This window comes from Chroicocephalus ridibundus, chromosome 4, assembly GCF_963924245.1.
Source record: "Chroicocephalus ridibundus chromosome 4, bChrRid1.1, whole genome shotgun sequence".
Classification (NCBI taxonomy): Eukaryota; Metazoa; Chordata; class Aves; order Charadriiformes; family Laridae; genus Chroicocephalus; species Chroicocephalus ridibundus.
The window spans coordinates 48,863,788-49,007,966 of NC_086287.1; the positions used below are offsets into that span (position 1 = coordinate 48,863,788).

Consider the following 144,179-nt stretch of genomic DNA (forward strand, 5'->3'; position numbering starts at 1 on the left):
GATGCTGGACCATTTCAGGGGTGTGGTGACAGGTCTAGGACACTGTAGAGATAAACCTGCCTTGGATTTTCACTGCAACGCACGCCACCAAAACCCCCATTTCGGCTTCCCAGCGAGGTGTGTGAGAAGAGTGCTGCTGCCGTACCTTGGCCAAGAGCAGCCAGGTCAGGCTTGGGCTGCTTTAAAATGCAGACCGTAAAGATCAAAGTCAGGTTTGGTAGGAAGGATGAGTTGAAATGAGGAACCCCCAGAGGCAGAGGAGACAGCCGAAGGCAGGAGCAGGGTGAAGGTCAAGACAGCAGGGAGCAGGAGGAACAGCAAGGCCACGTGGGACGGTCAATAGCAGAACCAAGGCTGGAGAAAAAAGAGCAAGGGACAGAGTGGGGGGCAGGGGGATGACTAGGATGGAAGACCCATCACAGGGCTGCACAGCACGTTGCCTACGGGGTACACAGCATTAACCCTCTGCAAACCTCACTTCTGCCTGACAGCCTGCGACGGGAGCTGGGAGCAGGACCATCGCCTTCAAGCACAGCAGCTGGCACTGCGAGGCGAGGATGTACCCGCAGCGTGACTGTAGGTCGTGACAAACACTCGTTAATACTTGTGAGGGGAGCATGATACAACACGGTTAACACAAGGTATGGGGGGTATTCAAAGCTCCTTCCCCCTCAAATATCTCACTCTCAATCTTGTCTGACTTTTTATGAGCTGCAATAAATCCCATAAAGCTTCTGCCCGCTGCCCTTAGGACAAAGTACTGACTGAAATGTTTGAATGTATCGATGCTCCTCACAGAAATCTATTGTTTTATTCTCTATATTGAATTGTTTTAATTGTAAAGTGATAACTGAAGTGAGAAGTCAGGGTTTCGCTAGCAGGTCACAGGATAACAGCATTTGGCTGTCCTCGCACCACTAACAATAAATGTAGTAATAAAACTCTTTGTTTTCAAAGAGAGCTGCAAATTGTTCCCTGACGAAAATTGCTACATTAGATTTCCCTTGTTTGGCCTGACGGGCGTCAGAAGGGATGGCAGCTTTTCCCAGCGCTGTTACTGACGTATTAGAACACAGTGCGACGAGGATACAAGATAAAAGTGTGGTTTAGACAACTGGAGACCAGTGATTCCAGAAAACTCAGCTGTTTAAATAATGAAACTGTATTAACAAATAAAGACACCGACTGCTTTGAATATTCCTGCTGGTACAAGTTGCTGCCACTTGGAGTAAAATTAACCGCTAACCTTCCATGGCTGTAACTGCGAAGGTATTACTATGTCTAATTGTTACTGTGATCCTATCAATTAAGCAGCACAGAAATTAGGATTGCTAGTTCAATAATGCTCTTTGAAGTTAATAAAACACATCCTGCCTCGGGTTCAAAATCTTGATAAAGTGTTTTGCCCCACAAAATAAATTAAAAAAAAAAGAGTTTGGGGATAAAAAAACCCCCACTTTTGCATGTGCAAAGGAGAACTTGGCTGATGAATCCCAGGAGTTTCTATCCCTCTAAGTGGTCCACGGCGAGCTGGTGGCCACGCGTGCTGTGCTGCCTCCCAGGCAAGGTGTCAGCAGAATCGCTGTGGCAAGGGAGCGAGGAGAGGAGGATTCACCCCTCCTCCTGGGGGAGGCCCAGCGTAACCCATCGCTCTCTGAGCACAGGACGCTCGTCCTGGTTTCTCTTCTGTACCCAACTGCTGGTTTTTGCAAGAGCTGAAGAAATGGAATTATTTCGGAGACTTTTCCTGTCCTCTCTCAGATGTGGGCAAAACTGACCACAAACCTTAAAACTGGTGAGGGAGGGCTGACCAGCAGACAGCGCGGCCACAACAGCTCCGTCCGGCTGCTTTGGAGGTCGCTCAAAAGGGAAACTTTTCCTATGTGAATCCAGAGTAAAAATCTGAAGTCGATGCCTCAAATTGTATCTTAGCACTTCTGAAAGATTTTATCTTCCACTTTCTTTTGCAGCTAAAAACACTGCAGAGCATCCAAGTATTTCAGCAGAACAAATTTCCTTTTCCCCCCTCTCTTTTTAAGCCTTTTTGCAAGTAATCAAGAAATAAATCAACTATAGTCTAGAGAATAAAAAAGAAGTTTCTTAACAATGAACTACTAGACGTCAAGTAACCAAATCCTTTGGTTTTGGTTTCGTTTGTTTTGGCAGACTGTTTTTCACTCAGTATCTAAACCTTTTGGGGGACTTTAGGCACTTCAGCCACCCACCGCTTCCCAACAGAAGAAAACACCACCAGGCAATTTTAAATCTCTCTTCTATCACTCCCACTTGCTTCTCCCAAAGAATTGAGAAGCCTCCATCTTGTGGCCCCCCTCCTTTCCAAGTGCCTCCAGCTATTTCAAGCTAAAGGCATGCCATGCTGGTCGGCCGGGCTGCCTCCTCCTCGGCACAGTGCAGAAACCCAGCATGGATCTGCCTCCTGAAAGTGGGACACGGAGCGGGGCGGATAATGACAACCATGCACATTCTGCAGGCTAACGAATCGGGCACCAAGCTGGGACTGCGGGTTGTATGTCCAGGCCAGTACACCCTCTGGCAAGTCCCGTCTCTGGTCACTCCTGCTTCATCTTTTGCTCTCCGCATCAGATGGTCTTCAGGGCAAGAAGTCTTCCCGCAGCCCTCCCTAATGATGATGAGGACCCGATGGCCAGTGACAAGTCACAGCCACAAGTCCCCTGTCCCACCCAACACTGGGGATCTTTCTAGCCTCTGGGTTCTCCCAAGTGGACTGCTTTCTGCTCTTCTGTGCTGTAAGGAATCATGCTCAGCCAGCTCACCTCCCACTGGCTCCAGCACAAGGGCATCGCTGGAAACATGCCTGGGGCAGAGGACTGGCACTGGCAAGTCAGAGGTCAGCTGTAATGTCAGCCCACTCTTCAGCGTGGATCTATGTGATGTCTCCACCATGGGACTAGAGAGACAGACTAAATAACACCCTCCTGGGAATAGCAAGGCAGCTGCACACACAGCTACAGGCAGAAACAACTTTCGGTTGGGCATCATTCTGGACCCAGTGAGCACTGTCTGTCTGGATGATCTCCCGTGATGTGAAGACTCTGCTCTAAGTCTTGCTCCGCCAGCAAAACCTCCTGAGTCAACAGAACGAAGTTTTTGTTCCTGTTGGGAAACCTAAATCAAATGATGGGGGCCATGCAACAGACCTCCTTGCTCCTTATTCTGATTAGAATTCTTCAATACAATCCCCACTTTACTTAAAACAAGGCCTTCTACCTCTACCAAGACATGCCTTCCCAGCGTGAGCCGCCAAAGAGCTGCCAGCTAACCCGCTCTTCAAGAGAGCTTGTAATAACTCCACAAAGTCGTACTGAACGTTACACAGAAGAAGAATGAGGTAAATCGAACAGGGCAACGGGAGAAAGCACACATCTGTCGTCTTGCTGAGTGAATGGCCCTCTGCAAAGGGCCAGCGCTCTTATAGCCAACTGCTGCTGAGCCCCTCTATAACCGTTACACGTCACTCTCTGGCATGGCAAGAAGAGGAGGCGATACCTGCAAGATCTCAGCAGAAGTTAGGTGCAGGGAGGACAGGCCAGTGAGCTCCAATTTAAACAAATGGCCCGGGTTGCTATGGAAACCTCAAGGATGGAAAAGAAGCGCTTTGAAAACAAAACATCGTGAGGCAGATTTCATATCCACTCTGAAAAGGTTTATGACCAGAAAAGGCAAAGTGGGTGTTAAAATCTTTTTTGCGAAGTCAATAGTAGCAGCACTTGAGGAGGAGGCATTATGGATTCACAGCACCCATCATACGTCTCCCACCCCAAACCCCAGAAGAACAGTGTTCTGTACCTTGCCAACACTATGGTATGAAAATTCTGGTTTATTAACCCCTTGCTGGCACCCCGTCTCCTTTTACATTACTATTGTAGCTATAAATTACTATATGTAGCTATAAGCAGCCCATCAGTCATAAAATTATCTATGGCTTAAAAGCTAATCAAGACTGAAAATCCTAAAGAGTTGGGTTTTTTCAGAAAAAAAAAATACAGCAGAGAAATGATGGAACTTTGCTATTGATTTTAAATAGCATGTGCTCAGATCAACCTGGTGTGGCCCAACAGCGTAGTATTCAATCAGATATATTCTAACCCCATCGAGAGTTCGTGCTTGAATATTCAAGTATTCTGTGATTAAATGATTATTGCAAATAGCATGGAGACAGAGCGATTCCTGACACCAGTATGATTAATTAATAACGTTATTGTTTATCTAGGTGTTAAATAAATTAATGGTTACATATTGTTGATGGAACCACTTGTCCTTTTGTCAGAACAGCTCCATCCCGCACATTCCCTCGGGCTGGCAGGCCACCATCCATCCTTACCAAAGACAGCTTCCATTCATCTGCTCCTTATCAAGCCGGAGGAGCACTGTATTTTGGAAAAGGTGATGGCTGTTTTGGAAAAGGGAATCTTAACTGGGGTAACTAGTAGACTCAATCTGTTTGAAAGCCACAGACAACAAAGAGTTTTGAGGAATGCAATTTTTCAGCTTTTCTTGGAAGAGATACACATACTCTGCTGAAAAATAACATTTCCGAATAAAGAAATAGGAAAAAAGTAAACACACAGTTCATATCTTCTACATAAAAAAAACATCGTCACACCTGCAGCAGGGAGCACACGAGAGGTGACAGCGGCAATGAGAGGGGAAAGCAAAAGGCTACAAGAGGCAGTTTGGGACACACAGGAAGCACACAGAGAATATGGAAAACAAAATTCAGAGGTTCTCTGTTGGCAAAGCAGCTCTTAGCACCTGCTCCACTACCTCATATGGACAGACTACTCCATGCTTAGATTAGTGAGTCTGGCGATAACAGCAAAAACAAAAACTCTGGGCAACCCCCACCCCCGGGCCCAAATCCTCTTTGTATGTAGAACCCTTTGTTTTCAGATAAACAATATATTTTACTTTGAATTACTGTAATATATTCTGATTTTAAACCTTTTTTTCAAAAACCTTTTGGCTGGAAATACTATACTGTCAAAACAGTCCTGTGAAGGAAGACAGCCTAATAACTGGGAAGTAAATCTTTCGGGTAGCATTTTTAGAAATACTGTTTTCAAATCCATGTAACCAGGGCAAAGGTTCCTGCAGCAATCTTTAAGCTGAAGAACAGAACCTAATTATGTTATTACTGTTATCAATATATTACCCTCTGCACTTGACTCCAACAGCAGAAACAGCTGAACAGTAGCACCAGAAATTTTCAAGTTGCCCCAGTCTCAAGTGAAAAATCTTTAGGTGCCATGAGAACAGCACTGGGCTCAATACTTCTCAAATCTCACTTTTGCGCACATTCATCTTGAGAACTTAAGAGTGCTTGCAGCATTCTGGAAAAAATTTCTACCTACAGGAAAAATGTTCCTGCAGAAAGCTCTCCTGAGGAGATGTGGGCTGGAATCTCCTCTGCTCTAAGCCATTTCCTGCTGTCCCGGCAGGCAGGAGGTTGCAATCCGCTGCCACCTGGCTAGGTGACTTTTTTGGGAGGAGGTGGGGGGAGGAAGGAAGGACCCATAAGTTCCCAGCTGACCAAGAAACTTGAGCTCTATGCCAACTGTTCCCCTTGCAGCCAGGGCACTCAGGATAGGGGGAGGAACAATGCCACGAGCCTTCTCCCCACTGTCAACCAGATTTGGATATAAGCAGCAGCACAGCCGACACAGAAGAGAGAACAGAACATAGCAGACACCAGCAACAAAAGGGTATCACCCCAAGAGAGCTCCATGCGATACAGCACTTCTCTTATAAATCTTTTTATTGTTGGGGAGGAAACCTTCTCTCAAACCGACAGAAATAAAGAAACTAAAACACAATTTCCTATTGTAAATTGAAACCGAGAAAGTAAGTGAAAAACTGTTCTTCCGCAACAGTATCAGCCTCCAGGGCCCTACCATCAGTTATGTGCCACAGCTTCATTGAATTCAAATGAGTTGCCATTTCCATAGGGTGAAGAGTTTGGGGATTTAAAAGTTTCCATCTAGTCCCCATCTCCTACTCTCTCTTGCAGCATGACTCTCTTAACACAGTGTAAATAAACGTAGCTCATATGAACTGACAAAGGCTAAAGTGTTGCCTTGTCAGAATACCTGGAGAAATTAGCACTGCCCCTCGGTTAAGGAAAACCACTCTCTGTCAGGACTGCCAAACCTGGGCACACATACAGGGATGTAGACAAAACTCCGGTTACTCAAAGAAAGTAAACATGAAAGTAAACGTGCCTCCTTCAACGCTAATTCTCAGGACATACGTCACAGAGCCCAGATCTTACATTCAAATGCGAGGAATTAACATTAAATATACTCAAAAAATGTATTTCTATACAAACTGGGATGAAACTGAAGACATTATTAGATAACAAAGTAAGTTTTCTAAATAATATTCATTCATTTTAGAATAATAAGCTATTTCAAAAGCTGTATAGTGCTTTAGGTAGAGAAGCTACTTCTAGAGTTGTCTGATACACAAAGAAAATTATTCTGCCTAATTTCAGAGCACAGGGTTTGAAATGGCTCAACAGTCTGTTCTTTAGGTGGTGAATAACATTAAACTACAGGCATAATTGAGGATTGATAACTTGATTGCTCTCATCAAATAACAATTTTAAACTACAGCAAATGTTGGCTAAGAGAAGTATTTTCTAAACACCAACTTACTCTTGCACTGAAGAGGGACGCTAACTTGCTTAACAATATCAATGTGTTACAAGGCATAGAGTATTTACCCGTTCTTAAGTCCTACTTCAGGCAGAAAGTAAAGACCTACCAAACCTATGTTTTGATCCAGTACAGTGGATGCCATTTAGCTGCAGGGAGAACTTAACCACGTAGGTAGCATACCTGACTTTGCATCCAGACAGCAGCCATTAGCTCACCAGTTCCTACCAACAGGTGAGATGTACCTGGGGCGGGCAAACTTGAGGAATTCCAGCAAGTCAACCCAGAATCAGGTCTGCGCTGCTGACTGCTTCTCTGTAACAGCAGAGGTTTGAGAGGTAGCCCTCCAAGTAATATTGTTTAATGCACTACGCATTGACCTAGGAGCAGCAGCACCAGAGTGAGTGCTGCACGTGGTGCTACTACACTCTACTTAGTGTAGCTTTGCAACTCACTTACATTGTGATTACAACAATTTGGGTCCAAATCTTTGGACCAGTTCTTCTGGGTATCAAATCTGGCAGTACAGGCCTAATTTTTAAAGATCCTGACATTTCCTGTCCCACCTGAAATCACTGGAAGCCATAACTTAGTGTGCTAAAAAGAAAAAAGAAACTAAGAATTCATTAGCAAATTCTGAAAGTAATGTTTTTTGTCTCTTTGTGTCTTTTTTCCTGCCTATGACACAGGTAACAGTTTTAAGCCAGCAGGGATGGAGGACTGTTAATATTCAAGTAATGGGCAAGCTTCGACCTGGCTGGTAAGCCTCATGGCTAAGATGTCTCTGTTGCTTGCCTTTGTCTGTCTTGTCTACATGGATAAAGAGTTAGGATAAAGTCTGACCACAGAGTGCATAGCAGAAGGGAGCCTTGGCCCTCTGTTCTACTGGACACTAGTATAATTCAAGTAGTTATATAAATAATGAAACTGATTGCTTCATTGGAAAAGACTTTGCAACCTACGAATAAAAAGCAATGCACTACCCCTTGGTGAAATGAGTACTACTCGGAGATCATCATGAAGTGCAGCTTTCTCATTTGTGTACACACAGCACACACACAGTTGCCTTTCCATTAAAGAATCCTGTTATGTTGTTACTTAGAACATTGACCACTACTTGGGCGGGAAAGGGGAGACAAGAGAAAGTGCAAAAATACCTGCTCACTGAATCTCTCTGCTCCAGTTGGAACCTCTCAGATCTTTCATGTGCTTGGTGTTCTTTTAAGAAAGATTATTGTTTTTTCACAAACTTAAAGCCAGTGATTTAGTATCATCTAATAGCATACCATTTCTGAAAACAAACCAGCACTGTCCACATAACACAGGCAGCTTCTGATTGTCAAAGATCTTTATAATACCAGTTCTTTTCCCCCATCAGATGTTTCACAGAACTCTGTTCCCGCAAGGCTTCCTTTAAATCTGTAGCAATCTGAGGCTCTGGATCTGCTGTGTGCCTATGCCCAACAATGCCCAAGGCGCCTCTTCACTTCCAAACTCCATCGGGTTCTGGATAAATGATCCTAAACGTCAAGTTTATCCGTGCATCTCTAGAATGATATTCCTTAGGCACTCGATGCTGTAAGCAGCATTAGGAAAAAAAAAAAAAAAAAGAAAAAGAACAAAAGCATAAGCTTCTGTATTTAAAATACCGGTGATCAAACAATGTAAAAAGCCTTCATTTCCTGTGATAGTTTATTATCAACATTTCTAAGCATTTAGGTAAGGCAAAAACTTCATGTTCTAACTGCTCAGGGCCACTGAAAACAAAAGGTCTCTGTAGATTACTGTAGACTTGTTAAATTAAGTTGCAACTTATTTATATTCCAAATTCCTAAATTGATTTTGCTCTTTCAGCTGCAGGCTGCAGTCTTCACTGCTGAACTTTAATGCTGGAACATCTGAGATGATTACATCATTTAGCACTTGAAAAAAAGCCTATTGTTTCTGTGTGTGCTTTGAAATTCTGAGGCAGACAGCAATATTAATGTGCTGGGAAACAACTGTGTCACTGGAAGCAGAATGTCCCATACCTTTATGGAAGTGCCTTCTGCATACTTGGAAAACTGCACTGCAAGTAAAGCACACAGATGGTGTCGAGTTCTCACCTGCCAATCCTCCTGGGTAGCTCCTTCCACCAGCAACAGAGTCCCATGATCAAGTGGGATTCTTAGTCTTTCCACGTAAGTATAGTCTCCATTCTCTTCCTAAAAAGAAATGTCAGACACTGAAGAAGTAGGCATGTGCATTTGGCAGAAAACCAGTCCTCTATAGCAGAGCTTAAAAAGCTGTGAGGTGAGAGGAGGAAAGGAAGCTCTTACAAGATCAAGAAGTCTAACTAAACCTCTCTGTTACGTATTTGATAAGTTCAGGAGCTGAGCATTTTAAGGATGAACAAAGCCATTGCATCTCACTGCCTGGACAACACAGGTGAAGTTCAACAACAAGTTCTATAACTTTATTTTTAACTTATAGAAAGCCACAGACAGCTTGAAAGTGTAAAGTGGATAATAAATGTCCTCCACTGAAAAAAAGGGTATGACAGTTTCTGTCTCTACGTTGTACAAATACAGGATTAACCTTGTTCCAAGTATACTGCCTATAGTGAACAGCCTGAATGCATATTTGTTATTGAACCACTGCCTCTAGAAGCAGACACACCAGGGTTTTTTCCAAAGAGATCATCAAATCTGTTGTTTGTTCTTGAAAAAGAAGTCAGAAATGCACAAAAACTACAAAGAGATGAGAAAAAAAAAATTAGGCAAGGTCTGAGCTTCTAAAGCATGATGGTATTCCTTTAAGGGACCATATATCTTAGGCAGTTGCTGAAAATGCTTCAGACTTTTTATTTTTTTAATTAGTTAGGCAGTGTCTTCTCTTCCAGTTTCTTATAATGGTTGGTGGACTCCTAAAAATCACTCCTGCTGAGTGATTAGGAGGAGGCACAACATTATTTCAGACCCAACTGAAGGCAGCAATTATTCCAGACTCCACAAAATCTGTTACTATCAGAGTGGCATTTGTCACATTTGTCATGTAAAAGGAAACTGTACTTTGGAGGGGAAAATAAAAAAAAGAGATGAGAGGTCACAACTTATGTCACTTGTTAACAGAAGCAGATCGCAAAGAAGGCGGAAACAATACAGGACAACTGAGACTGGGAAAATGGAATTACCACAGTAAGATTTCACCCAGTTTGAGGTGAAGGTGTTAGTTACCTCACACTGACAGAAGACCCACATTTCTGAAACGGGAACAAACATTACAAAATCTCCAGGCTTCAGCTGTATGTTGAGTTACCCAGGAAAACTAACGGGGCTCTGCACAGACCTGACAGTTAGATGAAAACATTAACAGGTCATAAAAGGGCAGACATAGTCTTTTGAGAGCCATTAAAAAGACCCAACAGCTCTCATCCAACACATTTTAACACTTTTACAAAAACTCACATTTTCAAAAAGCTTAACTAACTTCATTGAAGTTTAATTGTGCAGTGGCCCAACTTGATGCAGTTCTGTCTTTTTAAGTTCATGGCTTGCTGAGAAGCTCAAAATAATGACACCAAGTATCAACTACTGAAAAAATTATGTCCTGGACGTAAAACAAAGTTTGATTTTCGAAAGAACAACTGGGAGTGTGTGTGTGTGTATAAAAAAGACACAGATAGAGTGAAGACTGCAAACCCTCTAAAATGCAGGAGAGCTTGGTAGGGAGCAAATCAATTCCCAATAATAAAAAGCATCACTTGATGTAATTGACTAATTATTCACACCATTGACACTTTATATTCAGGTATGCAACTAGAAATCACAATGTGACAGAACAAGACTCTGGAATCAGGGAGTGCTGAAGGCATTCACAATCACCTGTAATACGTATTCTTTGGAAGGACAATGCGAAACATATTTTTAAGTTTCTAAAATTATTAGCCATTAGAATGGCTATATCATAGAATTGTTATCTTTCTCTGCTAAAAGTAAGGTATAACACCAGAAACATTTTCTTAAACTTCACAGGAAACAAGGAAAAAAATTTCAAAAATAGGTATTATAAACATGACTGCTGATGAAAAGCAGAGAAATACCATTGCACGGCTGTCTTCTATTTCACTGGATTACATCATTTCACTTTGTGGATGGATTAACAGCGGACTTATTTTTATCTCTTGCTCATCTTGATTAAAAAGGAATTTTTCTAAGATAAATGATTTAGGAGAAAACATCCTTTTGGCTTAGAGAAATCAGTATGTAAAAGCAGTAGTTACTTTCTGTTTTAAATGGGGCATCTCTGAGCTTAGTTTTAACTTAGAAAAAGAGATTTTTATGTCAAATGGTTTTGCAGAGACGGTGAAGTTAGACAAGAAGTTTTTAGTGTCTTACATGTCGTTACTAGCACTGTCCACCAAATCTCATTTCAGAACTTTTCTCTCTAGAGCTGATGTTAGACACAGAGAAAACTTAGTTGAGTTTCAGAGGTCAAGGATTTTATGAAGCAAATTTATTCTTGATATCTAAGGACAAAAAGAATTTTTTTAGAATACTGATAACAAACATGGAAAGAAATGCATCAGGTAACTTTTATATGGTCACTTCCTAACTCTATACACGTATTACAGAACCACCTGCTTCCAAGAACAGCCCTAGTAAAGCAACTCTTCTGCTTCTTAGTATATTAGAATTTTCATCATCTTGAGTTGCTCATTCAATACAATCCAAACTTTACACTGTCTGCGTACATTGACTACAACTATTTTTTTTATCCTTAATTCAAGTAACTACAGTTAATAAGTGAGGAAAGCTCTGCATGAGTTGATGGGAAGCTGTGAATATAAAATCTGTAAGCACTACTGGACCACATCAACGTTTTTTTCTTAAAATGGTATCAAAATCAAAAAGGTAAGGAAGAGAAAAGTTCTAGTATAAATCTATATAAATCACCTAAGTTTGTTTCTTAAGTCTCAGGCAAGTTTATTGAGACAGTGGAAAGCAATGGCAAAATATCAGATACAACCACACAACTGGTACAAATAAACAGAAAAGGCAGTATTTAGAAGAAAGAATGCTTAAAAGAAAAACTGCAGCAGGTAAAGTAAAACAGTTTCTGGCAGTATGTTAATTTCCATTATAAGTCTCCTTAATTCCAGTGGAGAATCTACTCCTGAAATGTATTTGTAGCTTTTTTTACACGCTGAAATCTTACTAAGAATTATTTCTACTTATCCACAAGGGATGCTTGTTGATGCAGATTCAAATAGGCTATGCATGTCTCTCCACCCTTTCACCATTACGATACGACGAACACTTACTCATCCAGTACAGTACTCACCAAAAAAAAACCCACAAAGAAACCCAAACACAAAACCAGAGAACTGACCCTTTCCTTCCCCTCACCCTAGAACAATCTTCAGGAAACAGAAAATATGACTTGCATCTAAATATTTTTTTTCTCTTTTTCATTTTTTGACAAGGAAAAATGCAGAGAAAGGATAAAAAGATCTCCTTTTGTGACGGTTTCAGAGTGGCCTATATAAACACCACCAAATTCCTACCAGACAAATGCCAAAATTCACACAAACATGCACCAAAAAACCAACCCACCAACATTACCGGTATTCTTTGCAGTTAGAGAAACAGGATTTTATTCTCTAATAAGTTCATCCACATTTCAAAACGTAATATGGAAAATACTTGTAGAGATAGGAACACGAACTGAAGTCTCTGAAGGCTCTGATCTAGTATTCTTCAATAGCACTACAAGATGTTCCCTGACTTGTGGTGCGTACTGTTTTGTACCCAGTACATGATCACACACAGGCAACCACTCTAGGGTTGGGGTTTTTTCCAGTACCATTTATCCACAGTGAGCTTCTACCATAGTATTTCTCATCTTGCATTTTCATTCCGTCTTTCATCTCAAAATACTTAAAAGCACTTATAAGAACAGAGGGAAATGAAGGCCTTTGAAACTCTAGACTCCGAAATACTAGAATGTTGGCCCTCAAAGAGGTTTAATTTTGTGAGGAAAAGGATTTACTTTCTCTTTCCCTGCTCAATGAAGACTAACTCTGGAAAACCCGATGTACTGATACTGGCAGATTATAAACGAGGGGGAGCCTGAATGCCTGTGATGACTGTTAATCTGAATCCCTTTTCCCTAGACTACTTTCCTCTTCCTGTAACTTGCTTTTGAGCAAAGTAATGCTCAAACTTCAAGTATCTACAATCAACTTTAACTTTCTCTTAATGAAAGAGAGAATGCTACATTACAATAGAGTATGAAAATTACTTCTTTGGTGGTACAGCCTGAAAGGTTGTAATTTCCATCAGAGCCTCTTGTAACTCCCACTTGGCAAAGCATCTAGTGTCATAGGATGCTCTCAGAAAATTGCAGGCTTTGGGAATGTGCGAAGAATACGTAATGTGTCCCATATAATTATTAAGTATGAGTTCCCTTGGGTACAGGATGCAGTTAATAGAAACTTATTCAAAGATCACACTGCACATGGGGATCATAACTTAGAAACAGGTATGTCACACTTGCACACTTCATAGGTAACAAGACTCAGCTAGTCAGAAATATCAGGTCAAAGGCACTGACGAAAAAAAACACGTGGAAATCTTGACAGATGTATCTATAGAAAATCATCCATCTCAGGAAGAAAAGGGAAGAAATCGTGCAGGACTGATCAAAGAAGGCGGCCAATTATGAACGGCACAGACTGAATTTCCCCCTTTGCTCATAGTGGGTGTCTTTTCAGAAAATAGAAAACATAACAAAAAGACATCTTACTTAAGAACTGGGTTTAATTTTTAAGAGTGAAACTGCAAAGTTTATACTGAAATCTAAATGGCTTTGATTCTCATCCATCGAAGGGGAACACATGCAATTTGAGAAATTAATCTAAGCAGCATTTACAGTTTCTCAGAGGAATGAACTTTCCAGCTGACATTCTATTATCATCACAGTATCAAAGATACTTACTCATGCTATGCCCACTGATACAATGCACTGGTGATGTGATCTCATGCTCATGGACCACGATTAAAATCACTTCAGACAACAAAGAATTTACAAATTAGAGAACTGGTGAAAAATAAAAATAATTAATTTGTGTTCTTGTTCAAATTCTGACCTTTGCTGTTCACGACTAGCTGACGCAAGGTGGCTCTTGACGGGCAGACTGTATGCTGATGTACTGTCAGCAGTTTTCTAATAGGCTGATAATCATCACCTTTGCTTTCTGCATTACTTACTCAGAATAAATAGCAGCATAAGAGGACAGCAAACTTCTTCCCAAAGTTAACAAAGACTACACATGCAGAAAAGACATCTGAAGCAGGATACACCAAAACGAGGCCTGTCTTCTCAACCCAGGAAAGCACAATTCCTTTACTTGGATAAATATGAATTGCAAAATTTAAGTTTTACATTGGCTTATAAACACAGCATTCCCAAGCACAGCTTTTTATCTAGAAAGAGTATTCACTACTGAATCACCAACTAATTGCTGAAAGGATGTTCCACACATGGCTCCTTATCAAAGTAAAAGATCTCTCTTTAGTTTGTGAAGTATGATATGACAGTTTAGTATTTTATGGAAAAGAAATCATCTCCTTCCCTCTGTTCACTGTCCCTCAATCTAAACACACACAAGTCAAAACGCAAACATTATTGAGAGGATTTTTACTTACAAGAGAAGTCAGAGCTACTCTTCATCCTGCATACATTACGCATTATACAATGTTTGCTTGAGTTTATGAAAATGGTATCAACTCTTTGGTTCATTTACACAGTGAAAGTCCCCTTCCACCACCGCTGATTTCATTTTAAGTAACAGGAAAGGCCTTATTTGGGCAGGAGAGTGCCCAGGTTGCAATTTCACTGCAGTACTATACCGCTGCACATTATTAGAGTGGTCCCGTTCCCATCTTCATGATGCCATGTTCCATGCGACAGATTTCTTGATCCCTACGCTTATTCCACAGAACTTGACGAGCTGTGCTTTCATTAACTAGTATTAAACGCTTTTAGTAATTAAGTTCTCTAAACAGGGGGAAAATACTAAACATATTAGTAAATATAGGACTCTCAAAGTTATATGAACACTCACAGGGGAGGGTTTCTTCCTCATCTCAAAGGTCCGGGTAGCACCAAAGCTGAGCGAGGCAATGACAGGATTATTTCCCAGTGATGGTTCGTCGTCACTGTGCCAGTCTACACTATCCTTCTCATTTCGGTAGAGGTTGCAGAGAAGAGAGTTGAAGGTATAGCCACTGAACTCCTCAATGCGCTCCTTAAGCATGGTCAGCAGAGGATGCCACTGTAATCAGCACAGCAGAACAGTAAATACAATGAAAGCAGGCCAGCAGCAGATAACATAAGACACAAAGGGAAAACTACTAAGAAACAAAATATACTGCACTTTAATCACAATAAACTCGAAATCAAACAAATGCCTCTGAACAATTCTGATATTTTTACTAAAGCTGAGGAATGGGCTTTCTTCAAAATATGCAAATGTTACCTATTGCTCAATACTAAATTATCTCTTAGAGCTATGAAGAGTGTTATATAATGCCTTTCATACTAATGTAGCCAGCCACCCCAATTAACTGAAAAGTGAGAAAGCAGCCAGAGTGAAATCTACTTGAACTGACCACGAATTGGGAGTTCTTCACTAAGACAAGGGGCATGCAACTTCTCCCATGCATACCTGTTTTTTTAACCTCCTGGCCAAGCTGGAGGAGTTTAACACAGGGCTCTGATAACATCTGAGTTACTTGGCCATTGCTGCCGGGCATAGTGCATCCAGAAAGTTGCAATCAGTGACTAAATGACACGCTATCAATTGCCCGCAGCTGTTGACACAGAACAAGAGACAACACTGTCACAGCACGGCCCCCTGTGCCCCGCTCTGTTAGTACAGCTTGTTGAGCCTGACTCATCACCTCTTGGGGTTTTGACTTCGACGTGGTAACTTTTCGGTGGTTCACAAAACCAGTGTCACAGGCCCTGAATTTCATCCTTTCCTTTGCTAACATCTTGCTGAGCCCATAGCCCACGGCAGCTCTGCACATTCCATTACAACTCAGTCCAGTGAATCACTATTTAATGTTATAAACTCACATCATAACTTTCATCTGTCAGACTGCTTTTAAGTACTACACGTGTTTAAAAAAAAAACAACAAAGCAATGTAGGCCATAATTTTTGCCCATTATATAAGCAGGAACAGAGATCAAGAGAGGATAAAGGACTGATTCCAAGCCTCCCAGTGCACCACTGGCAGAAGGAGGAACAGACAGCAGGAATTAGTTCCTAATACCCACCTCTAATAATCAAGTCTAAACCACCTTCTTTTCATGCTTACCCATGTTTAAGGGGTTTTTTTTACCTATTGGCTACACGGCAGGAGCCTCAACACACCATCTTCCTCTATTAGAGGTATTTCTAGCTAAGTCACCCCTTCAATGACTAAGCATCATGTGAATAATTAATGAGACATAAAGACAGCTTGCAGCTGTGGGACATGTGGCTGCTCATGGCTTGGACAGGCATACTCTTTGCTGGGTAAAAACTGGCTGGAAAGCCAAGCCCAAAGCATGGTGGTAAATGGAGTTAAACCCAGTTGGCAGCAGGTTACAAGTAGTGCTCCCCAGGGCTCAGTATTGGGACCAGTTCTCTTTAATATCTTCATCAATGACCTGGCCGAGGGGATCAAGCGCACCCTCAGTAAGTTTGCAGATGACACCAAATTGGGTGGGAATGTCAGTATGGGATCTGGACAGGCTGGATTGATGGGCCGAGGCCAATGGTATGAGGTTCAACAAGGCCAAGTGCCGGGTCCTGCACTTGGGTCACAACAACCCCATGCAGTGCTACAGGCTTGGGGAAGAGTGGCTGGAGAGCTGCCTGGGGGAAAAGGACTTGGGGGTGTTGGTTGAAAGCTGGCTGAATATGAGCCAGCAGTGTGCCCGGGTAGCCAAGAAGGCCAACACCATCCTGGCCTGTATCAGGAATAGTGTGGCCAGCAGGACCAGGGAAGTGATCGTGCCTCTGTACTCAGCACTGGTGAGGCCCCACCTCAACTACTGTGTCCAGTTTTCGGCCCCACATTACAAGAAAGACATTGAAAGTCAGGGCTGCATCAGAAGAACTGTGGCCAGCAGGTCAAGAGAGGTGATTCTGCCCCTCTACTCTGCTCTCATGAGACGCCACCTGGAGTCCTGCATCCAGCTCTGGAGCCCCCAACATAAAAATGACATGGACCCCTTGGAGTGGGTCCAGCGGAGGGCCACAAAGATGATCAGAGGGCTGGAGCACCTCTCCTATGAGGACAGGCTGAGAGAGTTGGGGCTGTTCAGCCTGGAGAAGAGAAGGCTCTGGGGAGACCTTATAGCAGCCTTCCAGTATCTAAAGGGCACCTACAAGAAAGCTGGAGAGGGACTTTTTACAAGGGCATGTAAGTGATAGGACAAGGGTTAATGGCTTCAAACTGGAAGAGGGTAGATTTAAATCAGATATTAGGAAGAAATTTTTCACTATGAGGGTGGTAAGACAGTGGAACATGTTGCCCAGAGAAGTTGTGGATGCCCCTTCCCTGGAGGTGTTCAAGGCCAGGCTGGATGGGGCTTTGAGCAACCTGGTCTAGTCAAGGTGTCCCTGCCCATGGCAGGGGCCTTGGAACTAGATGATCTTTAAGGTCCCTTCCAACCTAAACCATTTTATGATTCTATAATTCTGGAGCATGTCCAGAGAAGGGCAACAAAGCTGGTGAGGAGTCTGGAGAAGAAGTCTTATGAGGAGCAGCTGAGGGAACTGTGTTTGTTTCGTCAGGAGAAAAGGAGGCTGAGGGGAGACCTTATCACTTTCTACAACTACCTGAAAGGAGGTTGTAGAGAGGTGGGGGCTGGTCACTTCTCCTAAGTAACAAGTGATAGGACAAGAGGAAACAATCTCAAGTTGCACTAGGGGAGGTTTAGGATGGATATTAGGAAAAATTTCTTCACCGAAAGGGTTATCAAGCATTGGAACAGGCTACCCAGGGGAGTGGTTGAATCACCATCCCTGGAGGCATTTAAAAGACGGGTAGACGTGGTGCTTAGGGACATGGTTTAGTGGTGGTTTTGTCAGTGTTAGGTTGATGGTTGAGTTGATGATCTCAAAGGTCCCTTCCAGCCTCGACAGTTCTAGGATTCTATGTAGGGAAATCAGTAACACAGTCCAAAAAAGCTATAGCTTCTAACTGGGCTGCGTAAATGTGCACTATGTGCAGGACATACAATGCAATGACAGAAGAGTCCAACAAGAATTGCTGAAAGCACTTTTCAGTGACCAAATAGGACTAGATTCCTTCAGTTCCTATCACAAAAGTATTTACTGCTAGAAATGTAACCGTATGGTGAATTTTTACAATTCATTGGAAACACCACTAAAAACCTAGAGCAGTGGAAGTAGTTTTGTTGAAACATTACTGTGTCATCGACCACATCACCGCTTACAAAGAAACATTTTTCTAATACCAAAATTCATTAGGCACAAGAACTGGATTTTACGTAGCAGTGCTGCTATCACACCCAGACTTACCGAACAAAAAAGGAGTCGCACAATTACTCCTACAGATCAAGCATCCAAGGCAAGTAATTGGTTTTGTCCAAGCTGTGCACTAAATTACATTTTACTTGGGATATTTTTGTGGTATAAACCCTATTCTACAGGTAAGGACTGTGCTCTTTACACCATCCACTGCTTCTTCTAGGCTGCAGGAACTCCCACCTACAAAGCTAAGTGAAATGTCCAGAGTGCCTGTGTGCAGTCTGCCCATGTATCTGCCTACGGGCAGTTTCCAGCCAGTGGGAGGGCTGGCTCCCAGCTATGCAAGTTTGCCAGTGCATCTCACTTGCTGCTGGAGTTTGTTTCTCTCAGTAAAGAAGGAGAATTATTCAAGCATAAAAGACTGGATCAGCACGCATGACTAATTTAGGCCTTGTACCTCTTGTATGAGAAAAGCAAACCAGTGGCCCAACAAATGCTAACTCTGAACTTTATGCAAACTGAACTGAAATCATCAATTCAGGGTATATAGGCTGTATCCAACCTCTGAGCAGCACCAGCTTCCACCACAGGCAATTCTGAAATGGATTTAAATATCAGTGTACAGCAGAATGATCTTGGAGGGGCACTTCCAATCCATAAAACCATTCAGCTTTTAGAAAAGTCCATTTAAAATATTATTCCACAAATGACTACACAAAAAAAAAAAAAGCCTATTTTCCCACCACAAATTCCATAGGTTATAGAATTTTTGAACTATGGTATTTTTAAGACTACAAAATCTTCACAACTCATCTTGTTAAATAATGCCTTTCCACTTTTCCCAAACTGAGCTTTGCTAGGAGGTACCCACCTTTGGCAGCAGTTCTGGGACTTGGGACACTTCTCTCTCATGCTACCCAGCCTTCAACAGTCACATTTAGTTTATGATTCAGAACATTGCAGCCTACTGCCATGGAAATTTCAAACAAAGCAATACCAAGAGACAGGCTGATAAGACAACAAGATGGAAGCCAGAGAGAGAGAGTGAATACGAACAAAACGTCAACAAGTCACTCAGAAGGTTTTTAACCCTTCTGAAATAGCGTGGGAAATTATGTCATACTATCTGGACCTGCTGAGCAGGCAGGTTTTGTGTGTGAATTTCATAGCACTCACACAGGAATCAACAATATGCCTAAATTCTCATTTAAGCATTACTGAATCTAACTGTTTCTGAAAGTAACTATTTCAGTAATTGATATCTACAGTGAAAAACTCAGTAAGACAGCGTACAGTACAATTTCCAATATAAAGATGCACAGAGTAAGTCACACAGAACAATTTAGTTTTGTCCAAAGCTACAGTGACCCAAAAGCAGAACATTAAACTCTGGAGTTTCCTTTTGTCACTCTTTAGTAACTAAATCATGCTCCTCTCAGTCAATCCACTCATAATACTTGTTTTATCAAACTGTCCACATTAGACTAGAATCTATTGTTGATCACAAATGAAATGCTCATAGATACTCCAGATAAAAATAGAGGATGGAAAGAATTTTTGTGTCTCAATCTCTGCAAAGGATTTCTTTGTAGATGATAATAAAATAAAACTGTAAACATATACATACGTTTGGGTTTGGCTGCATTGTCATCCTGGAGTACGTGTAAGGAAGTTCCCCATACCAGGAGGTAAGCCTTGGTTCCTCAAAAGATACTTCTAAAAAAAAGAAAATCAGGAAGACTTTCTCAGTTGCCTTATCAAAGGGCTTGAAAATGGAAAGATGATGAGAGTCTGCCAAGAAACTTCATCAAAAAGGGACTGTCCACTCACCTAAAGTTAAAAGGCAGCCCCTTTAGAATCCACAGCCTTACATAATGAAATCATGTGAAAGAATGAGATTATACAAAGGCAGGCCTGTCTGCAAGAGGAATTACTTCACCAAAATCTCAGAACCACATCAATTTTCTAATCCCTATGCCAGACAGGGCAGGGCCTGGACAAGTTAAAGACAGCAAAATGAAACTGAAATTTTATTTATAATTCTGGCTTGGTTTATATTCTACTTCTTCCAGTGCCCAATACACTGGCATAAGTTGCAAGATGTATCCACTGGAAAGGATGAAGTGGAAAGGACTGCATCATCAATGGGACATTACAGAAGCAGAATGTAGCAAGGCTGGACAAGTAATACTTTGTCAAATATGCGTGTGCTCTGTAGTGTAATACAAACATCAAGTTAAAGTACTTTCAGCTTCTGAAAAGACTATCTTGGTAGCTATTTCTCACGCTTGACAGGTAACATTCTTCATTATACTGTACCTTCATTGCAAGCCAATAAACACATATGTTGAAGACATTTTCCGGCCCTGTCCAGTAACTACTCCAATATATTATCTTATATCCGTTCCTGACTGAAGATAAATTTAGCTAGAACAGGTGCCCCTTAGTGAACAAATCCAGAATAGCAGTCTCCTCACTCACTGCATACTGGAACTAACAAGCAAAGACAAGAGAAAAGAAACGTGCTCTGCTGGGATTTCAAGTGAGAGGCAAAAAATATTGCTGGCGACAGAAACCTCAAAGAACACAGTTTCTGCAGCATCACTGGGAGACAGTATGAAGGAATGGAGCACAGACTTAATCTAAAAAAAGAGTGGGAAAAAGAAGCGGAAATGAAGAGGAGGAAGTAAAATTCAAAGATTTTTAAGACAGGGAATTTTAATTTGCAAAGATCTCATTTAATTGGCAATTGCAACATGGTGATAAGAGATTATAAAGATATGCAACAGTACTCTTCAGATATGCGTGGAAAACCTGGCAGGAAATATGTAAAGGAGTGGAAATATGTAAAACTAAAAATAATGATAAACAATTTTGTTATGGAAATGACCTGGGAATGACCTGAAAAGTTGGTCTACACACCCCTTACCCTGTCTGATGTGAGTTCTCTGACCCCAGGGTATGTCTTGGAGGAGTTGTTCAAACATCCAGTCTGCTTGTTCTGAGTCAATAAAGCCAGGAATCAAATGAATCCTAAGGAAGAAAAAGATAAAGAAAAAAATTGAAGGAATATACACTTCTATATGTGCTTTGATAAAATATTCTAATTTCCAGGGTTCCCAAAGGACCTAAGAACAGCTGTAATAAATCAAACCAAAAGTCAAAGCCCAGTATCCTATTTCTGACCACAGCCAAAAGCAGGTGTGAAACAAAGAACAGAAGGTAGCAGGAGCTCCTGATGAGTCTTCCCCTCACCAAACACATTTTTAAAACCTATAAAAACATATGACACCAACAATATTCTACGAGTCACACGATCAGCCACAGACCGTGACAAATGGCATCTTTCTGCTTGTTATTAACTTCCCATTTGATAAATTAGATAGCCCTGATTATGGTACTGCAATCAACATAAGTAAATAATTGCTCTTTATTCACCACCTCAGAATTTGACAGCCCTTTATCACTACTGCCACCCTATCCTCTCTTTTCCAAGCACAAGAACCCTAAAGTATTTAACCTCTCCTACTTTTTATATTTTCATATGTACATTTTATATCCCGACTCTACTAACAGCAGCATTCAAAAATTCCAGCCACTGTGGTGGGCTACAGAGTAGGAATGCTGTTCACAAGAGGTTACTCTCACGACTATTCAATGCTCCTAAGACATTACAGTAAGAATATATATATAGTAAAGGTACTAAAAGAGGTGCAAAATACAATTATTAACTTTCCAGGTATGTTCTATTCCAGCAAGCTATTATGAAAACAAACTCCAGAAAATGACAGAATAACCCATAACCCATCCGGCTGTGTATCTTTTCTCTTTCCAGCTGGTCAAAGCTTTTACTTTTCAAATTGGTATAAAACTTCATCTGCAGTTTTAGAGGAAACCAAGACAAAAGCTTTGAAATAAATACATAAAAAGTTACTACGTCTGTGGCATTTCTTCCTCTATTAATAATATCTATCAAATTCAGAAGAAAAGGATTAATATTGCAGCTAAGTCAGCAAGGTAAAATAAAATGCATTTTATTTAGTAGGAATCACAGAAAAAGTAGGTTTTTTTTTCAAGTGTCCTGAAGCTGAAAAATTAAGGCATAGCATGTAAGCAAAAGAGACAACCCTAAAGTTACGAAATCTGCCTAAAGTTAAATGCTTTTATTAAATTAATTTAAAACAAGTCCAATTTACAGCTAAAAGTTTTTGGTAGCTCTTAACTATACAACACAGACATCATGCACTTGCTAACACAGGAATACCGATCCAAATTTCAAGCAGCAACTTAGTCTGGATTGTGAAACAAATGGACGACGTAGCCCCTTCTCCTGATTCCGGACAAGAACAGTAAATGCAGTAAGCACTAGATGTTAAGAGGTTCATTTTTCTTCTCTTCAGTGCTGCTCAGACTGCGTAAGTCCCTGCTACCTGATACTCAAAGTATTTCCAGAAGTACTCTAAACAGAAGATACACAGGAAGGGCAATGTGCACCTGCTAGAGCCAAAACACTCTGCAGAGACTAGACTTCAGAAAGCTGAATAGTACCGTCTTGTTCTGCAACAGCAAATTACAAGTTTCAAAAAAAAGTGCAATTCACTTACCTAGAAATGCCAGTTGGTACTTTGCTGAGCTCATACACACCAGGCTTGCTGAGGATGTAAGAAAGGAAAGAATCATCAGATGGACAAACAACATGAAATTATCATGCAACATGGACTAGAACCACTGTAAACCTGGACTAGGGAAAGTATTCTTTAAAAAGGAAAAGAAAAAAAGCTTTGCACTACTAAGGGAAGCACTAATGTTCTGGAGGCAGTCTGAGGTCAGAATAAGGCATGAAGGGGTGCCGCAGAAATGAGTTTGCGTGTACTTCCTGCCTCTCGCTCTCATTTCACCAAAGACTCAATACACAGTCTTAAGACTCTAGAGATATGTAAATGAAGGATGTCACAGGGAATCTAAAGGGGATAGCCATACAAGACTGCACCCTAAACCGTTATGTTTGCATTTACAGGTATACAAAGAACATGAGTGTGACTGAAGATGCAAAATCGAGTTTTCAGTCAGATGACCGATACCACAATTCTGCTAACAGCAATGTGTTCATCAGCCTGTGTGACACAGAGAAACTGAGTTACAGGTACCTGAGCAGTATAGTAACTATTGTAGCTGGTACAGAGGGTAAACGGTTCTTCCCTGTTATGAGTTGCATTGTCATAAAGTATTATTTACTCCTGTACCAACTGCTTGCTTCACCTAGTATCTCATTTTCTCCTCAGCTAGCTCCAAACTTTATACTGCTTAGAGCACTCCAGGAGCTAATTGCTCTCCACCATTACGCTCCCTCAAAACTGTTCACCAACTCATGAGATGATCGCATATTGTGCTTTGCACTGTACTGTATTTAAGAAAGTTAAATACACAGAAACTTCCAATCTCTTCCCTATTGCATATGCAGAGCATAAACTGTACAATATTACTGACAGCACACTGTTGTGATGACAATGGCATTTCAGTCTTGTTTCCTCTGTATTTTTTTTATTTGTAAATAAGTGTAACAAATGAAAGGTCAGTGAGCCCTTAGAACACTTTTAACACACTGGATTTACTTAATAACTAGGTACTATGTTATTACTACTAATTATAAACAACATGCAAAGAACATATGGCTCTATCATTCACACTGAAATGGAAAGTTAAAACATAAGCAAATCTCTTATCATCTGGAAGTGCTTCTGGGAAATTCTGTAACTATTTCCAGCAATATTTTTCATGACTCTTGACAGAAACGCTTCTCACAAAGTAGTTCTACTTAATGAACTGTTCACTACCACTCTAGCAGTGGGAGGGCAGCTGAACACCTCATCTGAATTATGCCTGCTCTGCACAAATACCCACCTAGCATCAACATAAAACCAACATACAGCGAGACAAAAGATGAATCTGTAACTTGCCTCTTAGGAAGCACTCAGTAAGAAAATTCTACCACGATGACCAAACTGAAACAAATTTAATTTTCAAAATCTGTAACTTCATCATACACCACCACACCTTGTCACGTTTCATGCCGAGGTTACTCTGAAAAGATCCCCATTTCAACACAAAGGGTAAGTGATCTACAATGTATGAATATCTAGCTTCACTATGACGTTTAGTAGCAGCTACTTTTCCAAGTGTTCAGAGGAAGCGCTGCTTGAGTTGCCATACCAACTCTATTCCTGGATAACAGTAACTAATTTCCAGCATAATTTACACAGGGACTGTTCTAGGAAAATGTATGTTGCTAACCGAAGGACGCGTATTTGCAGTTCTCTGGATCCAGAACATCCAATTATTTGTTCTTCCTGGCTTATACAGCTACACCAAAGCTATAAAAACTAGTTGACAGAGACTTGGACTCTCCTGATTATAAATTCAGTTCATGATAAAAGGGCGGAAAGTCCACATTTTGTACTGAATTTTCTTCCAAAGGCATGGCAGTTGTAAGTGGAGAAGGAACTCTTTTTCAGCAGATTCCCAGAGACCAACAGGACAGAAAAACCTCACAGAAGACAGTTATGTCAGCAGCATACTCACTCTATCACACCCGCCTCAGGAACTTTGCGCTCCACCTGAAAGGTAACAAGGTAACGTGGTGAATATTAAAGTACCTGGCATGCTCTAGTCAAACAGAACTAATTACCATCTCTAGTGACTCTATATAGCTACATACTGTTATGTCAGTGAGAAAAACATACCTCTGGACAATTGGTAAGCAGTAACAACCCACCCACTCTCTCCATGCCCCAGAAACTCTCAAATGCAGCTACCGCTGCAGGCGGTTTCTAACAATCAACTGCCCCCTAATGGACATTCATTTCTAAATTATTAGGATTATTACAACAGTTGCTATTTATTAACTGCAACAAAAAAAATTCTTATCCTTACATTTGGAAGTAAAAACCTACAGCAACCGTAGGAGGGATGAACAAATCCCAAGCCCCAAACAATGAGCAAAATACAAGACAGACCAGACATAGCAGGAGCTGATGCTTTAAAATTATCTGTACAGCTTGAGATAGCTGGTTTTTGTTAAAACAAACACAGTAGTTTAATCCAGCCTGGATTATGATTCTGGTTGTCTCAGGGATTTATGCTTCTTGTCTCTGAGCTCAGTGGAGCACTGAGACGCAAGGAGGTATCGAGCTGAGCAAGCAAGAGGGTCAAAATATAGTACTATATAGACATCAGGGCTGTGCCACAGAGAAAAGAGAATCTTCACAGACCATCTCCAACCTTTCTAAGCCAGGAAGACAGCCTTTCACACACTTCTGCCTTGGAAAGAAGTGTTCAATAGTTGTTTTTGTTTTTCCCAAGCAAGGAACTGCCCTCTCACTGCACAGACCACAATACCCTTCATCTGCTCACAGTACATAAAGCAAAGTCTATAAAACAAATCCGATGCTCTTTCCCTGTAACAAATAAGACAGGTATCTCAACTGAGGGAAAAAACAGAGCTCAAGTCACACATGGGACATTGCATCATTCTGAACATTTAGGAGGAGAACATACTCTTTTGGCTCTCTGAAAAAAAGTCAGTTATGAACAGGTACATAATGAAAGTCTGAGGCTAAACAGAAGGACCATAACTTTCTGTTTGCCATGTATGCAAGACAATTGCAAACTCTGCTTGGTAAAAGCCTAAAATTCATCTCAGCTGAGTTCTCAATTTGTTTTTAAACACGAAATTATAATCTCAAAGTCTGATAATTTTTATCATTTGAAGCTTAATAAAAGATGAGATTCTGCTAGGTACCGTGTAATTTTTACCTCTGATGGCTTTTCAAAGACAAATTGCTTTTCAGTGTGAGGCTGATCTCTTCTGTTCCATGCCGGTCTGGCACCTGCAGGGGCAAGGCTGGTGGCCACAGGTGCCTTAGGTGCTAAAGCAAAGAGGAAAAAAAAACAAAAACCCACATGAAATAGAATTTCACCATATAAAAATTACAGTTTGGAAGAACTTATGAAATAATTCTTCGAAGTATTCTCCTCTGCTTGGCAGAGACTCTGGGAAACAGTCAAACCTACGTTACATAAGAGTTAAAGTTGCACAGAAACCGGAACTTTTAAAAATATATTACTTATTCATAGACAAACAAAAATGAAAACATAATTTTATCAGAAAGATTATCATACAACCTTTCAGTTCTACCACAAACGCCTATCACATGCCAGCAGAAATTTACCCAAGCAGCTAAACCGCTTCCCTCTGCAATTTTTTTTAGGAAACAAAAAGGCATTTCTGGGAGAAAAACACTTTTATTAAAACAAGATTTTGAGACTAGTGAGAAAGTATGGAAGAGCAACTCGGGCATACCACTTCATGTGTTTTATTTACAGATGTAAAAAGGCTTAAAAATGGGCCTGAAACAGAGGAGTGGAAAAAAAAAGTAAAGTAAAAGTCTTCACTCTGTATAATTGAAAAGATTGGAAAAACAATTTTTAAAAATCCCCTTAGGAATAGGTGGAACAAAATGTACCTGTCACAGAAAACTTACAGGCTACATACACAAGTAAAAACAGTTGGCTAATTTTTTTCAGGATTAAAAAAAAAATCAGCTTGCCTGGAACGCTCAGTCTGCAGAGAAATTGGAGCCTTCCTGGGTATTGCAATCAGGCAAACAGAACATAGTGTTTTGACCACATTCACAAAACAAACCAGTCCTCCTTGCAAGTCTGGAAACCCACACAGGGCTCTCCTGCCTCTGCACTCTTTAAAGGTTTCATACAGAACAGTGACGTTAACTCCAGCCCTTTCAACTAGCAATCTTTATTATGCAATGTTTTCGCTGTGAAAAGAGAAAGGAACACACGTAATAATTTTATGAATACAAAGTGACCAATAGTTATTACAGAAGTTAGCTCCACCGAATTCTATTCGTCTCGTTTAACTTGCCCGAAGACGACCGTAGAACGCTTACCTAAGCGTATACATTAGAAACACACCTACGCACGTATGCAGCTGACCCTGTGTTCTGTGTCCAAAATTGCTACAACATATCCATGACATACATAAAAATTTTACTTGAAAACTGGGTTTGAACACCTTAACGTTAGTTACGTGAAAAAACCGGCCCACCGCTCAAGGCTCCCTGCCACACACAGCAGGCTCAGAAAAAGCATCCAGGAGACGCGTCCCCGTGGCTTCCCCTTTGCCGCAGGTGCACACACACACCACGGGCACCCACGCTGCGCCTCGGCTCAGCAAACAGAGGGGTTCAACTCAACTTCCAACTGCACCTCTACAGGCTTTCAAAGCTTTACCCGGCATTTTTCGCCTCGGCCCACACCAGGCCCAAGGCGGCAGTTTTCTCCACACCGCCTAGAAGGCCAGGGCAGCCCCGGCGCTCCCCTCCGGCGGTGGACGAGGCCAGGGCAGCCCCGGCGCTCCTCTCCGGCGGCGAACCGCTCCGGCGCTGCCGGGGATGGGGCTCACCAGCGCCGGCCTCTCCGCCGCCCCGCGGCCTAAGCAGAAGCACCCTGGCAAGCCCCGGACACCCGCTCGCCAGGACCTGGTGGCCGCCGCCGCGCCCCCGGGTGCGGGCCCGGGCCTTACCTGGGAGCTGGGCCCTGCCTGCCAGCCGTCCCGCCGGTGCGCCGGCCCAGCCGCCCTGCACACGGGCCCGCTGCCGCCTCTCCGTCATGCCGCCGCCTCAGCGCCGGCGTGGCCCGGCCTGGCCCGCCCCGCCGCTCCTCCCGCCTCCGCACGCCGCGACTGGGGTTCCGCTCCGCTCCACGGCCCAGGTCCCGAGGGACCCGTCCGCAACAGCGGCTGCCGGCTGGGCCGAGCCTGGCTTTCCTCCCCAGGTGTAGGCGGCCCCCGAGGAGCGGGGGCACGACCGGCCCGCGCGCAGTTTTCAGTCGGCAGTTGGAATTAAAGGTTTTCTGTCAAAACGTGGCAGTTCTGACAAGGAGGCTGCTTTTAAGTAGCTGCTTAAATGACATCTATATTTCCCCACCTGTGGAAAGAAGCAGAATAGGCTCATAGTTACAACTAACGAGGGATAACAGAACCGGCTCCCCCCACAGACCTCAGCCCCGTCCTGGCCCAGGCGCAGGGCACGGTCATGGCCGCAGCCCGGGGCGGTGCTGGCGGCTGCTGGGCCCCACCTGCAGCCGCCTCACCGAGCGGCTTCTCCTCCCTCAGCCCTGTGCCGTTCCTGGGCCGGGCAGCCGGCTGCCCGGGGCCTTACCACCCGCTCCTGGCTGCGGTGGTTTCCTTCACCAGGGAGCAGGCTGGCCATGGGGAATGGGCCTGTGCCGGTGGCGTGCGGCAGCAGGGACAGCTGCCCGGTTTTTCACAGCCAAAACAAGGGAGGGAAAACTCACTCCAGCTTTTCACAGAATGGCAGGGGTTGGAAGGGACCTCTGGAGATCAACTAGTCCAACCCCCCTGCCACAGCAGGGTCACCCAGAGCAGGCTGGACAGGAACGCGTCCAGGCGGGTTTGGAATGTCTCCAGAGATGGAGACTCCACCACCTCTCTGGGCAGCCTGATCCAGTGCTCTGCCACCCCCAAAGTAAAGAAGTTTTTCCTTACATTTAGACGCAATTTCCTGTGTTCCAGTTTGTGACCATTGCCCTTTGTCATGTCACTGGACACCACTGAGAAGAGCCTGTCCCCATCCTCTTGACACCTGCCCTTTAGATACTCATAAGCATTGATGAGATCCCCTCTGTCTCCTCTCCTCCAGGCTGAACAGATCCAGGTCTCTCAGCCTTTCCTCATAAGACAGGTGCTCCAGACCTCTGATAATCTTTGTAACCCTCCACTGGACTCTCCCCCGTGGTTCCTTGTCTTTCTTGAATGGGGGAGCCCAGAATTGGACACAGCACTCCAGATGTGGCCTCACCAGAAAAGAGTAGAGGGGGAGGACGAGACCCCTGGTCCTCCCTCCCGTCTTACATTGCATCAGTGACAAAAACAGGCTTCGGAGCAGAGTTGCAAAGAGACAGTAACAGTACCACAAGGAAACCCAACCCCTCCTGTCTTCTATCACATGCCCAGGATACTTCACAGTACATCGGAAGCTATTGCAGACACACATCATCTCAGTCGCCGCAGTGAGCAGACATTCAAAAAAAAATCAAAGTCAAGGCAATTCAGGTTAGAAAGCGATTCCCTGCTGCAGTTCGGAAAAAAAGAGACCTCAGAGGAAGCCTGAGAGCGGGAACCCCAACTGCAGGCTGCTAGCACCACACACAGGGCAGCGGGGACATCACCACAGGCTCCAACAACACCCCTGCCAGATCCAGCCTTGCCCGGGTACCACTGCTTCAGCGCCAGTCAGATGTGTGTGCCGTTCCCCTCAGGCGTATCTTTCCAAACACCTTCAATAGTTAGAAAATTGTTATTTGGAAATAACTATTTCTTACTCATAGCTTAATTAACAGTCCTAGTTAATAGTTTCTTTTGTGTTCCAGTGATTTAAAAATATCTTTAAAATAGATAATGGCCAGGAAAACAGAGTAATAAAAGCTTTGGTTTTGTCAAGTAAAAATACTGTAATTTTCACTGCATTATTATATATGATAAAGGACAATCAGGCATTTGAATATACAGGCAAACATTTTAAGGAAAAAAACAACACGTTAAATATTCAGAGTAAATTTCATTTTATTTGTTTTACAAAGCCCAACATACAGATTGTTTAGTCCAATGCTTTCCACATCAGATCCAGAGCAAACCAAGTCATGTGCTCTTACAGAACTAATACCACTGACTTCACCATCCCTGTTCCAAAAAATTAAGAAAACTCAGATTTGATCAGCACCATTGCATCGGTATTCAGGTTTTTTCAATGTACAGAAATGTTAGCCCCAAATCATGTCTTAGTACAACATACTTTACTTCAAAATCAGAGCTTGAAATTATTCTTTCAAGGACAGAAAACAACCTCCACCCTCCAACCATAGGAAGTCACCACAGAAACCACTGGCAGCTGCTTGCAATTTGATTTGCCTTGGAAGTTTTCTAAACATTTTATGTTTAGAAAAAGGAATGTTAGAGACCAAAATCTTTATTTAAAGAGTAGGTAAATACAGACAACAGCAGTGCAGACTTCTCATATATTCTGATCCCTATCATGTGGAGTTGGGTTAACTTCAGCCTCACTGGAGCACTCCATTTTGGAATAGAACCATGAAAGAAATCAGTTAAACACAATTACATTTAAAGTGTTCTACATTTACAGAAGTTTACTGTTTCTCATTTTTAAACCTGTCTCAAATATTCAGGATTCACGTTTCAAAGGGCCTCACCAAAAAGACAGACTGATACATACTTCAAACGGAATTTAACCATCTATGCTAACAAGGAACATAACTCGTTTCAAGCTCTGCATTTAAAGTGCCCATAATCTTTAACATATCAACCAGCATATAACACATAACTTGTGACATTTATCTACATTGTGTTATCACCACCTATTACAAAGAGCAGGCACTGAACTTTTAAAAATGTTATTACAAATCATAGAGATTACTTATTACTGAAAAGTTAGAATCCATATTCAAGAACCAGAAATTTAAATAATTTTTGCAATGTTATTTTATGTATATATTTATAGATGAGCAGTTACACTCATTTTTGGTTTTGGCCCAGTTCCCTCAAGTTCATAACCAAAAAGAAATCACACTGAACCACGTAAGCAGGGGAGCGCTCATGAGCTGTCTGACAATGCAGAATCCTTGCAAATACCCAAAACCTGATCTGGGAAAAAGTTACACTCTGTCAATAGTGCTAGGTTACCTTTTTAAATAAATCTGCTCCCTTCCCACTCCTCCCCACCCGTCCAGGAATATGTGAGAACTACTATTTTTCTGCCCTTCACCCACGCACACGATACATAGATGTGATGGACGCTATATAACCAAGCTGCTCCTCAACAGCGCAATGTCTGATCAAGTCCATGTAAGTATTTCTTAAAGCACAGTGCAATTTTAGTCTGAAGTGCTTCCCCCCCCCATAAGATCTATAAACAAGTAAAGCCTATTTTTAAATCAATATTAGCAGTCAGCAGTCTTGTTTCACCTGTATCCTCAAAACGAGACTGTTTTGCTTGTTAGAAAGTACACCTACGATTGAAGATGTTTAAAACGTTAGGTCTGCTTGGTGCTGCAGTGTGGCTATGGAACCTGCAGAAGTCCCAGGCTTCCAAGATTGAGTTGCCTCCACCTTAGTTCTCCTTCATTTTTTTCAAATAACGAGCCCGTATTTGTTTGTTTGTTTTCATGAGTACATTCATGACAGCAGGTGTAGGTAGAAGTGAGAAGATCCATCCCTAAAAAAAAAAAAAGGGGGGGGGGGAGTCTCGGCTTTTTATAGCCTGTACTAATTGAAATCTAACAGTTACCAGCACACACAAATATTACCAAGTTATGATTAGAAGTTAAAGAACAAAAATATTTAATATTCAAAATTATTCTTTTCTCATCTTCCATAATAAACACATACAAAGGACATTCCAGATCCTTATGTCTTCCAAGGTGACTTACCATGAGTGCGTGGGGTAGGCACCCGTTGGTCTGGGACTGCAGGCCTACCGTGCCCAAGGCAGCTCTCACATAGGTTTCAGGACTGGGCTTATCAAAGGTTGGCTTGCGGATTTTGGACATTTTTGTTGCCACATAGTACGGTAGAACACTCTGCACATAGGAAAGATCCCATTAAGGAGAGAATGCTTTCAGATTAACTTACAGATCCATCAAGAAACTAAAATGGTTGGAAATTCAGTAACCCGTATACTGAATTATAGCTTAAGCTAGCCTTCTTTGTGATTCTGGCTATAAGATCAGAATGTACAATATCAAAAACATTTTCAATCAGATATCTTGTGGGCCACATTTGGCATGTAAAAGATAGATAGTTTAGTGGTCTGTTGACAGTCAGCATCCCCAGTTGGGGCCCTAGAAAAACCACTCGTGCAAGCCTATGGCTAAAAAGCTTTTCTTAAAGTTTTTGAGTGCAAAACTTCATTCCAGCTGTTTCACAGAAAATGCTGCAGTGTTTCTTCTCTGTAGTAAACACCCAATGTTTGCTTGGGAAGGAGGAGCAGAATCCAAGACAGGGATTTTATACTTGAGTAACAGCTCCTCAGTTAGGCACCTGTACAGAGAGAAACACGAAGGCAGGATGAAGAAGGAAAGGGAATATCAGAAGACTTGGAACATTGAGCTTGTCACTCCACAGGAGGGCTCAGAAGAAGGAGGAGACATTGTACCAGAGTGGAAGACCTCTAGGACAGAAGGAAGTATCAAGAAGTGGAGCACAGTTAATGGGTTTTTACAGCGATGTTTGGAAGAAACAGAAAAAGCGATGGTGGGTCACAGAACTATCGGCCCTGGCATAATGGAAAAGCAAGAGGAAGCAGCATGAATATGTGGTTGACAAAGGGACATTGGTACCACAGTGGCATGTCCACGGTGGGGCAAGATCCCCCAAGACCTCAGGGATGGATCTAAAACCACATTCCACCTATCCCTAGCTCATGCTACTGGAGAAGGAAAGGGAAATGCACGTATACTTGCACACTAGCAAGCAACCCTCTTTCCCCATAGTCATGGTTTTGGCATTGCTTTCAACTTGTCCTCAATCTATGCCTCTAAAAAAAAAAATGTAATCAAAAAGCCCTGTTCTATAGCCACTCAATCAGATATTGACATACCAGATCTCACAAGCTTTGAAAGGTTGGAACCTTACCACTTTGACAAGGACCTCCTAAAACATTGATAGTTCGTCTGTGGCTATACTAGTGATTCAATTCACTACTGCCCATCACAGTAGTGCGTGCGATGATTCATGGACCTTTACAGCAGATATCTGAGAAGTGTGTGTCCACTTATGCTGCGTTAATGGATCTCAAAATGAGAATACCCCATTTCAAAATTCAGTATATTTGGGCAAGTTATGGTTTGGAAACCTGCTTCCCCATGTTAGTCTCTTAAAGAACAATGACCACACATGCTTGACCTCAGAAACATTAGCTCTACTATCACACTCTTAAAAGCATAGCACAGGGGGAAAGGACCACTTGAACTCTCATTGACTATTCATCCATGCCATGGCTGTGCACGGTTCAACAGGAATTTGACCACCACAAACAGGAAACATTGGTATGTCTGCTCATCCTGCACCTTAGAACATTAAAACCATCTCTATAAATAGGACTTTCAAAAATATGAATGCATGAATCCACTTTTGAATGGAGAGGAAAAACATGGAGACTTGAATTTCAGAAGTGTAAGAGGTTACCATCATCTCTTTGAAGCCTCCAAAAGCTACAAATGCTTGGGTAAGAAAACTACTCATTCTATTACCATAACAGCATAGTTTCAGCTCCCGCCTGTGAACCTCATCCATTTTTCAGATTACATTTCTAAACTCAATCTCTAGTTTGGTGTTTTTAAAAAAAAGAAAAAAGAAAAGAAAAGAAAAACATTCTAAGCTTCTTATTCACCACCAAATTATATCTGCAACATCCTCACATACAGTGGCACAATGCTTATAGTTAGGATTTATCTTCTGTCTATAGTTAGGATTTATCTTCTGTCTTCCTCTGCTCAAAAAAGACTTCATAAGTGAACTGCACTACCCAGTTAAGCCACTGGATAGCATGAAGGGGCAAACAATTGTGCATGAGGATACTTGAAAAAGCAAGCATACGGTAGCACTACTGGTTAGCTATTGATACACAGACTTCAAGGCACACGGAAGCATAGGATTACACTCCAGCATTTTTTTCCTCCCAAATGCTCTCTAGACAACAGAAACAGGTATTTAATTTCAGAAACATAAGATTTACCACCTCCCCATTAACTGTGCTGTATTTTAACAGCTATGAAGAGACCTGTTGAATCCATCAAGTTAGTTTTCCCCCCTTCTTCCTCCACACAAGGATCTCAGACATTGATGAACTATATCTAAAACTAGCATGACATATTAAAAAAAATAAAAAAATATTTCATTGCCTGAAGCCCTTTAGCATTTTGTATTCAGGCAGATAAAATGCCACACTACCTGTGCGCAAGGAACTGTATAGAAAATTCCTTGTCTTTATCCAGAGAAAGCCTAGCCTGCCCTCCAGTTTCAAAACGTGCCTTAAAAGTAGCTTATGTCAATACCATCTCACTTGCTCTCTTAAAACACTTGCTAGTACTTACAGCTCTGATACTTATTAAAATTGGCTGGCACTCAGAATTGGGGTCTTGAATGTTGTATGGATGCAAAAACTGATCTCAAGTCCTGAACAGAAGCCTCTATTAATTATGCTACATTCACATGAAAATAAGCCCCCAAAAGTCAGAATAGCTTGTTTACACAATTTTATCACCTGTTTTACCTTACTTTAAAAAGAAGACCTGAACTCTTGAGTGTTTCGAAAGAAGTCTCTTTCCATTTCTCCGTGGGGAAAAGGAGGGTGGGGGACATAAAGGGCAAATGGAAGAATTCCAGCAACCAAAGCTGACCTGTGCAGAAAGCTACAGTGCAAAGGTAGAAAGCTTTGGAGGAAGGCAACGCCATTGATCTGGTGACAGCACACTTTTGTGAATACCCAGAGAGAGAGAGATAGGCTTGTTCAGTGTGGGGAAGAGGAGGCTGGTGGTGATCCAATGCCTACCTATAGTTATTTCATGGGCAGTTACGAAGATGAGAGCCAAACTCTTCTCAGTAGTGCCAGATAAAATAACAGGAGGCAAACTGCCCATTTTGGCTGTGAACTTTCAGACCAGACACTAAGGAAAAAACATTTACTAGGAGAGCAGTGCAACAACACTAACAGGTTGTCCAGAGAGGTCACAGCACCCCTGCCCTTGAAGGTCTTCCAAGATTTGGCTGGATAAAGCCATGACTAGCCCGTGACCTTGTGTTAGCAGCAATCCCACTGCTAACACTAGAAGAACAGGAGGTTAGACAAGAAAACTTCCTAGAGATCCCTTCAAACAAATACTTCCATGATTCTATGATCTGATATTTCATATAGTGGATATGGTAGAAGAAAACAGGTAGTGGAAGTTTTCATTGTTACACTTTTACTATGGATGGTAATGAAGTATAGAGGGGAAAATGCCAATACTGACATAAGTTTAAAAAAAAGGCAATAAAAGAAAGGGGTAAAGAATTAAGCAGTATTTTTAGACATATTCAATGAGTAAAAGTTTCAGAAGAACCTACAGAAATCTTTCAGGGAGAGATTTTTCAAAAGGAGCCTTGAGAGAAGCCCTCATTATCTTCTTCCTCATTCCTTTTCTTTTTGCCTGTCTCTTTCTCTCCATGTAAACACACACAGAATTTTAACCCTATGCTATTACTGTGCTGCTTCTGTAAAATTAAGCAGGCCTATCAGCCAAGAAAGAATATAGTTTTAATCTAAAGATGTCTGCATGGCAATAAAAGCACTATATACTATCAAAATTAAGCTTCCAGAGAGAAGGCGATCCACTTGAGCAAAACTGATATACCTTAGGTTGAACTTCAGAAACCGGTAAAATAAAATACCACCTGTACTGAGTTTCTGCTTTTGCCGCACTGGTACTCTGCGGATATTGACATGGTACGAGTTAACCGTTTTAAATAGTGATCTCAACTGTAAGTGCAAATCTGGATTAAAAGTGCTACGTTTCTGAAGGTCAGAGAGATGAACTTCAAAGAATCTAAAGGGGATGCAGTCTTCCAAAGGGCTTGAACAAGATACGTCAGCTAGTCTTCACAGAAAGGTACTTGTAATATTCATTAGTGGTTTACAGTGACTTAGGCTGGAACAAGACGAGAAGGACATGGACTGTAATAAAATTAGCATAATAAATTGAAGCTGTGACAGCTACTGGTCATCAGGCCCACATAACTCAGAATGGCAACTCACTGTCTACGTTTAGGAGCAAAAAAGCAGTGCTGCCAGGAATTCAGCACCTTTTGCCAGCATGGGAGTTACAAAAAGACAGCTTACCACAACCTGTTATGTTTTGCACAGGAAAACATAATTATGGATACAGAATCATTTGTTTATAGTGTTAAAAATGTAAGACACTGAAAACGTTTTTTCTAGCTTTTCCACATCCAAAAAGCTAGAAAATCTTTCCCATACTATCTACAGTCATACTGTGTTTAATGCCTTTAGCCAAGCATGAGTTACTAGGTTATTTACCATTTCAGTTTCAATAGGTACTCCATAGTCATAAATGAGGGGTACCTGCTCCTTCTATGTTTTCCTCTCAAAGTGACAGAGTACTATTTAAGCAAAATTTGGGGAGGAGGAGACTGCCTGGTTACAAATGCAGGTAGGAACAACAGATCTGAAAGATGTAACAGTTCTTTCTCCTGCAAGCATCTGTCTCCAAATACTCTCACACCAAGATGACTACCAGCAGAGCTTTACCTGAGAAAACACCATAAAACAGAGAAAGAACTTAGGTATACCGCAACGTGTGCACACACACATAAAAAATATCACACCTAGCTCTACTGCCAGTGAAGCTGTGTGTTGAAGGAGCCCATGCCTCACAGTTTGCAGGTAGGCTTGAGCAGGAAAGAAATCCTACCGGGAGACTTCATATTATTGATGTAGAAAAGAGAAATACTCTTCCAGTTCCTTCGGTCTGTGACCACGGATTAAAAGAAGGCCACACTACATACAGATGAAACTGATCAGGAGAACAGCTGTCTGATAACGAAGCTCAATCTGCAAGTAATACAACTTGAACCACACTGGGAAGATAGAAGTAATACAGATGGGTGAAAGGGAAAAGAAAGCTGTAAGGAACTTGCAGTATGGTAAAACTGACCCATTGCTGGACGGTTTGGGGATGAAGCCAGGGAAAGGCTTGGAAAGTCTGAGACGAGAAAGTAACAAGGAGACATAAAACAAAGTTGCTCCAGCTTAAACCACTTCAAGAACTAAGAGCACACACAAACCACCCTGTACGCTGAACGTGGACCTGTTCAGAGTGATGCCTTTTCATGCATCCTTCATTGCTGCACATTGGCTTAGCTGAAGGGACACCCCAGGCTGCTAGGACACAGCATCAAGTGCTCTGAGGAGAAGTTACACTTTGGGAGCTCTACATCAAGTTGTAATCTGTTACCAGTGTAAAACTAGTGTCATCTAGTCTGTCCTCAAGGTGGTCTATAACAACAGTCATTAAAATGCTTTCAGGGACCACCTTTGATAGCTTCCTCTGCGCTGCCAACAGACCCCAAAATAAACAGCATCCCTTTAGATGTTTAGTATGTTAGATGTTTAGATGTTTAAATGAGGTTCCCAGTAAAACGTCAGTGACTGCATGGGAAAAACTCCCCCAGCAATTGTCTTTTTTCTTAATGCAATCCCCTGTCAGGAACTGGGACAGGACATTATACTAAACATCTGGATACTAAAATGCAGGACATTTCCTGGTGATAAATTCTTGTTTTGCTAAGTAGGCTTAAAGGGAAAAAAATAAAAATCTAGCACATCAATAAGGTAACATAGCCCTAAGTTGGTAACAACTTCTCTACGGCTTTAGCCAGTAACAAAAGTTGTGCTGGCATGCTTAATGACTACACAAATATGGCAGGCAACTTTGCGCCTTATTCCTCATAGGGCTTTCAGAGTTCAGACGGGTTTGAGACCCACCATACAGAATAGGGGAATGACAGGCATGGACGTAGGCTCATCCTGTTTGTGAGAAGATCCCTAACTGAATTTGAAAGAGATACACCACTGTCTTCACAGTAGAGGTACTATCTTATACCACCTTTATCAAACTGACTGCTCTGGAGAGCAGCAGGTGTAATACGTAATAAAAAAATATAAAAAAAAAAAATCAGTGTTTGCCCCCACGTTTTGGAAGCAAACTATATGAGGATGTGAGAAGTGATATTAAAGCAAAATCACATGAAGCTGTGAGAGTCTGGCTTGGTTTGCTTTTATGCCCCATCAAAAATAACTAAAAACATGCTACTGCTTACGCTAGTTGATTCGCTGACACTGCAGGGAATGGACTGCCACAATTCTAGTCTTTTGAGCAGTCACCCATTGAACCTCCGTACAAATGCACTCCAAAAGTGCATTCCAGTAGATTAAGTGGTATGAAGAGGTATTCTACAGAGTTGCACATATTTTTATGGAATATTTTATACTTTAAAGCTCAGTTACCACCATCAGCTATAACAAACAAACGAAACCCATGTTTTTTGTTGCTTCAAGATGCATAGTTTCAGAGTAGCTGCTAATGGGATCAAAGGAAATCCTTATCCTTAATCTGCGTCACATATTCATGAATAAGGGAATATGCTGATTCCCTTTTGTTACCAAGACACCAATGTTGCTGTGGTAACCACACTTACATGAAACAAACTCTACTCACCTGCACAATGATGCCCTTGCTCTTGTATTCTGCATGGAGGCCTCGGGAGAAGTAATCCACAAAAGCCTAGAGAGGAAAGAAGGGAAATATACAGCATGCTACGCATTAAAATGGAAACCAGAGCTTGCAGGTTTTTGTAAGCATATTTGAATTACTATTTATAGTTCCTGTTTTCAAAGTGAAAAATCTTTGGTTTTCAAAGAAACTTTGCCTATTAGAACAATGACATCTGAATAGAAACACAATGCTTACGGTGTGTTTTTACAGAAGTGAGGCTCAATCTAAGCAAATAAAATCCTTTCTAATTTAGAAGGAAAAGAAACTACATTTGTTACATAAAGCCTAGTTAAAAAAGGAAAATAAGTCTTTGTATGTTCACATTGTTCACTACTTAATATCATCTCCTTAGACTTTTTTTTTTTAAAGGGTTATTTAAGTAGGTTTCTCTTGTATGGGGTTTTTAAAACATAGTTTTTAAATATCTTGTATTCTGCCTTTACACTTTTAAGAAATGCCACCTTATGGTAATACTTGTTCCTAGTCCTGAAGTCCACCTCCACAGACTTTCTTCCAAAATTCTGGAAGTTTTCACAATTACAAGACTAAAAGCTTAAAGAATGAAGTAAAAGGGATTAAAAGGTGGATGCCAGTACCTGCCTTCAAGATGCCCTCACATCTGATACAGCTGCTCCCATAGCCATGCTGAGAAAGTATTGTCCTAATAACCCAAGGCCACTCAGCAGTTCAAACCAGCACAGATTCCCCCTCCCTGAGTTTCTTCTAAACCACCTTTCCAGTTTTCCTTCCTGCTGTCCAGTGAGACAAAAACATCAGGTTCTGCTATGATTTCTTGTTTCAGTAAAACAATAGGGCCAAGTAGGATCAATGGAGTGACTATGATTCCTTTAAAAGTATCTTGTTTTGTCGTAAAATAGGGAACTCTCCACAAGAAGGTTAAAGAGTTGGACTGTGTCTGTTCCTGATAATTAGCCAAAGCCATTGACTTAGACCTGAAGGGTACTGTACTTTAAACCCCCTCTATATAGATGAGGAAAAAAACCCTAGGAATTGCAGATACACTCTTTCTATAGCTACATTAGGGGAGTCACTTTCATGCTTACTAATCTTGCCGTGGTAGAAGATGAGCAGTGCTGAGAATAAGCAGATTACTTAACCTGTAATTGAGTTTCTTAGGGGGAAGGGAGGAAATATTTGAGATTCTCATTGAAAAAAGACTAACCAAAGCAGTGTAAGGCATATTATCACTAAAATCAGAAACTCAGTTCATTCCATAAAGCTGAAGGCACTGCCACAGTGAAAGTGACCTTTTGTATTAAAACAAAGAACTGCGCTCTCAGGAAACAGCTATTTCAAGAGCAAATTTTATCACCTAAAACTAATCCAGGCTTTCATGATTTCTAAACCTAAATATCCCCTCCTTTAGTATGAATAAAATAGTGTGCATCAATTCCTTTCTGAAAATATGAAGATGTTACCGAGAGTCTACAGGAAACATAGGCCTGTTCTGACATGAATGACACTACTGATGGTTTCTTCATCCTGGCAAGGTTCTGCTTAGACTCTGAAACCCTTGAAGTATTTAAGGTAATTACCAGGTGCATCTGAAAAAGCTGTAGTGCCATACTGCTTTAACACAAGTGTAAATGTCTCTTGCATTTAGTTCTATCATATATACTTCAGTTCCCTACTATGTACCCATAGTCTGTCTTTACGGAGTTAACTGGAGACCTTTTAGGTGAACATTTTAGAAGCCCCTACAAGTATTTTTAGGGAAGAAAAGAAAAAAAAAAAAAAAAGACCAGCTGTAGAAAGACAAAACTGTCACAGTGACACAAAGAGAAACCAGAGCAGATAAATTTAACAAGAAACGTAGATCTAAAGTAGTAACTTATGAACTGGTAAAATAAACCAGCCTATTGTGGAAGACGACAGGAAATTTCCATAAAAGACATTTTTGGCTAAGTGGGGAGCTTCTTGACAAACTGAAAATGAGCATATGAGAAACAGAAACAAGGAGAAGTAACAAAAGAGAAACATAAAACATTATTGGGTACTTGGGAATAAAATCCAAGCTAGGAGAAAACTAGCAAAGACTTTAAGGGTATCAGTAAAGGATCCTACAGGTACACTAGATTCAAGAGGCATTTCAGAGAAATGGGGGTCTGTTGATGGATGAGGGAGACAAACTAGCGATAAAGGATAAAAAAAGGTTAAGTTATTCAACACTTCTCTTGCCTTTGCACAGCCAAAGCTTGCTCACATGCCTCTGCATGCACCAGCTTTGTTTAACAGAAGAGACGGGCAGAGGCAGCAACAATTTAGGGACTACTCAGAGAAGCTTGATGGAGCCATCATGGATTCACTCAAGAGAGCTAAAAGAATGTCCGTATGTATACAAGTCCACTGCCTACAGTATCTGAAAAATTATGAAAACTGGGGGAGGTCTTTGGCAACTGGAAGAGGGCTAACATATCCCTCCTTGAAAAGGCAAGAATAATCCCATCAGCTTTAACTCAGTTTGTGGAAAGATCATGGAGCCCTCCTCTTGTAAATCATTTCCAAGTATATGAAGGACAAGAAGATACATCAGAAACAGTCACAGATTTACCAACAGCAAATGATGTTTGACCAACTAAATTGCTTTCTCCAATGGACTGGACTAGCTTTGTAGATGAGGGAAACAGATTTTTAATACATGCATGCATGTGCATGTATAGATACATTTTCACTTCAGTAAAGCTTTTGACATCATCTTCTCATTTGGAAGTCGAGCTGAAAGGCCAGACTGCTGGCCAAACTGAAAATTGGCTGGACCACCAGGCTCAAAGGGCCATAATCAATAACTTGACAACTGGCTGATAGCAAGCAGAGAACCCTACAAATCAATACAGAAGCCCATGTTCTTCTGTATCTCCTATCAGTGACCTAGACGATGACACAAAGCACACCGTCAGCAAACTCGCAGATGACAGCATTAGACGGAGCAGCTGACACGACAGAGATTCAGTCTGGAGAGACCCTGATAAATTTGATTATTATTAAAAATCATGAGATTTCTGGACTGGCACAGAGTGAAGTGCAAAGTTCTGCATAAAGAGTGGGTTAACGTCATGCCTTAATTTTGGTCAAGTAGCAGCCCTGCTGCAAAGAACCTGGAATTTATGGTGGCTTCCAGCGAGAAGATAAACCAGTAATCCACATGTTGCAAGAACATCAAACGACATACTGGGCTACATTAGGAGGATGCATGGTCAGCAGAGCAAGGGAAGCTGACTGTTTGGTAATGGCGAGGCCTTAGAGCTCTGTCCTTTCTTTTAACCTGAAATGTTAAGTTTAAGACAACTAATAAAAAGGGAGGACAAATGTTTTCTTCCAACAAGCACCAGAAGAGTCCTATTTAAATAAATATATATACCTTATATATTGAAGATACACATCTTCAGTAAGATTAGGAAAAAAGTTTCAAAGTCAAAATAAGAAAGTGTATGTCCCTTCTTAACCTCACACTAATCTTGCTTGATACATTAGCATCCTTTTCCACGTTAAAGTAGAATGCATGACTAAATATACAAAGAAGTCATTTCCATGCCAGTAAACCCTTGCACTCATTTTTCTCTCAATTTTCCAGCTTCCACTACTGGAAAAATTTAAGTTAGAAACTCGGTACTTTTAGTTCCTGAAAGCACCACTAGATGGACACCAAAACATTCATTGCTGTAGCGTTGGCTTATGTTTGACACTTGATTTCAGTGTGGAAAAGAACACTTACCTTGGTGGCAGAGTAAAGCGTCAGCAGTGGAGTTGGATACATCCCAGCAGCTGAGGAGATATTCAGGATTACCCCTTTTGATCTGAAAGGCAGTGAAGACACATTATCATGAAATAAAGGAAGTGTCTTTCACATTTCATAAAATTACTGCAAGCCTAAGAAAACCCTTTAGGATGCAACTGAGATTAAGAAATCTTCATGAAACCCAAACAAATCCTAAATTGAAATTTACCAATATGACTTTAAACACAATATAAGCATTCAAACATGTAGTATAAATTAGGAAGAACTCCAAGGTCAATACAGCAAGAGAATCAAGCTCCATACATACATGTATACATGTACACACACACTGGGCTAAACTATACAAATCCGATTGAGCAAAGCTAGCACAAGCCCTAAATGTCAGGCTAAGGTGGCAGAAATGGCAATACAGGTTTGTTGTATATTTTACACTTTGATAATCCCTTTCATCTTCTATATTTTACTTCAGATCTTCAAGATAGGAAGTACCTGAATCTACTGCTCAAATACAGGAAGTGTTTTACTGTAGTATGGAAGATATTCAGTGGATGACTACAGAAGTAAGTTGTTCTACAGCTGTATTACGGTAACACAAAGTATTCCAAAATCATATTTAGATAAGGGTACCAGTCCGAAATGAGCTACCACCTGCTCTGCTAAGCACCTCTAAAGTATGTGCAGGTAGGACAGAAAGTAAGACTCCTGGATTTCCCAACCCACTGACTGATTTTGAGTACGTCTGCTTCTGTGACTAGTTTTACCTACAAAACCAGACATATTATTTAGTGCTAGGTAGAAAGAAGAATTCGTTTTAAAAGCTTCAGGCAAATTAGGGCAAGTACACTGTTAGAAGGCGCTACCAGACAGTCCAACACAGTGAAAGATGCATCTCTTGTTTCTTCTTACCCTGTAGTAAATGCAAGCCAGTTTACCTGAACATACTACTAAGTCTGCCGTGTGCAGCGCAAACATTCACACAGGTAGGGCATCATGCAGTTCAACTCCACAGATTTACACATGAGTTTCTCATCGTATTTGTTCATCCAGGTATATCCTACGCCACTGCTGCCACAATGATTTAAGTAGCCATCTTGAAAACAAACAGCTGAGTTAAAGTGACCCTTAAAAATTAAAATTATATAACTCTTTGAAAATCATGACAATAGATTCAAGCCAATGGGGCTTCTGACATGATACAAGTGTGAATTAAATCTGTCGATTCACCTCTAGAATCAAGATGGCTAATGTGACAGGAAATAATCATTTCAGTCATTCAGGATTTCAAACGCCTTTGCCAAAGTTCATTGTATTTTTCGGGAGTTACCTGCAAGGCTTGATTGGTGAAATAAAGTAGTGGTGTGGATCAAAACATGTAGTATGGAGAAAATAAGATCACAAATTAATCATGAATTTTCATGACAGCAAAAGGTTAACAGTGGATGCCAGAAGTTTCTCCTATCAAGACAGGTGGTGCTTGTGATATTTATTCATGAGCTCAAATGGGGATTAGAAGCGAAATGAGTATTCATGCAGTTTTTAAGAGATTACGAGATTGGAGAATACTATAAGGAACTTTTTAAAGAGTGCAGACTGCTATGTGAACAGACCACAGAATGGCAGATGAAAAATCAATATTAACAAAATCAACAATGGATACTAAAGAAAATAACGTGAATTAATCACAAACCTTGCAGGACTCTAAATCAACTATGTGGTCCCTGGAAAACCTGAACAAAATCCACAAGTTCTCCTTCGTGCAGCTGTCACCAAAACCAGCCAAAGAACAGGATGGTGGGAATGGCAGGGACAGATCCACCACCACTGAAATATTGTATTAAAGTCTATAGAACACTTTTATCCCTCCCAATATAGGACAGAAATATTAAGAACCTGATGATTTAAGAAAGGGGAAAGGAGAAAAAAAAAAACCCTGCTACATCGATGAGGTGAAAAGATTGGTTCCATTTAGTTATTTAAGAGACTATTAAGAGCAGCCACGAGAAGAGTATACAGACTAATGAATGGCAAAGATCAAGATCTTGATTTATCCTCTCAGAATACAAAAAAAGAGATGACACTTATTTAAATGAAAGACTGAAATTTAGATCCGATAAAAGGAAGCAGTCTTCCCATATTCAGACTATGGGAATACTTGCCACAAAACTTAATCGAGAACAAAAGCTTAACAAGATTCAAAAAGGGTAAGCATTTGTATGGATGAACACCAGCCTCATGCTTATAAAACAAACTGAAGCTTTGGAAGAGAGGTTGGCATTCAGGCTGTAAAGCACAGGTCTCCAGCATCTGGCTAGACTGCAACTTTCCAGCAGTAGTGACCACCATCTCGGGGCAGGGAATTAATGGTCTGACCCAGTGAAGAAAACCCTCATGGAAACACAACAAATTAATAGCAGCCCCTTGCAGAAGCTCCATGTATTGGTCTCTTTGAAGCAGTCAATGCCACTGTGGGTTTTGTGGTTTGTATTTTTTCTTTGTAAAGAAAACAGTCCTAGTCTTAAAAGCTCATAACTTAAAACCTCCACATAAAAGGAAACTGTGAAGTGTGTGTGTGTGTGGAACACTTCCAATTACTCCAATTGCAATTTTCCTTCTTAGAGAAATTGCAGAAGAAATGTTTTCAGGGGGGGATCTGAAGAACTACACGAGCATCAGTGCAGCAAAAAGAAATTTTGGCTCCATCCGACTCAACTGTGCACTTAAAAAAAAAAAAAAGTTGGTCAAGATGAAGAAAGCCAGACCCACACCCTCACACCTCCCCATCATTCTACCTTAAGCGGTCCAGCGCCAGGGAGGCTATATTTAGCCATCTCCCTGTTGCTGTGGCAACCAGCGCCCGCTCCAGCTGCACGCCAAGTGGAAAGAGCAAGCTTCCTCTGTAATGTAATTATGCACTTGCTACTTCCCTGGCAATAAATACCAGAGTTTGATATTTGTCGAGAAACAGTCAACTGATTTTTGATGGTGGTGGTGGTTTTTTTGTTCCCAAAGACATCAAGCCTTGATTTTCAGTTCTATGAGTCTCCCACCTTAGATAGTAGCCTGAAAATTTACAGAGGAACTACTCATTTAAGTGTAATAGGAAGCCGCAGATTATAAATTGTCACTTTAAGTGTTCAGAGCACAGGAGAGGAGCCACAGCAGAGAATCTAAATGCCATTCCCAGAAGTGGCATTCATCTAATGCTGTTATGTTTATTATAAATAAAAAGTAACAGACACACCAAGACCCAGTTGTGTTTTCTCCTTACAGACCTGCATGTAAAGTCTGCTCTATTTCTGTATTAGTCTTGTAATATATTGCCATAAAACCAATGCTCAAATACGTAAAAGTACGCACTATAGCTGCAAGATGCTATCGCCTACTACGTCACATCTCTCTACTCAACACACTATCCTCCTTCAAAAAGTGAGAAATAATGGATGGGATTTCTAGGTTAGTTTTATTCTTAGAGCCTGGAGCCCTTTCTCCTAACCTGCTGTCCCACGTGAGAAATTTATGGTTGGCCCAAAGAGCAGCCAAGTACAGCTACCATTCGTTCATGCTCTTGGATTTGCTGGACAGCCACGTCCTCCTGTGGTTACAGACTCTTAGCGGTGTTAATGGCCTGTGAGCTATGACTATGCAGGAGTTGGCAGCTGCAGACATTGCTTCTGTGCGCTGCAAACCCAACTGACTTCACAAAACCAAACAGAAAATGGAAGCTCTTTCAAATATTTTTTCTTGGGACAGAAACCAAAGCCTTCATTCAAATTGAGCAGCCATTCAAAGTGGCTCCTCACACACAGGAAAAAGTTCAAGATGTGTACTTTTTTCTTTTTAACCACTGTTAACCTTTTCTCTCCAAGCTTCTTGAACATTTATCTTTGAGATTCCTGAGGTAATCACGTAGTTAAGAAAAGCAAGAAGAAACACGACATGGTGTGCTCAAGGGTAGTCAGGGCCACAAGTCAGCAGGATCCTGGTTTGCTGCCTTTCATTCAGAATATCTTACCCAGGTTAATGCATAACAAGAAAAACATACAGAGGATATTCTGTAAGTAGAGTATACATCATACTGCCCTGAGAAGCTGAAGTGATCAACTCTGCCAAATAGATAACTATGACATTTCTTTAGATGCAGAAGAAACTGAGGCAAAAAATTGTTAGAGCTTCAAAGTTCCAAAAACTGATAACAAAACAACATTAAATCCTTCGAAAGCAGAATGGCTTTGGTCACGTTGGCTTCTTCAGAGGGTGGTGGTTTCACAAAAGCCAGGTCCCTTTATCTGTCAATAACAGTACATAGGCAAGGAGTAACTTTTGACTTACAAACCCTGAGTATCTGCCACTACATACTATAGTCCTCATCCTCTACTCTAGCTTTATTGGGAAATAAAGCAGAACTCTGTCTTGTGTCTTCTTTTCTAATTCAAGCTTCTTTACATGAGATCACTCATTCTTATCTCCCAGTTGTTTAACTAAAAATCTAAGCTCGCCGTCACCCTGATGTGTTAGACACTGACCCCCATACTGGCCACTAGCTCTGATAGTTTGTATCCACGAAGAAACTTTGGTTTAGATGTGAAACATTCGCTCTGCATCTGTGCAAGACCTGAAAAATTGAATCCCAATCTATGATGAAGACTCCCAGATAGTGGGATGATACAAGAAATACCAATTTTTTTTCTTAATCTTTGTTGGGTTTGAAGTTCTTGTCCCATATATATGCTCCTCCTACGGTATTCGCTTGGAGGCAATACCATGGTGACTGTCACACATGGTTCTACACAGCTTTTCTCAGTATTGCAAGTGTAGCTCAGACCTGACCTAGGGCAACCCCCAGCAAGCCAGGGTTAATGTTGCAACAGAGATGGTGAACAGCCCAGGACAGTCAACAGCAGCTCAAAAACAGCCTGGAGGGACTACACGGAAACTGTGCACCTTTTAGTTTCACCTGGGAGCTAGCTAAGAAGTCAGTTCACGTCTTCCATGGCGACAGCGGTGTGCATTAACTCTTATTTTAAAGAGCTGGTCTCCGATACTACTTTTCCAAATGATCACAGCCTTTCCTCAATATACCTCCTACTGTATAATGAGAACATATTCTTTGCATCCATTTTACTTACAATGACTTAGAGAAATAGCCTTAAGAAGGTTATTCCCAGGAACTGTAACCACCCCCTCAGAATAGCAGGTTGTTGAGTTAGTGCTGATGAGTCAGACGGGCTTTTTAATTCTGTTCTAAAAGGAATCACCACAACAGTGGAGAAGGGAGAGGAAAAATAAAAAGGGAATCGAGTGGAAAAGGCTTCCACCGTCTGATGATTCATGCACCATCAGCGTGACTCACCCGGCATTACTCTGCCATTAAAACATGGAGACTAGGCTGATTAGTCACAGTAATGAATTTTTCAAGAAAGGATTCTCCCCTATAAATAATGATGACTTTGTCTGGATAGTGTTAGTGTGACTCACCTTTCCAGCATGCCGGGCAGCACCAATCGTGTCATCTGCAAAAAGAAAACATTCGTGATGGCTGAGAATGCAGACACCAGACAGCCAGAGACCGAGGGAAGCCTCCCTTCCTCCCAGAAGCAGCTGCCACCCCCTCCACCTCAACCAAGGATCAGGGAAGCAGAGACCATACTTTGCGTAGGCAGTTTATTTTTATTCTACCTGGATAACTTGGCTCTGTCAAGTAGTGTGTGCACTGAATCTGGTGAACCTATCCAGCTAGTAGCCTAAGTACAATCAGTACAATAAAAAAATGTCTTCACCGCTCTGCAGCATCCATGGCCTCTAAAGAACATTAAAGAACCAGAGTACTACGGTAACACGTATGACCTTTCTGTCCCCACAAAAAGCAGCTGTCTTCCTCAAGACCGACTAAATTTACTACCCATGCCAAGACTCAAGACAATATCCAATGCATTTTAACTAGGCTTACTGAACTACTGATTTTAAGTTAAAAATAAATTGTGGAGCAGCAAGAGCACTGGAAAGCACTAGTGAAGATAAGTTTCCTGCCTTATGTTACCTACAGAAAACGTTTAAGACACCAAAAGATTTTTTGCTGATTACATAGATGTTTTCACAGTGAAAAACCTATACCTCCATGCGGAAAGTAGCCTGGCAAACCTCCCCGCTGCTCCAGAAGCTCCTGCCTTCGTTATGACTCTGAACAATCTATTTACAACCTGGTTGAAGGATTCTCCAGGGCAGTAACCCTAAAACAAACTTCCCAGTCGCAGACAGAGTAGCTCTGACAAGGGAAACAAATCAAGTATTGATCCAAACTTTGACAAATTTTTAATTAGTGTGAAATAGCTAGTTTTCCTACTACTAATTACTACCATCCTACAACATGATTTAAATCCAAAATTTCTCCCTTTAAGAAATAATGTTGCCAAAGTTCAGCTTGTGCCAAATACTACCCTGCCCCCAACCAACCCTGTTAATAAGTGTCATGTCAGTGACACCAAAGACAAAGCAGACAAGAAATATAAATTGTTACCACTTCTCACATCTTTAAAAGTGTTCCAAAAAAGTTCGAGAATGCCAGTGAGGAGGGTGTAATAAAATACTGATGGCATCAAGATGTAATGGTACTCCCACTGATACCAAATTACCTTGATAGCTTAAAGCATAAAGCATTTGAGTAGTATGGGAGGAAACACACACACAAAAAAGAAATCGGCATATACAGGAGCACAAAACATCTGTAAGCACTTTTATTACAAAGAAACAAATCTTAGTGTAGCAAGCTATTCATATTACTATCACCACTTCGTTAGCCCTTACATATGACTAAATCTGGTTTGGGGGGCGGGTTGTTTGTTTTCATTTTTAATTATAAAAATGCCCTTTCAGTAACAAAGGAGAAAAATCACAAAAGAAAACAAGATTTCAGTTGATTGCAGCCGACACAAAGAAAATGGTAGGGAAGGACTGTGTTTTGTATTTTATTGGCATTTCTCACTTAGAATAGATCCTGCCATCAGCCGTGCTGCATGACAGCTTCGATAAGGGACTGTACAGGCAGGAGCTGAACAGACCTTAACTTTCATGAAGTCGGCTGTTGACATTACTTAACTCTCAGCACTGCCCCAGAAGTCAAACTAAGTATTCAGAGTTGGTAAACATCACCAAGCTCAGCAGATGCAACTTAAAAAAAAAAAAAAACTCTAACTTAGACTTTATAGTCTAAGTACACATGAGCTTTTTCTTTCATACACTAATGCTTCAGAAGAGATGTGGAAACAACTGTTTGTTTTAATAGTAAAGGATAAAGAATGACTTGGGCTGATTTTAAGACAAGTTCAAGACTAGCAGATCTTTTATCTTGGTGCAAGCTTTATGCTCTCTCCCACAGATACCGTGGCAAAAAGCAGCATACTGTTTCTTGCCTCTAAAGACAGTGTAATGCTGCATATCACTCCACAGATTGACACACGGATGTGGACTGCAATTGCCTTTCCTTAGGCAACCCACAAATGGTCTGAAAAACCAGTACAGGCTCTCCCGTTGTAATGCAGAGGGGACCCCACGTTTTAAACTTTGTCATAAATCCACTCAAATGCATTCAGGGTCCAAATCTGAACTGCAACCCACCAAGCGGCTCTAACAGCGTACCACGAACCTGCTGGTTACTATTGATATCCAAATGAGAGGACAGAAAAATATACGACAATAATTGTTTCACTTATATAAATTTCAAAACTATGAAGCCATTGGCAGCCGAGATATTACAATAGGTCCACAATGCAGGCGGAAATCAAGAAGTCTCTCACCGCCAGCTGTGTTAAATAGTCTGTTTCTAAAGTTCAGCTGGACAGGCAATCAGGGTTTTTCTTTCCCTCCACAGAAAAACACTGATGGCAAAACTGCATTTCATACTCCACATCACTTCCATTTGTTCCCATTAAAAATCAATATTTTGAGGGAATTTCCAAAATCTGTGAAATCGGGCAAAACTGTTTTTCCTATCTATATTTTTTACATCTTGTGTTGTGTGAAAGAGAGATATATGAATATTCAGTATCTTTATGTACAGAAAAAATACCATTTTTTTTAAAGAATAAAATAACAGAAGGCATCTCTCTGAGTCAGTCTCACCTCACCCAGCCAAGTCCACGCTCAGACTGTTCCAGCAGCGCAAGAGCACTATTGGAAAAATGCTGGCAGGGCATTCTGCAGCCCTATTCAGGGCTGGCAAATTTATACATTGTACACACACGTAAGATATTCCCAGCGTTAATTCTAATAAAACAATCTATATCAGAAAAGTAGTTTTCTAGGGACACTACTACGTGTCCATACATGCTTGCATGATCTTTATCCAAAATAGCCAAACCAGTTAACACTCTTGTCTTCAGTGGCAACATTCTCAGACATGCCATTATGAAATAGGCAGCTCAGCAACAAACATCTAGAACTGAATAAATATCTCCCAGATTAATAATCCAAATTTTGGCTAGGTCTTATTTAGAGACAGCTAGTTCTGTAATGGGGTGTATTTCACAAATGCCAAAACCTTGAAATTCTGAGTCTGTAGGAATTAGCATGTAGGATGCCGGAGAACTCCGTGACAGTGTTTCTTTCTCTGGAGGCAATCTACGAAAGGAAGAAGAAAGTGGCAGGCAAGCTAAAGGAGAGGCTGGGAGCTGCCCTAAGAGGAGTGCCTTCAGTTACAGGTTACTGAACTCACTTAGGCTTCCTTCACATAACCGTTTTTCAGAACAAATACTACCTTCCACACAAACGCCAATGCAGCAGTTGAAAATGTGAACGTTCCCAAGACTCTGATGGCTCAGGAAATTTCAGACAGAGTAGCCAGACACTAGGCGATGCAAAAACTGCCAGCTCAAAAAAAGCCTGTTTTTTCTTTCTGAAAGTGTGCATTAGAGCAGAGTGAGAACGTGCGTGCGTGTGTGTGTGCCCGAAATATTTGCTCAGGACAGCCTCCTTGCCATCAGAGGTTGTTAATTTTATATTTCGTATAGTCTGGCAGCTTAGCACACAACCACAAAGCAGCAGTTGTTGAGGGCTTTTTGTTTGTTTGTTTTACAATTATTTCACATATACGCATAATGCTACCACAGAGTTTGGGGTATAGTTCCCTTTGGTTTGGAGGGCTGCATTTTATTTTTATTTTTTAAGTCAACTTTTTTCACACTTAACCCTCCAGAGCTCCTAAGTTCCAGAATGTTCACAGCAAATGCCTAACTTAGGGCAGAGATTCATTACAGATCATTTCGTTAACCTTTTAGAGGCAGCTATCATTTCTTGATATCGGTTTTATCTGCAACTGCATTTATTACACGCCTGGCAAGCACTGGTTGTATTGTCCACTATTCCTCATCAGACCTGTCTTCTACCTTTTAATTTTGGGAACACGAACACCACTTTTAGTCTAAAGAAGCGGAGATTTCTACTTGCAGGCACAAAAATGCACAGCCACGTGGCTAGATTTATGTTCTAAAACAGGTGCTACACTAGAATGCTCATATTAGGGGACTAACAAAGAGTCAGAAGTTAAAACCATGTATTTCCAGTGCTTCCTATTTAGAAAAAAAAAAGTCTCAGTGATCACTGAGTTGTAGCCCTTTCTCACTCCAATCCAAGCAATAGCTCAGGAGTAGATCTTGGGGAAAGAATAATAATTTGTGAAGTTCTGAATGTAGTGATATTCACTCAGACTGCTAAAATACAGTAAGAAAAGCCGAGGTAAATATTCAAAGTCATCCTTCACAAATTATGGGCCACATAATTGTTATCCTAAGCCAGAAACCTAATACCATAGTTGTATATTCAGAGATAAATCATTCTTTGGTAAGATGTTATGACTGCAAGTCACTCTTTCCACTTCCAGTGGAAATTACAGTGATCTGTAATTAAGCCTATGCAAGGACAGCAAAGGATGAAGCTAGAGCACTTAGACAACTTTTCTACTTTGTTATGCAGCTAAGAAGCTTCCTTCAGTTCTCATTCACAAGTCTGGGGTGAAATTATAACGACTCAAAGCAACATAACTTCTTAATGATCGGCAATTCCTCGTGGTGCACCCACCCGTGTAAAAACCATCATTGCTACCCTAAGATAATTCATAGTGCCTGGGCAGAGGATTCACACGAGTTCAGAAATGCACTATGACAAATAGTTAACTGACACTGTGCCTATGTAACTCTCACCTGCAGACCCTGCCCTGAAAGAACTAAGGAATTGTACTCGTGCGCTGACAGTCAAATTGATCATGAGACCCGTTCTCTTCATCTACTATTAAGTTTTTATAATGTATCTCTTTTGAAACAATAAATTCTTAATGCGGCTCATACCCTAAACTGAACGAGTATGTTTTATATTTGAAAAAAATTGGCAAGTAAACCTGATGTCAATTCAACAGAAAATCATGCAATAACCCATGTGGCAACGTCAGTGACCAGAAAGGGGCACGGGACATACAAAAGGAACTACAATTTGAACATGCTGCGAGTCCCCTTCATTGTCAGTGGCTTTCCTTTGAGCAACATTTTTAGGAGAGAGTTTTCCCTATTTAGAGCCACAAGCTTTTAGAGTCCAGTTTACAAGGGAAAGCTCTCAAAGTAAGCATCTTCTCCTCCCCTCCTCGGCTTTACATAGGCAAAAGCCTACTCAAATAAGGCTGAACTTCCTCTTTTCAAGATGTGGAATACGTATTTGTCCCAACCCCGAATCTACAAAAAACCACAGAACTCCATGAGTTCCTAAGTTTCCCCAAGTGACTTGTACTTTGAAGAAAAATCCCAAGTGCTTCACCGATTATTGCTGAAAAGTACTTATCACAGCCACATTTCCCTTGTTCCAGCTTCCTGTGTATCATGCTCTCAGGTTCAAAGTCAGCAAGGTGGGAAACCGCAGCATCTAATTTCTCCCTCTAGACCATCTGAATGATATTCATGACCACCTTCACAGAACACTTGCTCCTCTTCCAAGCGTTGGCAACTGTCCCTCTCTGTTATAAACTTGTATTATGTACTTGGCTAAATCATCATCCCTCCCTTTGATGATGACTTTGAACATAAGTGTAAAGACACCTCTTGACTAGACTGGAATACACGCACACAGAGTGATCTCTTCTCACAAGTCAGTGTCGCCACTACCCTCAGAATTGTGTTCCACCTACTGTGATCCTCTCCCAAGACACAGCAAATATAAAAATGAACATAGGGTTCTAGCAGGGCACAAGCAACTATCATCTGATTTCTGCTAAGGTACCTTTACAGACAGGGTATTAGGCTGCACTGGCCCATCTGAACACTCACGAGAGAGCGCGACGTCATTCCCACTGTCTTTTCAGGATCATTGCTCCCCAGGCTTTTCTTCTTTCTATGCACAGGTCTGCAAAAGAGTATTTTCCCTGCTTTCTCAAGTATTCTACCTTCTTCTCTCCCTTTCAATTTTATATCTGTTGTGGGTTTTGCTAGTTTTTTGGGGGTTGTTTTTTTCCCCGAAACTCAGAGTTTCAGACTTTGTAGTTGTTCCCTTCTCTGGCCTGGGATTCACAACCCGGTATAATTCACCTCTCACTCCTCTTCCATTAAGTGGGCAGCTGACACTAGATCTCTCAGTTCAACACAGAGTATTTATATATTTTGAAGTCTTAAGCAAATTAAGACTTCACCTTCTCAAATACAGTGATGATAAAAAAAATCTCGATCTTGTAGGCCTATTATCCCTTTGTATTTGACACTCAGTAGAAAACAACAGTAAGGTGATCAAAGCGAAGATTAGCACAGACACCAAGGCACATACATATATGTAATTTACTCTCCCCCTTCCTCTGTTAATGCCAATTTCCAACCGAAGCCTGGCCTGCAAGCCTAAAATTTACATTCCCCCACAACATAATAGCTTGCAAACCAATTCAGCTTCCTGCTTAATCAACCGCTAAGCCAGCACTCCCTCAACTATTTAGTCCTACTCGTTTTTCAAGAGAACACAAGTTTATGCCTCACTCCCAATGCAATTAGCATATTGCGACGCTGCAAACAGAAATAGCAGACTTGCTCTTCCTCACATACTAAGTATCTCTCGCAGCTTCCGAAGGAGAAAGAAGGGCTCCCTGAAGTATGGGAAACTATTCGTTATGCTCATTACCTACCTGCTTTTTTCACTGGACAGCAAGTCTGGCATCCTTGGCTTTCAGTACATTAATGCCAAATCAAGTTTAACTGTTTTTCCAGGTGAAGTCAAAGGATGTAGCATACAAAGGTGAATTGACACAAGAAGATACAGTTGATACAAAGGAACTATAGATGAAAACTATATAGAGCAATTATAATTTTGGCTCTTCAACACTTGTTGGCTAGTGAAAAAACCCAGGGCTTTTGACCTGTTATTTTATTCAATGTCAGAAATATGTTTATTTTGTGTCTCAAAATGCAATGAGACATCAAAAAATTATAATGGCAAACCCATGTTACCTAAACTGCCACCAACAATCATTCAAGAAAAGTTCTGCTTTTTAAATCGCTCCAGAAGCTTGAGATGAGATTGTGACAGGAACCGTGGAACTTTGCATACTACCCCGTCTTCTTCCGCATGTATCTGTCAACTCAATCCTTGTATACGGCTGCACTAAGTCTCAAGCTTTCCCAAGAAAAGACCAAACACAAAAAGTCGTCATTCTATTTATGGCATCAAGACCCAAGGCACTTCTTACTTTATACATTATATGAAAAATGGAGTTATTCCTGCACTGCACATCACTATAAAAATGTGATGTTTTCCAGAGAGCTTAAAAAGAACCTACTGTGGTGGGGGCGGGGGACAGGATGGTGTTTGATTGGGGTTTTTTAACCAGTATTTTACAAGATGTGAAATTTCCAACATGTTTTACATAGTTTTATGTAGCTTGCCTTCAGTGGTGCACAGGGTGCTGTGAAGGTAGATCACAGTAACCACAATTCTTCATGCCAGACTGATTGAGCCCCAAAATTGCATGACTGTGGGGTTCACGGGTGGCCTAACCCAACACTGCTCTAAGGACACGATAGGGGCAGACAGCATGGAATAGGATTTGGGAAAGAAACATGTTTAAAAGCTCTGATGGGAAACAAATTCTCAAACATTATAGAAAATTTCAGTATTAGATCCCTTATGGTTGGGAAAAGTATCTCTCAGCGTACCATGCCTTCCTACATGCTGCATATCCCCTAGGAAATCCAGTGAGCTGCCTACCACAGAAAAAGACGGGTCAAAAGGTAAAGGATGAGCGTTGTCCTTCAAAAATGCCTACACTTGTGGCAACAAAACACACCTTAATGTTTCTGCAGAATCAAACTCTGCTGAATATCTTTTGACTTTCCCACCTCAAGCTTAAGGAGTGTTTCAGTCAGAACTGAAACGAAGTTATTTGACATGTGTGCCGGAAGAGTTATGGTGTCCAACAGAGGTGTTGCTGATGGCACAAGGTTCAGATTACCGAGAAGACAGGAAATACTTTTAGGCACTGAGGAAGTTCTGTCCCAAAGGCAAGCAAGTGGATGGCAACACTCCAGAATACAACAGCAGGCATGTTATGCGATACCTCCGATGAAGATCTGGAGATACTGTGAGCAGAGCCTGAACGGGTACCGGCAAAACACACTTTGTCTCCCCTGTACCTTCACCTTTTCAGCAGACCTTCACCTCCTTAAGAACTTGGCACTCTCTACCATACTAAACTTCATGTTTTTAATCAGGCAAGAAGGGATAATATTTTATTTGTTTTAAATGCACTTATAGCCCTGGATAAGAGAAAGTATCAAGCTAAAACACTGAAGTAAATATTCATGGGAGTATGTGCCAAAAACCTAAGTGAAAGGACATACAGACTTTTCCTAAAATTACTTTTTCCTACCATGACTCTCTAGTTCTATGGGTTCTCCTGAAAAAATGACTTACAGATGGTACATATCTTTAATCTGCTCCTCTCCCCAAAACAGTAAGCATCTGGCATGCCTACTGTTTAATTACACAACAGGCTCATGCAGGAGGAAACATTTTCAAGCCTGGAAGCTTATGCTCAAACTCTGATTATACCCAGTAGCAGGAGCTGTTCACACTCAAGAAAAAAAGTTTTCAAACGGCAAGAAAAACACTATTAACACACAGCAAGTGGATACTCACGAAGTTTTTATATGCGTGAAAACAAGCACGTTAGAATGTGAAGAGGCTGACACAATGCAAAGTTTACAAGAAACCGTAGGAGAATTTTGTTAAATTGTTGACCACCGCTGATCATAAACACGAAGACTCAAGCCACAAAACAGCCCTAGTTTATTCTGGAAAGCAATATAGTCTGGCTGCATCTCTGGATTTTTAGGCATATACCGAGTTAAAGTAGACCTCAACTATTATTCTAACCATCTTCAGAAATACATATTAAAGTAGTTCACCTGTAACTTTTCTATTCTAGTTCCTAGGATGCTCCTCTGCTTCCTATAATGCTCCTAGGAAGACTGACACCCCAAATTCTTTAATCACTGAATAGTGCACTCCCTCTGCTGGCACAGCACAGATGTCACACCTCAGCAGAAGCACTCTACTGATTACACTAATCTCTAGCTAAGAGGTCTATGCATTACAACACTTCTTCACATTTACGCCCGCTGTAGCCATGCTAACATTAAAAAAAGTCTGCTAAATGACTTCCATAAGAGAAACTTTCAGAGGTGCCCATTAATAACTGACTTCCCTGACGAAAGTCTTGCAGGAGTGCAACAGGACACCATGGGCCCACAATCCTCGGTCAACTAAAAATCAGTGCTCATCAGGTTAGCAGTAATTTTCCAGGTGAAAATGTCTGAAGACTCACTGTTGTAGCTTTCCTAACTCTGCAACAAGCAGTTCTAAGACGTCAAATAAAACACGCACACAAAAAAGCGAGAGTTAGCAGCAGCAAGCTGACATTACCAATCCCATTCAGTCACGCAAGGGTTGCATTTTCACTGTTTGCCTATGTTTTAATAAGGTGTGAAAATCTTACAGAAGCATTGTTTTAAGATGCTCTGTGCCTCCTCACATGGAAACAAAACACCTACGGTTCAGACTCCCTGAGAGCACCGTACTAGATTAATTTAGTACTTAACCTAAGCAGAACAGCTGCAAGAAAGTCAGATCTTTCAAGCCAACTTTGAAACACCTACTATTTTGGCTTTGCAGCAAAAGGTTAACTCTCAGTTACTGGAGATACAGGTTTTGTTATGCATAAGAAGAGAAAGTTAAGGTTTAGCAGTGAATAATCACAAGGAGTTTCTTCAGGACTCACATCAACTATTTGTGTCGTGTAAGACACATGTTACCGCTGTTACTGTTGCCCATTTTAAGCTTTGAAATGCCAGGACAAAAATCTGGTTTTTGAATGGGCCTCATATTAATAAATAAGAGAGCAGCCATATGTTTTAGCCTGAAGTCGAGGTTGATTTCTTCCCAGTAAAGGCTTCAGTCTAAATATCAAAAGGAGAAGATAATTTTACTTCAAAAGTTAGTGAACACTTCTGTGACTTGGTTTTCCTTCTTGCTCCTATTTTGCAGAAAATATTTAAGTGCTTTCTCACTACAGTGTACAAAAAGCCTTAGGTACACAGAGAGAAAGGTTGCCTGCCCCAGGAAACACAGATACAGGTGGAAAAGAATAAATGATTTACAAGAAGGACTAAAATGACAAGCATTAAGTGTTGTTTTGTGTACATACTTTTTTAAATAGCTAATAGGTATCTTTGCAACAAGTGGTATTTCACACAACCACCACAACAGTCTGATACAACAATCATAACCTCTGGGTTACTACAAGATGAAAAAGTGAACCTGTGGCCCAACAGGTGAAAGTACTTGCTTCAGACAACTGAATTTTAATTGCTTATTGGTTTTGAATTAAGACATCAGGAACAAGTGTTGGTAACAGAGCACTTACCTTACAAACAGCCATGATGTTAATGTTGATCATTTTGTCAATGGTCTGCAAAAAAACAAAAGTTTTGGGTTTTGGTGTTTCAAGTTATTTGATCAATATTTACACACCCTCTGGGTTATAAGTGACAGGGTAAATTCATCCTTACACACTTATACATCACCTTCACTCCTTGCCTTCCTGCTTAAGTATCAGGAGCAGCAACAGACTTCCAAAGCAAAGTCTGCGAATTGTTCTTGTTCATGTTTTATTTCTGATTAGGGACTCATACCAATAAAGAACAACACAGATGTATCACATTGACACTGCATTTCCTAACGCTATTTGCAATACTTATGAACTTTAATAAATTCTGCTATTTTAGACATGAATAGATATAAATATTATGAAGCTTAATTGAAGGTGCAACAAAACCCAGATATGTTTATCGATAGAGTTAGCGGCAGGGGTTTTGGAAACAAAATCATGCACTGGTGGAAGTGTTCATAGTCAGAGTTTTCAAAGTACTCATGCAACCAAGACTGTCGCTATGTTACAGTTACAAAATGTCTAGAACTATCGTATTTAAGTTTCATAACAGTGCAATGGAATACGCAGCTTCCATTCATGAAGTCACCTGCCTCCCTTTCCTTCAGTCACTTAAGAACCTCCTCCCCACAAGCTAAAGCAGCTCAAGAAGAGCTGCCAGTTGAGACCACAGACAGGAGTGGAATTCAGATACTGACCCCAGACCATCTCTCTGAAACAGAAATATGAAATGAAGAAGCAGGGACGAGTGTAAGTCGAAAACAACACAAAAACCATCACCTGAACTGTGTTACCTTGCTTATGTAAGTCTCTTAGCTTTTTAAACCCTTAATTCTAATCAGAAAACCTTGTTATATGAGTACCTTAACCAAACCTAAATACTTTTTGCCATATTCATTAAGCATTTAGTACTAAAAATGAGAACACTAGAAGGTAATGTAAAAGCACTTACTTTATCCAGGTCTGGAACATCAAGAAAATATTCAGGATAAATGTATGAAATTCCCACATTGTTAACTGAAATGAAAGCATGAAGTTTTAATTAGATTGCTTGGATGCCCTCTAATTTCTAATGCTCTGATTAATGACAGTTTTCGATACTCTTAAAATGTAGCATTTAAAACATTCTAACCCCTTTAGCCAAGTTTCCTTAACTGTAAACATTAAGCTGTAAACTGTAATTTCCTCTAGTGGGAGGTGTCCCTGCCCATGGCAGGGGGGTTGGAACTAGATGATCTTTAAGGTCCCTTTGAACTCTAACCATTCTATGATTCTATGATAAATATACTTGTGCACACACAAGTGGAACGTGAGAGCGAATACGCAAGGCATTTTGGACATGTAAATGCTAATTCTCCAATTGTTCAAAAGCTGGCATATTTAGCACATTGTACGCGCCTTCCACAGCGCGGGGGGAGAACGTTTCCTCTTCTAGAAATGTCAGAAGTGTACGAGCGACATTGCTGCAACAGGGAGGCGCAGTCACAGAAAGGCAGTTTCGAGCCAAAGAAACGCTCTCAGTGTCCGGCAGGGGCACATTCAGTGAAACTGTTTTAACGGGTTTTTTATTTTTTTTTTTTTTTGATAGCTAAATAAGTGAAATAAAATACAAGAGAGCGTCCTGGTAAGTCTCCCCAACACTCCTCCGGCCAGTCGCTCCCTTCCCCGGGCGTCCCGAGGGCTGGGGGTCACCCATCGGGCTTGGGGACAGGCAGCGTGACCCGCCTCAGCCCAGCAACTCCCGCGGGGGAAAGCGACGGGCCGGCGGCCGGGAGCGGAGGGGGGTGTCCGTCGGTCGGTCGGTCGCTCGGTGCGTGTGTCGGTCTGTCGCCGCTCGGTGCGTGTGTCGGTCCGTCGGCAGGTGGCGGCAGAGGCCGGGCGGCGGCGGCCGCGCCCGCAGCAGCGCCGGGCGGGCTCGGGGCGGGGGGCAGCGGCGGCGGGGCGAGCTCCCCGCGCCCCCCCTTCCCACGGGCATTATCTGCCTGTAGAATGAGGGTTTCTGGTTTGCTGTCGCTGCCCACTCAGGGACTCGTTACATCTGCAGAATCTTTCCCCCGTGGCAGCGTTTAGAATTAACCGAGAGAAGGTATTAATTACTTAAACCCAATTTATTATTCCCCGCCCCCCCCCCCCAACACTAGCAAGGTTTTATTCTCAGACATGAAGCCAATATCCATTTTCCCCAACACAAGTAGGGGAAAACTTATAATACCGTCAGAAAACAACGCCGCTCTGCAGCCTCGGCTGCTTCAAACTTAATAAAGCATATTGATATGGAGAGGAAAAAAAAAAAAAAAAAAAAAAAAAAAAAAAGGCAAGCAAATGGGATCTCCGTTTCCTAAGTATCTGTTGTTCATCTTACGCAAGTGAATCGTGTGACATTTGGTTGCTGTGGCAACATTTTACATTTATATAGTGTCTTACACCCCAGAGAATCCCAAAGTGCTATGTATGCTCAACGGCACTGCGCACCTCCAGGGGGGAAGAAACACCGTCAAAAGGCACCAATGCCTTTTTTTTTTTTTTTTTAAATAAAATAGCCCCTACACCTGTGCCAAAACCTATCATTTTAACATCCAACCTGAAAGATATTGAAGTGCGAACAGGGATGCAGGACACGCAGGAAATACGCAGGAGAGATTCTGGCAAAGTGCACAAACTTCATTCAGAGATTCCACTGAATGACAGCTCTTGTAGCCCAGATCTCTGTGTATTTATGGAAACCCTTTGTTCGCTAGTCATGTTGTGTGTTTCAAATTTTTAACTTTTAGATAACCTTTAAAAATACAGGAATTGAAGAGAACAGGGAGCTGGGCAAATTCCCAGCAGACATTTGCTATGTTTAGAAAGAGAGAAAAGTTTTGAAAAGGAAGAAGGTCTAATCTTGCTATTGCGAGAGCAAGCCAGATTTTTTCCTTTTCATCCTAAAATAAACAATTTTTCAGTCCATCTCTCTGGAATGGATTTTGGCTATGAACTGTGGCAGGGTTTTTGGGGACTAACCTTGTTATTCTCTCCAAGTTTAGAATATTTATGTGATTCCTGCTACAGAGACAACAGCACAAAATTCACACCCCTTACTGCAAACTGGGTCCCCACTTTTGTACCCTTCCCCTTTCAGCAATCATTTTCTATCAGATCGTACTTTGCTGCAGTTTGGAAGAGAACATTAACAAAATTAGTTTTCGCTTTGTACAGGCATATTTTACCTATCGAAACAACAGGGTAAGATACTGTCCAGCTAAAATGCCTTCCGAGAATCGCAGCGATTTAAGAACAGCAAAAGAAAGATTTCCCACCTCTGCTTGTTTAACATATTGCTGTAGCTAGCACATGTTCGAAGTCACTGACAGACGCTGTTTTGAACACACAGCAAAACATTATGCAAACTCTTTTAGCCTTCGTACGTGGGTGAGAAGAAGCTTCCAAATAAGAAGTTTACAGGGATTTCAATCTGTAAGTACTTTAGTTAGACTCTCTGCAACTATATAATCAGAAGCTCTATCTTGAGCAGTGTATGTGGAGACTCCCGTGTCTCTAAGTATAAGGCTAAAAAATAATCAGCATCGATCACTGGCAACTGTGCTGTGCTACCAACGCCTCTCACGCCTACCGTACCAGACGAGACCTGAAAGAAGAAAATATACTGAAACCTGAGAATTCAATCCTTATGGCTGTTCTCATTTAAACCCATGTTTTCCCCTCATGCAAACATCAAAAACGCAGATCAGCAAAAGCTATATTCCAGATTACAACAAATGCTACAGAATTTAAAATATAAGGCACTGAAGTATAAATTAATTGCCATAAAAAAATAAATTAAGATGCGGTCTTTCTGGAGTAGCCACGATCTGTATTGAAAAATTACACTGGCAAGTGGTTTCTATTAATACAGCTATATCTGGGGAAAAGAAAAAAACCTAGATATCGTGTAATCTGATGAGCCCAAGCACGGGATTTACTAAAACTGCTAGTGATTAGTTAGAAGAGAGATTTCTGTAAACCTGCACTGGCAATGGTTGCAAGGAAAAAAAAAAAAAGTGGAGGAACTCAGCGAGAGAATACACAACTCCAGAGCATTTAGTTGCTATTTTTACCGTGTTTTTAGTCAAGGTGCTCATGCAAATAAAAGCAAGAACCGGGCTCTGTCTGAGGAACGTGCTTGTTTTCCTGTAATAAGCTTATACAAAATTTGAGACACATTCACTGCTTTGGCATCCACTTTGATCAAGACTATAGAGAGCCAGATTGTCATGATTTTGTGCATCACCATAACCTTATCACAGCCTAAGAAATAATAGAACCCCTTCCAGTGCGGACACATACCTCACACAGTAAAAGGTCTGATGGTGTTTTGAGACATTGAAGTGATACACTATTCTGCAGCAAGTGCTACGTGACAGGCAGCTTGCAAGCCTTACATTCCCTGCGTTGATTTTGACAGGAGATATTAGAACAGACATTAATTTTAATCGTCAAAGTTTCTTTGGAACTTATTTCCTTTAGAAACAAGAAACACAGCATCCACAGCTTTGCAAAGACTACTCTGCACAAAACACATTGTTGGCAGTTGCAGTTACTCCAAGGGATTTGAATTTTCATAGCCATTAAATATTGCATGTCACAAGTTGCATGTACTCAAATCTGTGAGAAGTATCAGGGAACATTCTGGGCTTTATCCTTTAATGTTGTTTTTTTAACTGAGTTTTTATGTACTCTATTTTCTTGGGGATTATTTGCAGACATCATACAACAAGATCCATCTATTAGCAACAAAGTTCGTATCGTATATCATCATGTGTGTAACAAGTTTATTTTGAAATACGCTTCTTTTAAAAAGAAAATTCTAGCTCTAATTACTGCACTTCAGGTTAGTAAAACTAATTTTGCATTGAGAAGCAGTTTATCAAATGGCATATACCAGTAGATGTCCGAGTCATACGACTTTATGAAATTTCATGCCTTACGTTTAACCACCGCAGGCTCTCATCCCCATATTGAGTAACTGTAAAAGTACAGGATAGGCACGGGTGTATGTGCTTCCAAGGAAAGAATCAGAAAACTGATAAGAAACTGCCTTTACACCACCGTTGAGAAAAGATTCGGGTAGACTGCTGTTATGTTTAAACTCTTCTTAAGTTGTGATAAACACCTTCTTGAAATCACCTTAGTTCTACAGCTGACAAAGTAACTGGATGGGTCACTGTGTTTTTTCAAGGACTACCACACCACCCACACTCCTGCAATATCCCGGACCATACTCGGGCAACGTTGTGTTGCTACCAGCAAAAGAACCAACATGACCAGAACACACTTCAGACTTTTGAAGCAGGAACCAGTTGCTTGATGCTATGTTGTAATGATTAAATTTCAACAGCTCCATAATTAAAAGTTAATGGTTCTCCCACAGGACTCTACCGCTAAGCTGAATCTAAGTACGTGGAGCCTGCTTTGGTTTTAAGACAGCATTAGGTCAAGTCACTGTGCACGCAGTCACAAGCTAAAGAGCATTTAGCAATCGCAGAATAACACATTGAAAACCTTCAATAAGCATCACAATTCCTGTAACCTAAGCACACGTGCAGGCACCATCTCGTGCAGTGTACCAACAGGAAGTTACAACACATACCGAGCATGCAGCAACAGAGTTTTAGTCAGGCAAACATCAGCTTTTGTGAATTGGTTTCAGTAAACTTCAATATGGGAAAAAAATTAGTCGGCATGTCAAGACGGAACACCACTATGAAAGATTTAGATCAGATACAAACCTAAAACACCGATCTCCAGGCCTTCCAATCCCGCTTTGATTCTACTGTAAATATCTTCTCTCTCTCCAAAGTCTGCCACAATGACTTTTGTTTCCACTTTGTAATTCTCCTCTAGAGAAAAAAAAAATGTTTTTAAAAGTTAAAGTTTAAAATAGCTGAATTATGAGATATGAAGAATATTTCAGTCATTATGTTTTTAAGAAAACATTACGGTAAGTAGCTAATACCACACATTAACATTTTCACCCTCCGCAATAGGAATCTTTGACTTTTAACATAACCACACAAGAAGTTTGCGACATTAAGGTACTTCTGGTGAGAACGTAAACTCTTAAATGATCCAGCATTTTTTTTGTTAGGGACGGTGAAGATGGCAAGGAAATGAGTTATACGGGTTTGCACCTAGTAAAAAAAAAAAGGTAGAAATCTGAAAATGCACGTACACAATGGTGTTCAAGTGCAACTTAGGCAGAACGCTTTTTTCCAACTTAAGCCAAATGGTAAATAAATCGCTTCAGACCAAGCAAAACAATTCTTTATTGCCCTCTGTTTCCATTCTCACTTCTGGTGCCAGAAAACTTTTTGAATATTTAGTATTTTGAACATAAATCAAAAAGGGAACGTGTGGGTGAACAAGAGCAGAACTTCAAGTTTAATCATCCCAAAAACGTTCTGATATGCTGTCATCTCCATCCTTAACAGAACAGGAAAAATACATGCAGTCAACTACATTTTGAAATAGAAAAAGAAGGCAAGTATTAAAAATACTTCACATAAAAGGCAATTCTGCTTCCATCAAGCTCAATTAATTACATCGAATTAAGATCAGCACAATGTCCTCTCAGACTTCGAAAGAGCAGAACAGTAGCTTAATATCGCAGCATCTCGGTTTTGCTGCACCTGAGTCCCACCCCAGCGCTCCTTCAGGAACCTGTATACAGCTGGAGAAGGATTTTGCAGCACTTTGCCCCCACAGCCATTCACAAAAGCAGTGCCATGTTAAAGGAAAAGAATCATTCACAAAAAGATTAGAAACAGCCAGATTCCCATGATGCTCCTTCCCATTCAAGGGAAAGCCGCGACTCCCATGATCCTGCCGTCCATTCATGCAGAATCATGAATCTCCTGAACTCACTGGTTTGCTGGCTGCCTCCCCTCCCCCCTCCCATAGCCCTAATGGCAGATGAAATTATTTCTCCTCCTTTTCCCCCCTCCCCACCCTCAACCTCTTCATCTCTCCTGAACAGCTGCATTGTTTAAAAATCCCCTGAGAGATGTTGCTATGTCAAATGACGACGTAAATAGCATTAAGCCCCTACTGCAGCAGCAGTCTTGTGATCGCGTCAGAAGAAAATCAAGTTCAACATTGGTGGGGGGGGTAGGGGGGTAGAAACAGTCTATTTTTGAACACAGCTGTTCTAATATTTAGCATACACGTTCAAGTTCTTACAGGACACTGAATTAAAGGCAGCGTTAGAGGCACATCGAATACGTGCAAGTGGACTGGGTGGGCAAAGCCCGAGTTGCACACTTCCGCACACATGCCATCTTTAACTATTTTGTGGGATCTGCAGCTGTCTTCACTGCCACTCGCAAGCTTCACGAAATGCGAGTTGTTTAAAGGACCCAAACACTGTCCTCACACATTTGCTCAGTTGGTACTGGCCTTTTCGTACTAAACGCTCTTTATTAAGATCGTTACCAATCTATCTTCAAAGCCTTTTGAAATCACCACAGGGCTACTTACTGAGATACGAAAAAAATATCTGAAGACCTAATACTATAAATAGAACAAAAATAAAAAGCCCTCACACCACTGTTCGTATAAGACTGCTGTTCGAACTTTTAGAAAATTAGCAAAGAGACATTACATTTAAAGTAGTTAAGCAATACACCTATGAAAAGATGCAGCACCCTTTGTGGACATAGGATGAGTAGTACAGTACATAAAAACATGTGAAACGTAGAAGACTGCCTACCGGTATGGCCAGAGGACACAGGCTTTGTGTGGTCGCTCGCTGCAAACATGTCAGACTGTCTTGCCCCAGCAGATGCCACCCACTGACCAAACCTTCCCTTCCCATTTCACACCAGTGTTCAGGTATCCTGTAACTTCTGCGTACCCCGTGTTCTCTCCCAGAACCTGTGGTAGGTGGGATGATCCACTACATCAGAGAAGACTAGGAGATACACATGATAAGATGGTTCCATGTCAAACAACGACGCAAATAGCATTAAGTCACTTCTGCGTAAGGTTGTCCTAGTAGTCAGAGCACAAGGTGCAGAGCAGGTGTGCTCTGCAAGAACAACGGAAAAGGGAATTTCCTTGATCTTAAGAAGAATTAAGATGTTCTGAAACAGATGGGCTAGAAGAGAGAGCAGCACACACCCTTGTTTTATCTGCCAAAAAGACACTGAGATGTAGCGTAACAGAGAAAGAAGCAAGTGTGCCATGCCCTAATCCAGGATTCTAGCAGCAACTGGGCTCTTGCTGTCCAAGAAGAGAAAACCTGAACCTCCTTAATGGAGCCTTCGGCTTGCAGACATGAGGAACGCAGGAGGCACAACAAGCTAAAGAAGGGTACCAGCCAGTTTTTGCAGTCAGCAGCTAGAAGATCTGCAAGTGCTGATACTATCTACCGGTGTGTCCAGCATTCCTGATGATATATTGAAAAGTGAATCTGATGTTTTGTCTTTGGAAGTAGTATTTCAAATGCTTCTTAGCGGGGGACTGAATGTTACACCACCACATTACCAATAGTTGTGCAGCTGTCAGTCATCACCTACCCATAAGGTCTCAAGGATGGGAAAGGAAGTTCAGCAGACCTCCTTCACGTTTCTCAACTCTGACACACCAGTGTTTTAATCATCTCATTTATAAAAGTCTCAGGTAAGATCAATATTGACCCTACAGGTAAGTTTTAACCTAAACTTGCACATGTCCTGTTAATTTACAGGGCCCGTTTGACCTTAGCAAAGACTTTGGGAATTTAGCAAGAGACTAACTATGCACAACAGTATCCTAGTAATCTAATAAAAGCAGACGTGATCTTCTACAACCATACCATCATTTGAAAAATAAGTTGTTGACCATAAACAAAGCCTCAACAAAACATCTTCACAGCTGTGGGAAGGCTGAATGAACCAATAGTCATAATGGTGATAGAGCAGGACGGTACAAGAAAAAAGGCAAAGTGAACTTTTGTAGAAGATATTGGGATGGATTCTTTTGAAGATCCAGATAGCAACCAAAGAACACAGTCGGACTGCAGAGGCACAGGCATGTCCCAAACCAACACCTATAGAAAAACAGTTGTCATACAAGCAAAGACACTAAAAAAAAAAAAAAACCAAAAAAAACCCAAAACACCACATTAGAAGGGGAATATAACTGAAAAAAGCATCACCTTTTTTCCACAGGTGGTAAAGAAGAACTGACCTCCTGAGGCATGTTCCCATTCTATGCATTCCTGCACAATACAGGATGCGACGGTCTGGAAACAAATAGGCTATTTAACCATATTCTTCACAGACACACCATCAGAAATACAAACACTTTTTTGGACAGTCCCTTGAAGAAAACACTACCTTTGGTATCCTCACAAGAGGACTCCAAATAGTGTCTCAAACTTGGTTAAGGTGCCACTATTCAAAATAAGCATAAAGAGATTTAAGCCATCATTCCAGGTCTGTCCAGATGTCCATCTATGCAAGTATTTGGTATTCTGTGGCAGACAGAGGAAAATGGTATAAAGAAGAAGGAAAAGTACATAATAATGTTTCCTCAATTTATTATCGCAAGCTCGAACAGTTTGTTGCTCAGAAACTTCCTGAGCTCAGTATGTCCACCCTGATGGTCTTCAGCCAACTCTTGCTACAGCTGTCCACCCAATCACTACAAATCCTTACATGTTTCCAGCACCCACACCACCTCACCGCTGCCACGTTTTTTGCTTTTGAACCTGCCAAGAGCAGAACTGACCAAATTTCCAATTCAATCCATTCCAATTGCTCCATCTGATATTTTGAACTGCCATCTCCTCTTCCTCGGTCATACCTCATAACAATGAGGGGGGGGGGTGTTTTTTGGGTTTTTTTTCCCCTCTTTCTCATTCCTGTCACTATGTATTGGTTGATACTGCACCGACATTTGGTTGTAACATTGAAGAGATAACTTACTTTCATTACTTCTCAATTTTGAGCCAGAGGACATGAAGATGTTAACATTTACTTGTTTTCACGTCTGTCTTTTTAGTTTCCTATGCATGTCGGACTGCTCCTATGCATCTCCTAGATATTTCAGAATATGAACCTGCCCCTTTCAGCTTTTACAAATCTCACCTTATCGAATTCCACAAGCAGAAGGAAAGTGGAATGGAGACAGCAAAAACAAAAGCCACCTCTATCCCACACCTTCTTTCTAAGGGGCCTCCACTATGATAAACTTTTAAATACCTTCACACTTTGAAAAGAAATGATGCATCATATTGTATGTCCAGATGTCAATTGTCTTCCTAAACTCTGGTTTTTAGTTTTTATACAGACATTGTCTAATGTTCACAGAAGTTCTTGCTAACAAACTTTATTAGAGACTCAGTTTGATGTTTTAAAATCAGAAACTAAATTATCAAGTTCAGGATGTTTATTAAAAGGATACTGCTGTATTCATACAAGATTTAAGTCCTCAAGAGTTCACAGGAAAATAATATCTGCTCTTACACAGATGTGACATTACTGTTTACTTGCAAATGCAAGAACGAAGGCTGCTAAAGAGCAGATTAAGCCCAAGAGGCCCAAAGGAGACCCCCAGTTCTACCTGAGGATGGAAGCAGTACTTCCAGAGGCCAAATGAAGTTAGTTTGAAGCCAGCAAGATCACAAGTGAGCGATGCTGCAGCACTGCGGGGGAGACGGATGGGGTGGGGGGGAAATACCGAAGGGAGACAGACTGGTGGAGCTGGAAACCTCACACTTCAGCAGGCAGGGAGCAGGCACGACCGAGGCAACAGAGAACGGAAGACAGAAAAGTAGAGAAAGGACTACTCAGCAGCAGAAGGCATGCCAGCACCCTCCCGAGAAACAGCTGAAAAGACGCAACGCTTACCTCATGAGTTCCCATCTATAAGATGGCTAGTTACAACCTCACTAGGTGAAGCAAAAGCTTAATTAACTCCAAAGGCCAGAGAGATGTCTGACTTAGAGGAAATGTATCCAGTGTCTTGTTATACAAGGAAAACACTAATCCAAGTGATCAGGCAAACTAGGGCACACCTTTGCTACTAAAAAGATTCAGGTGCGCAATAGCACCGCATTACTTAGAACACCAGAAAAAAGGATCACACTGGAATTAAAAGAAAAAAAAAGTGGAAAACTAGAAACTACAGTGAGCTACATCCTAAATAAAGGCTAATAAAGTATTGTAAAGTGGCTAGGAGTTAAGCATCTTAAAATTATTTTTTTTTGAAAGCTTGAAAATAATTCAAAGCAGCAGTAATTCAAAGCAGCAGTCCCTCTAAACTGAAATCTTAGTTGACAGGCTAAGAAAAAGCTAAGGAATTGAAGTTTTCAGACACAGACAAACTGGGCTTGGAAGAAGGTTCCCCCAGAGGAGTAACCTTTCGTACTCAGATGCGAAAGCAAACAAACGCTGGCTTGGTGGTCAGGAGCAGCAGTTTCTGTCAGGTAAACCGAGCTGTGACAGTGTTAAAGGCATCTGTGGCACAACGTCTTGCTGGGAAACTGGAAAACTAGACCTTTTTTTTTTTACTAGTATGTTAGTACTTGCACCATCTGTATCAAAGCAGTTGTCTACAGCAGCTTGAATTTGCACCAAGTACGTTGAAGCAAATCCAGTCAACTTTGCAACAGAGAGGTTCCGGAGATGAGGCCCACATTTTAAGCAGGTATTGGGAACAGTACATTAAAAACCTCTTGCTAGAACTGAAGCACGTCATCACTTTACATTCAAAGCCTCATATAAATATCGCCACCACAGTGATGTAGTATAAAGCAACTGCTTGCAAAAACACAAAAGAAGTCTCACTTGGTCTTTAGCTTCAGGATGGCCAGAGATGCAAGCAAAGCAGTAGGAAAAATAGCCCTCTGCTCTTCATCATGCAGGAGGGGAAAAAATTGTTTAAGTAAGGAGATCCAACTACATCCACAAATAAAGACGGCATCTTTCCAGTATCACTGAGTGGCAAAACTCACCCTAATCCAGTACCCTGGCCCCAGAGAGTTTGTAACCTTTCAATAAAGTGTAAGAGGCTGGCTGAGAGATGAAAGCAAAACATGAAAACCTTCGGCTTTTTAGTACTGTATCTACGCAGGGCAGAGATGAAGAAGAATTTAAGACTATACAGTGGCTGCAGATAGCTCTACAAAGTCTGTGGTTTTTTTTGAAGGGAGAGCCAATCCATTTTGGGAATGTATGCAATTTGGGACTCTCAGAGCTCACAGAAGTAGTACACCAAGTGTCACGTATGGCTGGAATCTGTTTTCCAGAAGGACAAAATACTTCGAGACTGGTGATGGCAGATTGTTATTACGCACTGATAGTATTCACCACCTAGACGCATGTTAAAGTCAGCCGGGTATAACAAGAGCTAGCTTTTTCTGATCATTTGTAGGGACTTAAGAATGCAAGGAATGAGCATTGCCCTTCAGCGGAATAGAGACCAGCTGTTAATTACAGTTCTAAGTTGCTCAATGAAATCCAAGATATTGAGAAAGAAATGTAAAATGAGATACAAACCTCTCTCCCCACCCCAAAATCAGTCACAGTGAAATACAGAATTAGCAGAGGAGCATACGGACAGTTATTAGGAGAAAAGAGCAGAAACCCTTCAGGAATCAGATCCCAGTAGCACCGGTAACAGATGGAGAAAAGGCGATCTAGAGCAAAAACTCTGGACCCTTTTGCCACATGAATTTTATTTATGTTTTGATTACCAAGTCCATAGAGAAACTGGACACCTAAAAGGCTAGCCTTTCTGAGGGGATGAGAGTTCCCATTCATGTCACTGTATCAACCCTCTTCCCAAATGACAGATCACACTTCTCATTTCTGCAGAAAAAGGAAACAAGAAAGAGGGGAGCCTGGAGAGCAGCACAGAAGATATGGGAGGGTCAGCGCTGAACCCTCCTCCGGAGGATGCTGCCCAGCAGAGACCCCGTGCAAGAGAACACGTGCCTTCAGAAGGGGAGCAGGTACGCAGCAACAGATAGGAGTAGGATTTTTATTACGATACTTAAGTTAAACGCATTTCTATAAAACTCTGAAGCGGAGTACTGGTAAACTAAGGCATTACAAAAGTTGAAGTTGTAGCTAAAAGGAAGCTCTGTTTGCACCTGGCTTGCAAAAGCAGTCTCCAGGTAGGGATGCTATATTGTACCAGTTTCTGCATAGCATAATGAAATGCCTGCCTAGAATTTAACAGAACTTGCTATGCTTCAACACATTTTTAAGAGCACATGTGTACGCACATGTGGTCAAGCACTAGGAATAGGTTGAGATTCCTTTCATTCAACTACACATGCAACTCTGCCAGGGAATTCCTTACACAAGTTCCACATGTAATTTCATAGACACAGCTTCCTTTAAAATAGTGAATATTTTAAAAATGTCATCATATATTAAGTGTAGAATGGATAAAAAAAGCCAGACCTTATTTAAAATGTTACAGTTCTCTTAAACAGCTTCAAGTTTCAATATATACACACATACACGAGTTAATTCCTCACTTCTCAGCTTTCAAAGACAACGCAGCAGAAGATGGATCTCCAAGCCAAAGTCCACAAAACCTTGAGCCACAGGGGACATTTAAGTTTTTAACATGTATACACAGTACTGTTACTCCAAAACATAGCAAGAAAACACGCTTTATTAATACTTGTCTCCATTTGCTCCTCTCTGACTCCCATTACGTCAAAACATATTACAGCTTCTAAGATACACTTACCAAGTCAGAAAAACATTCTTAGCAACACACAGGATCAATCAACAAGCCCATTCACCCAAATATTATGCTCAACTTTGTAAGCTTTCCTAAATCAAGCTTGTCCTAATTACAAAGCTAACTAAAAAACACAAAATCAAGCAGCCTATAAAAAACAGCTGCAGAGGCTGACAGCCGGGGGGCTGCACAGTCAAGTCAATGTTTCCAAACTCCGATGTTATTTCAGGCAGTAAGGCAAGCACGGATTTTGATGCTCCCAACACACCCCCACCACCCCTACACCACAGCAGGGCTGGGCATGAGACTCCCCCCACAGACACTGCCCGGGTGACTCCTGCAGGTGTGGAGCCCGGCCTTCCAAGAACAGCAGCGTTTTGCCCTTGTGTGGTTTTCCCCATCACCACCTCAAAATACCCACTACGGCTGAAGCCGCGCGAAGTTTGGTAGAACATGATCCCCAGCTGTTTCAGAGAAAAGAGCAGCGTGAGGTGTGGGAAGGTTAATATCGTGGGACAGGCAGCATCCCAAACTCCCCTTCCTTCTCTCCTCTTTCCTGGCACTATTTTCAACCCTGTGCCCCCCCACCAAGGCGTTTTTTCCTATTCTTTGGTGGTATTGGTTTTTACACAGCATGAAGCAAGCTATTTTTAGTTTACTAACTCATTTTATGAAGGGCATACGGACTTATTTCCAGTATTTCCCCTAACATTTAGTTCTCCTTAACGTCATTATTATTGCCTGACTGCGACGATGTGTACACATGATGTATATACATGTAAACACAAATGTTTCATCACATTTTGAAAATACAAGTCTAAATTCTCCAGCTCTATAATTACTAGAACAGTAATGATTAAAAAAACCATTTTTTTTAGATTTAAGCTAAACAGAGTGAATTCCAGAATGACCAGGAGAAGAAGAATTTAAGAGTCACTTACAGAGACTGAAAGGTATCATAGTACGGATTAACAAAAAATTGTGCCCTTACTCTCAAGTCAGTTTCAAGCCATTTAAATCAGTCACTCTACGTGAAGTAAAACAAATTTCAAAAGTGAAACAAACTTCTAGGCTAATTCACCATTATTTTTTATGTCCCAGATAGTTTCATCTGCATTCAGCATCCACAGAAAAGTGTTTACTGCAGTCAAAAGACAGACACTTAAAAGCACAGTTTTCAGGGTTCTCCAAAACATCACTTGTAAGGGAAAATACAATGTTAATTAGTCCACATATGATGCACAAAGCAGTATAGTACCCAGTTCAGCAGTGGAAGGGTTGCGCATGTTTAAGAAGTTACACAGCAAGCATACTTGTATCCACTAGTTACACCATTTTTAAAATTGTTTATTTTTCATATTCATGGATATTTTTTTTCCTGAAGAATTTGTTGTGAAAAACAGATCAGAGTTTCCTTTCTCTATGAAGAGCTACTAACTACCATTAATTATTTTCCTCACCACAACACATTCCTGAAAAAAACATAAAAGCGATTATTACCATTTGCTCAGCAGAGAAGTCTATCAGGGATTTTTACAGCTTTGACAGATAAAAAGAACTTGGTGTAATGGAACTCAACCTGCTAAAAAAGTGACAAGAGACTAAAATATGCATTCAGAGAATGAAGTTGTATAAGGAGGACAACACTGTTTGCATCATCCAGTCCTCTCCTTGTGTCAGAGAGAGACCGCTCCCTCTAGAGCCTCTTAAAAGGTCTAATTTTAGGTCTCTCAGCAATAGAGCTTCCAACAATTGCCTTAAACCAGATTTGCAAATCAGACTTTCACCCCGCAAAACCAATCCAATACTGATTTTTCATGTGATATTCAGTTTATTTTACACTGAAAGCGATAAGCAGTATATCGTAGGTTTTGTGTTAACAGTGTTTAATGGCTCAGAGACTAGCATGAGGGCTCTTGGTTTTGGCATCCACAACAGCTTATGTTACAAATAGGTTGTTAGCAGAGACAGGCATTAAGTTTCTGTGTATTAAGGAAAATGCAACCTATTCCCCCACCCAGCTACTGCCAGGGGGAGGCAGCAGTGGCCCTGAATGTTTGCAGAGATGACTAATGCCTGGTTCTTCAGCCTGGGTTTCAAAAGTCATCTGCCTCATTGATCCAATTACCTAGTGGGTAAAACATTAAGACTCAAGACACCATTAGGTCCCAGGGTTAGCCCTGAACCTATAAACACAATATACAGAGTATCAGAGGTGTGGAAGGGGCTACTTCTGCTGTAGTTCATATTCAGAAGAGGAAACCCAAAGCACCTAATTCCCATTTAAATAACCTTTACGCATTTCTTCTCCCAGACTTGATAGGTTTACAAACTATCAACACAACAAATACTGCGTAGAAGACCTCTGGCAGTGAAGTTCACAGCAAGCATGCGTCCAATCCTTCTTTCTGGAAGAGGGTAACTCAGTCTTGCCAGCTGTGAAAAAGCACCATCGGCTAGAACTTGCCAGATCACTTACTGCTACGTGTAATCCATGACACCGACGGCTAAACTTTCTTAAACTGGTTTTCAACCTTAAAAGCAACTAGGACAAAATTGTCTGTTACTCCATATGCTAACAGATGATACGTAAACAGAGTCCTTTTGCAAGGATGCCACTAGTCACCTGTACAACATTTTCCTCGTGGCTCGTACTACCTTGTTGCTGCCTTAAATTTCACCTAAAGGGTCAAGTAGTCCTAGGACTGCATCCTATAGCTTGCAGGACATCTGTCAAGTGTTTCTCTCTAAGCATTCTGCTCAGTTTCTTCAAATTAATCCGGGCAAAACTTCACTGTGAAAATGCAAGAGAAGATGATAAAAAAAAGGGACTAAGGGCGGGGGACCCCAAACCACAGAAGCAGGATGCTTCTTAAGGGAAAAAAAAAAGTTAAAGCTTCCTTCCCAATTGCTCTGTGTCTTTTACATTCTCTGTTGATTGTATTTGGGGTTCACCTATTCCATTTATTGACAAATTAATAAAAACTAATTTTGCTCGAATCCTCTGTCAGGTCTCTACAGTGTCTGACAACTGCTCATTTAGTAAGTGGCTGACACCATCCAAGGCAAAACCATGGGAACTTTCTTCACTTCATCCAAGGGAAACTTTATTCAGAGATGAAACGCAAGAGCTCATTTTGGATCAAAGATCCTTATGCTACAGTTCTATGTGAAAAGTGACTTCAGTGCATCAAAACAAGTTCAAAATATTTGAAGCCATTTTGTCAAGTCCAAGAAATATAGGGGGATTTCAAGTATGTCAAGCTGAACCTGGCTCAGATGATGGAAGGCTGCAAACACATTAATTTACCTTGAAATAGATCACAAAAGGTCAAAATAACTGCCGGATTCAGTTAGTCTTCAAGTTAAGCTCAGGAAAGTCAACCTTGTCATTTCTGTGCAAGAAAAGTAAGAAGATGATGTCCCCTTACTCACAGAGTTTGTCTGCGTTTCAGCCTCCTCTATTAAATGCAAGTTTTCCTACCTGCCAACTCCAAGATTTACCGGAGCATTGCCAGGGGTGGGGAAGAATGCAAATGCCAGGGCAGAGATTAAGGGCCAAAGTGCTCGGATTTGCCATGGGGGGCATTGGCCATTTGTAGCAGTAGGTCCCAGTAACAGCTGAGGCATGAGAACCATGGTCAGCATCAGGTCTGCTCCAGGATATCTCCCTGCTATGTTTTTACCAAGAAAGCAGAAGAAAGTGGCAAAACCCACCTAAGAAATGGAAAAGGAACGTTTCTGGTTTTGGCACCACATCCCATTCCTTTCTTGTACTCACAAATCATGCCAGAGAGGAGTGAGAACACGATAGATCCCAAGTCTAAACATGATGGCTGTCAGTTCATGATGTACCTGAAATCTTAAAAGAGTAGCTCAAGACGAAACTACCAACCAAGCAACTTCAGGAACACTACACACTGAGCTCAGGAAATTTATTGGAAGTAAAGAGTCAGCTACACAGATTCTAATTGCAAAAACCTGTATTTTCTTAAAGAAAGACATGTAGCAGAATCAAATTAAAGTTTGGAATGCTAGTTCTTAAACAGTATTAAAGGCGTAAAAGAAAATGTATTCCAGTTAAACCATCATGTGTGAGAACACATTTGAAGAGTTTTGATTATTTCAATCCAAGCAATTTCTTAGGAGCTAATATTATCACCTAGGTGTATGTAACACTAACAACCACCAACCAGATAGCAGCACTCTAGTCTTCAAAAAAAACAAGAAGGAGGAGCCGGGGAACTACAGGCCGGTCAGCCTCACCTCCATCCCTGGAAAGATGATGGAACAGCTCGTTCTGGGCGTCATCTCAAGGCATGTGGAGGAAAAGAAAGCTATCAGAAGTACTCAACATGGACTCACCAAGGGGAAATCATGTCTGACTAATCTGATAGCCTTCTATGATGGCATGACTGGATGGACAGATGAGGGGAGGGCGGGGAGGGCGGTAGATGTGGTCTGCCTTGACTTAAGCAAGGCGTTCGACACCGTCTCCCACAGCATCCTCATAGGGAAGCTTAGGAAGAGTGGGTTAGGTGAATGGACAGTAAGATAACTGGTTAAAAGACAGAGCTCAGAGGGTAGTGATTAGGGGCACAGAGTCCCGTTGGAGGTCAGTGATGAGTGGCGTTCCCCAGGGGTCAGCACTGGGTCCAGTCCTCTTCAATATATTCATCAATGACCTGGATGAGGGGATAGAGGGCACCCTCAGCAAGTTTGATGATGACACAAAGCTGGGAGGGGTGGCCGACACACCGGAAGGCTGTGCCACTATACAGAGAGACCTCCTGGGCAAAGAGGAACCTTATGAAATTCAACAAGGGCAAGTGTATGGTGCTGCACCTGGGGAGGAATAACCCCATGCACCAGTAGAGGTTGGGGGCTGACCTGCTGGAGAGCAGCTCGGTGGAAAGAGACCTGGGAGTCCTGGTGGACAACAGGATGACCATGAGCCAGCAGTGTGCCCTTGTGGCCAAAAAGGCCAATGGCATCCTGGGGTGCATCAAGAAGAACGTGGCCAGCAGGTCGAGGGAGGTCATCCTCCCCCTCTACTCTGCCTTGGTGAGGCTGCACCTGGAGTACTGTGTCCAGTTCCAGGCTCCCCGGTCCAAGAAGGACAGGGAACTGCTGGAGAGGGTGCAGCAAAGGGCTACCAAGATGATTAGGGGACTGGAACACCCCCAGTCCAAGAAGGACAGGGAACTGCTGGAGAGGATGCAGCAAAGGGCTACCAAGATGATTAGGGGACTGGAACACCTCTCTTGTGAAGAAAGGCTGAGGGACTTGGGTCTCTTCAGTCTGGAAAAAAGACGGCTGAGGCGGGATCTTATCAACACTTATAAATACTTCAAGGGTGGGTGTCAGGAGGATGGGGCCAGGCTCTTTTCAGTGGTGCCCAGCAACAGGACAAGAGGTAATGGGCACAAACTTGAGGATAGGAAGTTCCACCTAAACATGAGGAGGAACTTCTTTACTTTGAGGGTGGCAGAGCACTGGAACAGGCTGCCCAGAGAGGTGGTGGAGTCTCCGTCTTTGGAGACATTCAAAACCCGCCTGGACGCATTCCTGTGCAACCTGCTCTGGGTGACCCTGCTCTGGTGGGGGGGTTGGACTAGACGATCTCCAGGGGTCCCTTCCAACCCTATGGTTCTATGATTCTATTAAATGGAAATTTACTTAAAAGTTTTGAATTATACAGTAACTGATAAACTCAAAATCTCCTGTGTTACCTTTATATGCACTTGCCTACGAGTAAGTAGGTACATACACTTGCAAGTAGGAACACTATTTAGCTACAACTGTTTGTTCTTGCCTCCCACAGCTCATGTACAACTGCACCACCTGTCCTCTGAAGCCACCAGCAAATAATGTACACCACACCAAATCCTTCTTTTGACAATTTCCCTACAGGCAAGCTCTCTTTAAAGCATTTTCCCTGCTTGACTAGTTTTCACCACATTCTTCATACTGCAGCCCCTAGCAAATATGATCCTACAGCAAAGTTCTTCTCACATCTGCTCAGAACATCCCTATCACCAACAGTGCCGAAAGTGAAGCTTTTCTGCTTGCAAATCCATAGTTCTTGAACCAATTGCTGGCACAGAGCACCCGAGATGCCTTGGACCATATTCATTATTAAATACAGTAAATCAGGGAACCATCACGTTACATGGCATTCAAAGGATTGTCTCCATTCACAGAAAAGTTTTCTTCCTGAGCCTTCCTGAACCTTTGAGAGTGGTTAACAATGTAATAGAATTGATACTTTAAAAAACAGATATTGGAACACCAATGTAGTGTGAACTAAACTAGACCAAGGATTTTGTGTAGTGACCCTACTAGTTGGTGTTTATGTATGAAAACTTGATTAGAAGATCAGATATGTTTCCATAAAACCTACGTAATTCCATACAAACGTGGTCCATAATCATCTAAGAGGAAATTTAAATTTTTTTCTTCGTCAGTCAGTGGCCTATGCCCTATTTCTTAGGGAACATAAAGCAGAATTTCCTTTTGCAGCAAATCCTACGGCACCTAATTATTCTGCAAATTCAACTTTACAACATGTTTGAAGACACACTGGAAAGTCTTCTGAAGTCTTCAACTACTTCTAATTAATCCACCCGTTTTTGTTGCTCAAACTGAGCCGTAAGTTCAGAATCTCTAGCTTTCTTGTAACATCAGTACAGCTGGCTTAATGTGCGTGTGTGCACACACAAAAATATCAGATCCAGGTCAGTTGGCATTTAACATTCAGAAAGACCTATCAGTACTTCCCTTATGACAGTGGTTATGCAACTTGCATTTTGTACGTAGGTATCACTCCTAATGTAAGTATATCCTCAGAGCACAGGAAAAGATTCTTCTGAATAGAATGAACATACCTGAGCCTCAAAACCCCTCTCGTTATTTGCAACAGAGGGCACTTAACCGTTCACTAAGATGAGCAGGACTCTGATCAGTGGAAACAAGGGAGGAACAGAAAACATGCACAATTCAAAGAACTGGAATTAGTCAAACAGACATTCTTCCTTAAAGTAATTAAGGGTCATTACTCAAGATGAACAAGCTCACGTGTATTTGACGAACAATTGTGGGATCACCATAAAGAAGTTTAAAGCTGCCTTAGGCGCCTGCAAGGGAAACACTCAAGTAGCTACAGCCTTAGCTCTAAAGAAGTCACTCGCTCGTATATGACAACATCAGAACGGACTGCAAAGACCACATGAGCCTGAACACAAGAAAATCCTGTCCAGCTAAAACTAAAACCTAGCAGGATCTGAAAGTGCAACTCAGGCTTGCTTGATTATGCAGACTATCCTAATCCTTCAGCATATGTCACAGTGAACAAGGTATACATTTCACTAGCTCAGTGTTGTCAAAAGAAGTGTTCTGAAAAACCAACATGAGTCATCTCATTTCAGAATGGTTTAGGAAAGAAAGTGGAAAAAATGTTTGGGTGAGGCCTAACAGTAATTGTGTATTACAGGCTGCTCTACATGTACCTATTTTTTAAGTCTGAAAAACTCCCCCGGCAGCTATCACGTAAGTGCTGAAAGCTCAAAGCAGTAGATTTATCTGTCTTGTCAGCATCATGCTTAATTCCCAAGCAGGAAAAGATTTCCAGACTGGTACAGAAAGGGCTATGACCACTTTCAGGAAGCTTTTCGCTTTGTGTGCAAGTGCTTGATTCCATAACAAGGTATTTGTAGATGCTTCCATCAGTTACACTTTTACTTAGCAAGACAACTTTATAGCGCATAATAAGAAACGTGACTGCATACGCCCACATATGCAGCAAACTACCATCCAGCTATTGCAGTGAAGCACCAAAAAGACCACCTTGTTGTAACTTCTTTATGTATTTGCAATGAGCTGCAGTACTCACGCAGGTTGCCCAAGCCGCGACACCTGGACTGTTTAGTTTACACCATGACTCTATTGACTAGAGCATCGCAGGTACGTCCAGACACTGCAGCAACATCCGCACATGCAGGATGCTAATGAACAATACAATTACTGACAAACCAGCAGAAGAGAGGACTTGATGCCATCTTTGCCCTGAGAAGGAATGCTCTCTACCTCTTAAACACACACGTAGAACGGAAGGCTTCTCTGCCTAGAAAACAATTTCAAATGCTATCCTCCATCAGACACTAAAAACCAGAGCCAGAGGCATTTGCATCAACAGAATTGTATGCCCTCTGTCTCTCAGTAAAACAGTGTAACAGTTACCATTAAGCAAGCTGAAGTCCTTGAATCTTTTAGTCATCCTCACGTTCACCAAGCAGCCCCTTACAACTCAGTGTAGGACAGTTTGCCGAGGCTTGATTTACAGATTATGCTTTACAGCAAAGTGGTGTCACTAATAAATTCATTAACATTTTTAACAAACTCAAGCCAAAGACCTCTGAAAGACAGCAGATCTTACATTTATCTGCATTAAGTACAATAATTTTAGGACAGTCTAAGCAAGAGAAGGGAAGGTAAGACAGAAGCATAATCTTAAAGGTTTCTTTACACAACATCATTATGCTGAGAAACCTGCTTTATAGTACACAACTCCCACTCCTGCTTATCAAAAACCTCTATGCGCAAGGCTACATTTCTCACTTTATCTTGACATACTCTGCATAAACTAATAACCTTGCATGAAATCTGCCTTTATAAAAGACACATAGATTACAAGAGGAATTCTTGTGAGTTATGGTTATACTTTTGATTGGAAAATCATTCCTTAGCATGAGACTTGAAGCTTTTTTCTAACTGACCCCATGCAAATACCTATTTCGCATTAGTGATTGGAATACTTCAGTTGCTCCCTTATTTTTGCATTACAGCGTTACTACACGCTTACTGAAGAAACAATCCCTCATGCAGGTTCTTAAAACACATCAACTCATTCCCTATATTTCTATGACTATGCACACTCGTCATCCCAAAAAAAGCTTCCAGCTCTCTAATCTGATCCTTGAGTAGTTTATCTAAACAAAACAAAAAAAGGGGGAGGAGGGGGAAACTACCCACAATAAATTTGTGTACTTGGTAATACAACAAGTAACATAAAGACTGTGTTTTCAACATCTTTGAGTTACAAAGAAACCACCCTTATGGCTGAAGCCCATGAAATGAAACTTGCTTCAAGCCGAGGGAATATTCAGATGAACGTTTTCCTCCTTATTATGATTTTAGACAGCTACTATGGGAATAGGTGGCATTTTGGTCTGACTGGTAAACTGTTCTTATGGAAGACTAACAATTTTAGAAGTACTTATTCCAGAATTAATTTCTGTTGTTCTCAGAAGTTACATATGAACACCTGTAAAATTAATCTACAAGGCCTTTACCGCTTATATCTGTAGCATTTGCTCTGTGCACGAGAGTAAACCTTTTTCAATTCATGTGCAATCACATTTATTTATAGACGTGCTTGTGAAGTTTAGGGAAGAAGTTTTCAACTCACTTATTTCACTTGCAACCTGGTCCAGTTTTTCTTTTGACCTACTGATTAGAGCCACCTTCATTCCACGTCTTGCTAACTGCAACAAAGCAAAACAGGAGACATAAGAACAATCATAAATCACTTCCACGTTAGTATCCTAATTAAAGGAATTGCATAATTTGTCAAACATCACAATAATATGACCAGCAAGTTTGAAAAAAAATTACAGTTTTAAATAGAGATATGAAAGGGGTAAACCAGGACAGATAGCTCCATGCTACTTCTTACTTGATTCCCTTTATGACAAATGTATTATCCTCTCAGTGATTCAATACAGGTGTATAGGCACTTTTATAAAATAGAAAGCCAACAGTAGATATTCCACAGAACTTTTACAACACCTCTGCAAGTCAGAGCAAAGAACCCATAACTAAGTTTAAATGCCAAATGAAGATATCCGTGATCACTTGAGTAACTGTGTTGCAAAATTACGCCAGCACTCAAAACTTGCTTCCTTTTGTCAGGCTCCGCTCTTACTTTGTGCTAAAGATAGGTATGAAGATTAATTTCTTCATGCAGTTCTTTTAGGGAAGCTGTGTAACGTAAGCTGTGGCCGGAGCATATCCTGGTCATCAAATCAGCCCTACTGCTGCAGGTTTGTAACAGGGTGTAACAGCCACATTTAAAAGTGCCTGCAGAAAGACAGCTACGTATCTGAATTAGTCTGCAATGAAAACAAACAATGTTTGTGACTACTGTAAGTCCCTGTTCCAGTGAAAAGTAAAACCAATATATCCACAGTTCATAGTGACACTGCCCTTCAGACACTTAGCACCTACATATAAAAACCAGGTAAGTTCTCATGGCTCTATAAAACTCCTTCACTGCCTTTGGAAGCAGATGAGAATGGGTCTTAAAGGAAATCTTAAAAAAAAAATACCCCAAACCACAGCATAGTATAGCAACAACCTAAAGTGACTTAACCTCATCTACCTTTCTAGCACAAGTATGCAAACCAAGAAAGCTTCTTTCAGGGACAAGTATGACAAAGTTCGTCAGCAAACTCCATCCTTCACTCCTATGTGTGATCTCTAAGCAGAAGAAATCTCATACTAAACCTCTGATGAGCTTAGAGAGAGGTGTGATGAGACCAAAGAACTGCTAACAAATTGCCGCAGAGTTCAGGTTTATGGTAACTTACACCTTCTGCTCAAAGAAATGATCTAGCGTTGAGGATGACTGTCTAAAAGGGATGAAACACATCCACCTCCAGATAAGCACCTGGCTCACTGGAATAAACTTTTCATAAATCCAAGCAGTAGGCTTGGGGGGCAGCAGGGAGAAGGGAATAACATAACATTCTCTTATTCCACAGGTCCAAGGCAGCAAAGTCAAATACCGTACCTAAAAGTATCTCAGCCTGTAACACCAAGGACAACCTGACAGTAAATCTACTCAAGGGTCTGAAACAGCTGTGGTCCCATGGGGCAAAAAAGCCCCAGCAATGTTCCTCATGGATGCAAGCTCCAGACCACTGATGGGCAGTTTGCTTTCAGCAGTCATAACCTCTGGGCTCCCAGACTGCTTAAGTAGATGCCTGAGCTTTACGGAAAAGTATCCAGCTGTACTTGTTTCAAAAGCCGAGGAAGCAAAGCCATGCCAACGCACCCAGACAGTGGAACCTCAGCACATTTACAGAGCCTCCACAAGAGTGAGCTTGAGAGAAACTGCTGCTGTGTTGACACTAAAGGGATGCACTCCGAGAGGCGCATCTGAAATCTGGAAATGGAAACCCATTTACGAAAGGAATTCTCTGAGTACAGAACATATAAAATGGCCAAGGAAAGAGCCTGTAAGTAGGAAAAAATATCACTTAGGAGAAGAAATCAAACTTGGAAATGATAAAGTGCTCAACAGCAAGTTCAGTTTGAGTCTGATGAAACCAGATCAGTTTCTGCTGAGCACTCTGAATTCACTGGTAGAGTCCTAGCGGGTTGAAAAGAACCACAGTAGTCCAAATAGCAATAAGGATCCTCTGAGATCCCAGCAACTAATTACATTTTTATATAAGGAACAATATTACACATTTCATTTATATATATATATAAGACCCATTTGCTTTGTAGATAACCTGCCGTTATACTTGGATCTTTGGCCAGTGTCTCTAGGGTTATGAATAGGCTGAATGAGAAGACCTTAAAACTAATCACAAATACTCACCCAGAATAGTAAACATTGGGAAGATGCTCTTGTAGCCTAGCGACTGATGCAAGCAAGAGTCACCATCTAATGGAGTTGGTGGATGTAGGCATCTGATTTCCTTAAATCCCATGTTAGTAACTACCACATTTTCCACTTTGGTAGCAAAACACAGTTGCCATTAAAGCCCGTTCTCTCCAAGATGGAAAAGAGTGTCATTGACAGCCCACCAAAGCAGAGTTGAAGCTCTTGTTAGAGTAGGTATAGCAAGAGGATCTACAAAAAGCAATACTAAGGAGACGTGCACAGCAGAGTACGCAACGGGATCAAAACCTCTAGTTTATCAATAGCACACAAATACATCTGAGATTAAATTTAAACTCAGGATTTGCAAAAACGAACAGCAAATTGCAAGAGAGGGGCCACAAATAGCAACTCCTGACCATATCCTTAAAAAAAAAAAAAGACAAAAGAAAAAAGTATGCTGCTTTGGAATCAAAGACCTGGTTAGCATTACCCAAACAGAGAAGAAAACTTGCATTTACTATGGCACTTTCTACCTTTCCTGAAGTGGTGGTCTAGTGATGACAAGGCTATCAGTGCTGAGCAAGGAATAAAGAACTTAATACTGCAAAAGTGAAAAGTGTAAAAACGCCTCTTTGCTTGGAAAAGAAGGAAAGTAACCAAAAGAGCAGAGTATAACCAAAGAATCCACAAACTCTTAACATTCTTCCATCACTTACTGGTGACCATGTCAAGCTTTCAAAGAGGCGATTCTCAACACACCGTACATTTCTCACAAACTCCTCCAAGGAGAGGGAAGTAATCTGCACAATTGTAATCACAGCCATCAGTGCCCAAGCAGCTGTATGCCAGTGTCATTTCTAGCAACCTGATGGGATCTTCTAGCAGAAAGTCAAGCCTCCATTGTCAGTCTTATGGAGACATCTCGAGAGTCAACTGAAAGATTGAGAAGTCTTTTCTGGTATTCTACATTTCACCCTGCATTCACACTTGACTTCATCAAATATTCTTCATCTACATAAACTGTGAAAGGGTGGATATGTGTTTTATTCTAAATAAATAACTAACAATAATATATATTTTTTAAATAAAAATGTGTTTTATTCTATAGCCCAAGAACGAATATTTGTACCCTTTGGGGTGATCTGTGCCTACAGCAACTACAGCAGGGAAGCTGAAACAGTCAAGTGTTTCCCAGCAGGACCTCATACTTGTGATCAGCTTTCCTAACAGGGGTTCATACACAGGGGTCTGCCAGCAGCACACATTTGTGTTTGAAGGCAGCCTGGTTCGCAGAGACACCAGCAGAACATAAAGCAAGATGTAGTTTTGCTCACTTGATAACTTAACATGCAGACCCTGAAACTAATCTCCCATGATGTTTCAGAGGGTGTCTCCCACACCAGAGGGCTTCCTCCTGGGCACAATGACCTCCTTCCGCTTGCTCTAGGCAGCTAAATTTAAGCGTTGCATCATTTGCTTCAGTGATGTCTGACTGGGATATTTGGCACGTATGAGCTGTCAGCTCTACGCCAGAATCAGGCGCTGTTGGCACCAAGCTTAATTCCCTTTGCAGCCACCTCTCCCTGTCTTGACCCAGTAGGACGAGGCGCTACTTTCTACAAAGCAGAAAGGAGTCTGGGGGCTAGGGGTTACAGGCAGCAGGGCATGCAGGGATGCGAGGGAAACCTGAAGGATGAGGACTACCTGTAAAGATGAACGCTACCTTCCCCATGGGCTCCGCAGAACAAGACATTCCAGAAAAAGGGAATCTCTCACAGCTGATCTCCTCATACAAAGTCACACTGGTATTTCAGAGAACACAAAAATGAGTACAGACAGGACCATTTTGGTAGTGATGCTGGAGTTAAAGTTATTTTTGCTATAAATTGTTGTAGTCAGCACTATTTGTCATGATGTTCTCTTGGCTTATAGGCTAAATTGCCCCATACTAACAGGCACTTTCTGTCTTAAGCAATACGTTCCAGTACCATATTTGGAGCCCACATATCCACCAAGAAGAAAAGTACAGTAAAAGAGATAGAAGTAAAACCCAGCTTCAGAGACTTCATGAACTATAGGGAATAATTGGAACATACTCCAGGCAGCTAGGAATGACATTTAGTCAGTGCCTGGAAATACCAAAAGGAAACACCAAGGACTGAGAAATTTAAAATAATTGTAACCACCAAAAAAGTTAAATAAAAACTGAAGGGCGAGGTAAGGGCTGAAAATAGAATTCACAAATAAAGAAAACTAACAAAGAGGGATACAACTTTTGTCTGGTCACCTGAGGGAGGCAAGGCAAGAGACTTCTTCCTCCACAGATATCTACGTTAAGATAAGCGAGGAGATATGACGTGCTGCTTGACAGAGTTGAAACAGCGTGACATCTTGCCAAGGATCGAGATACACTTCCAAGTGATGAGAATTCTTACCTCTTCTGCATAGGCTTTTCCAATCCCATCAGTAGCTCCTGTGATCACTGAAAAAGACAGACAGATACACATTAGTTGCTCCACGGAAATAACTGCAATGGGTGTTCATTAGTAGACTGCTAAAGTACTCGTTCCAGCCACGAGAACAGGTCAAAGTTTCTGGAATAGGTGTACAACTTATCAAATCTCTTAGGGAATTTGCACTAAATTTTTTCCATATGTAAGAAAGGAGAGGGAAGAGAAGGAGTTACGAGCTTAACAGTTATGTTACGAATCATGTTCGGCACCCCCTCTCACACCAGTCATCTGGCCCACTATGCTGCTTCTGAAGCTTTGCAGACTAAGAGAGATTTCCAAGTCATTTAACTTAAAAAAACCCTCAATTATGACTATTAAAACAGCTTTTTTTTTATAGTAAAATAAAAAATATCTTAAAGCCTGTAAGCATCCAATAAAACAAACATCTTAGTCTCTGTTAGTGACCCTCTTGTAGGTTCCAGATAACCCTGAGCATTGTGCTTACCAGCAGCAAGTATGAGTGACTGATGCAGCCATCAGTTACAAGCTGGGCTTCTAGAGCTTAAACTTTTTCACCCATGGGTGACTGGGATCTGTGTCAAGCCTCAAGTCTTTTTAGGATTCTTTTCCACATGCTGAGAAGCTCTGAGTGACTCAACATGCCATTAGTTTAACAGATTTTTCCAGGGTTCTCACCACACCAGTAGCTGATCATCTCAGTTTGCTCACTAAATAGCAACTCCTCCATCCAGAATCTGCTTCTCCAAATACTTTTTAAAGCAAGCACATTAAACACCACTACCTTTCTCTCTCAGCTCTTCCGTCTCCTCAAACCCAATGCCTACACCTCAACATCCTTACTCAAATAGCTCTCTACTCATTCATCTGTCTCTGCTCTCATGCTCCAAGTGGCTACAGAATATACCGGATTTTTCTGTTTGTCCTCATGTCAGATCAGAACAGCTTAGTTTGTGCTTCTACTGCCTACCCCTGAATGTAGGCATGCCTCAAATAATTGGGCTTGTTTAATGTTTCAGAAAACTGAGCTGAGAGTGTTGGTTGAGCTCTCAGGTCAACCTCTACCTAAGTGAAACTCAGAGCAGACGGAGGTGTTGTCCGGCACTGGGACTCAGCAATAACTTCCCTTCAGGGCATCAGAAGGAGACGTGTTTGCAGATGATTTGATTAGTCACTGCTTGCAGATCACTCATAACAGTTGGCATGCAAACAGCAACCAGAATATTTCTGTTTGAGTAATAACAGCTAGGAAATGCTGTAACCATTTCAGTTTCTGTGCCTGCTAGCTATAAATAAATGGACGTAATAACACGTGATGAAGCTGACTGTGAAGGTCCTATTTGAGCTCGAATGGCCAAGATAACAGTCCAGTAACAGGCTAAGAATGAAGGATCCAGTCATGCCCCTGACTCGAGCTAGATTTACAGATGACCACAGGTGAAGGTACACACACATACATTTATCCCCTCCCTGGTTTCAAGGTTTATTTGCAAGATGCCATAGCTCCAGTGTGATAAGAATATGCATGACTGTACACACAGGATGCTTGGGCTAGTAAACAGAGTTCTAGCTGCTGTATTGGCAGACCCAGTGAATTTTATTGAGAAAGCCAAGTGTCCGTGTCACCCCGTTTTGCCACTTCCTATCCAGCCACCATTAGGGAAGCGTGAGTAATGGTTTTGTTATAGACACAAATCCACATATAGGAAGGTTGAGCAATGGTCCAAATAATGAAAAAAGCAGACCTTGGAGAAAAAAAATCAAGAATACATTCCCAGGAGCAAAAATCTGTACTGGTATCCCTCCCCGTTAGGCTTACAACAGTAGCTGGACATGTTCTAAGTTGACCCAATCTGGAAAACATTCAGCTTCAGTGACTTGGTGAAAGGGGTTATTTCCTTCATTACAGTTAGTGAGGTACCTAAAGAACAGCCATTCCCTCTAAGGCTTATAGACCGTTTCTCCTCCTCCCAACTCAAAATTCATGGACTTAATGGTTTTATCCCCAGATAATAAGCTCAGCGTTTTAAAATATTGTTTTCTGACACTGTGAGTTGTTCGGCTTCTAGCAACTACAACTGAGAGTATATGCTCCGTACGGCAGGGACTCAGAAAAGCATCTGTAGCACTTTAAAGGCTTAGTAGAGTGCAAGTACAATTTCAGTCAAGGATATTTAACTCATTTATTGAATCCATTGCTTAGGTAAATTGTAATAGAATTGGCTGGAGCATGAGGCTTAAGAAGCTGAAGATCAGGGATTTCTAACTGAAGTATGAGAATGGGATGGTTCCTCCCTCTTTAGACCCTACGTCAAATTAAAAGAACCTGTTGTCCAGAGGTTAAAGTACCTCCAGAACAGAACCTGAGAAATTTAAATAAGTCTGATATAGATAAATGACGAAAAACATTATAAAATCCCACCAGGAAGACAAGAGTGTTTGAGCCATCACCTACATAAACAGGCACCTACCTGATACACATTGGTTTTTTGCTTCTGCTGCAGGTAAAGGCATAGGCATCCAAATAAAGTACACAGCTGGTTTTTCTTAGCCATAAGAGAATCCTCTCCTCACAAGAAGCCACTAATGTCATCATTTTATTGCTGGCTCCGCTTTGAGAAGGATAACTTTGTCTCCTGCTCTGTGCTCCCACAGCACCTTGAAGAGCAACCACAGTACAAAGGCTGCTTGCCAATGTATAGCCTAGAAAACAGTTTTTTTAGGCCACACTTTTCTTCCTAAGGCTCTTCAAGAGAAAGCACCTGGCTCAGCTCTCACCCATTCTAAGGAAATTAATTTCCCATCAATGGCTCCACCGGTGCAGAGGCTGTCAAGGTCAGCACCGGAGGACTGAGATGGGAAACGTGCACTAGTGTAGACCTGTCCTGCTGCTGACCAGTAGCACCCAGTTCAGCCAGGGAGCTGTGGTTACCGACTATTTACGGGACCCCGGTGAGCAGTTCGTCAGGTCAGGAAGGCTGCCCAGACAGATACCTGCCTGAGAGAAGGTGCCTGAGGCATACTGCAGAGAGCAATACTTACGCCCTATGTTGTAAAAGCAAGGAAAAGAGTTGGGGTAAAAGCAACCAATTAGATCAATTATCAAAAGAGTAAAGATTCAACCACCTCATCTTCCTCCATGTTCTGGATTACCTGAAGTGTATATGCTATCGGGAAAGGGGAGAACGATAAACAGAGGTTTTGGTAAGACTTCTGCATTAGCAAGACACTTATATTTTTCATATTGATTACATTAATCGCTAGTTTCCACTCCAGAGCCAAGTGTTGCAGTTTTAACCATCCCAGCTATGTACAGAAGCTGTACCAGTTTAACTAAATTTTAACTATCACCCTAATGTGCTGAAGCTAGTTTAACTCCAAGTGTGGATTAACTTTTAAATTCTGTTTCTTCTACAGACGGCGTTCCAGCAGAAGTTAAACTGACTGCAGTTGGCAGAGCTTAAAGAAGGCAAACCAAGTAGGGTAGCAAGAAGTTATTGTCTGTACAAGAAAGCTGCACCAGCTCGTGATTATACACATTTACTCAGTAGTCAGACTAACTGTAGTAGCTTCCCGCTTCAGCCATCTGCCGTCTCCAGAAGAGAAGCAAGAAGAGTGCCCAAGCAGCTTGTGTGTGAGCCCACCGAATAAAATGGGAGCTTGTATTGAAGCGCTGGCTGATTTTAGGCAAAGAAGGCAACATCCACCTTCCCCTGACTTTTGGGGCTGTAGAGGAAAAGGGGAAGAAAAATAAGGAAAGGTATCCAATGACATGACATACTCTGAAAACAGCTCACTCTTAATACACCAACACATGCACTCGCGTTGTAGATGTTCTACCTCGGGAAGTTACTACTAACCAGAATTCAGCCGCAGAATTCACAAAATAATTAGACTGCATCCTGAACAGATCCCCATCTCAATACGTGTTTTTTTGAAACTTGCATATGTATAAGTACAGAGGCAACATTTGCAAGACTACATCATCTTTTCTCAGTTCTGAAAAAGCCTTCCCAAAGACTCCTGTTCCAAATCAGAGCCCACACAGCCTGGTCCTAGTGAGTCCAGCACACTGAAAGGAACATCTCTTGCTCTTCTATGTAATGACACTTTCTTGACTGGGTAAGACTGCCATAATCATTATTATAATGGGTTACAGATGTACACATGGATTTTATCCTCTAGTCCCAGCTTTCATTTCAGTTGTGCACATCCTATTTATCCCTTCCACTGACCCCATACTGTTCAAAATGGCAGACAAGAAGCGGAAAACCTGGTAAAACATTTAAAATCACCATTAGTGTACACCACATGAGTATAAGTGACTTTGAACCCACCAATGCTTTGGATGCAGCCCTAAAATGTAGGTGTGCAGAGAAACGTACAATGTAGCATCAAGGTCTGCAAACCAAGCAGTATAGGGCATCATCTGCTCACAGCACTGGAGGAGGTTATGCCATATGTAGGCTGTAGATCTTTCAACTGCCATTGTAGATATACACGTCTGCACAAGAACTCAGACCACTAGTTAAATTTTTAATAACAATATTATCCTTAACACATCATGGAATTACTTTCTTAAATTACCAAAATCTGCACCTTAGGACAGTATAGCATCTTTGCCTTAGAGACTGTGTCGGAATTTTCCTTCCTATATGGTGTGGGGAAGGAAGAAAAATAAATAAGTAAACAAATCCCATTTCAACTCCTGCTTTGAGTTTACTTATACGTCTCTGACCTCTTACAATGATCTCTTCAATTTAAGATACAGCTACACAGGAATCCACCATAGCCTCTACTACTGGACTAGTTATTGATAGATGCAACTCATTAATTCTCTAAACCTTAATAACACCTAGCCACTTTGCTTCCTAATGTTTCACATGGTGTGTTTTCACAGCTTTTGTCATATATGATGCAATTCATAAGCATTGGCATAATTTCCTGCCCGGTACCAAACTCAAGGCAACCCTTGACAAACACGGGGCAAAGTTAAATGAACTCAGCAGTCAGCGAGATACATGGTCTTGCACTAACAGGGAAAAAGCTTTCCTGTTATTAAGAAATCCATAGACCAAGCCTATGAAACACGTTGTATAACCAGCCACTGACTTTAGTTTAGAGGATTAATATGCCCGGTGATACGTGCCATTAGGGGTTAAAAACATAGACTCTTCTCCAGAAGGCTTACAGAGGGGTGAATATGCAAATGCTTCCAATAGCACCTGCATCCTCCAGAAATCCCACAGCCCATGGCTAAACACCCAAGGGATAAGGTACCACCAACAGTGCAGGTAGCTCAAAAGGTCTCTCTGCTTCTAAGTAGTAGCAGCCACCACCTTCCCAAATAAAAGGTCACCCAGAAAGCATCCACCACCTCCTAGGAGGTATACTGGATAAACATTATCTGCTGTTAAAAAAGGAGACTACCATTGTACAGCCAGGCAAAAGCAGGACCCAGCAGACCACGGCAGTCTTTTGTGAATGAAGTGAATATTCAAGGCCCAGAAAGAACAGTTTAATCTGCTTCTTATGCAGCATGGGCATCCTAAAACAAAAGCAAAGAATGGTGCAGGAAAGCATGAGGCAGGCATGTAGAAATCATCTTGTCTCACGACAGGAGCAAGGACCAGCATTGACACAGGGAGAGGGAGCAAGAGCAAGCATAGAAAATTCTACTGCAGTTCTGCAGAGCAATCACGCTGAAACAAGATTATAGATTCGTGACTCCCCAATTCAAGGTTAGACTACAATGAAGATAAAGCTTAAAGAGATCAAGCCTGCCTTCAGATACAAACACACGTTTTCCACAGCAAAATAAGCTTTTGAGATGCCTAATGGAGATAAAGCATGGAATACTTTTATCCATGTTGCTGCTAGAGAACAGCACCAGGCACACTCCTTGCACTGCTTTGACTACCTGCACAATGAAGCTAACAACGATTATGCATGTTCTCTACTAGCCTCTTCAAACTACAAATTCATTTCAGTTCAGCCATTTTCCTGTTTTCATTCAGAAAAGTGTGAGGTTTTAGGCAATCTTTCAGAGTACTGCAGATGCACTCATGCACGTCATCACCTCGGAAGGAAAACTCAAGCCCCTAACAATGTTATTCCCCCTAGAAAGATGCGGGTCCAGCAATTTGGGAATACCTATACTCTTCCTGCTGAAAAATTAAGCTAACAAACAGATCTCAAGGAGATCAGATCTCGGCTACATTTCTGATCCCCTGGGGAGGTATTCAAATTTGTTGTCAAAATGGCCACTGCAGAGCTAGTCTCTCAGCTACATCCTCCATTCACACAGAAGAGCCGTCCCTCTCCTGCAAGACTAAACCTAGATACGAGTGAGGGTCTGGCACGGCACGGCACCCAGCTCTAGCAGACATGAACACAAAGAATAAACTAAGAACCTAGTGTGTCTTGTTAAAGCAATACAGTTGAGAGAAACTTCACAGCACAGCTAACCTTAGCATGGGTTTAAAGTACAACACATAAATAACTGAAGACTCGAGATTCTTCTGCTACGAAACACGGAGGCTATATTAAGAATATGACAGCTCCTGGGAAAAACAAAAGCTGGCAAGGGGAGGAAAGACTATCCCTGCTTGGCATCAAGCAGTGCTTCATTTATTACAGATTTATATAAATCACTGGCATTTGACCAATACCAAGCTTCTAGATTATCTCCAGCCAACGAAAATACTTTAGTCTGTGGTGGTTAAAAATATTCTACTTTTTGTCCTCAGCTTGCTAGGAACGGCTATTTTTAGTAAGAGCCCAATCAACCTTATCAAAATCAAGCATCAAAAATAGACTGGAGAAACACTGGAAGCAAATACTATTTTTAGCTGCTCCGTCTATCCCTGCCATTACCCACAAATTCTGACTGCACAGCCCATGCACGAGTGCTTAGTTATTCTAGGCAGATCCTCGTCGTGACCCTTTTTTCCCTGAACACCTGAATGCAGAAAACACTCGATTGATTAAAGATTAATACAGCCGCAAACCGTGACAGCTGCCTTTCGTCTGAGCGCTTTTGGGGAGGGGGAGAATATGGGATGACAGAGAGCTTGCATCAGTATTCCTCTTGGGGATCTATTACATGGAAAGAAAATTGCTATTTCAATTCCTTTTTGTTGCTAAAAATAGCAGCCCCAATTGATTCAAGCAAACAGGGCACCGGCTTAGCAATGCCAAATTTAGAAACCACTGAAGTCCCAAAGAGCGAACGCTAACGCAGTCTAACACATGCCAGCTCATATTTAACAAAGAACAAAGAAGATAAGCATGCCGGCTGCAAGTTAATAAGACAGCAGTAACTCCCTGCATTTTTATTAAATAAAAACAGAAAACTCGGTGCAAAAATAAGACAAACTTCACTTCTACTCTCCATTTAACTTGCCGAAATAGGAAGCCTCATCAGAAAGATCATCTATACCCAAGCTGAAATCCTAGAAATTCTATGCGTATTTTTTTTTTTTCATATGAAGGGTTTTTTTCTGCACAAAGGAGCTAACATCTAATGATCAGGCTTTGAAGAGACAGGCTACAGAAAAAGGTTCAATTCCCAGAACCAAACACTTGATAACAGCTTGTGTCTAGGAGCTAGGATTGTGGGTAGAAAAATATTCTATAAATATCGCAGCACTGACAAGTTCCCATTTTATCCAGAACTACATACGGCAAGAAAGGGTTTTGGGCAGTGCACTCTCAGGATTTCTTTAGACTTGAGAGCTAGAAGCAATCTAGAAATCGCAACAAGAAAGCCATACGGAAGAGTTCATGAAAGTCACAGGCAACACTTATGCAACATCAGGTCCAGACGCCTCTATGTGATCTCTCCCCATCCCAGGGTGGCTGCCTTCACCCGCTCAAACCTTTGCCGTGAGGTCTTTTACTCCTGTTAGTCATGGGCTGCTGCATTATGGATATGGGAGTCTAAGAGGAGAGGAGGAACTCTGTTGTCCCATCTCCTGTGTTCAGAAGCCCCCACCCCATCATTACAAATTGCAGAACTTTGCTGCTTTCAAGGCTTTTGATCCAGAAAACGTCCGGTGAACCCAAGAGTGCCCCGAACTCCACTTCTGCAATAACGAGAAAGTTGTTCAGATCATCTCGTCGAGTCTGTTTAAGCCGAGACAAGCATACGCAACAGCTATTGCTGCCTTGTGCTCAGTAAGGCACTACCGTAAGAGTTGCTGCATAGCATTAATATTCGGCAAAAACAAGCTCTCATTTGTTCGTCATTGTGTACGTGACAGATGCTGACTGTCACTGCAAGCACGACTAGGCCAAGAAATCACATGCATGGAGGTCATTCAAATTACCATTTCTGGTTCTTCCTGCCTCTAGGAGAGGGTGAATACAACAGGAAAATTTAGAAGATCAGGTAGCTTGGGACGGGCACCATCTGAAAGCTTTTAGTGTGTTTGACACCAGAAACATGCATAGATAAGTTGCTTTTCAGAGAAGGAACTAAGCAGCAAGTAGAAGGACCTCTGGGTTTGGAGCCTGCAAAGCTCCAAGAGTCTAGAAGGCTCTACATAAGAGGTCAATGGAAGAAATTTGAGATTGTTTGTTTGTTTCCTCTTTCACTATATATTTGTAACAGGCAGCAAAATAAATTCATGTCAGTGGCATGGTAACAAAAAAACAACACCTGCGAAGAGAAGAGCAAAGCAAGTGATCCTGGCAAGCTATGGGCATATTTATTTCAAGTCAAAGCTATGCAAGGTGCCACAATAATTACAAACACAGAAAAAAAGTGGAGATTGGGATAAGATGTAGCCATTTTTAATCAAAAGGCAAACTGTGCCAGACTTTTTAAAAGTGTCGTCAGTTTAGCTCCAGACCTACGATGAAAAGAAAATCATTTTAGATCACAGAATGGTTCGGGTTAGAAGGGACCTTAAAGATCATCTAGTTCCAACCCCCCTGCCATGGTGCCCATAAGATGATTCCCATAAGAAACTATGACTGCGAAGGTGACTGGGACCAAACATAAGAATCTTAGAACATCGTTAGGAGCGAACTGGGGAGGCATCTACAACGGTTCAGACCAAAGAAAAAGTAAAAAAGGAGCTTTATCAGGATAAAAATAAATTACTAGTTACAATCCCCAGGGCCTGATCTCAGCGTGAATCCTGTTCAGCACTGTTACTAGTGACCACTGCGCAAAGAAGGGAATGCTTTATGAACTTCACAGACAATCTAGCTACTGAAAAGGATCACAGCATCACACTGCAAAGAATTAGATGGTTTTATAGACCAGAGTAATAAAAATATAATATTGCCAGATATTACGTGGTGACACAGTGGTACCAGATGTCAAGACGCGCACTTGAGACTAACTTTGCTGAGAGCTGAGGTGACCATTATAAGCAATGGAAGAAAGGGACCTGGGGTGCGGTGTCTGAATATAAAATGGACTATAAACTGCCATTCTGATGCAGCTATAAAGACAACTTATATAACCTGATTGCATCCACTGAGGTGCTTCCCCATAGTAATAGAAAGCAATAATACATTAAGTAATTTAAATGGGAACAGCTGCAAAAAAAAAAAAAAGGGCTGCTAAAATGATTAAGAATTACCTGGTTTTGGAGATGAGTTTAGAGAGTTGTTTGCTCTTCATAAGCTCATGTAGTGTAGACCACCAGAAAATAAAAAGCTCAGGTTAACATTGGGAAGAAAATAAAGTTGGTCACAGTCAAGACTGGAAATTAGTATGTCTTAAAGGAGAAAAAAAAAAGTGCTCCTGACTCTGAAGAACACAGTAAGGGTAAGGAACCTGACCTGCTGGAGGAGCTCTGCAAAGCAAGAGAGTAGTGCAGGACAAGACAGACGTAACTCTGGAAACAGAACTACAACCTTGCAACAAGAATCTGTTCATTACTATCCACTTAATGGATCAGAAGGAACATGAGAAAAAATAAGTCTGACTGTAACTTATTGACTGGTTTTGATACATTCTAATTAATCACATGCTTCTAGGCTTCCTCAGATTGTCAGAGGGCATCAGAGAAACTCCTTTTCTCCCTCCCTCCCCATCTCAACACATAATTTGACTTCCACAGTGTCTCTGCTCATGTCCTCACAAAAGCAAGGCGAGCTGCAGCTAGAGATATGAGAGACAAATGCAGAGTGGTCCTAACACAACAGAGACTCTGGTTTCATGAGGAGGATCTAAACCAAGAAGGGCTTCCTTCTGGAACTCCCTATTGTGCCGGCAATAACTCAAATCATCTTACTCGAGCACCTCCGTATTCAAAGTGAGGACACAAGTCTCAAAAAAAGTTTGGGGCACAAAAAGAAACAACAACAGCTTCTACCAGCTTTTTAAGATCGGACCATGGGCATGGAAGTCCATATTTTTTTGCTGTACGTGCCAAGAGACCCCAGAATGCAGTGCTAAACACAACCTTTTCTCTACACCTTTGAAACATTGGTTGACCTTCCAGAGCTTCATGACTAGGACCTGAACTATTTAGAACTCTACAAAACGCAAAGTCTTGAAGAAGCGTTTAAATGAAGATTTGGGTACATTTCAATCATAGTGCATGGCACATCCCGACGCATCACGTCATTAGAAAAAAAAAAAAAACACGTAACTGAATAAAAGCATCCTGTCATCATTCACCTGTTTCCTCCATTTGCACGTATCCAACTATCTATATTGGAAGCGAGGTGGGAAAAAAACCCAACATAGTGTAGACAAGCTCTCTCATAGCGTAACAGTTTTATGACAAGAATAGACATTCCAGCTCAGAACAGAGATCCAGCTAACCCAAGACTTGGTCTCTGGCAGTGGTCAGCAGTAGGTACTGAGGGGAGGACTTAAGAAGCAGCCAAGCACACCGTGATACCTCTCCAGGAAACTCTTCCTGCCTCCAGCTTGCAGCTCTGCAATTTGGTGGACTACAGTTGGTAATTTTGGACAAATTCACAGGAGAAAAAGCTAACAAGGTCTTTTACAGTATTATTATTTTTTTTTAATCCATGTAAACCTTTAGCATCTAATCAGAATGTAACAGGAAGCTACACAGCTGAACAATATCCTGCAGAGCACAGTGTCATCTTCTGTTCTTTTTGAAACTGCTCTGCTAGTTTGGGATTTGGTGCTTTCTCCACCATCTTCTGATCATGGTAAGCAATGACACTGATCATGTTGCTTAACTTTCTCTCTGTCCTTTAAATTGAAGCTGTGGATTTTCAAGTTATTTTATATATTTATTAAACAGGTAAATCTAACAGATATAACAAAATTTATAAGATTAGACATTCAGGCAACCCTTTGAGGAGCGCCTCTATCAGAATCTCTTTGGACTACAGGCTTGCAGACGGCAAATGAATTAAAAAAAATAAGTATATTTAAAATACCAAAATGATCTAAATATGTTCCATCTAATAGAAAAATCATGCTACTTCCCTACCTCCAGAATTAAAATCTTAATCTTGAATGCAAGTTACAGAGTAGAACTTCAGAGTGCCAACAATACACCAAAAATAGACAAACTAAGAAGCACAGAAAGACTACGAAAAGTGACTCTGTAGAAACTGATCTTTCTGCTTAACTTCCAACTCCAATGAACCCCAAGCTGCACAACTACTCAGACATTTCTTCACCACCTTCATCAGCACCCTGCCTTGTGCCAAAGATAATAAACATTTGCAGGATCTAAGTCTGCAACACAGACCACTGTCTAAGATAAAACATTCTCTGGGGGAAAAAAAAGGTAGGTGGTCTCTGAAGAAAGGGAGCTGCAGACATTCTCACAGGTGTATTCTCACATATCACAACCTGCCGGCTTTCAGCTCATGAGCCCATCCACACCCAAGTCATCTCGCACAGAATCACTGGGTACCTCCATATGGAGCCTTTCCGCCTCCTGGAGAGCTGAGGAACGCTTCAGACTCACGCATTCACCCAGCACTGCACCTAAGCAACCAAACTCCTTGCAGCACAGCCCCTGGGATGGAAAGCGGATAACCAACATAGTCCCAGGCGGGGGCCAGGCTGGGTTCGCCCTACCTGCTGCCAAACCGGTACCAATACCCCAGCTAGGCACAGGCTGTCTGTTTTGGAACCACATACCCACACTGCACTCTTCAGCATATTTTTGGACAGAACAAGCCTTACTAGCTAACCTAGGTCTACACAGACGAACTTGGCCACGGTTGCACCTTGTCCTCCCATGTGGACAAGCCTTTTCCCTCTGACTCAGACCAGCCAGGCCAGGCCTGTGCTCACTTCTTGCAGTCTTCATGCAGTACGCTTCTGCCTTACCTGCTTTCTCCTGCAACATTTATCCAACCTGGATATCATTACCCTTCACGACAGTAAACCATTTCAAGTCCAGCCTCCATCCTTAACCTCTCATTTACAACATTGTTTCGAACTCATCGGAGTCAAAACAGATCAAAAAACTGAAATACATGGGTTATTTAATTTCTTCTGGAATACCACCTACCACTGTACTTTTTTCCACAAGGCCGCTTTCCTAGGGTTTAAACACCCCAATATGCAAGAATGAAAACATTCCATTTTTAGGAAGGAATGTTACAAATCAGGACAGCTACCTATCTGGGTAGAAGGAAAAACAAGTTTTAACTCTGAGAAAGGCACAGTGTTACATCATCGCCTACAGCAAAAATACGACTGCTAAAGTGTATCTTTGATAAGTTACTTTTTAATTATACACACTTCAGGAGGTTACTAGTTAAGTCACACCACATGCTCAGTGTATTATATTCCCACACACAAAAGGTGCACTATTGTACCTGAGGACCCTTGTTAGGAAGGTCTCAATCTACAATGCCTCTCCAAATAAGATCAGAATCCAATCCATTTCCCCCCCCCTTAAAGAAGACTTAACACGTGCGTATATACGGTGTAAGCGTACTGAATCTCCACTTCTAACCCAAAAAGTATCAGTAACCAACCACCCTAATCATTTTATTGCTCTTACATTTGTGAATACCTACGATTACTTATAACACTTAAGTGTGACCCTGCCCCAACAAGCCATCTTAGGCAGTAGCACTCCCAAGACTTCAGAAGTTTTTGAAATTCTAAATAAATCAAAACTAATCAGGACAGAGTTGACTCAGACCTTCAACTACTGATAAGAGTATTTGCACCATTTTCACTTGTTTCTCTCAGTCCTCTCTTAGCATTTGAGATGCTACTTCTCCCATCATTCGGGTAAAACCTACATACACAGCTAGACCATTACGGGACCCACCACCCTCCTAGGCAGGTCCCCCTCAGGCCGTGAGCTAAGGCAGCTCCAGCAGCAAGCTGCTCCTGGTGGCCACCTCTCCCAAGCAACATCCCTTCCTCAACACCAGCAAAAGCAGCTAAGAGTCACTCAAAAGCAAGCTCCTATCGCTGCTACAGCGAGATCCCCATGTTTGGGTTCAGGGGAACAAGGAAGGGGCTGGCAGCAGTACCAATTGCTCTGGTGACAGCCTTTGACGCCAAGTCCCCTGCCAACCTAGACGGCTCTCCAAAGACTCAAAGAGCAACTCTTTATGCAAGCCTCAGGCTTTCCACACATACGGAGGGCAGCTGCACTATAGAGGTACAGAAGTCCGGCACCCTAGAAAGCAACTGTAACATGTGGCACTCCTGACATGAAGAGAAATTTCTGCTATAGATTCATGCTTAGTGAGAGTTACTGCCTCACCACCCTAAAACTGCTCTGCTTGGAGCCCCTGCTGCCATGCACCAGCCACTTCCCAGTATCCCAGGCCAGAAGGGATCTCCCCGCTTCTATTTTTAGAAGTCAGATGACCTATATAAATTTATTGGAAAAGAGATCTTCAATAGCTTCTCCGGGAAATAATTTTATACCTGACATGTACCCTGAAACCATACATGAAACTATTTCTCACTAGCAGTGCCACATCAGGGCATTTTGGGGGCCAGCAGAGGCAATGAGCCCCGCAGCAGACCCGTGTGGCCCCTTCCCGTGCCTTCGGCTCCAGGCACCACAACAGTTCACCCATTGCAGAAAATAAGCAAAGCTGCGTAAGCAGCAGAGCACAGAAGATGAATGAACCGTGTGACGTTAAAGATCCGTGAATTGAAAAAAAAAAAATCTAATGCATGAATTAAAATCCGCACCCTCATTTCCCCCTCTCCCTTTCCCCCCAAAAATAAAGGTATACAGCAGGACATAAAAGGAGAAGGAGAGAGAGAGAGGGGTGGAAAAAACGTGGTCTGACACATTTATAAAAACTGATGGCCTGTCACCCAGACGCTGATGAATATTTTTTACAGGATAAAAATGGCAACCTAGAGTCTAAAAATAAAATGCTGTGCTGCAGACCTGTCTGGTTCAGCAACACCACTGGAATACAAACACACTCCCTTGCTGGTACATCTTGACTAAGATTTCAGAACAAGAGAAGGGGAAAAAAAAAAGCTCTGTTGAACATACCTTCTGTTTTCAAGGGAGGGGATTTGGGTTCTGTGGTGGTTTGTTTTTACTAAGAATTTAGATTAGAATTATACTTTGCTTGAAGCATATAATTGCAATTTAAAAAAAAACACTCCTAAGTTTTACGTGATTGATGAAAACAGCAGACTACCTCGTGCTGCACAAAAATTTTTTTGTTCCCCAGACAATTACAATATAAGAATATATTTATCAGTGTCTTTAAATCACAATTTCAGTAAGCTTAAAAATGTATTTTTAGAATCATGCTGCAGACAGAACTGGACACTGCTATTTTCAAGCTCACCCCACCCCACCCCCAGAGACAGAAAATAAAAGCTTTTACTTCAATCTGCCTCAAAATTTAGACTAAAAACCTGCTTAACCGAGAAGCAAAAATGACTGAACATCATTCACAAGAAGCAGTAACTTCTCAAGCCTATCCACACTGCAGACAGGCTGCCTTATGCAGTAAAGATGCTATTTTTGGCAAGTGATGCAATAGCTGCAAGGGCTCTCCCAGAACCTTTCCTTTAAAAGCCCAAGCCATATTAAAACATGTTACAAGATATCTAATAACCCTGCATTGTCACCTTCCCATTCTCTGCACCAGCACATTACCCACACGTCACCCTCTTTAAAGTTGTATCTTCCAAGAAAGAGTAGGATTTTACACATGAAGAGAAAAAAGTGCATATATACACCCATCAGCAAATACACCTGCCCTGCACTGTATATAACAAGAAAGTTACACAACACCGTACAGGGATTTTCTGACCTCTAGATTTTCTGTTGAAATATGAAGCAGCTGGGTTTTCTGTGAAGACTGAAAAACCCACAAAGCTAATACAACATCTAATCCTTCCCAAAGCTATTTCCATTCTTGGAGATCTTTTAAAAAAATCTTGTGTGTAACTGACAACTGTTAAGACACATTTCTGCTATGTGACTGTTTCAACAGCTAAAAACTCTAAAAGCGAGAAGAGTTGTGGAGATGCTAGGGGATTTTTAAAACCCTTTTTAAAACAGAATAGAGATTTTTCAGCCCTTTGGATCTGTGGACCCTTTATGTTCTGCAATAGCCACGTGGACCTCCATGTAACCGATTCAAGCTTACTGTTCAGTTTTCCACTGACCCCTTATAAATTCAAATTCCACCTGCCCCCTCCCCAAAAATAACCGAGGTATTCCTGAAGTTAGAACTACCAAAGAAACTACTTTTGTTTGACTTCTGATCTCCAGGGGCCTACGGGAGAGGAAGGCATGCAAGGGCCATTAAAAAAAAAAATAAATAAATACACTTACTGTTTTGAACGTGTGGTCATGGACACAATATATTAATAAATCCATGAGCCCACTCTGCTGCCGTGCAGAGTTCGATTCCTTCGCTTAACACATGCAGGGTATATATAGCAGCCCTTACATACTATTTCAGACCATCCATTTATCAGTTATGGCCAACATTTAGGGCTCAGGAGGAATTCCCCTGCGTGTATCATGGATGTATAACAACTCACATTCAGCTTAGGTTTTGTTGTTTTTGTATTTCCAAACCTTTGCCCTCATGATCTATTTATGTTAACATCCTGATTATGTTCCAGGCTTAGATTTTTTTTTTTTTTTTAAGCAGACATAAAACAAAACCAAACTTGAACATGAGTCAATTCGCATCTTACTTGACAGGCCAGTTTGCACAGCCTGCAGTTAGCATTAGCAGCATTAACGTTTGTTTTAAGTTTTACACCTCAGCTCCTACAGTGCATAACAGATCAGGAGAGAGCAGGTGTAAAGACGGACCTGAGCACAGCAAAAGCATTTGCTCTGCTTTAAGATATTTCCAAGATCTTCCCCTCTTCATGAGTTCTCATCACGTCACGTACCACACAAGAAAAAACAGAAATAGAAAAGCTTGACAACTCTTTACTTCTTGTTTGGAGCAGTCCAGTTTTGCCTCCCCACCACCCACACGATGTATTTACTTCCTCCCCCTACAACACAAGCATGGGGAAGCCAACGCAGGTAGAATTTGTAACATCTGCAGCCTATCTGGGGAAAAAAGGAATCCAGCTGCAAAGCAGCAAGACTTGGAGAGATTTCATTCAGAAGCTTTATACAGAACAGGGAATTAAACTCTCTTGGAGATCCTGACTGCTCAGAAGTAGAACAGAAATTGAGGCAGGAAGACACCCAATGATATTTTATTCATTTTGGCTAGAAGCAACATTAAAACAAGCTGTACATTGAGAAGTTAGCATTTGCTCTAGGGACACAGAGGTATGAAAATAAGGATCCTGCAGAACAGCTGAAGTGGCAACGAGACTCATGCCCAAACCACGTAACCTGCTGCAAAGTCGGGAAGTTGAAGCACAGAGACTTCCATACCTGAAGCCCCAAAACAGCAGTGTGGGGAGCGTCACACAGGACATTTTACAAGGCCTTGTGAAGGTGACAAAAGGATGATAACTGCGGAAAGCAAGTCCTTTAATATACATGCAGCAGGAAGCAAGAGTGCAAACGTATGTCTGCTTTGCTCCTGTGCCACAGGAGCGATGACAAGCCAGGAGACCAGGCCAGTTCCCATAGCCAGCTCCCGGTGGTTTTACCGAGATGAAGAAAGAGCACAGCAGCAATCTAAGATGTGTCGTGCTAGACATAGAGGTGAGAAACATTAACCCGTGTCATGAAAGCCTGGGAGAGCGGCTCCCATTCACCCAGCCCACCGCTCCTCACACGAGGCTGCAGAACTATGGGACCGCAGGACATTCACAACTTTAAGTGAGCAGGTCAGTCCATCATATCCTTATTACGTCTGTGTGCAGCTTGTCTAGGATAAAAGTGGACTGAAACTAACGTGACCACTACAGGTGAAAGTCCCCAGCACTTAAATTAGGTAATAAAATTGAAGAGTTCAGAACACTAATTAGCCTAGATGGCTTCTTAAAGCAGCATACGTTACCTGAGAAGCACTATCTCCTTTTTTATATTGTATCTTGATATTATTCTATCTTCTAATAAAGGTTATGCTTCTATTCCCACCGAATAGAAAGATCCAAAATTACAGGTCAGCTAAATCTTCATTTCCCAAGTACAAAAAAAGGTGGGCTAGACTGTTTAAGCTGCCTGTTGCTACCCAGGACACAAAACAACATCAAATGTGACTCTTCCTCCCTTCCCCCTCGCTAGTTTGAAATGAACTATCTGTGCAATCTTGCTTGAACCAACACTGCTAAAGTAGCACTTCTGGGGAGAGAAGAAAACACCCCTCAGGGTGTCCCCTCTCGCAGGTTCAAGCACGATTGCGTGCACTCCAAGATCCACCAGAAGCTGGTGAGCATGTTTATGCTATGCTAGGAATGGCTCTAAACCTTTTATAACCTCTCACTTTAAATAAGACCATTATTTCTGTTAAAAGCGGAGCCCTCTCAGTCATAGTGGAAATAGCTTCTCATGCGTTGTCAGAGACGAAGATGGCTTTAGGAATATATTGAGTAGATAATGTGCTGTTAAAAAGATGCAAAGCTGACGTAGCTGCCGGTTCTTTATTCAGCTGCTGAGATGTTATAAAGGCAACTCTTAAAAAGGTAGGGAAGTGGCATACGAAGAATTTAAATTTCTAGAGTCTTTGGAAGTTACCTAATTATGATAAGGAGCAATCTATTCAAATAGATGGCTCATACAAAAAAAAAGAAACCAAAGTCTAAAGTTGCTGAAAAACTGTCAAACTTATCTTCAAAAGATACCCTGCCTACAACTACCCTGAGGTATTCTGCAATACTAGTCTGCATTTTATATTCTAGCCTATGTACTAGAAACTAATACACAAGCACAATTTTGTTTAAATTAGAAGTCATCTGATTATCTTGCTTTTGTGCACTGCAGCTCCCCAACAGAAGCTTAAACAAGCTCAAACCACACCTTTCGAAAAAGTCTTTCTTCTCCGCATTGTCAGGAAGATTACTCAAGTGCTCAGCAGCACCCTCTAGCCCACAGACTTCAAGAAGGAACAGAGAACAGACCAGTCTCTTCAATTGAGCAAAACCTACCATTCATAAAAAGGGGGTCGCTTAGAGCTGAAAGACAACGATGCAGTGCTAGAAAGAGATCAAATCTGAAAAGTATTCTGTATTTTTTGGCCCTAAAAATATATATAGCTTTAGCTAAAATGAGGATATTTGGTAATTATTGTTCCACAGAGGTTCCTTCCATCCCACGCTCTTAATTACATTTGCTTTAATTGAGTATTTCTATCCATTGGGGGGGGGGGGGGGAATGAATGATGTTAACACGCCCAAGTTAATCAATTTGGAAGGTTACAGTTGTCCCATGAGAAATGCCCTCAATAAATTACCATCAAGCATTAGGGGGACTCTTATGTTAAAGCGATTTAGAAATCCTTGGCTGTTTTATTTGTATCGGCGCTGTTTTGCAATGGGTGTTTGCGTTAAAGATTGAAGGAAAAGCTCAGGCAACACTGCCTTTCCCTTCCCACTTCTAAATAAAGAAACAGCCACTGATGCCTTCTGGATTTCACTGCGAGCCCTTGAAAACTTGCAGTATTTTCCCCGGTGGAAAACTCCCTAGCTTTTCCTATGGAAACGAGGCTCCCATCAAGCCTCCTTAAATGTTTCAGCTGCAATTGATTCGATGCACTTTCTTCTCCCCGGCAGAGCAGGGAGGCAGAGGAAGCGCCCCTGGGCACCGCATGGGCTGGCGCAGGCTGCGTTCGCCGGCCTCCGGACCCCCCCTTCTTCCCCCCGCTCCCCGCGGCACGTGGACCAGCCAGTGTCCCTGTCACGCGAGGCGGCTGCGGACCCCGCCAACCTCCCCCGCTCCAAACCGGCCCGGTCACATCCCAGGCACGGCCCGGGCTGAGGAGTCCCAGGGCTGCAGAGCCCCGCGGATGGATGAATGGCGCCCCTTCCCATTCATAGCGGCGGGTGCCCTCCATTCACAACCCGCGCGGCTCCCCGCAAACTGTTAATGAAACTTCGGGAGGGGAACAACGCCGCCCCCCGCCCCACGGGCCGGGCAGCCCGCAGCCCCGCGGGGGCGGGGGGCATCCCGTACCCCGGGAATAACGGGAATCCGGGGAGAAGGCGGGGGGGGGGGGAGACGGGGACGGTGGCACCGTGGCCGGGCTCAAAAGGACCCCGCCACCTCCCCGCGGGGTCTGCGACCCTGCCCCAGCGCTGGCCCCGGGCGTTTCGTAAGCGGAACGGAGGGAGCGCGTTATGTCACCGGTTAGGTAACGGGCGCGGGAGCCGCCGCAGTGACGGCACTCCCTCCTCCTCCTCCTCCCCCCCCCTCTCCCGGCGCGGCCGGGGCGGCTGAGGTGAGGCGGCGTTAACCCTTCGCGGGGGCGGGAGCGGCCTTCACCCGCGGGGAGCGGGTCCCCCGGGAGCGGGGCGGGCTTCCCCCGCCACCCACCGGAGCCAGCGGGGAGCGAGGCCGGCTCCAGCCGAGCGGGGCGGCGGCACCGTCTCCGACCGAGAGAGCCGAACACCCGGCGCCCTCCCCTGCCCGCCGAGGCCGCCAGGCGGGGCCGGCAGGGGGCGCTGCGGCGCCGCGGCGGGACGGACGGACAGACAGACAGACAGAAGGACGGAGCGAGCCCCCGGGCCCGCCGTGCGGCCATTTCTCCGCGCCCACGCGTGATGCCCCTTCCCCAGCCCGTGGGGCACCGCGTCGTCCCGCGGCGGCGGCCGCCGGGAAGCTGGCGCGCCCGTCGGTTGCCGCTCCGCAGGGAAAGAGGCAGCCAGCGGGAAGCAGGAGTTCAGGGTGAAAGTCCCACACGAGGCCCAGGGTTCAGCCAACAGGTGCGAGGGGCACCCTTCACCCTTAGACATTCGTCCCAGTGCGTCCATGTCACGGCAGACAACGTGATCAACACTCTGGCACTAAAATTGCGCCGTTCCAGAGGCACTGGAGCCCCGCTCCAGGCCAGCGTCTGGCACTTCCAGAGAGCCTGGCTTCCAGCAGGACCAGCTGAGGGCTACCAGCACTTTCTTCACAGCCCAGCCCACACCATGCTCAGCTGCAGCAACACAACTGAGAGTGTCTCCTGCATCTCCCCACCCTGCCCCATGAGTCTCCCCAGTTGCCTCTCACTGAGGCTCCAGCAGAGCCTTCACCCCTGACTTGATGCCAAAAGCCCCACGTGCTGCCCGTCATAGCCATGGCAACAGGGCACGCACCCCCGACCAGCTCTCACACCACATCAATTTCAGGTCACACTGAGCCCTGGCTGCACCAGGGAATGCAGACACAGCACTATTCACCACGTCCTCACCACATATCCCCTTCCTGGCAAGGTTGGAGACTTCTATGGATACTTGCACCAAGAATGCAGCACACACCTCCCATCATCAAGCTCCACCACAACCTCCTTCCAAGGTCTTCACTGCAATATCCCCAATGTACATTCCATTTAGGAAGTCCTCCACTCAAGTAAGTGGTGACAGGACTCTTCAACTTGTCCCAAGCAAGCTGACCAGCCACGGCTCGGAAAAAAAAAAAGAAAGCTTAGAGGAATTTCCAGCAACACCCTTTGTCCAGAGATGTAATGCTACAAAGGGAGACCAGCATCCACCAACTGCCTGGATGCTCTGGAAAGCAGCACCCACAACAGGTTGCACCCCTCTGGCTCCCTGTTTGACTTTATCAGCCTCCTGCCCCATCCCTTCTTTTTCATTTGCTGCTCTCCCCCTTTTTGACACCCCATCCTTGCAGCTCTCCTATCCCAACTTCTCAAAGACTTTTTGATTTAGAAAGTTTCACAGCTTCCACTAGAGGAACAAACAGAAAAGGTTTCCAGCAGCGCTCCCCTCACTCCTCTCTGAGTGGGACTGGGGGCCAGCTATTGGACTTCTCTTTCTGGTCCAGGCAAAAACTCTCCTTTAGAAGTCAGGCAGTCGGAAGAGCAAAGGAGGTTGCTCTTACCACCTCACCACAGACTGATCTTGGTACCTGGTCCACTGGCCAGAACTAGCCTGGCAAAACAGCTTTATTATCCTTCTCAGGAGATCCCCTCAAAACAGCACAAGGTTCCCCCACTGCCAGAGGAAACTGTTCCAGCAATTCTGCTTTCTGCTGCTCTCCTTTGGGTCTCACAAACCTTTCTACAGCATGGTCAGACAGACAGTGCCACCTCGCCAAAATACTGCTGTCCCAAAAGCAACGAGATACGCACACAGACATCAGCACTCTGAATGCGGGCCAAGTGGGACACAGCACAGTCTGGTCAGGTCACTGTTAAAGGCAGGGCAGCCCACCCCAGCTGCAAACTAATCCACTACTGACTTTAGGAACATCATTCACACTAAAAATGGCCATTGGGGAAGTAGCTTGCATCAGTTACTGAGACCTTAAGGAAAAAAACACATCCACATTACCACTCCAAGATTTCAGAGCAAGGGAAAAACTTCAGACTGCAGAAAATCCACTGCTAGTAAGAATATATGCAGGACAGGACTGAGCATTAAAAGTTATGATCAGCATCCCTTGCATACCATACTACTAATTCCCTCACGTAAGTACAGCTTTAAAAATGAAAATATGAACCAACTTATACAGAATACTATTTTAAAACAATATGCACTTATAAAGTATATTCTTACTCAGATCTACTTCCTCTACTCACACAGAATTTGTGCTGAAAGTAAGTTGGGGGGGGGGAAGAAAGCAAAGCTGCAAAGACACCAATTCTGGGTTAGTTTACAGGAGACATGGTTTCAATCCAAAGCTTACTAACGGTGACTGAAACAAGCTAGTCTATACTGGTACGTCACACTAACATTTGTCTGAACAAATGCATTCTTTTCATATGTTGGCAAGGCAGTGTTTCATATCAGAACTTCTATACTTTGATTTTAACCACAACCAGCGACAGCATAGAAGTGAGGAATCCAGCTGGGATGAGATCCTACCACAATTCTGCATAGCTGGCAGCTTGAAAATCCACCTCTTTCTCTGTAAGCCAAGGAAGTTTTGTCAAAAATGACTTCCGGATGAACAGATTTCCCACCCCCCTCACATTTTCAAACACTGCAAAACATCAAGATTTCAGTTCCCAGAATTAAAGTTTTAAATATAGCCCAATATAACTGCTCTGTCCCTAAGAATAAGTCCCCACAGAAAGAATGTAGTACTAAAACTACTGTGTAAGGAGTAGCTTAAAGTTTTCTTAACATTAATTCCATAACTAGCAAATCAATGCAAGACCATTATCCTAGTCTTTAGATCTCAAAAGATGTGCTCTGCAACTCAAACAAGCCTCTCAACATACCCACAAGAGGACCGTGTACATGCCATCCACCTTCACCTACAAGGAACCGAGCAAAAGACGACTTTGGAATAGCCCATCAAGATGGGGCCAAGCAACAGAAGTGACAACAGGCTCTTCCTGCAGTTTTAGGCTCAGTTTACGCCAGCATAGCTGCAGGATGTCACCCAGTCATCCATTCCTACCTGCTTCCCCAGCATCTGTTCACCAACTGCTTTTCAGGCAAATCAGCAAGCTGATCCAGCTAGCCCCACAGCTGGTCTTTCTTGCAGAGTTAGTTGTCAGCCACACCAGTGAGCAGACCTCACTCACACCACCACCACGTATTGACTAGAGGCAACAGAAGGGAAGCAGCGAGAGTTCACAGCCAGCGACGAGAGCAGGAGCAATTATTTTGGCAGCAGCCTGGTCTTGGAGCAACTCAAGCTGACCACTGGGCTTAACTGTATCCTCAATGTACAGTTTCATGATACTGCCGAATTTCCCTTCTGTCGCACCAGCACTGGAACGCATTTGACCCACAGCAAAGCAGTCTAGGGAGCATAAATAGCCAAAAGTGACTAATTTTCTGCAGGGCAGACTCCTTAATTAGATCACTGCAGAATAAGACAAACACCAGCACCGGGAGGAAAAAAAGCAGAAGAGTTCTCCAACTACCTTCTTCTCTCCCCATACCAAACAATTAGATGAGAAAGCCATGATGTAAAACCACCCGCTCAGTTCTGTGACCGATGATATCTCACATTTATAAACTGACTGCCGCGCAAAGGAAGCATGAACAAGGCCCTGCAGGTTGCAGCGAACACCCAGACCCTGACTAGAATTGGCAAAAAATAGCAGAGGTGAAGAACCAGTCCAGCAAATGGAGGATCTTACATCAGAATCTAGGAACCAATACAAAGCTGTGGAACACCAGAATTTTTGACATAGATCTGAAGACAGAATTGGGACTAGCAGAGCAAAGAGACTGAGGTAAAGAGTTTGTATTAGGACCGGTAACTGGAAGTTGCTCAGAGCACATATCCCTTTCTGCCACGCCGGATAAACACTGGGTTGGACATGCAGGACATCCGAGGGCAGGAAAAAACACCAAGAAACCCTAACTCTAATCCCTTGTGCAACTACTGACAGGGTAGCAGCTTCTTCGATCAGTGCTGTGATCCTTTACTGCCCTATCCTTCTCCCTCCTGTTAGAGATCTGACTCATGAGCTGTGCTGAATCACCTCTACTCAGCTGCACTCGAGATGGAAAGCTCCTGTGGCAGATGGCACTCAGACACCAGGAATACTGGGCATACACACCTCCTCGAGAAAAAAAAAAATTGTGAAAACTACTAGTGACTAATGAGTTTATAGATCAAATGCCTTTGCTGGCAGGATAAGAATCCTGAGGAAGGAAGCAGACCAACCAGAGGCTTCAGAAGAGATACAAGGTAAGGGTTTTGGAGGAATAGAGTGGCTGGACACAGATGAGGAACGTGAAACTGGGACTTGTTGAAACAAGGATCCAGTGGTGAAGCTTAGTATGGAGAACAGCAGTGATGCAAGCATAAGCCAGCGTTGGTTGGTTGGGTAGCAGCAGTCACGCTGTAGATAGTTCTCTTCCTTCTGCTTTCCATACCTACACACACCCTTGCACACGCCCGCAAACCTCTGCATCTAAAAGTAGGGACTAGAGGCTTTGGAAGGAGAACAGACTCTTCAGTCTCCACACAACAGTTTCTTCCCCTCAACAACAAAAACCTTTGCCCCATTGTGCTTATCCCACACCTCCCATTCCCTTTCTTTCATTACAGCTTTTCTCCCTTTCTGCTTCAATGGTAGTCTCCTAATGTACCTGAAAATCCTCTGGAAAATCTTTGTGATTAATACCCCCAGAGCTGAGTTCCTCACCCCTGCTCTTCCCTGTACACCAAGTATAGAGCTCCTCAAGAAGGGCAAGTGCAGCTGTCCCTCGGATTCTGGCACAACTGATATAACACACCCTCCTCCTAGGACACCACGGCTCACGATTACTTACCAGGAGAAAATAGGAAGGAGGTAGAAAAAAAACCCACCCAAGTAACCAAACCCAAATCCTGTACAGTCAACTAGACAGTACTGCACATACACACACCATGCCTCAAACTGAGCCACACAGCTGCCTCCCACCCTCTTCAGGACAGCAACTGAGTCATGAGAGAAATACAAGAGAACCCTCAGGACAGAAAGAAGCCGGGAGGGTGACATAAAGAAATACAAGAAATAAAGGGACAGGCACCGTTTTCCCAGAGGCTCAGCTTCTGGACATCTCATCTCCAGTTTTAAGAACTGCTTCACGAGAGGTTTCTTTCAAAACCTACAACCAAACCCCAGGACTTTAAGTGTCACCATCTGTTGCTGAGGACAGGGGAGTAAACTAAAAGCTCAGTAAGAAGTTTTGCATATAGCTCCTTTCCAGTGTTAGCTGAAGAAGCTTTATTGTGGATCGGGATTTCAGCTCTGCTAATGACTCACCCAGTGGGCGATGGTGTACTGCTCTAGAGTTCAACTCCAGGAATCTGGGAAGTTGCACAGATTTGGAAAAACATACTACATTAAGGTTAAATAATCAGGAGTCAAAAATAGCAGATTTAAGGTAGAATCCTTTTGCACAATTAAAGGTACTACAAGGGAAGGAAACTCAATAGCCGTAATTCTAGCATTTTCTGATATTAACGTACTCAATCCGCAAAGCGTTTTGCTTTACTTGAGGAACCTAGGTTTCCTAAAGCCTACCAATAAGTGAGCAACAGAAGTCATCTGAAGTTACAAGCAGCAACTCTAAATCTAATTAGGCAAGCAATTATACCATGCAAGCCCAACATGAGATGCTTTACCCGCTAGCTACGCTGTTTATCCCACATTTGTGTTCATATACAAACCTAAAGAATCACTTTTGGCATTTCTGTTAGAATAATTAGGAAAGATATTTTCTTACTATCATCCCTTCTGTAGCAGAGATGGTCATCCCAACCCTATGGATTAGAAATGAAAATATTCCTAAAATCAAGAACAGCGTGTTTCACCCACCTACCAAAAAATAATTCACAGGTGGTAAACAACTGCAGTTTTCCCCAAACCCCACTCTCAGCTCTGCCATGACACCCTAGGGCCCTCCTGATAGACCACTTGTTCCTTACACAGGAATGTGTTTCCCCAACTGGCTCCAACACCCGGCACAGTTCCAGTTGGACTTCTTTGCTGGAGACACCTCTGTGCTCCTCACTGCTACACTCCTCTCCTTGCTTTCAGCTGGGCACTGCACAGGTAACCTTCCCAAAAAGGAAAGTAGTACACTGGCCAAAAAAGCAACATAAAGAAAGCAGAGGAAGATACTACTCTAGATGACTTCCTTGCATGAATTCCTTAGTTTTAAGTAACCAGTTCCCATTCCAAGTATTCCTACTTTAAAATAGACAGAAGGCAGAAAGAATGAGCTAGCTTAAAATAACACAACTATTCATCCCCCTGGCTAATAAATTTTCAAGCATTTCCCTCTCAGGCTGTTTATCGGAGATGGGTATTCCTTTCACCTTCATGCAAACAGCATCTGTCCTCCACTCACCATTAGCCTACGTCGGAAGGGACCTTTCAGATCATCTAGTCCAACCATCAACCTAACTCTGACAAAAACCATCACTAAACCACATCTCTAAGCACTATGTCTACCTGTCTTTTAAATACCGCCAGGGACGGTGACTCCACCACTTCCCTGGGCAGCCTGTTCCAATGCTTGATAACCCTTTCAGTGTAAAAATTTTTCCTAATACCCAGTCTAAACCTCCCCTGGTGCAACCTGAGGCCATTTCCTCTTGTCCTATTGCCTGTTACTTGGGAGAAGAGACAAACCCCCACCTCTCTACAACCTCCTTTCAGGTAGCTGTAGAGAGCAATAAGGTGTTTGCTTATCTTCAGCCTCCTTTTCTCCAGGCTAAACAACCCCAGCTCCCTCAGCTGCTCCTCATAAGACTTGTTCTCCAGACCCCTCACCAGCTTCATTGCCCTTCTCTGGACCTGCTCCAGAATCTTGATGTCTTTCTTGTAGTGAGGGGCCCAAAACTGGACACAGTACTCAAGGTGGGGCCTCACCAGTGACAAGCACAGGGGGATGATCACTTCCCTAGTCCTATTCACCACACTGTTCCTGATACAGGCCAGGATGCTGTTGGCCGCCTTGCCCACCTGGGCACACTGCTGGCTCATATTCAGCCGGCTGTTGACCAACACCCCCAGGTCCTTTTCCCCCAGGCAGCTCTCCAGCCACTCTTCCCCAGGCCTGTAGCACTGCATGGGGTTGTTGTGACCCAAGTGCAGGACCTGGCACTTGACCTTGTTGAACCTCGTACCATTGGCCTCGGCCCATCGATCCAGCCTGACCAGATCCCTCTGCAGAGCCTTCCTGCCCTCGAGCAGATCAACACTCCCGCCCAACTTGGTGCCATCTGCAAACTTTCACTCCTTTATATTGTCCAGGAAGCAAAACTGATTTTAGGATATGTTAGTAACAGTGGGCTACGTAAAAAATACTAGAGACCCTCCCTGACTCACCAAGAGCTGCGAGGCCTCAAAGGGGTTGGAGCCCACTGAAGTACCACATAGTGGGAGTGCTGAGCCTACAGCAACAGGGTCAGAGATCCCACCTCTCCTGAGCTGCTCTGGAAGAGCAGCGCTTGCTTAGGCTGAGAAAGAGCAGGCTGGAGGGAGACACTGACAGAAGCCTTCCAAATTAAAAGCTACGAGTAGGACTGACGATTAAAGAAAGACAGCTAATTTTTTTTTTACCAGAGAAAATTTAGGATGGATACTGGAAACATTACATGGTAAATTGGAAAAGAAAGAGCCACACACACTGGAGCACAGCACTTCTGGGAAGGTCAGACAGGATTAGGACACTTGCACCAGATTGTTCCCAGAGCCGCATTTCAGCGCGGTAACCTTCAGAAGCACTTTGTAAACACCATACATGAAAACAATACATGCTCCAAGTCTAGGCTGCGAGTTTGACTTGAGCTGTCATGATCAAGAGTTACAAGCAAGCTGGCATATTTTCACATGCTCCTAACATTACTTTTTGGGTTGACGAGTGCCATGCTTTGTTTCATACACGGGTAGAAGCGTTTGCGTAGCACCCAGAATTGAGAACAAGGCCAGAAAACCCTCACCACAGATCCGAAGCACTGAAGATGCTAAACCCCTGAATAAGTGATTCTGTTAAAGAATGAGAGATAACCGAGAGCTCTCCGCAAAGCTCTGCACACACTAGCCAAGCACTCAGGTGCAGGGAAAAGGGGGAGTCGCACAGAGCCTCTCTCCTCTCACATCCCACAGAGAGCAGTGCTAGGAGAGGTTGAAGTTCCCTTCGTTTCTATCCCCTCAGCACACATTGCACAAGGTTGGCTCTTTTAATCTGCAACAGTGATTTGTGACGTGGCCCATCAGCTATCATTGCACATTGCCAAACACCTGCAAAGCAAGATTGCACTCATTTGTGCAACAGGGATTGAAACTTATTTGCAGAAAACAAGAAAGCCTTCAAGTAACAACTGTTTCACTTGATGCTAAGGAGCCTGAAAAATGACATTGCTTATGAAAGCCGCTCCAAGTTATCGACAAGTTACCGCCTGGTCAGCACTAAAGTGAATGTCCTTTGTACGGAGTTCTTAAATTGTCATTAAAATCATTTATCATTCGACTTATTTCATCACGGTTGTCCCAAGAACTTCATAAAGATCAGGGTCTGCTTTATAAGATGCCGTTTCCAGGGACAACAGGAAGCATAATCTTATAGATGGAATCCAACTCAAACTGTTTACAAGCACAAAATCCAGCTTGTCACTTCTTTCTCTTCATAAAAGCGTCACATCTTATTAATCTAATAAGATTATTGTTAAGAGCTGATTTAGAGCTTGTTATACCCCAACTTCCCAGTCAATAAGAGTTTGGGAATCACCCCACATATTCTTAGTTTTTAAAAGACCTGACCCTAAAGACACACATAAGTATCTACTCCACTGCTCGTGTACCCAGTTACATGTATTTTTCATGCCTCCCTTAGTGGCCTTGATCTACAAATCGCTATTTTTAGATGCTGGACTTTGCACAGCCAAATGCAGCCCATAAGCCAAAGAAGCCAACAAGAGCAGGCAGAGAGCTTTCACCCAGCTTTGCTGCTGATGAAGAAAAGAACGGTTTAAGACTGAATAAGGAGTTTCTGTCTAAAACAAAATTACAGAAAGTTAGAGGCAGTTGAGAGCAGCATCCTGATTAATGACCTCTTACAGATTCTTTTTTTAAGAAATCTAGAGCAAATTGCCCACATTTAGCTATTTTTGCATGTTAGTGAATAAACTCCAAGAAGCTTAATTAAGGCAAGCTCATCTTCGCAAACATTTGTTGGCCCCAATACAACTGTACAGCTGTATTCACCACATGAGAAAGCATCATCACTATCAAACATTTTGTAATCTCTAAATGGGCGATTATTCAACCACACTTGCATCAAAGGCACTGGGGGAAGAAGTGGACGCTTTTCTAAACCACTGAGAGGTTTGAAAGAAAACAGGATTTTTCTTTGAGTGTCATATGGCCAATTACACAGTCAAAATAAACTTGTTTCCAGTTAACACATCACTTCAGTTACAGCAAATTGGGAAAAAAAAATTCTTATTAAAGTATTTGCCATTTTGAGCCATGAAAAAAGGAAAGAAAAGTTTAAGTATCCAACATGACCAAGACGTTAGAAGTTTTAGAGCATCAGATCTCTCCAACTTGTAATGCCAGTGTATTTTGAATATACAACATTGATTATTTGCATACACCAAACTGGTCTGATCTCACAGCTGACCCTGCTCTGAGCAGGAGGTTGGCCTCCTGAGGTACCTCCCAGTCTGAATTACCATTGGATTTTGACTTCATTTCACCAAGTTACTGAAGGGAAGGGGCAGAAAAACAATTTCTTCTTTTCCAGAAAAAGAGGTGGCTTCCTAAAATAGGAGATACGGCATCTCTCCAAGCGGGAGATATGCAGCAGCAGACTGTTCCCTGCTCCAGACACTCTGCACTCCAGAATACACTCAACTGTCAATGGCAGAGAAGCGAGGTGGCTGCCTGCCACCGCCATCAATGGGACACTCTCATCCAACCTAAGGAAATACCATTATGGATCACAACTACCAGCGCTGCCAATAGATCTGCTTGTCTAGAGGAAGGCAGGGGAACAGCCACATCTTTGCAGCATTCTTGGTGATTTCAGAATGACTCCTTGGCACTCTGCTCCTGTCGAGTCTGGGGTTTATTTAGCTAAACTGTTTTCCAAGCAAGGGAGCTGTTATTCTTCTCTTCTGTTACCAATTTATGAGGCACGCTAAAGGTACAGAGCAGTTGACCCAGGAATTTTCACTGTATTCTCTCCCAAGATGCACCCAGAAATCCCACATTGAGACAACACCCACCCAACTCCCACCACTGCACAGTAGCCAAAACCAAGCCAGATGTGAGTTATGAGGAGAGGAAAAAGAGAACACCTGCAATACAGACCTTCCCACATAGCGTGACCATAGAAAAACTAACTTTTTGTCAAAACGGCTGCTATTTAAAGTAGTACAAACCTAATGTTCTCAGAGGACATTATCGGTTCACGTAGTTCTTCCTCCTCACATCCCCTCCTTCTAAATACCAGCAAATTAGAGCAGCCAGAGCAACTGCATATATGCAACCAAAAACCCACTAAGAAAACAAAGACAGAATTTGCAACTGAATTTGCAACTCAATTTCAGACTTGCGGAAGAGTTAAAGGGCAGTAAGGAGCCCTTACAAAAGGGCTTGTAAGGGCTTTCTGGGTTTTGTGAAGCTGCTTTCTAGTTGTGCAGTAGGAAGACTGCATTGTCACAGTAATCACAGCAGCTAATTAGCATCAAACCCATTGTTTTTTAAAAGACCAGGAGAAGAGGAGATGCACTTCTTCCCACAGTATGACTGGGTAATTCACTAATTCTCAAGGTGACCCAATATATCCGCAGCTGTGCCTCCATCCTCCTTTCCAAGAGGAGAGAAAACAGAGAGCCTCCCCAGCCTATCGCAGGTGCCACAATGCACTTCAGGGCAAACCACCCCAGCGCTTACTCAGACTGAGGAAACATCTCCTCGTTTCAGCTGGAGACTACGGCAGCCACCCCAGGAAAGCAGCATCGTGCCTGCATCAGTAGCACGCAGAGGACGTACAACAGCTAGCTGATGGTGGCCACATGCCTTTCTACAGTGACAGCTCAGGTCTGAGTTAGCAGGCACCAACATCCTCTTTCTCCATCCTCCTTGACGTTGCAGCAGTGCTCTCACTTCAGAGCGGGAGTAATAAATACAGGGAATTGAGCTCTACTGCCACACTCCTCTTCCTCCATGCCTTGAAGATCAAGGCAAAGAGAAAGAAAAATTTTTGTGAGCAGTCACTGGCCACATACAATGGCCTGCTGCTGCCTGCACTTGTACAAAACAGTGGCAGAGGACATTCTCATCGCAGTTTTCTGTTCATGGCATGTTCGAGGATGTGACTGAGGAAAGATCTGTTGTCTACAGTTCATGGTTCCAGCTGGCATTTGGCTCAAGCACTGCAAACCTCCATATTTGAAACAATGCAGAACAAGCTAAGGCGGCCACCAAGACTTCTGTGATGCACCTCAGGTCAGCAGGCAGCTGATAATGTAGTAATATATTCAAAACCAACATTAGAAAGTCAAAGAGGCTTTGGGTCTCCTGTGCCAACCGTATCTTTAACGGGCATACCATTTCCCTAGCTGGGAGGAAGACATGGGCCTTAATCATTTGTATGTAATGCTAGAATTTGTCCAAAGCACTGCTGCAGGACACATGCCACGCTCTGGGATTACGTATGCTGCCAGCAGCATTGCTGGTTTACTGACACCTCACACAAACAGACATTTAACTACCCAACTGTGTCTTCACACATGAGTTCTGCGTTGGCTCTTGCAGAGGTTATGAGGAACCACACTCATGGGCCCTGCAACTCACCAGCTTCTTGTGGGGCTGCTGTACCTACAGGTCTCCCACCCAGAAGCAGCTGCAGAGTCTAAGCACCCGATGCCCTCCTGCTCCCCCCCCAGGGAAGGAAGTACCTTCTGCAGCCTTTTAGACTATTGCCTCATCTCAAACTCACAGTTCTTAACAGTTTGCAATTATTTTTATGGCCCACCTTATCAAGTCCCAACCACACACAGGACTTTCCCTTCCCACTAACTTTGGCAGGAATGGATTTGAAAGTTCTCTTGGCCTGATGCGCTGCACTGGCAGAGAAGCCCTGTCGAATTCCTCATCATTACTTAAAAGCCACTGTGCCGGACTAAGGCAGAAGAAATGGCCTTTCCCCAGCCTGTTTTGTTTTTTTTTTTTGTCAAGAGTTAGGTTGATGGTTGGACTCGATGATCCGAAAAGTCCCTTCCAACCTAGGCAATTCTACGATTTTATGACTAGGAATGGCAGAACTGAGAAAAGTTAGCACCACGTAGCCGTGACGATCCCCCAGCCATACCCTCCCTGTACTTCCACAGCGCTTCTGGGACGCCACTTAAAACCCGTGGCCACCCACTCCTGGCCACCGCCACCCCTTTCACCAGGGACGCCCCCTCCTGAAGGGCCCTGAGGGGCCGGTCTGCGGGAAGGAGGCAGCGGGGGGGGCAGGACTTCCACACAGCGGCTCTGCCAGCGAGCCCGTCCCCTCGCCCTGCGGCCCCCGCGCCCCGGAGCGGCTGTCGGCAGCCAGGCTGGGACGGCACCGCTCCGCCGCCAGGCTCGGGGCGGCTCGGTACCGCCGCAGCCGCAGCCCCGCGGCTCTTCCCTCCCAGCTCACACCCCGCCCTCCCCCGGCGGAGGGACGGGCCCGCTGCTCCGGGGGCGGCGGGGACGGGGCCGGCGTGACGTCAGCGATGAGGTGCGAGACCGGCGCGCGCGGGGCCGCCCGCCAGCGCCGGCACGGAGGGGGCGGGAGCGCAGCGACCGACGGCGCCGGCACCGCTCCCCGGGAGCGCCGGCCACCGCGCCCCCCTCGCAGGGGGACACCGACCCCGGGCGGCCCCAGCCCAAGTTCAAAGCGGCCGCTCCCGCCCCCGGCCCAACTCCCGACGCACGGCTCTGACCGGCGCCCTCCCGGCCCACGCAACTTTCGCGGGCGGCCTACATCCCGCCGCCGCGGGGGCGCGCCCGGCCCAGCGCCGGCACCCGCCGGCCCCTCAGCCGGCCGGTCCGCTCGGGGACACGGCTGCCGCCAGCCTGGCCGCGGGGTGCCGCCCCCGGCTCCCCCGCTCCCCGCCGTGAGGGGGGCACCCCGTTCCCCCCCCCGCAGCCGCGCACCCCCCGGGGGTGCAAGACCCGCATCGGGGGCAGTGCGGCCGGCCGGGACGCGCACTCACCTGCCCAGGCGCCCAGCGCCGGCCCCACGGCGGCAGCGCCGCTGCCCAGCACCCAGACGCGGAGGCCGGCCAGCAGGCGGTATGAGGCCAGCGCCGCGGCGGAGAGGACGCTCAGCGCGCCCACCCAGTAGAGGAGGCCGGCGGCCGGCAGCGCGGCGGCAGCCACCATGCTGCGGAGGCGGCGGCGGCCGAACTGAGCCCTCCCGGCCACCGCCGGCCCGCAGCCGTCACGGCGCCCGCCCCCGCCCCGCCGCCATTGGCTGAGGGACCGCTCAACCACCCGGTAACCCGGCAACGCGGCCGGCCCCGCCCGCCCCGGGGCCGCGCGGCCCCTCCACGCCGGAAGGGAGGGGGGCAGGGAGCGAGCGGCCACACGCCCCCGTACTACTTGCGGCCTGCGCCCCACGTGGTCGGCACTGCTCGCCCACCGCCATTGGTCGGCGGGGGTGTCCATCAACCGGCGGCCGCGCTCTGATTGGCCCCGCCGCCCTGGAGTCTCGCGGGATTGGTGGGAGACGGGGCCTCTCTTCCCGCCCCCGCTGACGTCATATGAGCCCATTCATAAAATGCTCAGGCTCCGCCTCGTACCCGAATATGGCCCTCGGTTCCCCCCCCCCCCCCCCCGCCCCCGCGCTGACATCGCTACGGTGGGGGCTGGGGGGCGACACGGGACGGGACGGGACGGGGCAGGGCAGGGCAGGGCAGGGGGAGCAGTGGCCCCGCGGGCAGAGTGGGGAGCACCGGGGGTAGCCCGTCCCCGGGGGGCAGCCCGTCCCGGGGAACGCCGCAGCCCGGCCGTCGGTGCACCACACGTACCGCGGGGCCGGCGGCGCCCGCCCGTCCGACCGACTCCTTCTGCCCCCCCGGGGCGGCGGAGGCCTCCTGAGATGTCCCCGGGGGTGACCACCCTGGGCTGGCTCTCCCCCGGCGCCCGACACCGGCCGGTTGGACGCGGCCGCGCTCCCGCAGCCCCGCGGCCGATGGGCTGGGAGCCTCGGGTGTAGCAGCCACCTCTGTGACCTGGTTTGAGTGACACGGGACTAACTTCTCTTCTAATGCTTGGGAAAATGGCACATTCAGAAGACTCTAGTGTCCGAGTATGTGAAAGTATTTACTTTATAGCCAGCTACAGCGTGCGGGTTTCAAGGTCGGTGTTTTCGAGTTAGCCAGGTGTGAAGACAAGACCCAGGCACTCGACTCAAACTGGCCAACGGGGTTATCTCATACCATGAACGTCACATTCAATACAAATTAGGAAATTTGCTGTGAAGTTCGCTCTCTCGTCTATGATGGCTGTGATCCTGACAACTTGCCTCAGTGCCGGACCTCTGAGCGGGGTCCTACCCATTCTTCCCGAAGCCGTAGCCCTCGCGGTGTCCGACATTTGCTGTCCACGGCTGGGACTGCGCAGCCCCCTGCTGATAGAACTGCCCGAGTATAATCCTTGTGTATTTTATATTGGTATCAACATTAGTTTCTTAGTGTTTCTTAATGTTAATTATCTAGTCTTATTCTATTAAATCTGTTTATATTTCAGCCCTTGGGTTTCCTTGTTTTTTCCCCAATCCCCCTTCCTGGGGGGAGGGGTCATCGAGTGAGAGAATAATTGTCTAAACGACAGTAAACTGTTGTGGGTTTCTCCAACCATAACACTCCGGAATAGTGGAGAGAGAGAAGAGCACAAAGCTCTGCTGCCTTCTGCCCTACCTCCAGCCAGCTGCTAGGGCTGTGCCACCCCTACCCCACGTCCAGGCCCAGGGTTTCTCCCTCCTTCTTGTAGACACCAGCCTTGGTTCAATGTGTGGGTCAACCAAAACGCCAGAGAAGTCCGGCAGTGGTGGAGGTGGAGGAGACCGCTGTTTTTAAAGGCGGACTTTTGCAACTCTCAGTGTTAAAATCTTTTTCTAGAAAGCAAGGCTTTTATATGATTTATTTGACCATGACTTCATTATGAGCAGCAAGAAACCTTCTCTAGATGAGGTTTTTTCAGAGATCCACATCCACCTGAGTTGTTAACGACAAGTAGCATAGAGGGTAGTTTTATGCATTGCCTTTCCTTTCTCCCTTGCCTTGGAAAACAGGTCATACCCAAATCCAGCCGCTACTGCTGTAGATCTCCAAGATCTCCAAAGCACCACTCTGCTTCAGTCTTCACCCTCTTTCCGTGCTGCTCTGACACCCAGGGCAGCCTACTCCGCCTTTCCCAGATACCCACCAACAATCCCAGCTGAACCCAGTACAGTCACAATCTTCCTTGTCCACTGATTTTGTTACGTTGCTCTTTCCCTCCCTCACTCGTTGGCTGGCTCTCCAACTGCTCCCACAGCCACTCAGGCTGGTGACACTCGTGTTCATAGGTTGCTACATGTAGCTTTGCCACCATCCAGTTTTCTGGAACCTCCAGGCTTTCCGCGCCCTCCTTGCCCCTGCTAAAGCGCTGCTCCTGGGTTGCAGCCACTTGCTGGTTCTCCCCATCCACTCCTTTGTGTTACTTTCCACATGCCACGTTGATGCTGGATGCAGCCTCCAGGAGGTCATCTGCCAAGCCCCACCACGCTTCAGATCCACCTTCCTTTTACAGATCCCACTCCCGCAGACCACTTACTGTCAACTGGATGGATTTTCTAGCTGTCTACAACTTTTCTCTCCTTGTCCCATTCCATATTCCTTAACCTTTGCCTGCTTGTCCACAGGACATGAGCTCCTCAATGCAGGGATTACATTTTTCAGAGCTTGGAAAGATCTTGTATGAGGTGCTACCCTAAATACAACAGGTAAGTAGCACCCTCAGTGTTGCACCCTGAGGTCCCAACGATGCTGCCATGTGGACGCAGCTACAAAGACTATCGCAACCTCAAAGCTCTTCCTTAGAAACAAGACACTTTTGTAACGACATCAACCACCTGATGCAATGAACTGTGTGTCCTGAGATACACAAGATTGCACTTAATGATCTTTGATTTATATTAAGGGAAACTATACCAAAGAAATTAAATGAAAACATGCTTTGATAGGTTTATCTGTTTTATTAGTTTAATAAAAATAAATGTTTGTTACATTTACTGTTACTAAATATACATACACGCATGCTAGCTTTTCATTCAAAGATAGAAAATAAGAAATAAAAGGTTTTTGTTCATAATCTACTTGTGGAAAGCAATTAAAATCATAGTGGGATTTACACTTCATTGGATTCAACAATACACTGTCTGCAGTGATGCAGATTAAAGGCATGAAACTACCATATGCTTTGCAATGAAAAAAATTGTCAAGTCACTGTCTTATTGGCTGACCTACAGGTTTACAGTTGATTTTTAGAAATTAGTCTTTATCACACAGCAGTGGTACCAGATCTAATGGGCGGGAGCATGTCACTGGATTTCATTCTACCCCACAACCGGAGGCAACCACCCTCAAGGTGATTTACCTCACCTCTTTTTTCTTTCGTTTGTTAGTCACTCAGTTGTGAAAGGTGACACTGCAAAAGATAAGCTCTCACCAAGTTTTCTTCCTGTTTTGTTTTGGTTTTTTCCTCCTCCTCCAAAAGAGCCCATCTATTGCTTACTGGCCACTATTTTTAGAATAGTGTGACTTGCTAGGGTGAAATCCTGCAGTCTTTACAGAAGGAAAATTCGCAAAGGCCTCACCAAGCGTGTATCCTACGTAACACCCGCCAAAGACAGGACTTGGATTACAAGGAAGTGCAAAATTGTTGGGAAATTTAATTTTCCTGTTGTTCCATACCAGCCTTTCCTTAATTTGCAATTCTACTTTAATCTGCGTGCGTGTTGGAAAGAAACAACGTTGTTACAGTAAGAGAAAAGAACACAGGGAACCAGAGGGAGGTTCGAGCATCACGCCCTGTTGGGATCATAGTGCAACTGTAAATTGTCAGAAAGAGCACATGCCTGCTGTGGCCACACCACACTATTTTCTTCTATTGGCTGTCAAAGCAGGTCTCAAATTGTTCGCAGGGCAACAACAGACTGCTGATTCTCACTCTTTTGTCTTCCACAGCACCAGGCAATAGAGAGACAGGATACGGCAAATGCATCTGAAAAGAGAGAAGGAACCAGTTTGGCTCTCTTAAGAGATCTGCTACAAGTCAAAGGCAAAACAAGAGCTGAAGTGAGGGATGGAAGGTAAAAGTATGACCACCAGGGTCGCCCGGTGTCGAGAACAGAAGTGGACTGGGCAGCTGGACAGCGTATGTAGAGGCTGGAGGAAAGGAGAGGGGTGTCGGGCAACCTGCTGAAGGGAGCAGGCAACCTCCTCCTTGATGTTCACATAAGCCACACTGCAGTTACCACGGGAATGCTGCCAATTACAAATGGGTCAGAAACAGGGAAGGAAGTAGGTGGATGCTACGAAAGATTCGTTGGCCTTTGTCAGAGCCGACCCATCTTTTATTACAATGTCTACTGCCCACTGTACTGCAGCTGCGCTGCTCCTGAGACCTCTTGTCTGAACAACCTTCTTGTTATGGGTCAGGACAGACCCTGCTTCGCTGTCCTCTCAGGAAACCGATAAATCCCTTGACAGAGAAACACAGATACAGCAAGGCAGTCCTCAAGTTTTTTGTGTTAAAAAATAATACTGGTTATTCAACAGCGCTGCTATTTTTTATGCTACTCTGTTCAGAGAGAAAGGCAGTCCTCTGAGAGGCTTACAGTCTACATTTAGAAGAAGATGAGTCACAGGCAGGGAAAGGGACTCACTGGAAGGGAAAGAATTATACAAAGGTCAAGTGAGGGGTTCTGGATCTCTTGCTTACGGTCATCACACATTGCTGGGCAACAGGCATATCCCCCTTTCCAGGGTTAATCCTGGTCTTCCCATGAGTTTTGCGGGTCTGTTCCCATTTCCCACAAAGGAGCACCCAGTCAGCTGAGCTGATGGAACTGACAGACATCTTGAATGTACTCACACATCAACACGCACACACATGTATAGGAGGATACCTTGCCAAGGCCCCAGAGATCCACGTCTCCGCAGCATCTTCTATCAGTTCAGGCATGTAGCCAGTTCCAGATGATTGCAGATGCAATCTGGTTCAGGGTGGTGACGCAAGCCTATGTCAGCCCACAACTCAGCTACATTGCTCCATCGCATGGAAGGTGGCCAAACTGTATGGCAGATCACAAGAGAGACAAAAGACAAAGTATTTAGGGAAGCTAAAGGAGCAAAGACATGCCCGAGTAACAAAGCAACTGTAAATAAAAAAGAACAAAAAATAAGGATGTAGAACTACAGAGAGGAAGACATCACAAGGAGAGATAAAGAGGGCAAAAACACAGCAGAGAGGGAAATGAAATACAATGAACAGGGGATAAAAGAGCACCCAATAAGAAGAGACATCTGACTTTTGTTATTAAGTTCTTCTGTGATTTTGCTGCCACGAGTACCTCAGGAGCAATCCTGCGTCTCGGTGAGACCACATTCCCATGTCTCACACACACATCCTCCCTCCTGCCCTGCTCTCCCACTACCTGAGGAAGACACCTCTTACTCCAAGCCCACAGACGAGAACTGAAGTCAGCCGCCCCCTGCACGTACAGCGAGGCGCTGGGATCCACTCCTCACCCCAGCCTGGCCAGCCCAGCCAGCAGTGCCGTCTGCTCTGCAGCAACCCTGAGAGGAGGATGGGGAACTGCTGGTTATCTCTGATGTGTCACTTTTTTCCCTCCCACTGAGAAAAAGTGTAGTCATTTGTTTCATTAAATGGCATTCTTGTACCCAGTGCTAATTTAATCCCTTTACAAATATGTTTTTCGTCAAGTCAAAGTGCAGCTCTCCCTCCTGTACAGTCATTCTGCTCTCATGCCTCTCTTACATTACTCACACTTATTGCAGTGAGGCCAGATTCAATCAAGGGCCTGGCCGTTGCGGTGCTGAGCACTGCAGTATGCCTTTGCCTAAATCCACTGCCCCCAGATTAGACCCCCGCCTCGGTGCATACTGAAGGCAAAAAGTAGAACACCCAAGAATGGGATCTACGCTGTCCATCTTGTTAAGTGAAGAACTCTACAGGAACCAGTTGGACACGCCAATACATCTCTCCACACCTCAAACAGCAGCGGATCCTAACATTGGGGTGAGGCAAAATACTTTGTGTGGAATTCCCATTCCTGAGCCTTTTCTTAGGCACCTACTCCATTCCCTTGAAGAGGCTGTGGTACCCCTCCAAGCCCACACGCTATTTAGCGCCCACACGCTATTTAGCACCCACCCAGGAACACAGTTTTCCCTCCTCTGCCTGAAAGGGCTTGCACCAGCGAAGTGCCTCACCAGCACGGGACAGACGAGTGCTGGGTGAGGAGCTCTCAGCTGAAGCTGTAGCACAGCACGCAGAATAACTGGTTTTCCAGCAGCTGCGATGACGGGAGGGAAAGCCAGTGGGACTGGAGGGGCTGGGGCAGACATTCTCAGCCCCGTCCCCCGCATAAATCTTAAGCATGCATTAAAGCAGTGCATTTGGGCAACTCTGGAAGCGGGTATTCATGTAACTCTCCTCACTCCTGCTGTGCTTCCCAGTAAGCAGGGGCTTGGGGATCTATGTTTTAGACTCAAGCCTTGACAGCGGCAGCCAGCTGGCTCTCAGCCCTTCCAGTACTCCTGTGGGAGTCCTTATTCGCTCCAATAATTCACTCCATAACACAGGGCACCTCAGCACTCACAAGGAAGGGGCACCAGACTCAACCAGGCACTGACCAACCACAGAAGAGCCAATCATCCCTGCTCCGCAGAGCTTATAGATGCAGGTGAGCCAGAGAGCAGCAGGCGGAGAGAAAGGGATGGAACTGGTACCATTAAGTGCCACAATAAATAGTCAAGCAAGTACAAATTTTGATTTGTCTGTCTCTCATCCTGCAATTTTGACTGTAGTTTCTATGAGGACAGGAACCTGCAAACACAAGTCATCTTTGAAACATGAGTCTTAGGTTTGAAACTGAGTCATCCAGGCATTTTAGGTTACCACACTGTGTAAAAGCTATACACTCCTTCTTGTTTCTTAAATAAACCTTGGGCGTCAGCAACCTGTCCTGCTTCAGGGATTAAAGTCCCAAATTTCTCAACAACAAATCACTCCAGGCAAATGTAGCAATGGAAGCTAAACAGAACCTAGAGCAAGACAGCAGCTGACATATCAACTATTTGCATCTACAGACTGTAAATTTAACGTGTCATGCAGATGCACCCTGCTCTTCATAAGAAGGTCCATTCAGTTCCTCTTAAGAATAGGAAACAATGCAAATGGCACTACAAACTTCTAGTACTTTACACAGGGATTTTTCACTTTTACCTACTATGGATTAAGAGGTGAGCTCTGCAGTTTCTTGTAAAATCTCAAAATTCCTCTTTTTGTTGCTATTTCCTGTTTAGAGTTCTCAGAAGTGATTACAATGGGAAGCTCCAGATCCTCTCCTCATGCAAACCAAGGAAAGGCTTGAGTAGACATAAAGTTTTGGTGTTGTTTTTTTTTAATTGCCAGCAACACTGGAAATCAAGTACTTCTTAAAAAAAATGTTAATAGTTGTGCATGCTGCAAATCCAAGTGCAGGATGTGTTTAGTGGAGAGACATAATATGGGCCGTGGCAACAGATTAACCTTCTTCAAACCTACAGCCTACTGAAATGTATTGATTTTGAGCTGAAAATATCATCTGTAGAAGCGAAATACTCTGTTCTCTACGTTTAATCCTTGATGTCTCTGCTACCTAGTTTCATAACTGTTGATAAGCGATACAGATACTTGTCCACATAAAATGAGCAAAGTTCGGGAATGCGTGTCCCTCACACCACTGTCAACACTCAGTGTCACCTTGCATGATGCATTCACTTTCAGACCCAGATGATGGACTACATTTGATAATAAACCTTTGTCTCCTCATCTATAACCTATTGTTCATCCACCACGCTGTATTATATACACTCAGCCCTTTCACTGCATCCTTTTGTGGAGTACATTGAATGTGAGACTGTGTCTACAGCCCTCCCTCTACCCGCCTCCAATGCATCTATTGTCCCTGAGAGACTCTGCCTAGCACAAGCTGGTTCAAATCCGTGGGACAGGAATAATGCGACATTTCCTCTCTTCTACGTAACTACTTCACCTCTTCCATAACCCAGAGGACTAGCTTTGCCATCATATCCTTTAAAAAAATCCTTCTTCCTCAAGGCGCCGTTGTGAGGCCGCTCTCCATAATCTTTGAGAAGTTGTGGAGACTGGGGGACGGCCCAAAAGACTGGAAGAAAGCTAATGTCAGCCCCATCTACAAAAAGGGCTCAAAGGAGAATCCAGGAAATTACAGGCCCATCAGTCTTACTTCAGTCCCTGGGAAAGTTGTGGAACAAATCCTCCTGGGGGCAAGTTAAATGAAGCACGTGATTGGGAAAAGCCAGCACGGATTCACCAAGGGCAAATCATGCTTGACAAACCTGATCGCCTTCTAGGACAAAGTAACCTGCTTGGTTGATGTGGGGTGAGTAGTAGACACTGCCTACCTGGATTTCTCCAAGGCTTTTGACACAGTTCCCCCTAGCCTCCTCCTAGAGAAAGTGATGCGCTATGGTCTAGACGAGCGATCTGTGCGGTGTATGGGGAACTGGCCAACAGGCCACAACCACAGGGTGGTGGCAAATGGCTCCTTTTCAAACTGGGAACCTGTCACAACTGGGGTCCCCCAGGGGTTGATACTGGGCCCAACGCTGTTTAGTGTCTTCGTAAGTGATCTGGGTGATGGGATCAAGTGTACCCTGACAAAGTTTGCTGATGACACCAAACTGAGCGGGGAAGTGTACACTTCGGAAGGGAGACTCACCCTGCTGGAAGCCCTGAAGTGGGCTAACAAGAACCTTATGAAGTTCAGGAAGGACAAATGTAAGGTTTTGCACCTGGGAAAACATAATCCTGGAGTGCAGCACAGACTGGGATCTACCTGGCTGGAAAGCAGCTCTATGGAAAGGGACCTAGGTGGTCCTGGGTGACAACAAGCTCAATACGAGTGAACAGTGTGCTGCTGCAGAAAAGAAAGCCAACAGGATACTGGGTTGCATCAACAATGGCATCACCAGCAGAGAGAAAGAAGTCATTATCCCACTCTATTCAGCACTTGTCCGGCCACACCTGGAACACTGCGTTCTGTTTTGCTCCCCACTACACAAAAAAGATGTAGACAGGCTGGAGAGGGTCCAGAGAAGGGCTACCAAGATGATCAAAGGACTGGGAAGCGTGCCATATGAGGAAAGGCTGGGAGAACTGGGTTTGTTCAGCCTTGAGAAAAGAAGGCTTAGGGGAGACCTTATCTCCATGTTCCAGTATTTAAAGGGTGGGTACAAAGAAAATGGAAACTCCCTTTTCACAAGGAGTCCCATGGAAAAGATGGCCCATGGGTACCAGTTACTCCTGGGGAGATTCCAACTGGACATAAGAGGAAAATTTTTCACAATGAGAACAATCAGCTTTTGCAATAATCTCTCCAGGGAAGTGGTGGTTTCCCCAACAGTGGACACTTTTAACATTCAGCTGGACAGGGTGCTGAGCCATCTTGTCTAGACTGTGCTTTGGCCAAGAGAGGTTGGACCAGATGATCCTCGAAGTCCCTTCCAACCTGGTGTTCTATAAGTGTCTCTTCAAAGATCCACTTGCCAAACAGTTCTGGTGCCCCTGCCATAACCTGGTACTTCTAGAAGACTTTGTCTTAGCCACTCCCAGTATTACACAAACATGAATTACGCTTCACAGAACACCCATCAAGTATGATGTATCACTCCTAGTTTGCACGTGAGGAAATGTGAAGGCAGAGAGTTCAACTAGGACCCTACCAGGGACAAAAACTGAGGAAGAAAAAAAAAATCTCCATTTCCTATCTTTAACACCCAATTATGCTTCTGTATTTTTTTCTTCAAATTCTCCATAACTCTTTAAAATATCCACCTTCCAGACTTCCTAAAGAGTTCTACCCCTAAAGTTTTAACCATTACAGGTGGCATTTTAAAAACACCCTGAGAGACTCAAGTCATTCACAGGATTGTACATTGTTCCCCATTACAACAGGATTTGGATCCCAAGCACCCATCGTTGCAGATGGTTACACTAACCCTTGGTTTCAGCAATGTGGCACTGCACTCTCTCCTGCACAAACAGTTCTTCCAACATGCACACACATCCCGTACTCATCTTCTCTAAATACCTCAGAGGTCCTGGGGGGAAATGAAGCATGAGCTCTTAGGAGATATATCTGCTGAGGATGGCATGGGATTTGAACTTCAGGTTCTCACCCGCTTGAACTGGCAGACCACTGATGCACAGTGTGTCTCACTTCATGAGGCCCAACTGCAGATGACCTGCTTCTGGCGACCTGGCAGGACAGACCCCCACTAACACTGGTGGGGGAGCGTCGTGCTGGTACAGCCCAGCGCAAATGCACTATGGTCACTGGGACCTTGGTAGGCAGAGAAATCTAGGGGCAGGAACTGAGGTCCTCTCCCAGTTAGGTGGCACCTGAGCAGGTGATCTGGATGTCCTACTCTTTACCTTTAGATGCTGAGAGGGCAGCTAGATGTTCTGGATGGTTAGAGGAAAAGAAGTATTAAAAGTCAATATCATGTTGGGGAACTTACGGTATTGCCTTGGTCAAATAGGTGAGGTCTGGCATCTCTAACTCAAAGCTTCTTTGTGCTTGATGGTGGGAGAGCCAAACTCATTTCGCATTTGTAATTTAAACCAAGCTGTCATCTGCCCGAATACCGCAATAAGAATAGTAGTAATCATAACACTTAAGACAGAAATGACCACTGCCACTCTGAAACAAGTAGAAACAATAGTTTTATCCTACTTACTTACTAGTTACTCTGCTTTGATTAAATTTTGAGAGAAGTTTCTGTACGTGAAGGAATTGCAGAAAACAAAATAAGTAGCTCCAAAAGCTGGCATTTCCTTCCATTCTAGGATTTTTACAAGTTGGAGAGAGATCAGGGGAATCCCAAAATTTCTATTTCTCCGCTTGCTATTTCAATTCCTATAGATGCTGCTGTAACAACAACATCCAACAGCTTTTGTACCAACTGTATGACCATTTTAGAAGTACTGAGCTTTTTTTTTTTCTTTTCCTATGGGAGGAGCCTATTGAGGAGCTTATCATTACCTCTCCTTTGACTGTTTTTTCTTTCTGGGAATAAAAGGAAGTAAACGATGTCAGGCCAAAGACACCATAATAATGTCCCCGCCCAGAAGGCCATCTATTCAGGGGGTGTAAATCACTATCCCTCTGGAGACATCAATGAAAATCTGAAGATTTACAGCAGCAATGACCTGGCTCCAAAGCATTTCTACAGATAACTAAAAACAAACAACAATAAAAATAAGAACAACCCAAACAATGCTGCTGGAGGCTGCAGGGAACCATCCCTTTCCCAGTCTACTGCTACCAAACCAAGCTCTGGCCTACTTTGATTTTGTTCAGCGTGTAAGTTCCCAGTACTTTTATATATCGATCCTCTGCTATTTTCACTCATCAGCCAGCACATGCAGCAAAGCAGGTGTATGTGTATAGATACATGTGTGTGAGTATACATGTGTACACATTCCTCCCAGACTTCATCTAAAACCAGCAAAAGAATGGATTTGTCCTACCGTTAATAACAGCATTAACACCTTATTTTTGTATTTTGTATTAAAATATTAGCTGGTTTGCTTTTGTTATTGAATCATGCAAATGTAATTATTAACCTTATCACATGAAGGTTACCCATTCTCACTTCCATAACTTTTCTCTTCCAAACAGCAGTATTTCACTAGGCGTAATACGGCACAAGAGAATGAAAAACTGGTGACACTAGTGGAAGTGCCTTTTTTTGCAGCAGAAAGCCTTGTACGATTACATCGGCAGATCAGGACAGAAAATTTTCCTTTGCTGTAGTCCTAACACTCGTGTTCCCACCATTCCAGTGGGCCAGTCCATTACTTCCTTCCAATTCAAAAAGGTCAAAAAAAGAACAAGAGGAAGCATCTGCCATGAATAGGAGTATTTTTCTTTAAATAATCAGACTTATGATGGAAGATAAAAACATTTTTCAGGAATCCAGGCAAAATAACAACAAAGCATGTTTCACTCCATACTCAGAATCACTTTACAGTCACATTTCTGCCCTGTAAGCTTCAAGATTCTGTCTGTAGCTCACCATCTATTACAGAAAAAATGTGCAAGAAATCATTTAGAGATAATATATATTTCTTTTTTTGTCTTCCAAGTCTTTCATACTGTTTCCTACCAAATGAGCCCTCCATTTTCACATGACTTCTTCACCTCTAGGGGGATGAAGGAAGTTTGATCCTTATAATCCATTCACTCCTCTGCTTCAGCAACTAGTGAAAGTGCCACTGGTAGCACTTAACATATACATTGATGATTCTTTTGATTCCATCACTTAGTTTTCTATTGACCACTGAATGGGAAGTTACCTCCTTAAAACAAACCCTTTCTATTTGAATAACCTGCAACAGTTGTGGTCTGAGAAATAAAATTAAAATGGATGGCTGAGCAATGATTGCTGAACTCCCTGCTTTGCAGAGATTTCCCAAATAGCAAAAATACCAAGTAAAAACCTAAAATGTCTGCCTAGAGTATGGTAGCCTTGCTGAAACGCAACGTTCCTTAATTTTATGGTTCTTCCGTTTATTTTTCAGTGTTGCACTAAGTGCTGTATGTAAAAACTATGCAGTCTAAAAAGCATAAAAAAAGATACAAGGTCTCAAGTAATATCGCAAGGGAGATGATTATACATACATTTCAGAATGCAATATTGTCTGGCCCTAGATGACTTTTGATTTAAATACTTTCCTAAAAAATGTTCCATGAAGACTTCTATGAGCAGCCCATTCAGGGACAAGAAGTCAGGCAGGTGTGAGCACACCTTCAACCATGGTGTCCAAACCCTACAGTTTGTCTACTCCCACCGTTGAAGTCAGTGAGGTAAACAACATCACTTTTCTTCTGCTGACACAATTCAGAGTGTGCAGGTGATAAGCAGTTGATAGCAAATATAACCAAACTACACTGCTTCTAGTAAGGGGCCCAAAGAAAAGAACTTTACCAACGGAAAAGGAAATTAAGATGACAAAAACCAGGAGCACTTTCAAAATGGGCCCACTGTAAATGTACATATCAATCTCAGAATCCATTTTACTGATACACAAGAATGCAGAATTAAGGGAGGGGATATCCAGGATTCCCAAGTCAAATTTCCCACTACTGCGCAGAACCAAACATTGATGTTCTTTTCTGGATTTATCAAACTTCATTTAAAAAGAAATTTAAATTTCTTTCTCATTTGAAACCGCTCCAGAATATTGGTGGCCTGATAGTTAGAACTCTTCCTGTAATTCCCAGCAAACTGTGCTCATTATCCCCTTTATACGCATTTGTTTTGCTTGTTTACACTAATCTTGAGCTCACATAATTATTTTCCTCCCCTATATAAAAACTGTGTAATTGTCACTTTTGTGTCTTTTCGTAAACAGTCTCTCTTTAACATCCATGTGGTCCTTTTCTGCATCTGTTCCATCCATCTGTTTGAATCCATTTATCTGAATGTGGGTGATAGTCGGGCTCCGGATAAGCTCTCACTAATGCCATATACATTGACATTAATATTTTCCATACTTACAGGAATTCCCTCCTCTAATATATTCTAGGACACCATCTATTTTTTATTTTCTCAGCCACGTCACATAGCAGTATGCTATCATTCTGCTGCTGACTACCACACCAACTACCAATTCATCACTGAAGTGATGAGTTCTAGAATAAATTGTGATTAGCTGCTATTTGCATCACAATCTTATCTATTTAACTCAGTTTTGATTCATCTTGTTGGTACATGGATATTCCAATCCTCCTCTATATTGATACAGTCCACCAGTTTTGTATTGTAAGATTTTATCACCACAGTTCTACTTTTTCACTGGTGTCACTAAGGAAAAAATGAAATAATTTAAAATATAGCCTTTGAAAAATCCAGTTTGCAGCCTCCTTTCCATCAGCACATTCTCTTTCCACCTATTATCTGTCAGTGCGCCCCCAAGTCACCTGACAATGTAATTAATCCAAATTTACATAATTTCCTAACATGGTACAATACCAAATACTTTCCTGACAATGAAACATATTAGATCTAGTGTATTTCCCCTGCCTAGAAAATCCTAGCATAAGATAAGTTAACTTGGCACAGGCTGGTTTTGCTAAAACTATATTGCATTTCATCCCATCTTTCATTTTCCTGTGTGTCTTCTATTTTGCCCTTCAAAAACTGTTCTACAGCAAAGTGTACCATGGCTATCAGATTAGATCATCTGCATTACAAATCTTGTCTTTCCATTTGGTACCCTGAACTATTTGGCCCCCTCGATGTGTAGCTTCCACTGCTTTTATGGTATTTAAAAATACATTTTACATTTTTGGATAGGGGATATACTGTATTTATTGTGCTAATGCACTTCCGTTGCCACTGAAATAAGAAGAGACAATCCAGTAAAATTAATTTCCTATTGAAGAACTGGAAAAGCAATGGTTCTTTTCAGATGGCAATAGAGCGGCCCATACGTGAAGAAGCTTAAAACACATTACTCACAATTATTTTGTTCTGGACTTGCTGATTTTGTATCTCAAGTCATCTTCACCAGCTTAACTCTGCACGTCCAAACCACCAGGGGTTATAAAGCAGGCACTTAGACACTTATCCCTTTTTTGTGTCTACCCAACAATTTCTTTTATAAGCAAAACAACGTTTTTTCCTCCAACAGAACGATACCTTCCCTAAAAATAAATAAATGAATTCATTGCTTTGCCACCTTTCTTCCGAAAATTACACCCATCTGCATACACTTTAATGACTGTATTTGAGGCAATGATTATTGGCAAAATCTGATGTGCTTTCAGATACAAATATAAAAATGTTTGCAGAGCCCCTCATATCTCCTCTCAGAACTGAACTGTAATATGTGCAACAGAAAGCAATCCTACTATGGCATATTTCCCTTTTCCATTTGATCTCAACAGTGTTATGTTCTTTGCACATCTTCATTTATTAGTTAACAAATAAATTATGTTTTCTTCTGCATTTCAAGAGGATTACTATTACCAAGAAAAAGAAACTACCTAACAAGAATCATTCCGGTTCCATTCCCATGAGATGTTTAAGCATGCTCAGTCCTAAGTTCAGCTAACTGCTGATGTGTGGTATCACTATCTTTCAACATTTGCCTTCAAAAAGTAAGGAGGAAAAAAAACCCAACAAAGTTTACCAAGTTCACTTCAGACTGATTTATTTCACGTACTACTATTTGCCATTCCTTTCATACATACAAGAAGACACCTCCGGCTAATTAAAAAATTCTTTTAAAACATCAGAATGTTTTAACAAGAAGCTGATTTGACACTTGCAGCCCACTGTTAGCATAAATTAAATTAACATGTAATATGTTTTCCTCCTTTTTCTTCCCTCCTTGCTTTGTTCTCAGAGAAAATACCGTGCTATCAGGTAGACTACCGAGTCTCGTTTGCTTCCCGGGTTTGCCCCTCCATAACTTCAGCACACTTCAGCACCTGCAGGCATCTCAAGTCTTCCCTTCCACATTTAAAAACAAAACAACACCAAACCCAAATTTGCAGATAAAACCCGAGACGCCCTCCTGCCACATCCGAGCGTGTGCTGCCCGAGCAGGCTGACTCCCGGAGGGAGCCACGGGAAGGCTCTTCATCTGGATGCGGAGCTCGCCACGAAGCGGAAGCAGGACCCAGCACAGGCTGCTAGCCCGTGGGTCAGCGCCTCGGCCGGGGCCGGGGCCGGGGCCGGTGCCCCGAGCGGCCACGCTGCCACGCCGCCCTGCGGCCGCCCAACGGCCCGGGTGCCCCGCAGCGGGCTTTTGGCCCGCTCCTCCGCCCCCACCGCCGGCGGGCCAGGGCCAGGGCCAGCGCCTCCGCCTCAGCCAGGACAGGCCAGGGCTGCCCGGGTTCGCCTGGCTCCGGGGGAAGGGCCAAACCTGCCACTGACCTGCCGGCGCCTGAGGCGGCCACCCTGCCCGCCGGGGCCGGTCCTAGGGCGATGGGGGTAAAGCCCGCGCTCCTCCAGCAGCGCCTGCCGGGCCCGGGCCGCCCCAGCGCGGCGGCCGAGGGCAGACGGGCCTGGGGCGCCCGACCGGGCCGCACTCCCGCCTGTGAAGCCCGCCATGCTGAGCGGGCGCGGCGGCGTTTACGACAGCTCCCGGCATGCCGCCGCGCCTACAACTCCCAGCCTGCCCGGCCCCGCCGCCGTTAACCCTCTGCGGCGCCCGGGCGCCTCCGCAGCCGCCGGCCCCCCCCAGCCGCCACCGCTTCCCCGCGGCTAGCCCGCCGCCGGGCCGCCCCGGACCCGCTGCGCTCCTCCGCCGGCCGGCGGGAAAGAGCCGCCCCCGGCCCGGCCCGGCCTGGCCCGGCGGTGCTTGCTCCGAGCGGCCCGGCCCGGCGCCGGCCCCGGGCCCGGCCCGCTGGTGCTGTGGTGGGTGTCGGTGCTCTGCAGTGTGGTGTCTGGTCCCAACTACTGCTGTCTGCTACTGACGGCCGTGGTATTATTGCTCGCTCCCTGCCAGTTAATAAAAAGCAGGTGAAATATCTTTTTCCCAACTATTTGTTGGTTTGGGTTTGGTTTAGGGTTGGTTGGTTTGGTTGTTTGTTTTTTTTTAATTTTTGTTTCAAAAGACAAATTGTAGTAAGTAAATTAACTGGAAAATAGGCTTACAGCCCCCAGAAAACTCTGGGACAAAGTTATCCGGAGATGCTGGGCTGCCCGGCAGGGACAGTGATGTGAAGAGCTCATCCCGGCTGTCCTGTCCTGTCCTGTCCTTCCCACGCACCCTCCTGCACCTGCCCAGGACATCTACAGCCAACACATGCTCCACTTTCCCACACCCTTTCTTAAAATAAGCAAGAAACAATGCACACACAAAACTAACCCGCTGCCAACCAAGAAAAAAACCCCATCCAGACAGTCAGAATCCATTTTTATAGTGATCAAGGGACGGGGGCAGAGAGCACGAGTTCGTGCAGAAGCAGCACCTCAGAGCCAAATCCAGCGGGGTCTCCCCCGGCCTCCCTCCGTAGCTCGGCATCTGAGATGCCCCCCGAGATCGTCCCCCATACATCTGTTCTATTTGCCGTATTTTTATTTTTTTTTCATGAAAACCTTGTGCAGCAAACACAAGTCAAATGGCTCTAATTTGTCGTGCTACAAACTGTAACATGCTCAGACGTGTAACTGCCTGACAGACTACACAGAAATCTGGCTTATGCTCCAACCTCTGAAACAAATGCAAATATTCAGAAACATTCTACTATTTCTCCAAAATTAAAACACCAAGTAAAACAAACCCACTGCCAGATTTTTTCATACAAATACTTCTTTTTTAAAAAATAAATCACTACAAATTTATTATTTATTTCAGACCATAAACAGCACAGAGGAAAGAAACACATATACGTTTTCCTTTTTTTAAAAAAACCTTATCGATAAGAAAAGCACACATATAGCTCTTTTTTTAAAGTTTATTTTTTAATACCTTGTCCCTTAAATCAGCCTACAAGCCAATAGCTTTATCTAGAGAAAACACAATTGGAAAGCCTTTTTATGTTGCACTGTTTTTCAGACCCTTACAGGAGGTTTTTAAAGACAATTCACAGCCACGCTATTCCAAATGGCACAAATACAATTATTTAGAATTTATTCCTTACTGTGCCAATTTTTACTTTGGTATATTTTTCAAAATTTCCTGGGAAAACACAATCAATTGCCATCTAGCTTAGCGCACCTACACTGTTACCTCTTTCTCTACATTTTCTCTTTACAAATCAACCACAAACATTTTAGAAGTATTTTACATATATATAATAAAGTCTTAAAAAGGACAATACCACAAGAGAAATGCTCAAAAACAAACTGAAGGTGTAAATGACCTCCTCCCATGTTCCAGACGTACCTACAAAATCCCTGCTCACTGGTACAGGATTATACATTCCATTATGAGTTCGGCCTTTTTATATTTTGTACTATTTTAACACCCCAAATTTATAGATTTTTAAAATTGGCATGTTAAAAGGGCTTTATTTAAGGATTTCAATGAAAATAGTGTTATGTTTTGTCATATTACCATAATCCTTCTTTTTAAATCACTTAGAATTTCAGTATAACCTAATTAAGTAATTTTAAGCAAGTCTTAACCCAAATACATAGATCTAATAAAAATGTATTTTGCAAACAGGGAAAATGGACTTCTAAAATGGATTCCTCAGGTATGAACAAAGATGCTGAAACATTTTCTCCCCACAAACTTTGAGATCTGAACTATTTCACAGCACTTACATTTAAAAACCAAAATACTTATAAGAAAACAAATTTCACCAAATACCAAGCATAATGTTTCATTGCAATTGTATTTGTTTATTCTGTTTATATTTAAAAGAAATCTTTCAATTTTCCCTGCCAAAAAGGAGGGAGACTAGGGGAAGAAAAATACTGCAAAATCCTAGCTACCTATCTCCACGTACTGTTTATTTCAAAGCTCTTCTAACAGTTTATATTGTTTTTAGATATGGTACATTATTTTGTCAGTGGAAATATTATTATTTGGATTTCTCCCTTTTAAAAGGCTACAGAACAACATTATAGATTTTAGAGACTTCTAACCATTTTTAATCTCTCTCTTTTTTAAAAGCTAGAAACATCCCATTTGGTAAATGGAATTTACATTTCTCTCTCGTCTAAATTATCAGAGTTGAATCAACAATTCAAAACAGAAAGAACAAGTGATGTACCGTAATACAACAGCAAGTCCAACACTTTAACACAGCTCCTCTCTCTATTGGTGTATAACAAGCTTACACAAAGTATAAAATAACTCAGAAATATAGCCTCTGTCCTGATCAAAACAATTCACTTATTGACTAATTTGACCTCAAGGAACTGCATTTTCTCAGCAAGCATCCTACCTATAGCTTTATGCCATTTACTGACTCTTGCTTAATTAACCAGCATGCTTTAAAAACAAGGATCATTCCTTCAACTTAATCAAAACAGACTATTTTTAATTGCTACCACATCAAATATATTTGTCAACACAAAAAAGCCACGTACAATTAGAAAGAATTAATTTTTTTATCCCTGTCTTTGACCAACCACAAATTACAGCATCCACTTCCAATTTATTTGCTATTCTAATATGAGGTGAACTGAAACACACACCACAGCTCGCAAATACATCTGTCTTTCTATAACATCCTATCATTTGCATCTTTTAATGGGAAAATCCAGAATACCACTGTCAGCACTGCTGCTCTCCTGCAACCGACCGGACTTCGGAAGGACTTGGCACTAACTTCCCTCCCTCTCAACAATTTGCCTCCTCACCTCTGGCAAAATAAAACCAAAACATTTGGGTTTGTCTGAAATGTCAATAAACTCCAAAACCGAAAAGGCCAAAAGGTCAGGTATTATTAAATCCAAACGGAAAAGTTATTTTCTCTCTATGTCGAAAAATCATCAGTAACGGCACGTTACCTGAGAAGTGATGCTCGCGTCCCTCGGACGGCCGTCCTTCTGTCCGGAACACAGGCTGTGCCGCGCTCCCTATAACGTAAGAGAGAAGAGATTAAAATTATTATATGTTTAGACCAATTTCTACACATTCAAATTACCTGGCCCTCACAAGGCTTCATGTCTCTTGGTCTGAAAAGCATTTTAAAAACTCCTTTTACACTCTAATTAGAGCCCTCACAATTGTTTTTGATAAGTCAGGTACACAGGTCAAAAATTAGCTCCGTACGTGAAGTACCACATTCTCCAGACCTGGTTTTCAGTTCTTAGAGGCCTGTATACTGCTGCATGCTCCAACCAATTAGCAACATTTAATCTGCAAATGGCACAATCTTATATTGAGAAAAAAATAAAATAATTGCTTTTACATATATTGAAATCTAATTTTTTTTTTTAAAGCCATTTACATGAGGGACAGAGTCCCGAGATATTCCTTCCCACGGCAACTTTTCCCTCCCCTGTTTTAAAAGCTGAATTCCTTCTCACATAAATACGGTGTTTGCTTTACCCGTTTTTCTGTGATTTGTTTTATTGTGTACTTATTTGTGACACTGTAGAATTTACGGAGGCCTGTAGTTTTGAGACTTCTCTCTCCTCCCTTCACCTGTGAGGAAGATACCAGCTAAAATCACTGCCTATACACCATTTTTATGCCCCTTTTCCCTCTACACTTTTTCAAACAAATGTGAGAGGAAAAAAAGTTAAGATAATGAGCACAAATTCACGTTGTGCTGCATTTCCAAAAAAGCCCTTGTTTCAGTTTGTCATTTAATAAGCATTATCAATGTAAGTCATGGTCAGAAAGCCTCAGTACTGTAGGGTGTAGTATTTATGACTAAACTGCCTTTTTTTTAAAAAAAACAAACAAACAACGGTCTGCCTGTATTGAAATCTTTTCTCCATCTTTTACCCTTCTCCTTCCACATATTTTACCCTCCTCATACTGCTTAGATCCTAGCAGACTGTTGCCGCACATGTGTTTTTCCACCCCATTTCCTGGACATTGACAAATGCGAAACAAGGAAGCATTTTGCACAATGTTAACTTATCTAAACCATTTCTTTTGTCCAGTCTCTCTTTTTCTCCGTGGCACCCTATGCTTTTTTTTACCCTCTGCTGTTGCTTTGTTTGGTCTTTGCCCACTTTTCTGTGTATTTGTCTCCTGCTGATCCTATTAGACCGGGCAGGAAGAACTGAATGTCTCTCTCTCCCATTTGCTACACTGTCTCTCATTTTTTACTGTTTTACAGATTAAACACATTCTACTGTAATTTTCATATATTTTTAGAGATACCTTTTTTTTTTCCTTCTCTAGGAACTTGCTGATTACAGTCACCCATACTTTTGCAAAGCAAGGTAAGCCCTGTCCTGCTTTAGTAACATGCTCCTGTCAGCGTTTACTAAGTGTAAATGACTTGCAAGTCTGTGATGCAAAGCATGAAAAAGGAAAAGGGGGTAACATGTAGAAATGCCCCTTAACATCATAAAGAAAAAGAAACAGACATTTTTTCACTGGTTCTGACTTTTTAAAGAGAAACCATCAAGAGAAAACACCTATCTTAGGGGAAATCTTTATCTAGATCACCAGCAACGCTTTTCTACACTAATAAAAGTAAAGAAAATTTTAAAATTCAAATTTACTGTTCAGCATCACCTGTCTAGGATTTACTTTTCTGCATTTCACTCAGCCTGGGGAGTGAAAGTTGCCTGTTGGTTTCACTTTTGTTCTCAGCCAGTTTCACTTTCATGCACTGGGAGAATCTTTTATATTTTTGGTTCAGCAATGTTAAAGAAGACATTTACTTTTTTAAACAATCCTCATTACACGTATAATATGAACAATTCATGTCCATCTCTTTCCCCAGACACTACGAAAAAATAATTTGGAGGCCTAAATGTAATGGGCAGCATCCTTCTAAAGGAGCAGCTTTCACTTGTCACATGTTTAGGTTGTGATCTGCTCCTTCTTTCCCTGAAATCAATAGGAAATGTGCCATTAACTTCACTGACAGCAGGATCAGGCCTCTGGGTCTGTAATCTGCAACAAAAGCATGCCATATGCAGACCAATATATTCCTAATAACATACAATGCTTGCCTTCAATTATTTTCCTATGCAAACTCAAGGGAAAAAAACAGCCCCTGCATTCACCTTTCTGTATGCTTTTAAATTAGTGATAAATACCCTTCCTGACACAGGCCGTAGGAAATTAGAGGGCATCTATCCACTTTGGTTTGCATGGGGAGGGAAACGTTGTATGTCCCTGCTACCGGCTGCGATAACTATTTCTCCTTCTTGTGCCAAGCACAAGCTGTATGAAACACTCCAACCCGTACAGAACCGTTACTGTCTTGCACCACGACCTTGTTTAATCAAAGTTCCCAAAGCATATACTTGTGTCACCCTCATTTTTCCAGGATAAACCACAATGCCTTCAGAGACTAGAACGGTCAACACCAAAAAAACCCCAAAATGGCTTCCATTTATATTTTCAAAACCTGTATCTTCCCTTCTGTATTAACCTTCCTCTGTCTATGGCACGGACTCCAAAACGCAGCCGTGAACTCACACATGTGTGTAGGTAGGCACATACACATACAGTGAAATCTTCCCCTAGCTACTAAAGCACTGCAGTTTCTGTCTTCGTAGACATAAAGGTTTCTGAGGCATCGAGACTTAATGGAAAGACTTAAGGGTTTACAGGAGCCACGCAACATCCACTTTTTCAACTTCTTTCCTAGCAATTCTGTGTCCCACAAGCACACACAGGAACTGTCACTAGCTGCTTACAGATATTATTTTCCTGTTCACATGCCAAAAGTTAAATCTTAAAAGCTTACGTATGCAGCTCCTGTGAGAATACCTGTATCTCAGTTTTATTTACCCTACCGTTTTATTTCACCATATGAAACGTGAATAAAAATGGGGAATTGCATTGTGATCATGTACCCGTCCGTTTCACAGACACAAACTTTTCTATGGGAGTAAACTGCAGTACTATATATTTGACTTATATGATCACGTCATGCATCTAGACACGAGCAGCTTCCACAGCATTACGTAGCACGTGTTCCTGTTTTCTCTTTTCCCGGATGCCACTGCACAGCCGCGGAGTAACCGCGCTCTCAAAGAATTTCTCTCTGCCTTCCTTCTCTACCCCCACCTCTCCTCTCCTTTTCCCAGAAGACATCTTTTGTGTTTCCAAGGCCAATTCAACGAGAGACTTACACATACACTTGATTTCAAGCGTGCAAATACACCCTGTGTTTAGTGGGGTAATTCACTCGCCTAGGTCAACCGCACCTTCAGGTGCTTCAATGCCATACCAAGACAGACCGTTATGACCACCTGGGTCACAGAAAACTGTTTACTGGGAAGCATGATCGCAACACTGACTTTCACAGACTCAAAACATGCTACCTCTACGTCCCAGCGCAGCCACATTCCTCCTAAGTGCCAAAATTCACTCTTTCCTAACTGCAATGTCTAAGACTTGTTTGCCCCTAATATTCTAATTTGCCACGGAGCTCTTGATAACAGTGTTTCGGTGGGAGTTAGTTATCACACAGATTTTGCATCAGGCTTTCACCCAGGGCTGCACCTTCCTCGGTGATAAAATGTTCTGGGAGAAAGACTTTGCTACTGCTGGCTTTCACTGCGCTGGCTTTTAGGGTCAAAGACCCTGAACTGTATCAGTTTCTTTAAGATATGACAAAGCTTAGCTTAAGCGGACACTCGTGAAATTAACAATTATCCATTACTTAATATTGGTGGATCATTACCAATAACAGCAATAATTACAGGGAAATACAATGGCCTGTTTCAAACAGTTCCTTTAAAGGCCATGTTTTATAACTTAGGCTTGGTATTAAATGCAGCTCTTGGCACACTCCTAGAAATTATTTCCTTCTGCAGCAGTCTGTCCTGTATTTTACCCGGCTTTTATATAAATATTTACTATACATGTTTGTGTTACTTTAACTAACGAGATAATTTTAACTGTACGATTGCTATTTATCTTCTGTCTTCTGGTATTACGGAGAAAAGCCTCACAGCAAGTATTATCAATGAACCTTTTGAAATACTATGAGTGTGGCAGAGGGGCAGAAAAGAGTTACATGGGAGAGACGATGGAAAAGAGGGTTGCTATTCTTTCAAAGACACTTAACGTTATCCTAATTCCTGAAGTGCAAAGAAGGGAACTCCCCAGGAGGTGCCTTGCCTAGCCACGCCAGCAGCCTTGAAGGGCTCTGGAGTTTCTTCTTGGGGTTCCTAATGGTCTGCAGCCCTCTCCTGACAGGTCCTGCTGCAGCACAAGAGGCTATCACAGGGGTAGCCTGCTCCTCTCTTCCTTTCCCCATCTGGAGACAAGGAGGGGAGCAACTATTAACAAATACTCATTAATGTATTTGGTTTTGGAAGGCATCAGGCATAACCCCTGGTGCTATGTAATAGTCACATTATTAATAATAATTGTAGCGGAGAGTAACTGTTATGACAGGTAGGTTAAACTGAGGAACGGAGATGTGAACAGGTCAAGCAGTGTCTGTGACAGGTGTAGAGAGCACAGCCTAGGACTGCTGGCTTTTCACCTCTTTGTCACTCTCGTTCAGTCTCAAATACACCAGACTTCAGCCATCTTTACTTTTTCCTGATCTCTTAAGCAGTGCCCTGACCCTGACTCGATGGGGCATTCACACGGGAGAGACCAAGACGAGAACAGCAATAGCCAGACTAGCTGCTGGGGACGGGCAGCTGGGGAGAGCATCCCAGTCGTGCTGAGGACCCCGACTCGTGCCCGTGAGCCAATGGCATCTTACTGTTTGCACAAGGGGGTTGACCGAGACACCGTGAATATTACAACATGGGTATTATAAACGTCATCTGGCCCTATTTTAAGCAACCAATGTAATGCAGCCCCATTGATTTCCAGTACAATTTTTTTCCAACTTCTAAAGACCAGCTGATCAACACATCTAAAACAATATACGCCACAACATAGGGAAAAACCTCTTTCTATCACCCATATCCCTTACCAAGAATAATTTTGTTTGAAGAGGCACACGCAAGAGGGCTGTAACTCAGATGATCATATGGATTTTGCACTGTCACAGAATTATGTAGGTCCTCTGCCACTATCAACAG

General features: G+C 42.9%; 2 protein-coding genes across 3 annotated transcripts; both read right to left on the minus strand.

The window, feature by feature from the left end:
• Positions 1-1,421: 1,421 nt before the first annotated feature.
• Positions 1,422-28,062, minus strand: ALKBH3 (alkB homolog 3, alpha-ketoglutarate dependent dioxygenase). Of its 2 annotated transcripts, XM_063332187.1 has the most exons (9): positions 27,825-28,060; positions 26,039-26,151; positions 24,806-24,840; positions 22,831-22,878; positions 21,156-21,259; positions 19,854-19,942; positions 14,803-15,012; positions 8,801-8,899; positions 1,422-8,271 (listed from the first exon to the last, which is right to left on the minus strand). In XM_063332187.1, exons 1-9 carry the CDS (start codon positions 27,910-27,912, stop codon positions 8,179-8,181), a joined length of 879 nt encoding a protein of 292 aa, XP_063188257.1. In that variant the 5' UTR covers positions 27,913-28,060; the 3' UTR covers positions 1,422-8,178. The 2 variants fall into 2 exon arrangements, with proteins under 2 accessions (XP_063188257.1, XP_063188258.1); XM_063332188.1 differs by lacking the exons at positions 1,422-8,271; positions 8,801-8,899 and adding an exon at positions 8,910-10,022 and having other exon boundaries at positions 27,825-28,062.
• A 1,805-nt stretch (positions 28,063-29,867) lies between these two features.
• On the minus strand, positions 29,868-119,845 carry HSD17B12 (hydroxysteroid 17-beta dehydrogenase 12). The gene is given in 13 exon segments (XM_063332706.1): positions 29,868-31,551; positions 31,766-31,915; positions 38,612-38,677; positions 42,402-42,483; positions 47,901-47,935; positions 58,360-58,404; positions 59,336-59,400; positions 64,152-64,262; positions 81,572-81,647; positions 86,212-86,258; positions 119,412-119,585; positions 119,588-119,741; positions 119,744-119,845. Coding segments are annotated over 13 exon segments (1,212 nt in total). The 3' UTR covers positions 29,868-31,446.
• Positions 119,846-144,179: the final 24,334 nt, after the last annotated feature.

What these genes read in the sequence shown, in the direction of transcription:
- ALKBH3 (XM_063332187.1), bottom strand. Translation starts at nt 27,912, where the DNA reads ATGACGGAGAGGCGGCAGCGGGCCCGTGTGCAGGGCGGCTGGGCCGGC. An exon ending in CCTGAGGCGGGTGTGATAGA is followed by an intron (nt 22,879 to 24,805) that starts GTGAGTATGCTG and finishes TTACATCCTCAG; the next exon opens with CAAGCCTGGTGTGTATGAGC. An exon ending in GAGAACTCACATCAGACAGG is followed by an intron (nt 19,943 to 21,155) that starts GTAAGGGGTGTG and finishes TCTTTTTTTTAG; the next exon opens with AAGTATCTTTTGAGGAACCA.